At 38.7% G+C, this 108,796-nt stretch overlaps 1 protein-coding gene across 1 annotated transcript; it reads right to left on the bottom strand.

Moving 5' to 3' along the window:
• Window positions 1-9,743: 9,743 nt before the first annotated feature.
• Window positions 9,744-85,724, bottom strand: LOC131563680 (golgin subfamily A member 4-like). Its single transcript, XM_058813801.1, is given in 28 exon segments — window positions 9,744-10,444; window positions 12,480-12,543; window positions 14,995-15,081; window positions 16,704-16,807; window positions 18,590-18,665; window positions 19,279-19,347; window positions 19,513-19,533; window positions 24,057-24,170; window positions 26,341-26,471; window positions 27,604-27,725; window positions 28,418-32,496; window positions 34,247-34,402; window positions 36,825-36,956; window positions 37,978-38,156; window positions 47,970-48,117; window positions 48,829-48,912; window positions 49,882-50,069; window positions 52,723-52,861; window positions 53,384-53,482; window positions 57,049-57,105; window positions 57,494-57,541; window positions 59,473-59,787; window positions 60,888-60,953; window positions 66,748-66,846; window positions 79,479-79,574; window positions 85,296-85,516; window positions 85,519-85,636; window positions 85,638-85,724. Coding segments are annotated over 27 exon segments (7,065 nt in total). The 3' UTR covers window positions 9,744-10,444; window positions 12,480-12,513.
• Window positions 85,725-108,796: the final 23,072 nt, after the last annotated feature.

The raw sequence follows: 108,796 nt of genomic DNA, 5'->3' as shown, positions 1-108,796 counted from the left end.
TGACAGTGGTTCAGTCTGGATCTAACCCACAGAAAGTCAGGGAATAGCTCCCAGAAGCTTTAATGAAGCCGGACTATTTAAAATTTTTAAACCAAATACAAGTGGATTTTGTCTCATTTTTCTCATGTGACTACATCAGAACTAAAACCAAAAGTGGGAAACATGTCCTAGACATGAGAAAGTCATGGAATACTTGCCCCATGATGTATTCTGTGATCCATAATTTTTCTATATGATATTAAATCTCACTGATATAGCCATTGAATGGGTATCTCTTCTTTCTGACTTAGCCTCAATTTTTAAATGTATTAGGCTGAGATCCTAGTGGTCACACAAACTTTGGCCACTTGTTGAAAGTTCCACTTTACACAGCTTTCAAATATCTTGTTTGGCATTCTTGGCACATCTGCTATCCATTATTCAGCTATTCAATGTTTATTGTTCCACATGTTAACTATCATACACTCCTTGTATGAAAAGTTCATACAAGCAATAATCTATTTTAATCTTTGAGAGATCCAAACCTATTCTCTACACGGAGAAGACAATTTTTGAAGTTATGTGTGTGAACCTAAAGCTTGAGCTTTAACCAAATAACCCTTCTGCAATCCAATTGTTTGTAAATTCTCTGCTATGCTATGGCTTAATTTGGTGTATATTGCACCTACAGAGAGTTCAGAAAAATAAACTGTGGGAAACTGTAGAACTCCATAGGACTTGTTATTGGCCTGAGCTATGCCAGAAGCAGCATAGTTATCCAGTTTAATAATGTGGAAAACACTGAATCTGGGCATCTAGTTAGCAAGAAGGATATTGTGTGATGCCAGTGATTTTAGAAAAAATAAACAGTAAAAAAGGGAAAAAAAAAAAAAAAAAGCCAAACAAAATGAACCCTTCAAACCCCCCTGCTGTCCACCAGGACAGAATTTTTGGCAAGTACAATTAAATTTAAATCAGTGGATTTAAGACAAGGAATTTGCATTCCCCAGAGTGATATTCACTATAAATAATGTAAAGAGAGAAGCACAGCAGATGTGATAACATAGCAAGCTCTCTTGTTTATGAGCAACATTATTCATATACCTCAGTGACTGGCCCAGCTATAAGAGAGATTCTGGGACAAATTCAACAGTAACAACCCTGCCATCACACAGATTAGCAAGAAAATATGACAAATTTGGAGGTCAATGTGACAGTTCCATGGTACACTCTCTGATTTCTAGCAAGTTGCTATACCATCACTATTAAAACAAAGTCACACACTCTTAGACCAACCAGGTGGTACTAGTAAGATGGAAAACATCTTGGGATGTTTTGAAAAGATGGAAAACATCTTGGGATGTTTTCCAAAATGAAGACAGCAACTGTTGTGCCCCAACTGTGAGACTTTTTTGGTATAGTCTCCTCCATCAAAAATAAAAAGTCTAAGCTCAGTCATAACTCAACTTTCAGAGAAAAGCAGAACCTCTGGAAAAAAATTAAGAGTACATTATGGTTCCCTGGCCTCCTTCTGAGTGCCTAGAGACCTGCATGTCCCAGGTGAAAGCAAGCCATGCTTCTGTCCTCAGCAATATCACAAACAAAACTGTGACCAGCCTGGTTGGGCTGGTCGCAAAGCACATAAAATCAGTTGAGATATTAATTGCCCTGCCTTCCCTGACATATGATAAATCAGCCCACACATCTCAGTGAAATACATTACACAAACTACTCTGACAACTATTTCATAGCAGCAGTTACATATAAGATATACTGCATTTATTTGATTCCCTAACTACAGTATGCCACTACCACTGCCACAAAAGGCTTTCTGAAAACCATCAGGATCCTGATGATGTCTACAAATATACTTGACTTCTAGTTTTAGTCAGTATTAGAGTTTATCTAAAAAAACATTAATTACAGCTTCCCTGAAGTCACACTCTTATTCTCAACTTAAAAATAAGCTGTTGATTTCATGCATTTGCCTCTTATGTTCAATCTCCCCATTTTATATAAAACAAACAGGATATCTGTGCTGTCTAGCAGCTCATTGAAAGTCATTCTTCATCTTCTCCCTTAAAAACTTATTTCCAAGGAAATACTGATGCACAAGCTCTGGAAAGGGTCAATGAAGACAACTGAAATAAAATGTTTAACAAATAATTGAACATAAAAGAGGAACTGAGGAGATTACCTGTACAATGAAAGGCTGGCTGTGTCTGTGACTGTTGCCCAGCAGCTCTCCAACCTGCAGTGTTCTTGCCTAGAGGAAACTGCTCTGCCCAAACTTCTGGCTTGCCCTGTTACTTTACTGAGGTGTCCACATGCACCCAGCCAGGTGTGACATCAAAGCATAGCTCTCCAAGCAAAAAGGCTCTCAAGGCTCTCTCTAATTTCTCGAATTACAAAACCTTTTTTTTTTTTTTTAAAGAAGTATTCATACCACTACAAAGAACTAAGAAAGTGCAGCCTATACTGCACATGCTTAAAAGCCTAAACCTAGCAGGTCCGACGTGTGGCCATGAGCAACACACTACAAAGCCACCGCATCTCCTTGTAAGTCCTAATTCATGCTGGCCATTGTCACGGGTACATTCTTCCCTCTATTATCATACTGAGCAAGTCACATTTAAAAATGACAACATTAAAACCCCAGCAGATGTAGGATAGGTACAACTATATATAAAGGCACACCCAGATTCCTGGGGACTAGCATGGCAGTTTCGTATTTACTCACTGGTTGAACAAGGAGTGTACTCTAAGATCAGCTCAAATTCCCTACTATTTTTAAGTAGCATGTGAATACTTGCATCTTGAGGAAGAGAATACACAACCAGGATCTCTCCTGCTCATCCGGTATCTATCTAGCAACATTTCTACCAGTTCATTCTAGAAATGAGGTCCCACCCTAGCAGAACCTGAGTAAAATACACAGAAACTGTTCTTCACCTCAAACAGTTTACTATCCTGAGAATCATTATGTTCTGAATGTGCTGAAGCTGAGAAGGGAAAAAGAATTCACATTTAATTTAGCTAATGTTGTGGTTTAATGAAAGTCTGGTTTTCAGCTGGGGGGAGGCGGGGGCAAAGGTGGTTCCCTGTGGGGACCTGCTGGAGCTAGTGAACTGGCTGGTTTTGAAGGGCCAGTCAGCTGGCTTAATTTGGGCATTGAGGCCTGGTTGGACCACTTGAAGGAGTTAAGCACACTCCTGTAGAAAAGCACATTTTAAAAAGTAGGAAGCCTGGGAAAACTCCTGGCTTCTGGCTTTTGAACAGGCTGGACTGGGCCGGGTGTGCATGGCGGTGCTAGGCTGCCCTGGCCCTGCCCAGCCAGGTTGGCACGCAGCTCGGTTGGGATTTCTGCCACTGCCAGGCCATGCCACCGGCACTATCCCAGCACCACAGGCAACTGTGTGGCCAGGATCGCGCCAGGAGTGGCCCCACGGCGAGGATCCATGTGGCCAAGGCAGTGCCACACGGCTGCGGCTATTTCTGCATGTCTCCCAAATTAATTTTGTTTATTCTGGGACCCGCACCGGGAGTGGCGCCACGGTCAGCACTGAGGGCAGCCCCGAGGCAAAGCGTGGTTGGGGCTGGGAGTGGCCACCGCCATCCTGGTCTGGGTGTGGCCATGTGGCTGAAATCAGTGCAACTGCGGCGGCACCGTGCGGCAGCGGCCGTCTCAGCATGACTCACAACGGGCTTGGCATGCCTAGCCACTTTTAGCCCGCTGTGCTGCAGACAGAAGGACAAAAGGACAGGCAGCGGTTTTTTTCCTTTCGTTCCGGTGCCTTGCACGAAAGGCACAGGGGTGGTGCCGGCAGCCAGCGTGGTCTGTGCAGTGCCAGCAGAGACCACATGAACAGCAGCAAGAGACACAGTGATTCCTCAATTGCGGAGCCTGGACAAAATCAGCCTTTAAACATTTTCAAAACTCTATACTGTTTTAATTGATAAAGCTTGAGAACAAATGAACCCACGAACACTAACTTTCTCCTTAGTCAGGAAAAGGAAAGGGTGAAGACATGTAGAGAAAACAGGAACCCTGAGGTCACTAAAGAAGGAGTCAGATTCTAGATGGGAGGGGCAGAACTGAGGAGATGCCTCAGTCTTGGGCTGAAATTCTCTTGTAAACCATGGTGGTGGACTATGATACATCAAACTCTTGTTTCCTTGTAACTTATGAAAATGCATTCAGGGGATGTAGTGTTTTAACCACAGCCATGAACAGAGGCACCAGTGCTAAAGTGAGCAGATGTGGAAGTGATTTTGATTCAATGAGAAATGTGAGCATAGAGAGATGGGAAACCTTGCCCCAGTGATAGTAATAGAAAACCCTCTGTTCCCAGAGACGGATGAAGAGAACTTTTACTTTATGCTAGAACAGCTCATCCTTAAAATAGCACCCCAGTAAGCTGACATGGCTCATGGCAAGGTATGGCAAGGACTTTTCATGCTGTGAGCACATTTTCCTTTCCTGGGCAGCTGATTAGCTGTAACATGGAAGCCACGAGAGACCTGTTTCTTGTGGAAAAGTCTTTATAGCACAACAAGAGGAACTCTTCTCCCTAAGGAGACTGAAGAAAGACTATTCTAGAAGTGACAAACTGACTTAAAGTCCCGATTTTTGTCTTCTTACATTGTCAGTGGGAAAGAAAAGAAGGTGGGGGAAGAGGAAAAGTTTTCTGAAGGTTTTATTCTGATTTTTCTTATTTTTTTCTTTCAATTCTGTTAATAAAGTTTTTTCCTTATACTCTTTAAAGTTTGTGCCTCTTTTGCCCTCCTTCTCCAAATGCTTATCTCACAGCAAGAAAATGAGTAAATATACTCAAGTAAATGCACCGGCGCTTAGCTAGCACTAGACCCACTGCAGCTAGACACTTCCTGTACTGAATATTTGGTTGGATCAGATTTAATTAAGTAACAACACTGGAATCCAGGGGCTGAAGTGTGGTGTGCTTTAAATAACATGCAGATAACACTCACTGCAGGGCTTCAAGGTCAGGACAGTTTCCTTTAATGTGAAAACACATTTCAGGGAAGTAGCAGGTAGAAGCTCAGCCTAATTACAACTTTCCTTACCATAAAGGAAGACCCTAACTTTTCCCCTCACCCTCTCTCCGTTTTCTTTTCTTATCTTTCCCCTCTTATTTATCTACTGTTCTAAAAGGGCCATGTAACTGACTATACACTCTGCTGTTCATTCCTTTTCCTTTAAGCAAAGTTAAACACTTACAGAAATGCTGGACATGCAAGCTGTCCTGACGCAATCAGGCAAAGGTGTCTCAGCCACAGGCATGCAGACCTGGTTTGGCAGCAACATCCAGGATGTCTCCACACACATGTGGGGGACATGGTCAGCCCCCACAGCCACACAGGCCTTCATCTCCATTTTGAAAAGTCACCTGCTAAATCAAAGTGACTTTCAACTAATTAGAAAACAGCTAATATTTGCCTAATGGCCACCAGGTAACCTGGTCTGCTCTGAAAGTTGCAACCAAGAGATGCAAGCCATGTGTCACAGCAGATTCCTGCACTACACTTAGCTCCATTACCATCCATTGCTGTTCCATGATGTGCTAGCACAGCCATAAAATAATATGTAATTACCATAAGCTTAAATATTTCTTCTCTGATATGTCATGTGGCAACTGCAGGAAATAATGGCTGCCACTGTTCTACAACAAAAGAAATCTCCAGGGATGTACTTCCTTTAAGTCAATCAATGTGCCTTTGAAATTACTCTAGTGCATACAGAGTAATGTTAACAAATAAGTGTTAACAGAGGAAGACTAGAATCAGTGTAAATGAAAGCCTGAGAAAGAAAATAAAAGGTAGCAACTGCTAGAGCATGGATAGACACAATGTAGAAGAACATGCAACTTACTGCTTACTTCTGTTCTATCACTTCTAATTTTCCATATAATGAACATACACAACCATTACTTCTGTTCTATCATTTCTAATTTTCCATGTAATGAATATACACAACCAAAGAGAGTTTGAAAATCCCACACTGGTAGTGCTGTTGAGAACCAGCATCTATGAACAGTTACACCATTGCTTGGTCTGGATATTCCTCACATAGTTGACAGGCTGCTAGGCTTCTGCTCATATTGATGGCCATAACAAAGCTGTAATGACTTCACAAAAGAGCTGTTTTTTCTTGAAACAGCAAATGAAAAATAAGTTTCTTAATTTAACAAACCCTACAGAGGGAAAAAGAAGTATCTTCCATAGCACACATAGAAGGACAATAGGATTTATGCAAGAGTTTCAATTACAAAAATCAAACCAAACCAAACTTCTCAGTATTCATTCCAGTTTACAGAGGCTGAAATACTCATTTCAGGGGAAAGAGCCACATACCACATGGCAGAATAAATAAATTTTAGTACAGATCACAGAAAGAGGTACTATGAATAGCAGAACAAGAAGCTGGATGGATTTATAGATAATGTTTATAAAAAAGTTTGAAATACTATGTTGCCAATAAATATCAGCCTAGGCAGTGAAATAATACATGAAAAAAATCCCTGGTATTTTTAATCTAAATTAACAATGTTTAATCCTTAGAACACTAGAGGATGCTTGATAACCATTTTAACTCTTATCTCTATAAACAGATCTACACATTTTCTGGCATATGTATATAAGTTCATAAAATTACAAATATCATATATATTGCACATAAGACTAAGGCATGGTTCAATATGAGATGATCCAAACACATTCTCTTGCAGATGCATCTTCTAACAGTCATGTCTGAATGAGTTTAACATCCTCTAACCTTTGCTAGAAAGGCAGCCCAATCTTTGATTGGCACTATTAGCACCATTTGACACTCAAACAAGAAGAAAAAACCATTACTTAAAACAAAGCACCCACTTTCATGCATTGACCTTAACTTTATCCAAAACAATGTCTTATTTACATATTATCATTTAAGAAAATCTAGAAGCAGTTAAAACTTCAGCCTAAAGAAATATATATAAATATATGTGTGTGTGTGTGTGTGTGAAAAAACACCCCAAACATTTAACTTTTTCAAAATGTGAATTTGGGTAGTGGTTACCAGATTTTAGTTTTTAAAAAAACAATGACTCTATAATCCCCTTTGAATTCTTTATTAAGGTTACTTAAGGGAAAAATATTATTTAGTCCATGCAATGTTGTATAGCTGTGTCAGTTTGTTCCACTGCACTTAGGTCACACTTGACAAAGTACAGTTCATAACTAGTTTCTTTCGTGGAAAGGGAAAATAACAAAACCAAAAAATGTGAAAAATAACTTATCTGTGAGGACAAGAGAACTGTAGGAGAGCACAGTAATACTTGCTGTCAAAGTAATAGATGACTGCAGTGAAGTTCCCAAAGCCTAAGACAACAGACAGCTTACACAGAAAATTGAAACTCAAATCTATGTTTTACACTGCTGTAATGATAGCAATTGCAAAATCCCACAAATCCTCAGCCAACTATGAGAGGAACAGGCTTTTTCAGAGCCAAACATACTCATGTCAAGTCCAGTTGAGGTTGCTGCTCTCACAGCCTGAAGGATGCCTTTCTGCTACACAACAGGAGAGAGAAGGACTTACATTGGAAACACTTACAAAGAATATTGATCTTTAAAACAAATTTGATGCATTTGATGTTTGATAAAAGGACAAAGTTTAACTCCTTTCCTCTAAACCTCCCAGAAGCTAGTAATGATAAATAAGCATAAAACTTCAAGTTTTGTCAGACACGAGGCAGTGGGAAATAAAGATGCAACTCTTGGTACTTAACTATAAAATCAAACTGTGTCCCTTTAAACCTTAAATAACAACTAAAAAATTAAAAATCCTATCCCCTGTGTTCAGACGTGAGGAACTTAGACTGCTGTGGAATAATGAAACAAAGAGAACTTGTAATAAGAGAACAAAGAATGCAATTCAGTCAAGGCAGGAGAGATGTAACAAAGTTCCTAAAATGTAAGTAGCAGAAGTACAGTGGTTTGCAGAAGAAATTGTTACACAAGTACTTGTTTTAGGGGAAAAAGGCTGATGTTACTGTTAGGAACTTGATCATGTTTACCATTGGTTAGCAGACATATGAACAGATACACTATTGGCTATCCAGGTTCACACTATTCTAACCTGATAGTGAAAATATTTTAAAAGCTATATACACTTTTATTAAATGTTTCTGGTTATACCACAACTGGGGACCATGCTTCATTCATATGTTGCAGCTGCTGCCCTTCAAATACTTGTTAAAAATTATATTCATGGAGGACTGATCACCCTGAACTATCCTGGCAAACTAACATACATGATAGGTGTTAGTTATTGATAAGGTGTCATAGTAGCTAAAGGTTAAATTTATGCATACTTGTGTATCACTTCAGAGGATCACATCTTACATGCCAAAAACATCAGACAGGAATCATTTAAAAGAACAAAAAACCATAATTTTCCATCATGGTGGACTTCTCTGATGGAATGACTGCAAAGACCAACCAATGTCATCTATCTAGACATCTGTAAAGCCTTTGACATGGTCTCTCGTGACATCCTTATCTCCAGATTGGAAAGACACAGGTTTAAAGGGTGGACTGTTCAGTGGACAAGGAAATGGCTGGACGGACACAGCGCAACAGTTGATAAAGCTGAGTGGTGCAGTTGGCACAAGGAAGGGATGCCATGCAGGGGCACCTGGACAAACCTGAAAAGTGGGCCCATAAAAACCTCATGAGATTTAACAAGTCCAAGTGCAAAGTCCTACAATGTTAGTCAGGAGCAACTTCAATGAGTCCAGGAGAACACTGGGAGAAGAAATCATTGAGAACAGTCCTCTGGAGAACGATTTGGAGGTGCTGGTGAATGAAAAGCTGGTCATGACCTGGCAATGTGCACTCACAGCCCAGAAGGCCAATGGTATCCTAGGCTGTAGTAAAAGAGGATTTGCAACAGGTCAAGATAGGTCATTGTCCCCTTCTACTCTCTCATGAGACCCCACCTGCAGTGCAGTGCCCAGGTCTGGAGTCCTCAGCACAAGAAAAAACATGAATCTCTTGGAGTGGGTCCAGAGGAGGCCACAAAGATGCTCAGTGGGCTGGAGCAGCTCTGCTATGAAGGCAGGCTGAGAGTTGGGGTTGTTCATCTGGAGAAATAAAGGTTGCCAGACGACCTCATTGCAGCCTTTGAGAACACGGTTTTACACAGGCAGATAGTGCCAGGACAAAGGGGATTGGTTCTAAACTGAAAGAGGAGAAATTTAGATTAGCTGTTAGGAAGAAACTCTTTATTGTGGGCATGGTGAGACACTGGAACAGGTTGCCCAGAAAAGTTGTAAATGCCCCATTCCTAAACCAGGCTGGAGAGGGCTCTGAGCAACCTGGTGCAGTGGAACCTATCGCTGCCCATGGCAACTAGATGATCTTTAAGGTCCCTTCAAACCCAAACCAGACTGTAATTCTGTGATCATTGAGAACTTTTACAAATCAAGCTTCTCTATTTGCTACATTCTCGTGCTAGCTTTTCAGCCCACCATATATCTGTTTTGCAGGTTGTGACCCCTTGGAAACTTCAATGTCTCCACTGACTAACAGTTTAATGTACTTGAATAGTTGTTCTTATGAGAGTGATTTCAGCCTGGAAATATCTCAGTTAACAATGTCTCCAACAGGAGTATGAACAAAACTGGCGTGTCCTTTAAAAGAAAAATCATACCAAAGTTGTTCCAAAATTATACAATAAATAAACTTTATTTCATCTCAGCTCTATTCATATTCGTGCTGTCAACAGTCACAGATCAGTGTATGATACAGTTATAGTTATGTAGTAACTATTTACAATTTACAGGAACACACCTTTTCTTTAGAAAATATAAGTACAAAAGCTAGGAGTAAACAAACGAGGTACTGCAATTTGGATTTATTGTAGGCAAAAGCATATAGAAGTGACTTTCTAGCAAACAATCAAGATCAAATCAGGAGAAAATAGTCAACAAGAGTGTCTAGTTCGTCAGAAAAATCACCTCAATTGCTATCCATCCAAAATGTATTGCACAATTCAATCAAAAATTAAAAAAAATAAATAGAAGAAACAAATCATTTATTTCAACTTTAGTAAACACTCAGTAAAACTTGTATAGAGATACAGTAGCAGGCAATTCTTTCCTATGATAAAGTCTTTTCTCTCCTTTAAAAAAATAACCTTTAACACAAAATAGAAGACAGTATTCAATAGAAGAGAAATAACCAAATAACCCCTGATTAGCATTTCTGCCAAGGCAGTAGATTATATTCACAGTCCAAAGGTGGTGGTGAGTTTTGGTTCTTGCTGTTCTGTTTGTGACCTTGAATAATAGCTTTTCTTCTTGTCCCTTCTCAAGAGGCAGCAGAGATATAAACTTATTTTTAAGCAGCAATGTCATGAGACATTCTCATCACAAAATCTTCAAGATGGTCGTAGCCACAACTAGAAGAAATGAAATCAAATGTTACATTATTGAGAACAACTTAGAAGCTCTTAATATTAAAATAATTGCATTGTTTATTAATATAATCAGAAGAAGGAAGAGTTTCAATAAGTCAAACCGCCAAACTATTTGAGCAAGCAATTCCATTCCGATACTTGCAAAACAGTTGAGAAACTGATGAAAACAAAACAAGGTGTAGCAAAATGGTCAGCAGTCTCACTGGAAATAGTCTACCACATCACTGCACAGTAATCCAAACAAAAAAAAAATTTGGACTCTTTTGCATAAGGCTTATCATCAAAACTGAAATGATGATGCAGAATTTTGGACCCAGCACACAGCCTCCTCTACAACTGCCTTCACAATGAAGTCAGCATCCCCCCTAATTTCTAAGTTATATACATGCAAGAGTATGTGGCAAAAATACTTGAGATTAAGTTGGCAACTACAATCTAATAATGAAGTATGAACAGTTTACATATACATTAGCTGATATTATGAAAGTGTAACCAATAATTTCTGACAGTAAATTCAGTATCAACAAGTCTTTCTGTGATATGTTTCAAAGGCAGCTCAGAACGCCTGCATTTTTTTACACAGACAGCAGGACGAGAATGTAAGTTTCAAACATATCTTCTGAAACCTATTCTGCTATAGTGTTGTAAATAGCTTTGTTCCATCAGTATCTACAATTCAATTCTTTTCAACAAAGGGATAGAGATAACAGTTGCTGATTTTGTCAGAACTGATGAAGGATGTTGGCAAACAGTCCAAGCTCTACTACATTTTAAGTGCAATAAAGTACATTCACTATTTTATTCAAAGATGGAAAAAACACAAAGTAGAAACCGTGACTATTAGAGAAACTATTTTTTTTCCTTTTAAAGAGGTATTATTTTGTGTTGAAGGCTGTGTTCACATGACAGCAGGAGAGGAAGATAACCTGTCAACTGTAATGTGGTAAATGGTAAATGGCAATGGCAGTAGCCTAAGTTAATTAATTTTGCTCTGACAGTGATGGAGGCCAACAAATGCATTTCATCCAAGAGACAGCAACTGCTTCACATATACTGAATCAACTCCTGGCAACTGTGCAAAGCTTTCCAGTTGCAAAGGAGGGAAAAAAAATTGAACTGACCATATTCTATAGAATTCATCTGCAGATTTTAAGTATCATACACCACTAGGGATTCAAATAATAATCTTTATCAGCCACTGCAGGAAGTTTTTTCCTGTGTTGTTCCATAGTTCAGTCCTCTCTCAACCAGCTTTTGCATGTGTGTTGCTTGTTTAGCTAGGCTAGTCTGATGCAACTTGCATATTCAGGCCTATGTCAGCTCTTCCATTCTTGTAATGCTACAACTAACACTGGAGATTCATAATTGAAGTAGCGTAACAAAACTCGAAGAAAGAAACAAACTAAGAGCATAAAGCTCCCCTAATTGTTCTCCGCCATCTCTCTGCTTTAGCGTCTCTTGATATCAAACCAAAGCTGTGATTCAGAAAGGTACTAATGTTTAAACCCAATTATATCCTAATCCCTCTGCAGAGAATATTCATCTTTTTAAAGATAATGCATTTTCATATTTACAAGATGTAATAATTCATTTCAAGCAGTACAGTATGTCTCCCACAAATCTGATTTGTTTGCCTATTCAAAAAAGGAACTAAAAAAATGAATAAATATAAAACAAAGGCAAGTGCAATAAAATTCAATATTACATATTAATTTATTTAAAATCTGATTTTATTTCTACTACTAAGATTTTTGTGGCTCAATCAACATTTGAAATTGTACTTAGGATTAGGATCACTCAAAAATATCGGTTTTGAATCAGTATTTACCATTTTCAAACTCAGCTTTGTAAAACAAGACATGATTAGGAGGAAAACAAAAATTATCATACGCATATACAACCAAAATTTGTTCTTTAATGAAGGAAAGCAGGCAAGAAAAAAAAAGCAGAAGAACCTTTAATTGCATAATACAGATTTCATTTTACATAAAACAAGAATGTATTATACTTCACTCACCCACACGCTAGCTAAGCACAGACTGGTGGCATATTCAAAAGATACCACTGCGAGGTGAGGCAAACTACAAAGCCAGGAAGAAAAAAGCTTATTGGACTATTTGACTGATAGTGTTATGTAGTGTTAACAAGTAAGAACTCTGTGGACATCTATGGATGAGATTGCTGCAGTTAGATCACAACACCAACACAGTAAAAGCCAGATTACTGAAGATTACATTGATCTAGCATATATTTATTAACCAGGAACTGCTACAAGTTTTCAGAAACTTGTTAAATATATGCTCACTAAGAGGGTATAAAATTACTCACAGATACTTTAGTACCACACACTTACTCTAGTAGCACAGTAAGTTAATAATTTACACATCAAAATTACTTACAGGTGCTTTAGCAATAAACTAAAAGCTCTAAGTTAAAATGCACATTTATGCTGTAGTTCAGAACTTAATTGCTCCTGAGAGCTAAACACTGGATATTTTCATATACCAGTATCAGTCCAATATTAAGTATGGAGAAACACTAGTGGCATGTCAGTCAATAAATAAAAACTAAAAGAAACCAAGCATATTTCTTGATAGTATAATTTATAAAGACATCTCTAACTTTTTAGTTCTAAACAGAATTATGGAAGACTCATCCCCAGAATAATTTGTGCTTCAGCAAACAAACATATAACGTTGAAGGTAAAGGAAAAAATACTTCTTCCTTCATAATATGCCCTAATATTCGAGTTTCCATTAGATGTATAACTCAGTCTCTTTGTGGATTTGGAAAAGAGAGAATTCATAGGCCACATATGAGCCAAGAAGGGACTGCTATGTGAAACCCAAGAGCTCTTTAAACAAAAATATAATTAACAAATCAAAGCACTTGTACCGTACAAAAAAATCTCACTGTGTGTTTTAGACAAAATTTAATACCAAGGATGAAAATTTGTTGGATGAATTCAAGTTAAATTTTTATTTTGTATCAGAAGTTGTAAATGTCTGTTGTAGAAAGAACAGGTTTAAATATCAAAAAGCTGAAGTGGCTGCAAAACAAGGCCCATCTCTCTTTTCTCAAAATCTTTCCTAAATATTACTCTGGCTTAACAAAACAAAACAAAACAAAACAAAACAAAACAAAACAAAACAAAACAAAACAAAAAAAAATTAAACAGTCTCAGCTTTCTATTTTAATGTCAGAGAGAGAAAATAATGCTTTGAATACATGATACTTACTGGAGCTGCAGTATAATCAATATTTTTTATCCTCTAAAAGTATTTAAAATATTTAAGATTGCAAGGCCCTCAAACATATAAGTGTACAGGAAAATGTTAAAGTATTTAATATTTTCCTCAAATGTGATACTTCAAGATGAAAGTACAGACTTTTAAAAAACTTTTAGTGAATCAACAGGACTTTAATGTATCTAGAAATGAAATGAAATTATTAATATTCTTATTTTATTCTGTATTTGCAAGTACGAAATAAATATATATGCAAGGTCAGTGAGAGAAACAGAATGCAATTCTTCCTCTCATTTTAATTCCTAAATATTTCACTAACCCACAAAGAGAGGGTTCACAGTGTTGATTCCAAATACAATGTAGAGGAGACTATTACTGCTGTTTTTATTTTAATTAAAAGTAGCTCCTATACATAAAACAGTAAAAGTAATACCAAAGAAATGCTTATGCTTAAATAATTTTACCTCCTTGTCTGTTTCTCAAAGCCAATTTCACCTTTCTAGTAAATAGGTTAACTACTAAATACTAAGCAAATGTCAAAAAAAACGGGAAAAAAACCAACACCAAACTGTTTATGACTCTTATTTTTGACCTGTCCTGACCCAGAGAAAACTAACATATTTTCGTGTTTTTTCAATACAAAAATAAAGCAGGATCACACAAAAATCCCCAAAACCTAATCAAAACCCCAAGCTTGTTAGGATACCCACTTAAGATAAAATTGTACACTTCGTACTTCAAACACATATCTCAGGTGATTGAGATAATCGACTTTCTATTCTACAAGAAAAATGCCTGTCGTTTTTGCCAGAAATTTCATCTCAGGGCTGATAATGTTTCTTGATATATTTTTCATAAAAACTGGTATGACTCCACAAAAACTTCTCAATTTAGGAAGCATTAATTTTAATATATTACACTTACTTATATAGATATATATATATATTTGATATGTCAGATTACTTTTTTAATTTAGAAAATTCATCCACAGATTAGTAGTGATGCTTAAACTTGCTTTGGTCCTATTGTATCCATCGCTATTAGAAATATGTCTTAACTGAGGAAAAATACTAGTAAAGAAAACATGCTTGCTTTTTTTCTCAATCTTGCTATAAATTCAAACCTAGAGTTGGAATTTGATATTCCACTGAAGAAAAGTAAAGGAAGGAGAAAAGGAGTCCACTTGAATGTGGACACAAAGAAAAGAAGACATAAAAATTTTCTAATTCCTTATTCTTGAAACCTACTCCTCTTGCATAAAATTGAATTACTTCCGTAACTTACCACTGGTCGAGCATCTTCTCGTTCTAGTATCTTCTGAGTCTGATCTGCTGGGAACTTCAGCACTGTTGTTATAACCTTGGCCATTGTCTAAAGAGATATAGGTTATCCATACATAATTCCACATCCACAAAGATGTATCCGTAATATTTTAAAATTAATTTAATTTAGTAATACTGGATACTATTTTATTAATGTCAATGGAAAACAGTGAAATCAGTAAGATATAACTATTTGTTTCACATTGTATATGCATGATGTGAATTATATGAAAACAATTTTTGCACATTGTCACAAACTTCAGCTACTGTAGTGTGATTTAAGTTCTATGGCATCCGTGCTCAAACAATAGAGTCCATTGATAAAACAGCATACTAGATAAAGTGCCTGCCTAGAAAAAGCAATCTGTCAATCTTGTTGCAGATATCCTGCCAAGCAAGAGGCAAATAATAAAGTTGAATTGGAGGGCAAGACAGTAAAACCTCTCAGCAAATACACATACACACCTTGGTAAAGCAGTTTACAAAGAATGTGGTTAATTACCCACAATAACAGTCACTAATTCCTGACTCTTAGATCCACATTAACCTCCACATTTCTCTTATGTCTCCAATACTGTAGACAAACCAGTGCATTCATTAATGTCTTGATTGCATTCCAGTATCATTTACTAAGATGCATAACTGGCAATACATCCTAGATAATTTGCACAGATTCATTTGAACTCTGTTCAAAAAAGAGGAAGCATGTCCAGAGATATAACAATTCCACTACTAAATGACCTTTGAGACAAGGGATAGATATTTGCACTAGTAAAGGAGATCATGCACAGAGAAGGGCCACCAAAATGACCTTACAAGGCAGAGTTAGATTAAAAAAATGTCTCTTCTTGTCCAGGAACAAAAAAGTTGAGAGAAAGGAACATCTGTACTGAGAAGATAAATTTACAGATCTTTTAACTTAAGAACTGTGTTGGGGGCAGTGGTGGAAAGCACAGTAATGCTTTACAAGCATACTTTAAAAAGTTCATGGTTTTCCAGTTCATGTAGCAGGATGAAACCAGTTCTTAAGACTTATCCATAATGATTATGTGAGATAATCCTGAAGAGAGCAAACACTAAGCTCAGTGTCCTCCAGAAACACATCTAATGAATGAAAGGAAACCAGCATATGAAATCAAGAAGTCTAATGTCCAGCTTTTCACTACTTTTAAGAGTGAATTAATAACATCTAAGGTATACAGATTCGGGAATACTATGAAACATCTTTAAGCAACTACTGAAGAGGTATTTCACCATCTTCAGCTGGTAACACAGCTACTAACAAATTGTTATTTAATCCAACTGTAAGTTACCATGTCTGTGTCAAGACTACATCAAAAGATCATTTTTGCTTATATTCTGCATACCAGCTTTCATTTTACATAAAGTTTGACTGACAAACAGACTTTTACTGATAAACTGTATCTACCCATAATGGTTTTTGTCTTGATAGGTACAGTGGTGAGAGATGTGAAAACTCCCTCCACCTACCACTCATCTTGGCAGGCTGATGAAGTCTTGAAGTTATGACTCATGTCTCTTTGGGAAAAAAATGTGAAAGCCTATTGAATACTTTATTGTCAGAAATTAACAGCATATAACAAATCAAAAATACATGATAGTTCACATCATACACCAAGATCACCTGTCAGGATATACAAATTTCCATACCTTTGTCTCACGACCCATCATATATTCAAAGAGCACTTTCCTCAAGTATTCAAACTCAGTGGGTTCCTCAAATAGGGAAACGTCAGTATGGTGAAGGTTTCCATCTGTGTAAACGAAAAGAGAGTATTTATTCTGAGAGTCATTCATCCGAATCCAAGTTTCACTAATGGCACAAAACCAAACAAGAACAAATGCTGTATTCTGCACCTTAGATGGAGTAACTGCAGCCCTTCAGAAAAGCATTTGGGGGTGCTGGATGGCAGGAGGTGCAACAGGAGTCACCAGTGTGTGTGCCCTTGGCAGCCAAGAGGGCAAACCTCATCCTGGAGTGCATCAAACACAGCATCATCAGTTGGTCAAAAGAAGTGATTATCCCATCCTATTTAGCATTGGTGCAGCCTCACCTTGAGTACTGTGTGCTGTTCAGGGCCCCACCATTTAAAAAGAATGGGAAGGTACATGAACACACCCAGAGGGTACCTCTGGATAAGGTGCTGACAGGCATGTCCTCTGAGAAGCAGCTGAGGAGACTGGGTTTGTCTAATTTGGAGAGATGGAGGCTAAGGGGTGACCTCAGTGCTCTCTACAGCTTCCTGAGGAGACGTTGGTAGGCAGGTACTGCCTTCTCCTCTCCCTGGTACCCAGTGCCAGGACACATGGAAAATGGTTCATCTATCATGGGGAGCTCAGACTTGATGAGAGGAAACATTTCTTTACCAAAAGAGTGTCAAACTCTGCAACAGACCTCTTGGAGAGGTGGTTGATGCTTGTTTATCAGTGTCAAAGAAGCATTTGGACAGTGCCCTTAAAGACATATTTTACCTTTTCATCAGCCCTGAAGTTGTCACATAGCTGGATTATGAAACTGACGTTGGTCCCTTCTAGATGAAGTGTGTTTCCTGCTCCTCTCCCTATCAGTACATGCTGAGGAAATCCTTGATCACATTTCTTCCCAGCCCTGCACTAGCAGAAGGCACTAAATACCCACAACCATGTCCCATCATTGGCTCAGTCACCTTGAGGGAAGGAGGCATGGACCTTCTGAGGGGATGAAAGATGCAGATCATCCTGAGATAATTTGACCATTTGCACAAATTTGCAAAAAGCAAATGTGACGTGATTTTTGAAAGTCCTCTGAGTTCATCCAGCTAAGATGGGCCTGCACAGAATGGCAAAACCCCACATCTCTAACATTAGCAAGGCTCAATGCTTGAGCCCTCTGTCTCATGCAGTACATACTCCTCAACTAAACAGCTGCAAATCTTTTGGAGGTAAGCAATACCTGTTCATTTACCTGTGCATTTTTCTTAATTAATTTTACATTAAAAGAGTCTGAGAGGAACAGTATACCACCAGAGAGAAGGTCCATAAGCCCATACTCTATCTCCAAAGTGTCCAACCACCACTGTCTAAAGGACAGCACAGGAACAGCACAAGTCTACTTCTGCCTGGGTTCTGGGGCTGCTCACAGGCCTTGGGTGTCTGGGACCAGCCTCCTGGACCCCCACCATCTCCTGCCAAGGGCCCAAGGGATGTGTCCCAGCTCAGCCTGGGACCTTCTGTCCCCACCTGTGCCCTGCTGTATGTGTGCCCATCTCTGCCCCTGTCTACTGGACGCTCTTGGGTCATGTACTGAAGAGAGCTTAAGAACTCTGATACAGAGCTCTTTTAATTGGATGACATAAAAAAGAAAACATCAAACAAAAAGTTTGACCAAAAAAATTTGGTCATCTGAAATCACACGCCAACTCTACTATAATAGACAAGAGAAAACAAGGATGTCATAAGTGCATTATGCAAGTGTTTTAAAAAAAAAAAAGTTTTATTTCCTAGACCAAACTGTATCTTTCTAACAAACAAACAACTTATTTGTGATGAAAACTTACCTCTATATGGTGTTCGAGCTGATGTGACATACATATTTTTCTCATAATGTTTCAGCCGGTCTTCCAGTACATGAATCTGAACAGAAAACAGTTGACATGATAAACAGTTTTAAACCTAAACAGCAGCTAAAATAAGCATAACTGAAACAGTTTCCAGCTACATATCATCTCTTATAAAAGCAAAATACATTTGCTTTTTAAGGAAGGAAAACATTAAAAACTGTGTTATTAAAGACTGTCCCAATGTTGTACATCTGCATATACACATAAAAATATATATAGCAGATGCTATGCATATATTATATATTTATGTATTCATTTTATATATAAGCATATATATCTTTTTTATAGATAAAAAGGCTTACAACAAAAATTATACTTAAACACCAAAAAAGGTTTAGTTTTGAAAAAAAAAATTCAAGAATTTCATAAAGTGCACTGTTCCCTTTTTCACTGTGCAATTCTTAGCATGTGGTGTTTTTATTCTCAGGGGATAGAGGAATACTTTGAAAAGTACACAGATCTTCGGAGAGCAAGTATGAGTGAAAACTATTTTTTTGTGTATTATATTCATAGTACCTTGTATGGAGATGTACCACATCATCACTTGAAAAGAACAAACCTTTTAATAATGCAAACCCCAAAGTATCAAACAAGAATACTTCTTACTCATTCAACGTGACCCTTACCTGCTCTTTCAACTCCTGCTCCTTCAGTTTTGAATCATTGACTAGTGTTGTCTTCTGTGCAAGTTGTGCCTGAAAAGACAGTCATGTCTGGAAATTGCTGCAAATACATCATAGGTTTTGCAATAAACCTATTTTTCCTTTTAACACACACAAACTTATAAGCAGTATTTCAGCTTTAAAACTGCTCTGCAACCAAAGTATTAGAGAGAAAAATCAATAACATGTAAAACATACCTTTAGTTCTGTTATTGTGACCTATAACAAAAATAAAAATTTAGATTAAAATGTATGAAAAATACTAACTATATCAAGCACTGGAGAAAGAAATATCAATAATTGAGTTCTTATACAGTGTATTAATTGAGGATGACAAAAATTGAAATTACCCAATAATAACAACTAGTCTTATAAATAGTTTAACTTATTTCTATTGACAATACATAAAGCTGATATTTAAATTATCTCATTTGATTCTGTAAGACAATCATCATAAATGTAACTTAAAGAACCTAATGTTTCCAAATCTTTATGAAATATATATTGGATATGAGTAATAATTGAATGAGTATGAAATACATCACAGGATGCCCTAACTACAATTAATACTATTCAGAATATTTTATGTCTTTCCTTAAGTCACATGTGGAAATGTGAACATAAGCAATTGCGTGGAAAAGGAGATTTATTCCCTGTCTCAGGCTGATAAAAATCTGTGGGGTCTCCTACAGACAGAAAATAGGGGAAAATCATTCCTCTAAGGATCTCAAACCTCTAAGTTAAATTCTTGCTTCTGAAAACCTCAATCAGACATTTATTTTCTGATATGGATACAGATTTTCTGACATTTTTACCTCCAAACATTAATACTTAAGGTTGTTAGTATTTGTCAATTTTTTATAACAATCAGACAAGTCCTGTTCCATTATCTAGGGTAGACTTCATGTCAAAGTGGATATGTTATATGTAATGTTTGGTCTAGGCTGACAACAAGCAGCACAGAAAATTTTATGAAAAACTTCTGTAATTTGGGAGTCTCTGATTTTAGACAAAATATGTTGCCCACAAAAAGTTGTATCCAGCCAATGGAAGACTTCACACTGTTTGACTACTAGTGCTGAAGGGCAAAAGAAAAAACAAACCCAAAATGTTGCAAAGCAACAAAATAAAAAAGAAATCAAGTGAGACAAAAAATACAATGGTAAATATAATTAATTTGAATGCACTGTAAAATCCAGATGTGGATTTATACAGTTTTGTTCGGGTATGTTGACAAGTTCCACAGGCCCTGTCTAATTTTCTCATATAGCTCTGTAATGCTGCCTATATATGCTATTGTAGCTGTTGCAAATATGTACTATTGAACCAGGTTAAAGCAAAATTAGTTTCCTACAAACATACCAAGCACAGGCAAAACACAAACTGAGACAGGAATAAAAATTAAAAACAACTCAATTTCTAAGTAGGACAAAATAAAACTACTTGTCAACCCCAGAACAGATTGTGTCAGAATAAGAATTAAATCCTGAAATACTGATAAAACAGGAACTGAAAGCCCACTTACATTACTCTAAATATTTGAGCTTTGACTGGATCAGAAGATATACCAGGAATTATGTGCAAATTCCACAGCACAATCTATTAGACTAGTTCCATTGTTTTGAGATGAAATCACCATTGTTAATCGTATCAAGTAAGTAATTTACATTTAGTTTTGAAAAAAAACTATAGTTGAATATAGTTGAATCAGCTATGCAAAAGAAATCTGGTGAGCAATTTGCTAAATTTGAATTTAGTTGGAATTCTCAAAATTACTCAAAAAAGTCTGATGCCTGTATTCTAGAGAATAGAATTCTCGGGGAAAAAAACAAACAACAAACCTGCATTCTTATTCTGCAATTACTTTGAACCTGGATGCTTTAACTGTATCTAAGCCCCGGCGCTACTACACAACCTGCTCATCTTCCTCCACAAATGAAACCATCTTTATCCTTTAAAACTAAGCTGGTTATCAGTGATGGAGTTCTCTGAACTGATTTGTACCCACTTATACCCTGGAGAACTCCTTTGAGTCTGCCATGGAAATTCCAAGTAGAGAGCTGTGGATGACATTCCAGACACAGGCAAAATTAAATGTTCATATTCACTTTTAGAAATTTAGTATTGGCAATATTCAAATACTTTACAAGTCATTGCCCATCTGTCTGATACATTTCTGGGAACAACTGAAGAATCATAGAATGCTAACAGGTTAGAATGGACCTTGAAGATAATCTAGTCTCAACATTCCTTGCCATGGGCAGGGACACCTCCCAGTACACCAGGTTGCTCAAGGCCTTATAAAACCTGACATTGAACACTGTCAGGGTTGGGACATCCACAACATCCCTGCGTAACCTGTTCAGTCTCACCACCCTCAAAAATTCCTTCCTAACATCTACTCTAAATATCCCCTCTTTCAAGTTACACCCTTTATTCCTTGTTCTTTCACTACAGTTCCTGATAAAAAGTCCCTCTTCAGCTTCCCTGTAGGCTCCCTTCAGATACTAGAAGTTTGCCATGAGGTCTCCATGCAACCTTCTCTTCTCCAGGCTAAACAGTCTCAGCTTTCTCAGTCTGTGTTCACAGGGAAGGTGCTCCAGTCCTCTTACAAACTACATGGTCCTCCTCTGGACTTGCTCCAACGGTTCCATGTCCTTCTTATGCTGGCGACACTAGAATTGTTCACAGTACTCCAAGGGCCATGCTCCTTGTGATGCAGTCCAGGACTTGATTGGCTTTCTGAGCTGTGAGCACACACAGCAGGCTCATGTTGAGTTTTTCATCACCTGTCAGCCCCAGGCCTTTCTTACCAGGGTTGCTCTCAATCATTTCTCTGCCCAAGCCATTGGTGTGTCTGGGATTGCAGTGACCCAGGTGCAGGACCTTGTACCTTGCCATGTGGAACTTCATGAGGTTTGCTTGAGCCCACATCTCAAGCCTATTGAGATCGCTCAGAATGGTATTACCCTTTCCCTCCATTGCACCACCACAGAGCTTGGTGTTTTCAACAAATTTGCTGAGGGTGCACTCAGCACTGACAGGTTTCACTGTCCATCACTGACAAAGATACTGAATAGTATCACCCCCAGCTAATACTGACCCCATGACTGCATCCAACACAGCATCATCAGTCAAAAGAGGTGATTATCCTACTCTGTTTACCACTGATGCAACCTCTCCATGTAACTGGTCTCCATGTGGACAATGAGCCATTAACCCAAACTCTGTGTATGTGGCCATCCAGCCAGTTCTGTATCCACATGATGGTCCATCCATCAAATCCCTGTCTCTCCAATCTGCAGACAAGGATGTCACGCAGAAGAGTGAAATGCTTTGCATTTAGTCTTGCCATGGAAGACAGAGGCATAGAAGCTGTTGAGAACCCCTGCCTACTCTTTGTCCAGGGTAGCCAGGTTTCCCATTTTCTTACAAAGAGGGCCCACATTATCCCTAGTCTTTCTTTTGTCTAAAACGTACATATAGAAGCCCTTCCTGTTTGCCTTACTTTCCCTGGCTACAACAATTCTAACTGGGCTTCGGCTTCCCTAACTTTGTCCCTAGCTTCATGTGCAATTTCCCTGTATTACTGTCAGGCCACCTGTCTTCATTTCCGCTTTTCTTTTTTTATTCTGAGTTTGCCCAGCAGGTCCAGTAGCTCCCATTCATCCATGGAGGAGGCCTCCTGATGATTTACTCCTTGTTGGGTGCATTGCTTCTGAGCTGAATACATGAAATACCATTGCCAGTATATAAATTTGATATAATGTCATATCATTAATCCATAAGATGAATGTATAATACAATATTTAATGACTGCCTATATTCATAGCAGACTGCTACAACAAACTAGGAGTGAAACAGTTAACAAAGAAGTCCTAAAGAATAAGTACTCTTCAGACTTTTCATAATCATGTTTTAGAAGTCAGGAGTCTCTAAGAATCTTCCTCTAGATAATAAGATTATGTAAGACTATCAGTAGGTGAACAAGGGTTAATTAAGAATACAAGGCAGTCTAAGATTTCTGCTTTTCCTATTATGAAAACAACTCATACCATGGAAAAGTAATATAAAGGGTTTTGTACGCAAGTACAAGGCAGAAGTAACAAACACTAGGTCAGTGAGATAATTTGTACTTTCGGTTTCTAATGTCAAATATACAAATTCACTCTCCCCAGGGCTACCTGTTGTAAAAATAAAAATATTAAAAGTAAGGTCAATATGAATTCTCATCAATCACTCAACAACTTGTACACTTTTTCTCTCCTCAGTATAATAACAGCTAGTAGTATTTTCACCAAAGGATTCCTCAAATTAAAATGTAATCTCGGAAAGACAAAAGAATGAAGGCAGTCTTCTTTCAATGAAGGCCTCTATATCCGTAATTGATATATTCAAGGCACTACTTCAGACACCTCTGAAATGCGGATTTTTAAAAAATCACTCTAAGAATGACTTAATGGGATTTTCTTTCCTTCGAAAGGGCTTCCAGTAAAACCAACATAAACACATGTAGAGGACAAAAAAACTCAACCTTAATAATAACAACAGAACTGCACTTTTCAACATACCAATCAAAAAGGTTGTACCAAATATTGCAGTTTCTAAAGAGATTCATTTTGTATGGGAAAGTGAAGGCCAGATACATAAATAAAGTCTAATTAGGAATAAACTACAGAATTTCCAATGGACCAAGAATTTCACACTAAGAGATATAAAAAAAAATGTCAGTGCCAGCTCACTTTTTCACTGTTGCAATGTTCCTCTTCTGCAATCCTTTGTTTGTATTCCTTCTGCAAGTCTTCCAGCTGTGCCTGCAACTCATGAACTTTTGCTGTCATCTCTTCTTCACGAGACTTCAAAATACAAGCAAAAAATTACTTATACAATGAATCATTTAACTATTCAAAACTTTAACTATGGTGAACAAAAAACAATCAACAAACGTTATACTATACACAGAAAGGATATGCTTGATATTTGTGTAAAAGCTAGTTACACCAGACTCCTACAGAAAAGACCAAGAAATAGAATTGGTGCTTAAGAAGATTTTGTAGGCCTCCAACAATAAAGATTACATAGTTAGGATTACAGTTACATTCTTTAAATTCCAAAAAATATCTATTTCTCTTGGGCATTAAAACAGTATTTGAGTATAATCCAGAAAGTGCATGAAGGTCATTACCTTCAAGGAAGGAGTAGATGACAACACAAAATTAATTTCTATATTATGAAAGTGACAAGGACCTAAATCTTTTCCTCAGCCACTCAAAAAATGCTATGAAAGCAGTTTCAAGTGCATTTTCCAGCACAGTGACCAACAATTTCCCATTCTCAAGGGTTTGAAAGGCAGTATTCACTGTAGAGGAAAGAAGCAGTAACAAGAATGGTAGGGAGGAAATTAACTCTTCCTGTATAGGAGAAAAATACAATGACCTAAATCCTAGGAAGTTAATCCATCTATATGGCATTTTGCAAAAACAAGTATTTTAAAAACTTGTGTCCTCTTTGGCCTTTTTGTGAGAGAATATGTTAGGGATTTTATAAAACAGCACTCCAAGTCCTAGTGAATATCTCCATTGCTGAACAAAACTAAAAGTGGTTTCACTCATGCTAACCGTACACGGCAGTCAGTCAGTTGATGGCTCTACTAACACAGTAGTACTTCAAGTCAAATTAGTACAATTAATTAACTGATAACAAGTCCAGAACTGCTGATGGAAATTTTGTTCTATTTAAAAATGTCAGGAGTATAAATTATAATGATAAAGAATATTCTCTGGAAAAGTAAGTGTAGGACTAGAAAGCTGATCTAGGCTTAAAAGATGGTACGCCATTACTAATACAATAAATACTTCCATCTAAGATCAATTTTTAAGGCGTTCCTTGCACATGAGTTAAGAATAAAACACCTTTCCCATGCAGCCCCTCAGTCCAGAATGCATCACCAAAAAGAAATTAAGCAAATCTACCACAAATAATAGGTACAATGCAGTATCTGAGCAATTTTTACATCCTCAAAGTGTAAAAAAATCCATGCTCAAGGAAAACCTTGCTCAAACACCATGACCTCCAAACAATGTTAACTTCTATTCACTCCCATGATTTTTCTATGCCCTCAGAAGTGCATCAACAATTAATAATTTCTAAGAAACTTTTTCCTTTTTTATAGAAGGTTATACTCCCCAGTTTAAAACTCTTCAATACCTGGCATATTAAGGGATAGTGATGGTTGTTGTTTTGGCTTTTGCAGATTTTTTTTTTACTTTTTTGTCTCTTTTATTACACTATTTGCGCAAAGAGGACTAAGATTAACAAAGTTTAAGCATGCATTCTAATATGATGTACAGTCTAGCACTGAAAACCATTTAATGTTTTTGACACGTACAGGCAGGACTGGGAAAATTTACTTGGCTAAAACAAGAGGCATCCTTGGTGAAGTATACTTAAACTGAAATTGGCTGGTAACTTCTGGTTGAAATGCTATTAGAGAATAAGTATGTCTATCTGCAAATATCATGCAGAAAAACTGTTAATTACAAGCAAAAAAAAAGAATCTTTACTAGCAAAAAACTATGCAAACACACTGCACCCTGCATGGAACAGAACGTTACTTTAAGGGCTATGGCATCAATCTCAGCAGGGCATCAGAGGAAGGCAATAGAGAGTGAGACTGCTCCATAAACACTGTATTTATAAAAAACAATCCACCACCACCACAATTCTACTAAAAGCTTAAATGTCACTCAGTTTTCTCAGTCTGGTACACAAACTGCTTAAAGAGATAAGGACTTAGCCATCTAATTTTTATTGAATGATCAAAGTTAGAGCTAATTTCTGATGTGCTTTCATGCCCATAAATTACAGAAATAAATATTTTAATTGCAAGCTCGGTCACCAGACATATCAAGTGTAATTCCAGCAGTAAGACCTTTACTAGAAAGAACTACAATTTTTCTCTCTAGATATGCAACCGAAAAAGAGTAATTTTGAAATTTACGTAGTCATCACTTTTCATAAAGGTACCTCAAGGATTTCTTCATATTTTTTCACAGTTCTTCTTAGATCATCATCTTTTTCAACAATTTTTTTATGCAACTGTGTTGTCTCTATGTGATGATTTTCTATCAATTCATTTTCTACCTCCTGGGCTTTACCTACAAAAAAAAGTTAGGCAGTATTAAAAAAAGCATGGTTTTGGTTTTTTGGTTTTTTTTTAATTATTTCATAACTGATAACAAGTCCAGAACTGCTGATGGAAATTTAGTTCTATTCAAAAATCTCAGGAATACAAATTATAATGATACACTTATTCTGGAAAAGTAAGTGTAGGACTTACATTTAAAAAATGCTTTAAAGCAACTATAAGGAAAATTTGCCAGGAAAATTCATTTTTCCACACTATCAGTTACTATTATGTCCCTTGATCCTAACATGTACGAAATTTGTTGTTTGCAGTTTGGAACCTGGAGCAATTTTTTCTATCTGGTGCTGGAACTAGTTTCCAGAAGATGACAACCAATATTTATTAACTAATTTTATCTCCTATTCTATCTAGAGATGTAACTGGAGCTTTTGCAATCTTCAGAAACTCCTCACTTGTAGGTGTACTTCTAGTAAGTGGAATCAAACCACACCTTTTTCTCATTTTTCTAGCCTCCAAGTTACACTATGGTGGCAAAAGACTGAGAAGACAAAATCTGTTGAACTCTAGCTATAATCCCATTGTGTTACAATCAGACATCGCACCCAGCTGGTACCTGTTAGCAGTTAGTGAATGAAGTCTGCAAGATCCAGCTAAGAAAACACAATTCTGATTCTCAGATGGATCTAAGTTTCTCTAAAGGTTGAGTAAGCTTCTCTCCAAGTGTCCTATGTTCATCACTGGAATGTTGAAGTTTTTACTACTGGAGATAAAGTAGCACTGCAATGGAAACTTACCAGTGCACTTTCATCTTCAAAATTTTACTCTCATTTTCTTTTCTTTTATACATATGACAGAAAGATAGGTACCTATGGCTATCATGGCATGGCAGATGTAAAGAGGGCTAGACCAAAGATCCATCCTGCAGAACAGCTACATATGCATTTTCCTAACAGCACTACAATTAATATTTATGCTATTTCCTGAGCAAGACAAGTTACTTCCCTAAGTTCTCTAGACATTCATAAAACACATGTTGTGTTTATCACAGTCACAGGTAAAATCCCTCCCCCAAAACAGCAATAACTGAAGATGCAGTTCTCTGACTACTTTACTGATTACAGTTATATTAATATTGCACTTACTGATTGTCTCTTTTACTGCTGTTTCCAATTCTTTCTCTTTTTGAGCCAGCTGAGTATTGAATTCTCTTATTAACTGCTTTAAGGTGGAGTTGTGCTTTAACTCAATGTCTTCTTGTTCACATCTGTAAAAAAAGGTCAAAACATACAGCAAGGAAATATAACATTTAAAGAGGGTGTGAAAACACAAGGCAAGGCAAGAGATCTGAGAATTTCTTGAGAACTATTTTAGAAGAGAATGGTTTTGAATTATATGAATTCTGTGAGATTCACGGAGGCTTTATCTTCCTCTCCTATCTGATTCACCTGGTAGGTGTAAGTGTTTCATTTAAAAACAACCCAGAACTGAACCCCTCCAAAGATATGTAGTTTTTGCTGAGGAAGCTGAAGAACTGGAAGAAAAGATTATGCCATAAAAATAATTTTTAGGGAATTTTTAGAATTGCTTGAGAAACTATTGCAAGTGCACGGCATTTTGTGCAGTATGTATGAACAACTATTGATATCAACTGAACATGAAGCTGTCAGTACTAAGTTTTAATAAACTTTATTTCCTGTTTGAGAAAAACAGAATTATATTATATGCTTCAGCAATGTTGAAAATCACCAGCACTGAAGCAGATCAGAAATGGTATTACTCTGCCAAATGTCAAACCTATTTTCTTTCTGTTTCTCTAAGTCTGTTTAGAACAATTAAAGAAAAACATCAGTCATTATTTCCTTCTTGTAAACTGAGCTTTAGAAAAGTATTCTTGAGGTTTTAGTGGCTAGAGATAAAATAGAGAAGTGGTAACACAGACAGGAACAAAGAATTTACCTGATTTTTTCCTCCATTTCCTCTAATGACTCCTTCTTTACTATGTCAAGCTCTTGCTGATGTTCCTTTCGCAGAGTACGTATGTCTTTTTGAAGATTATTCACCTCTTTGCGTAGCTTCTGTTTCTCCCCTTCAGTCTCTTCCAGTTTAGTCTGTAAGTCCTTCTGCTGGTTCTGCATATCCACTAGTAACTTCTGCAGCTCCAAAACAGATCTGGACTTTTCTTCAGCATTTTCCTCAAAAGCTTTCAGACTGTCAATTTTTTCACTCAACTGCTGCTGAAGACATTTTACCTTTTCTTCATATCTTAAAGTAATATCTTCCATCTCAATCTTAAGCACTTCATTTTTCTTCACTATATTATTTTCTAACTCTTTTATCTTCTGTTCTAAAGACTGACTGACTGCCTCCTTTTCCTGCATTTTTTTCTGTAAGTCTCCAATTGTATTCTCCATATCAAGATATTTTTGTTCCTTAACTTTCAATTCTTCCCTACTGCTTGCTAAAACACTGCCACAACAAGCATGCTCGTCCACTAACAATGAATACTTTTTGGTTTGCTCCTCAAGTTCTTTGCTCAGACTTTTGGTCCTAACCTGCTCTTCCTGATGGCTCTTCTCAACACATTCTAGTTTTTTAATGAGTTCTTTCTGTTTATTTTGCAGTTCTAGATGACAGTCATTAGTCTCTTGTTGTTCTTTCTCATACTTCTGTAATAATGCATCTTTTTCAGTTAAGTCCTTCTGTAACACTTCCATTTTCTCTTTGTATGTCTGTTGGACACTCTCAAGTAAATTTTTTTTTTCTTGTTCTACAGCAGCTTTTACACTCTCTACTTTTTCCAACATCTCCTTCTCTAATTCTGTGGAATCTCTTGTTGACTTAAGTTTTTCTTCCAAGGACTCAATTTTGGCTTCTCTCTCCTGTACCTTCTGCTCCAACTGTCTTAACTGATCTTCCCTATCTTGCTTAAATTGCTGTTCCTTTTCTTCCATCTGAGACAGTAATTGCTTTCTAATAGAACCTATTTTTTGCTCTGCCTTCTTTTTCAGATCAGCCAGCTTAGTGCTGTTCTCTGCATTCAGTCTCTCTTCTAATTCTTTCAGTTCTTTCTCTTTCCTTTTAAGTATCGCTGACTTCATTTGATCAAATTCCTTCTCCTTTGCTTCAAAATCAGCTTTCAGTGAATCTATTTGCTTCTCCAGATTAAGCACTTTTTCTTCAGCCTTCTTAAATCTATTCTCCTTTTCAAAAGCTACCTTCTCTGCCTGATGGAGTTGGCAAGCTATTTCTTTTTTCTCTGCGTTTTTTTGTTCATTACACTTTTTAAGTTCCTCCACCAAGGAATCATTTTCTAAGGTTCTCTGAGCAATGTCTTTTTCTAGTTCAGCAATTTTTGCTGCTTGTATTTTTAACTTTGAGGTTAACTCACTTTCTTCCTTTTCCCTCCTGTTTTGCTTTTGTTCCAATTCACTTTTTAAACTATCAAGATTCCTGCTTTGTTTAGCCAGCTGTTCCTTCAGTTTATTTAGCTCTTCATCTTTCTTACTGGCTTCAGTATTGCTTAATTCAAGTTTGCTCTGCAAATCTTTGATAGTATCATGATTTTGTATAAACTTGGTTTGTGCTTTCATCTTCCACTCTGACAACTGGGCTGTGCAATGATCTATCTGATCAAGAGCTGATGCTTTTTCTTGACTCAGCATCTCAACTCTGGATGATAACTCTTCCACTTGATTTAACAACTGCAACCGATCCTCTTGATGTTGCTTGCTTAACAGAGATATGGCTGCTTCCTTCTCTGTTAAACTTACTGTGCTTTCAAGTCTAACATTAAGGTCCGTAACTGTTTTGTTGAGAGCAGACACTTCAGATTGTTTTTCCTGGAGTTCTTCCCTCATTGATGTGACAGCATTGATATTTTCAGATAACTCTTTCCTCAGCTGTGTTAGGCAAGTTTCTTTCTCTGATGCTGCTTGCTGCTGATGTCCTCCCTCTTTTTGCAATTGTTTATTTTCTGCTTCAAGTCCTGCAATGTCAGCTCTCATAGACATAATTAAATTGTCTTTCTTCTGCAGTTCTTGAATTGACTCTTGCAAAGAAGTAGTAGCAGCAGAATGACGCTCTGTTATTTCCCTAAGCTGAGCTTCTAGTTCAGTTATCTTACTTGTTTTGATTAATATTGCTTCTTTAATCTTTGCAGTTTGGCGCTCACAGTCTGCAATTTTACATGTTATTATGCCAATTTTTTCACTACATCTTTCAATTAATTCATTGCCTTTAGTTTGCAATGAAGCTTCAGCATTCTTCCAAGCATCTAACTGGGCTGTAAGTTCTCCTGACAGCCTTTTAAACTCAGTTTCTTTTAGCTGAATTGACTCTATTTTTTTGTCATAATTTTCATGATCTTTATCCTGAGAAGATTGCACAGTTTGGAGTTTTTCTTCAAGTGTTCTCACTGTATCAGCCAGCTCAGTAATTCTGGCTTTGTCCTTCTCTTCAACGGCTTTCTGTTTGCTGAGTTGTTCCTGAAGTCCTGTCTGCTGTTTCAGGGACTGTTTAAGATCACTCTCCATTTTTTCCAACTGTGTCTTCATGTCACTTTCCTTATCTGACAAAGCACCCACCTTAGCCATTGACTGCCTTAGCTGTTCTTGCAACTCCTTCAGGCATTCCTCCCTTTTCACTCGTTCTTCCTTCAGTTGGATTATTTCTGTTCTGGAGTCCTCCTTTTCAGCACTGAAGGTGAAAAGCTTCTGTTTCAGGTCTCCAACTTCCTGCTCTTTCACTTGCAGTTCTATAGCATGTTGTTCCTTGAGCTCTTCAATCTGCTGATTAAATTTCTTTTCCCAACTTTGGGTTACTTCTTCCAATTTCCTTAAGTGGTCTTCAGCAAGACTGTCTAGTTGCTCTTTCTGATTAGATTTCAGTTTTGACACAGCATCATTGATTCCAGATGAGCTGGCATGTGCCATTTCCAAGATTTTAGTATTGAATTCACTCTCCTTCTGACTGAATTCCAACTGCTTGTTTTCAAGCTCCTTTTTTAGTTTAGCTTCTTGCTCAGCAAGTTTATTTTTGAAAGTTTCCTGCATATCTTTTGATTTCTGTTTAATTTTCTCCACTTTCTTCTCCTGACATTTAAGTTTACTTTCATACTCTCCTTGTAAAGCACTAATTCTCTCCTCTGCAGCTAACAGTTTCTGTTCAAGCTCTTCCACTTGCTTGTTCTGTAACTTCTTCATGTGCTCCATTTCATTCTCCTTCTCAGTCAGACTTCTCTTCATCTCATCAGCCTTTCTTTCTAGGTCCTTCAGTTGACATTCATACTGCTGTGTTAGAGTGGTTACTTTCTGTATATTTTCACTTCTTTGCTCCTCTAGCTTTGCAGACACTTGGACAAGCTCAGCTTCAGATCTTTCTGCAGATTCCTTCATTTTCTGTTCATGTGCTTTTAACTCCTCCAAATGTCTGTCCTTCTCCTCCAGGGATTGTTTGAGCTTGTTGAGTTCCTCTTTGAGTACCTTCTCAACACCTTGAATAGACATTTCATGCTCTTTTACCATTGTTTCAATCACTTCATTGTGCCATTTCCTCTCTTCCTCCAACCTTCCTTTCAATTCTTGCTTAGCTTCACACACTTTACTATTTAATTCGGAGAGCTCTTGCTCTAAATCATGACGTATTTTTAGTGCTTCTGAGAGCTCAGAAGACAGTGCCTCTAATTCTGTTTGTTTCACATCTAGTTTTTCTAATGTTTTTTCATTCATCTCTTCTATGTGCGCACAGAAAATTGTTTCTTTCTCTTTCAAAATGGTTTGTATCTCTTCTTGTTGTTTCTCTCTTATTTTTTCTATTTCGGTTATTTGTTGTTGCTTTAAAATTTCAAGTTTTTCTGTCCAAAGCTTTTCTTGCTGCTGTTTCACATTCTCCAGTTCTTTATTGTGTTTTTCAACCATATCGTTGATTTCCTTACTGTGCTGGGTTTTTTCAGACTCTATGACAGTATTTAATTCCTCTGATTGCTTTCTGTCATCTTGCATGTACTTTGCAAGAGAACTTTCCAGTTCAAGAATCCTCTGTTAGAATACAGTTTTAAAAGAATATGAATATTCAAAAAGTAAAAATTTGATTAATTTTTAAAAAATCTTACCAGGTTTACATAACTACAGGCTACTTATTCCATTATTTTTAGTGAATGTCAACTTCTTTAATAAGCCTTTAGTTCATCTGGTTTGTTCTCACTTTTGCTTCCGTTATGGAGAGTTAGCTAATTAATAAAAAACTTGCTATCTCACTGCAGTGAAAATACACACAAAAACCTGAAAATAATGTAACTAATTCAAATAAAGTAAGTAGTGACATTTATGAGAAGTATGTTCACATTTTCTTCTTAAACTAAAATACCAACATATAGGATGAAAAATATAGGGAATTTACAATAGCTTCATGATATTTTGTATGTGCCTACTGATTTACCATAATTCTACCTCCCATGGAAATGCTGCTGTAAAGCTTTACTGTTTCTTTAGGCAAAACTTTGAAACAAATATCTGGGAGTGGTGGAATAATGTACAAACTTGCATTAGCAGAAAATAAAGTCTTACTCATTACATAAAGCAAAGGACACTGTAAAAATTAAGCAAATCTTTTTGCTTACTGTGGTGGTGCACTCCCCCCTCCTCTCAGGCTGCACTGACATCTGAGAAATGCTCATTAGGCCTTGGCCTTGAAAAAACAGTATCTGGACTCAGCTTTTCCCATGCTTATCAAAAACCCTGTCTATTCCCAGGAATTGCTGCTGTCTAACAAGCTTGAGTTTTCCTTACAAACTGCACTAGAAACTAGTTTTCTTGCCTGAATGGCATAACATCCCTGTTCTCGCACTTTCAAAGAAAGTTCCAACACAACTGTGACCACGATCAAACATTGTTATGACTGTGATATGTAATGGAGTTAATTCATGCTGTATAAATAGATATGTGTGGGTATAAAATATTGTAGAAATTATGTTTTAAACCCCCCCAGCCAGGAACAGAGTTCTATTCAGATTGTAACTAATTCTTGGCAGCTCAAGATAGCATCAGGCCTGTTTAACTTCTGAATGGGACCTTCCTGGACCATCAACAATCATTTCGTTGTCTCCTGCACCTGGGAGATAACACTGGGGCCTTCCTGGCCCATGATTAATTGCAGCATCCCAAGAATTTCACTGGATTCAGACACGGGACCCGTCTTTGTATATTTCAACATATGGATAGAGATGGATGTGCATTCGAAGAAGTGAATGGAAAGATGTGGTCATCTTTGCCTCAGGCAGAATAAACTGTATATAAGCTGAACGCTGGAAACACTCAGTGTGAACCTTTGAGGGGAAGCCGTCACTCTGTCGGACGAACCTCTGGTCTCACCCAGCGCCCCTACCCATGACTGACGCTGTCTTGATTGTGGTGGTTGCTCGAAATTCTATTTTTTGTAATTGACCCAATAAATCGTTGTTAAATTTTTCATAAATATGGCTATCGATTTGATCATTTATAACATGACTAAAGCCCACACGCTAGTGATCCTGTAAACAGCGGTCCAAAATGGGGCCCTTTGAGCTCTCCTTGACCACAGGCTGCAACCAGCAATCTCCCTCTAAGTGGGACACCTGTCAGAATTAGTGCACTCTCAAGATTTTTGTACTTGGAGGATCGACTAAAAAAATTACGAATACTGGGCGAACATCCTCACTCCTCAACCCAATCACAACAAATCACCATTTGTAAACTTGTCACAGTTAAATACATACTTGTAAATACTTAGTCTTTTGGAATATTTACTCACAGTTCTACAAGTCTCTAACTCTTGATGCATTTTCTCAACTTTCTTGTCACACTCAGACTGTATGGCTTTCTTCTGCAGCTCTAATTCTTCTAAGGCTAGGGATTCTTGCTGTTCTTGCTCTTGAAGGACTTTTAAGCACTCACTCTGATTTTTTTCCTGCATGAAGAAGAAGAACTAAACAATAAACTATAAATATAGTCATCCCACCTTCAAGAACATTATGATAGGATATTTTCAAGTTAATAGGAGTCATACACTAATCACTTTCTGCACAAAAACAAATGGAGTTTGTATTCAGTTTGTGAAAACATAATTGCAATAAATCGCTTCTTTTTTTTCTTGGAAACCCCTTGTGATAAATGAGTAATGTGATTATTGACTCTCACAATTAACAGACAAATCATGTATGTAGGTTAAGAAAAGTTTTATAGATTTATAGTTATGTTTTACCCTTTGCATTGTTATCAAGGAACACCTGGGGCTGGGACATTTGGGAGGGTTGGACTGTCACTATGGCAACACCTGACCTCCAATCAGGATTTGAGGAAGAGATCTCCACCACTGGACAGCGAAGAAGGAGTCAATGGACAGAACTTTGGGAGGGGCTAAAGGGTTAAAAGGTGAAAGCTCCATTGTGTGGGTGAGCACAGGGTGGGGAAAATCCTTTGCTCCCGGCACCATAACACTTTCTCTATTCAGTCTTCTGTTGTATTTTTGATAAAGTTTAATAAACCTTTCTAAATTTATGAAAAGTGAGTAGCCATTTGTCACACCCTTTGTCTTTGCATGAAAAACATAAATTTAATCAAGCCTTCCATTTTGGTTTGTTTACCACTATTAATTGCAAATAATATTTGAGAGGAGTTGTTGGGGGTTGGGTTTTGGTTTGGGTTTTTTTTTCCGTTCCCTCCTTGTTATTTGTGGAATTCTGTTCGCATTGAGTAGCTAATAAGAACTGATGGTAGAGAGGGGGAAACTCCTCTGGTTTTTTTGGGAGGTTTTTTTTTCTTTCTGGCTGGGATAAGGGACTGGGTGCAGCTCCTAGCTCTCCCTCTCACTGTTTCAGTTTTAGAGGAGGACAGTAAGAGCCACTGCTTCTGGGGAAAGGAATTCCACTGCTGCTACCGGAGACTGGCCCAGAGCTGCTTCTTCTACCGTGGGGTGAGTCTGCTCATGAGAACAGCCACTAAACTTATTATCACCCACCTCACTAAAAAAGACACCTATCATTGTCTGCTCAGGTGCCTGGGATCCTGAGCTCAGCTCTCCCTGCCCTGCTGGGAGCCCCTCACCCCCTGCCGGCCCAGCTTGCAGCATTCTGAGAGTCCTGCTAGGGACACAGGAACTGGCTGCCCCAAGGGTTTGTGAAGCAAGGCCTCTCTTCCACTCCTTCCCATCTTCGGACAGAAGCCGCCATTGCCATCTGCTCCCCGAGCCAGCGCCACAGCACCCCCTGCAGCCGCGGGGGAATCATTGCACCTGCCCTGCCCACCGGGAGCCAACAGCGCCCCTACCGGGCTGTGGCTGTAACTGCACCAAAGGGGGAAGTGCCACAGCCAAAAGGCTGTCGCTGGGTCCCTGGTTCTGTTTGTTGTTAATGCCGAAGTTGTTCATGTTTGTTTGCTTTATTATACATAGCAGTAAAGAACTGTTATTCCTCTAGCCATATCTTTGCCTGACAGCCCCTTAATTTCACAATTTAAAAATTTGGAGGGAGGGGGTTGACATTCTTCATTCCAAGGGAGGCATTTTCTGCCTTCCCTAGCAGACATCTTGTAAACCAAGACAGGAATAAAGTCTGTTCTCACTTGATTCCACTGCTAAGATATTTTTAAGCTTGTTTCTTACAATTAAGGAAGTAACCTCTGAAACAGGTAGAAAAATATACACAGGACAGGGCTGTCAAAGTCTCTCAGTCCTAGTCACTATCCATCATGGAGGAGCACAAAAACCAATCCACTATTTGTAACAGATATATACAGATGATATATATACATATATGTTACATATATATCAACTATTTAGGCAAAATTACATTATTTTCTACAGTGGAGTACAGTTCATGAAAAAGTGCAAAGAATTTCAACAATTTTTCCCAATCTGATCTCTAAGAAAATACTTTTTCTAATGCCAAACAATATGAATAGTTAACCCTGTTCACATAACACAATACAAGCAGACATAACTATACAAACACTTTTCAAACAGCCTCATTTTTTGTATTTCTTTTACTCTAGTTCCAGGACCTGATTGCCAATGATCCACAGAAAGATATTAAAAATCAAGTCTAAAAAAATTCAAAAAAATAGTTTCAACAAGACACAGTTGTTACTGAGCACTGACAGTGATAAGTTATCATTACTAAGTTATTACTATAACTACTATAAGTTACTCAGTCTGCATCATTGCAGCTGCCTTCTTTTCACGTTCCTGAAGTCTCTGAGCTATTCGATTTTTGGAAAGTACTCCTATCTTTAAACACAGAAGGACTCTCACTGTGGAATAGTGTCAACTCAAGACTTCAAATCCCAACTCACACTTAGAGAAATGGTTTTTTATGCGTGTTAGGTTTACTTACAAGAGCTGCCTTCATCTTCTCCTGGAATACCTTTTCTTGAGCCTGTAATCTCTCATTTAACTCCTGATCTTTGGCAGCCAGTTCTTTTTTATGGATTTTTTCTAGTTCAGCAACTCGTTCCTCTGAAGATTTCTGTGAATCAAAGTCACAAAAAACTAATTTCAAAATATTAACTAACAAAACACTTTCTATTTTTTCTTAATAAGAAAATAGTGCAGACAGACAGAAGAAACCGGAACCATCTCTTTGCTCCCTTTGAATAAGTTATGATCACTTAGAGTGCTTAATATTAAGCCCTGACAGTTCTTATTTTCAAGCTTTAAGTTACCCATCTTCCTTGTCAAGTCTTTCATAGTTGTACTAAAGACACATTGTTGTTTCTAAAGACTCTTCTCCAAGGCAAACTTGTGTTTTCAGTTCAAACGTGATAACACATTGAAAAAGGAACTTTTTTGTAGCTTTCTCAGTATTCTTGTTTTATAAGCCAGAAAGTCAAGTGGTGATACCCTGTGTAGACAGTTATCTAGAACCTACATATGTGCTTTATTTAAGAATAATGTGAAGCACGTCAGTGGTCCCCTTAAAGCATCTGTGTATTCTCTTAGAAAAATTAATACCATTGTGGATATCATTACAAGAACTGTAACTTAAGGGTGTTCAAATTTACAGCTTTGTAAGGCATGTGAAGTATTCCAGCAATTCCTAACTAAATACACCAGAAAAAGCAAATTATAGAAACTTTTAACCCACAAACAACATGGCAACAAGTTCTTAAACACTTACACATACTCAGCTAGGATAATGATTAAAAGCTAAAAGTGATTAAAACCCAAAATCCTTGTGAAGATGTGTGAGTTTCCTGCCATTAATGTCTTCTTGCCTCTGTTTAAAGTCTCAAGTATACTTTTAATAAACAATTTTATTAAATACTGTGAAGAAAAGGATATTACTATTTCTGTTTACATACCATTAATGAATTGATTTAAATTGCTGAAGCAAAAACATCTATGAAGAGTTTTTGGTTTTTCATTAAGTAAATCTTTAATCACAGAAAATAATTTTTATGGATTTTATTAACTAGCAAAAGCTTTATAACAGAGTTCTGTCATACTGATGTATTTTACAACAATAGTTTAACTGTAATAGTTTTTACCTTCATAATCTCAACCACCTCTTGTTTCACTCTGGTTAGTTCCCGCTGAAGATTTACTCTCTCTTCTTCACTTGCCTTTTCTACTGCTTTAATTTTTTCTTCCATTTCTATTTGCAGTTTTTTACGGGCTTCCTCTGTCTTTTGGGCAATACTTACAGCCTTCTCAAGCTCTTCAAAAGCTGTGAAGAAAAAAAAAGTATATGATAATTGAGAAATATCTATACATTTTGATAGAAGAATTTCACAAAAAGAGAAGAATGAATTTAAGAATTAACCTAGAATTCACATGTTTATTTTCTAGAAAGGAAAGAGAACTGACACATAGATGTGAATTTCTTCCAATACATCGTGTAGCTTCTATTTCTTTGCCTAAAATCACTATAAAATGCATAAACCATATTAATGAATAAACTATAACACTCCTCTTCTGCCTATACCTGCTGAATAAACTTTGAAGAAGCAGAAAATAGCTGCACCAAGAAAGGTAATTCACACTAAAACAAGCAGACAGAAACAAACCAAGAATGACTACTATGTAAGTCAGTTATTAGCAGGTCATGAAGAGTTTCTCCTGAATAGAACACTAATGTATAATATCAGGCACTTTATATATCTAAGAGTAATTCCAAACTGTAAAACCTAGAGAATCATTTCTCTAAACTATGTTTCACAGAGTCCACAGAGATGGCTTTGCTAATTTCATTATCTCACTATTTACACTTAATGTACACCTTCTATCAGTGTGGTAGCTGACTGTCTGGCACTTCTAACTTCACAAATAAAATGTAAAAATAAAAAAATTAAAAGTTAAGATTTGCTCCCAGAAAACTTGAATAGCTCTAAGTTGTTTCAAAATAACACTCAAGCTGCAGTGCTGAGATTTATTTACTCTTGCTCAGGATGCACAAATCCACTGAAACACAATTTACAAAATAAAAGCAATAATTCCACAGCTTCATCTCATGCTAAGGAGACGTAGTCTAACATGCTTTATTCACTTCACAGATGATAATTTAGACATAAAAAGAAAGCAAATAAATTCCAGCATTGTGAGCTTGTTTATTTATTCAATACCCCTAAAACTCATTACAACTGATGTCAGAGTCTACACAGAATTACACAAGACTAGAGTTCAATCATTATTAGGGAAATCTCTTTTCCTGAATGGATCTTGAATGTGGAAAACTGTTGAGGATGGTAAACCGGCTGGGGAAAAGCTTACCATGCTCCCCTGGAGGGACAACCCTTAATCAACAACCTCCCTGGCGAGGAAAAAATGGCAAGGTCATGGCGAGGAAAAAAGCTTCCCCAAGAGTGCCCTGTTGCTGTATGTTGATTCTATGTATCCCATTGACCCTTCCCCTTTGTTCTGCCCCTGCGCCCTCATCTCAATCGTTCTGATGTTCTGCCCCAGCCCTCGCTATCCCTATATAAACCCCTGCTCTCTCTGCCTAAAAGAGTTCTTTGTCCCTGGACCCCTTCAAGGTAGGAGCTCAATCAATAAAGACCCTCCCATACGAAGACTGCGTCCCTTCCTTCTGCATCGCTCGTGGCTGAAATCACCCGAGAGCTGAAATCATTCAGCAGGAGTGAGATGTGCCTGTGCACCCAGGACGTCCTCTTAAAGACGCTCCTCTGGGAAGGCTGCGGCACTCCACCACCTCCGCCTGCTGCGACAGAAAACCCCTACAGCCTTATTAGAAAAATTTAGTACTTAGCATAACAGAATTTTGGAAAAACATCTCTGTAAAATTCAAAATCACAATGCTAATCTCAAGACTGTAATTTATCAGAGCACAAACCTCTAAAAGTATATTATTCTATTATACCTTGGACTACTGGGACTCTATTTTGCAAGGAAACAGCAAAAAACCAAACTTCTGAAGTCTTATTTATATGCTAAGCTTTCTTGCAATAAATTCTGTTCCCAAAAGAAAATCATAATAGAATCTCTAGTTTTATTGATTCATCATTAGTTCTTAGGCATTCACAGCAGTTATTGCAATCTTTGCTTTTTTTGAAGTTATCTTTAATAACATTCAAGCATGTATTTGAGAAGTGAGCAATAACTTCCATTCCACATCTTTTGACAACATTAAACACTGAAGATTTTAACTTCCATTCCACATCTTTTGACAACATTAAACACTGAAGATTTTAACCACAGCCTGTACTTTTGAGACAGTGCTGCAAATATGTCTTCAAGTAACTTAATTCCATACAACTGGATTCACCCCAATTCTGACCTTCTACGGAATTTTCTTGTTTTTTGAGGAAGCCTTTTTCTGACTACTCACAGCAACAATCATGTTTTAAGGCAAAATGGGGCTGTTCTTGATTCTGGCAGTACCAAAGCAGATCACTGTATCCACTCTTCCACTTCTGGTTCTGCTTAAATGCTAAAACTATTATATTACAGCGACCTGAGTGGGCCGCTGCTGGTGAGAGAGAGACGGTGAATCTTGTATCTTGATCAGAAGGCTTGATTTATTAATATATGATATAATACATTATAGTTATACTAAAAAGAATATAAAGAGAGGTTTGCAGAGCTGCTAGCTAAGCTAAGAATAGATAGAAAAGAATCCACAACAAAGTTGTGTCCAGGGACTCAGTCCCCTGGCTTGCACTGATGATTGGCCCTTAATTATAAACATGGAAAATGAGCCAATCAAGGTGAATCCTATTGCATTCCACAGCAGCTGATAATAATTGTTTACCTTCTCTTCGGGGCCTCTGGCTCCCGAAGACACAGAAATATGAAAGAAAAGGATTTCTGTGGAGAAATGTCTGTGACATCTCACCTTTCTAAATTGTATAAAAATAAAAGAAAAATGCTGATGTGGAATGAACAGGAAATTCCTTCACCTATAAAATATAGAATACTAATAATTCACTAAAACAATCCTACAGTATAAGAAAATTGCAAGAAACAATGCAAAGAGAATTCAAGTCCATGCAGCTGAGTTTCAGGAACAGTCCATCAGCTGAAGTTGTTTCTTTTGGACATCTGAGAGTCCTTTTTGGTCCTGAAACAGCATAACACAATTTTAAACAATTTGAAACAATTTGAACAATTTTTAGAATGTCCTTTTCTGGCCCTTCAGTGCTTCAGCACTTCAGAGCTGCTGCCCGCCTATTTTCAATCTTTTTTATTTAATTTTTAATTTTTTTTTTTTTTTTTTTTTTTTTTTTTTTTTTTTTTTTTTTTTTGATCGAAAAGCAAAAGAGCAGCAGCCAAGCAAAGCAATGCCAGAGAAAGAAAAGGCCCTGGGGGCCCTGGCCCATACTGGACCAGGAACCCCAAAACTGGCTCACACAGGGGGACCCGGACCGGTAGGACAAACCAGAACCCCTAGAAACATCAAGAGGCCTCGCAGCGGGCCCGGCCCAGGAATTTCCTGAGCCCAGCATCCCAGGCCAAACCCATGAGGAAGGCTCTGCATTCCTACGGGCCTGAGCCTTGCTGCCAGCACAATGGCAGCACGGGTAGTGAGACGCTTCCTTTCCCCTAAACCACTGAGGCATGCCAGCAGCAGGGAAATAGAAGCTGCCCCGAGAATCTTCATCTCGGGTCTGGGAATGTTTGTTTCCCACAGCAAACCAGCTATGGTCTCCTCCAACTGTGCCCTCTCCCTCTGCAATACATCGGGTTTGTCTCTCATCCGCCCCCTGGCTTCATCCCCATCCCCTCCGGGCTGGGGATCAGAGGCAGAACTCTCTGGATGCACCTGCCCCCCCATGCCACTAGGACACAAGAGAGGCGGCGGCCTCCATGGGACAATCCCCGAAAAACCACCCCCCAAACCGCCGAGAATGCTGATCTTAAAAACAGGCAGCTGGACTGCCGCAACAGTGAGCTGGCGGGCAGCCCCCGCTCCACGGAAGGAGAGACCCCCTGCCGGAGCGACTGCTGGGACGTCCGGTGGAAGCATCGGGGAGGGAGCCGGAACCGGGGGGGGAACCGTGCTGAGCGTGGGATCCCCCGCGGGCTGCTCCGAGGGTCCCGCAGGTTCAACGGCGTTTTCAGCCCCATCCTGAACAGGAACTGTCTCGGCTGGAGGCGGCGGCAGACACGGCACGGGCACCAGCGGATCCTGGAGAAGCGGCGGAGCGTCGCCGTTGCTTAGCAACAGGTCAATCGACGGAAGTGCTGTCTCTTCTGCCTTCTCCGACACAGGCTCTTGCGGGGGCAGGGAGGCCGGCGCAACCGCGGGCGGGACCTCCTGGAGAGGCGGAGACGGGATCTCCTGGAGTGACGGCTCTAGCAGGGCCGTGGAGGAAACCTCGGAGACCGGTGCCGCCCCCGTTTCTGAAGGCGGAGTCTGAGAGGCCGGCGCTGGCTTGAGCGGCCGCTCCCATCCCCCCGGAGAGAGAGAAGGGGGGGAAGGAGGAGGCTCCATCTGAGCATGCTCCGGAGCAAGAGTAAAAAAAACTTCTTCGCGCCGCGAAGTTTCGCCCCCCCCCGCCGTGAAGCAGGGGGGGCTGGGAAGAAAAATGTCCTCCCCCACCGCGTCTTCTGCCAAAGGTGGTGGAAACGGAGCTTGGCCATAACAATTAGAGATCCACCGAAAACAAGCTGCTCTGCGTTTCAGGACAGGGAAAAGCTTTATAAATGCTGGGTAGATAGAAGGCAACACGCGTCCCTTACTGAAGACGCGCTGGATAATCGAGTCCATGCACTCCCAGACAAAAACATCCAAAGCATACAGAATATCAGTAAAGAACCCAAAAAGCTTTGCCCATCGAAAGAACCCATAGATATCTGTTTTTGACAAAAAGCAACCATCTTCTCTGCACCAATGTTTCCAGAGGGCTATGATTTTTTCCTCTGCAGAGGAAAATTGAATCTCTTCTGGCAAGGCATGGGTCTGCCATACAAACAGCCACAAGCTACGAAGGGCTGGTTCATCAGGGATAGAAAAGTGAACAGTACCTTTTGAAAGAGTCCAGCTTGCTCTGGCCAGCTCCACAGGTCTGCTGCTCTTTTCCATCATCTTTCCTGATGGTTTTCCAGAAGAAAGATTCTCTTTGTGGTCAGCCTTGGCTGTGAACTCTGTCCAAATCAGGATCTTCGGTTCTTCAGCTCCTGGCTTGAATCCACTTTCTGAGGTCACTTCAAAGCAACCCTCAAATGCTACACATACAGGATTTTTACCCAGTGCAGCAATTTTGCTCCTCTGGTCTTATCAGATTAATTTTTGCTCTGACACGAGGGGTCACCAGATATTACAGCGACCTGAGTGGGCCGCTGCTGGTGAGAGAGAGACGGTGAATCTTGTATCTTGATCAGAAGGCTTGATTTATTAATATATGATATAATACATTATAGTTATACTAAAAAGAATATAAAGAGAGGTTTGCAGAGCTGCTAGCTAAGCTAAGAATAGATAGAAAAGAACCCACAACAAAGTTGTGTCCAGGGACTCAGTCCCCTGGCTTGCACTGATGATTGGCCCTTAATTATAAACATGGAAAATGAGCCAATCAAGGTGAATCCTATTGCATTCCACAGCAGCTGATAATAATTGTTTACCTTCTCTTCGGGGCCTCTGGCTCCCGAAGACACAGAAATATGAAAGAAAAGGATTTCTGTGGAGAAATGTCTGCGACACTATTACAAAAATTTAAGATCACTAGAGATTATTTCAAGCAGAAACAGTCCAAAATGTAATACAAGCATGCACAAGGCTTATAGTTCCTTATTTTGCACAGTTCTTCACAGTCCTATGAAGGCATTTTGCCACGTGCCATCTACAGGACTCAAGTTTTCCCCACTTGCGACACCAGGCACAAGTTGATTATGAATACAGCAGATTAATGCAAAACTGTGTTTGGAGAATGGTAATGACTTCCCTGATGCTCCTCTCAGTCCTAACAAAAGCAGGCCAAGCAAAACTGGTGAAGTCATTCAGTATTACAGCATCATCTTTTTTCAAAACTAAACAAAAATCGAACCAAACAAGCAAACAAAAATATAAAACAAAACAAAAATCCACCCCATCCTGTGGACCTTTGCAAAGTATAGCTTGAAAATAAAGCCTGCAAGTAGAACATTAAGTTATTTCACTTTTTCATACACATTTTCTGATTCTTGTTCTGAGCATCATGTACATTATTTTCATTTGAGAAAATGTTATTTTTGTTTTCATTTATTTTCATTTGTATTCTCTTTCCTTCTGCAAAGGGAAAGAAAATACATTTGCCATAGCCCACAGATCAGCCAAAGAGACGATCCAGATTCACAATAGGATTGACTACTGATAGGAATTGCTGAGAAACATGCAGTACAAAAGCTGCATCATCATAATCACAAGAAGGATGCTAATACAAAACTAGACAAAAGCTGATGTTTAAAAAGAGGGTGTGAAAGCACAAAGAAGCAATACTTCACAGAAACACAGGTGGATCGCTAAAAGTTAAATTATACACCTCTCAGGCACATTTAGCCCTTAAGCAAAACAGAGTATTTTCATTCAAAGTAGTTAATTCTAGTATAGCTGGACACAACCAAGTTTCAAACCAGCAGAGGGCTAAACTATCATCAAGCAGACAGAATGTGGTCTCTATTGTCACTGTTACTCTTAATCTGTGAGAGATTTTAATTCTCTGTATCAAAACATGAAATAAAGTCCATGTTTTTATTTAAATATACCTACTCTGAATGTAGAGAGTAAAGGCACTGCCTCTGCATTCTTCTCCAGCCTGCAGAACTCTGTTCAGGGAAGATCAACCAAGTATAGGTTGAATGAAGTCTCACAAAGGCACATCAACAAATCAGAAATAGAAACAAGCACACCAACAGAGTCTCAGGTTCGTCTTGCAACACCCCATTCATGTGACAAAGCCAGACAAATTGAAAATTTTCCGGTGCAGTATGTAAATCACAAAAAACGAGTCTGAGCAGAGTTTAGGAGTGCAAGGTTTGCAAATCTGTTTTTTACACAACATGGGGTGGACAGTTGACTACTTTACCTACACCACTCCAAAGTACCAGTCTCGGTTCCTTTCATCTCACTCCTCGTACCCAGAGTAATACTTTGCACTGCAAAGCCTTCTGGTTTCCTCTGCTGGTGCTGCACACCTTTTCTCTTTGTCTAGAGTGCCTCCCAGTGCTAAACACTGTGAAGGAAGCAAACCAGCTTTGTATATCAGCTGGCAAAGGAGAGATTCACGTTCAATTTCTGAGGGCTGAGAGCAGGCATCATGTCCCACTTTTGAAAAAATAAGGTTGAAATCATTTCTACAGCTAACTTGCGCATCTAGGCAGGATTTTAAATGAGCAGTCCAATCCTTTTTTCTTCACTGAAGAAAAGTGCAAAGCATATGTTAATTAAGCTTGCAAAAAAAAAAATGCTGCCTATAAGTAGGATTTGCTTTCTAAAGACCTTGTTTGCTCACAGACTATTAGTAAGTCAGTAATCTGCATCCTGAGAAGTCATAAAGTACTTAGGCTAGGTAATCCCAAGAGAAAAAAACTTAAGTTTAGCTAGAAATTTATAAATACTAAAAAGATCTTTGTTGAAGTAAAAAAAGAAATGTGTTGCGGTTACCTCAAGTAGAAGTGCCTGAGAAGCACAGAATTTACTTTTAGAACCCATTTCGAGCACCCAATGTGTGATGTAAAAAAACCAGCACCCTTACCCCAGTCCTGTTCATACAAGCCTTGGGAAAGGCACCATGATTTACTTATTGGCATATGTGGATGCACAAAAACAAGATGCTCTGAGAGATTTCAACATAATGTAGCTCTAACTACAAACAGAAAAAGAACTGAACTGAGGAGACCAAATTACAGTTTATACTGTTTTGTACGCAACAAAAAATAAGCATACATATATTTTCATTATTTCATTACACAAAAATGCATTCACATTAAATCAAACACTGGAGCAATTCTAAAGTCCTGATTTACAAAGAAAAATGCCAGAGATGTAACAGTAGGCAAGATGACACAGAAATCTATACCAATTTTTAGTCTCCAAGCAGCACCACAAAAGTAAATTTCAAGTGTATTATGCTTATCCTTATACATAAATGAAATTAACATTTCTACTTCATTCCATAATTTCAGTTCTTCACTAAACCATGACATAGAAAAAGATGTCTAGAATTTAACAGTCTGCCATGTGGTTTATGATGACACTAGCAGAGCAGGGAGGTTGGACCAGATGATACACTGTAGTCCATTCCAACCTTACCAATCTGTGGTTCTGTGAAAGTCACCTCACGTTAACTATCCAAAACCCAGAACTTCTAAATGTGACCTCAAATACATGAAATTGCCCAATTCATAAATCCATTACAACTCAAAGGCTGAGGCCTAAAAAGCAATTTCAGGCTCTCTTGGTATGCAAGGCGGTTTTCTCAAATAATTCAGTTTAACTGTATTGAGCCACACTAACATTGTAGATTACAATATTTTTGGAACGTATTAAGCCAAGGATGTAATAGAAAAATATAATAAAGGTCACCTTACAATTCTGTCTTAAAAGCAGTGTTAACTAATTTTCCAACACACATACATGCACGCTTAAAAGACTATAATAAATAAACACACTCGAAGGTAAAGTTGACACTTAGGCATTGTAAAATCAACCAAAGTACTTAAAATTTTTGTTCAAAAAAGAGCACATTTGACACACAAATCTCCCGCTAGAAGAGTCTAGTGTACTCAACACAACAGTCATTCAAATTAAATTACTTCTCAATACAACAGAAAGTTTTCCAGTTGTCTACAGAATCATCTCTAACCTGATTTCCGCTTCTGGCCAGGCAAACTTGAAGAAATTACTGCATTAATTAGTGTGTGTAGATAGTACATTAATAATTCATAATTGTTTCTCCTGCCTCAAGAAACACTATTGCATACCACTATGATAATAACTTCACACCTACAGAAGTATTAAAAGATTCTTCACCTTCTTTTTTTAACCATGAAGAGCTTTCTAGTCTCCCAGTACCAAACAAAATACATTGCAGGACTGACTGACTTTTGAAGTATGAATTTCCAGAACTAAAAAGATGCATGTAACCGTGAAAGGGTAGGAGAGGAAGGGAACTAATGAAAATGTTTATTACATTCACAAGATGGATGCTCCAGCTGGTTTTCTGCATTACAGCAGAATGATCTATCCAAATCAATCTTTAAAATTGCAAGTTCTAATCTAAATCTATATAGATTTAAAAATAAACCACTATGAACTGCATTGTTTGAACTCTTCATTGCTTTTTAGAGAAAGAAAATATGTATAGTATTTTATTCAAAGTAACACCTGAGCTTCTCCCAAAAGAGTGAGCTTCTTTGCATGCCCATGAGAACAAATTAAATCATTCTAAAAGAATTCTGATGTAGAACAAAACAATTTCACTGTTTAAAAAACAATGGTTAAAGTTCATTTCATGCAAAAGTAGAACTCCAAGCACACATAATGTTACCTAATTTCCATAAAAAGCAAACTACATCATCTAACAGTTACATAAATGTTCCTCTGTTACAAGCCTGAGGCAAAAGGAATCATCACTGCTGTTTCACTTAAATGAGAAATGCTTCCATTAAAATAATTGAAAGAAAATGCTTACTATGGTTATAACATTTTTACTTCTCCACAAACTCTTATACACTCACTGCTATGTTTTCTATGTGAATTCCTGGTGGCATTATAATGACAATTTACAGGTACTTCCAAGTTTCTCTTCTTAAGTTAGACCAGAAGAAGACTCCATCAATTTTTTCCTGTACAAACAAGGAAGTACAGTTGCATTTCAGAAGTTTCTTTCCTAAATCCAGCTTTATTGGTAACAGATCAGTCAAAAGCATCCCTATACTCTGCTGTCCAGAAGTGAAGTTAGTAATGATGCCACAGGTGACGTGTAGAACAACAGAAAAAAGAGCATCTCTTAATATTCATTCCAAACAACTGTAGAAAAAGACCACACTGAAGCTTTCTGATGTACAAATGTGAAAGCAAATAATCTAGGTATATTCTTACCAGCTCTTTCAGATTTTTCTTTCTGCTCTTTTAATTCCTCGCCTTTTGTAGTTATTTGTTTGATTCGAGCACGCAGTTGGGCTACCTCCTCCTCCTTCATTTCCAATGTTTCATGCATTTGCCGCTTTGTCTCTGCAATTACCATGCCCTATGGAAAAGGTCTTCGTGATAAAAAGCTAGCAAATAAGTAAGACATATATCTGAAACAATCTCAAGCCAGGGCACAACCCTTGCCAGGAATAAACTGTAGTCTCTTATTATGAGACCAGAGATCATAGGATTTTTCTATGTCAGAAAACAGAAAATGCTAACAAAAAGAAAGAATAGGGCTTATTTTTAAAAGTATCCAAAATTTATCAAGTCGTGAAAAGAACTCCAGCAAACACGGACCATCCAAAAATTTCCTCTTTCTAGTACAGACACTTTCCTTTGAATCACGTATTCAAAGGAATCACGTAAACAAACCCAAACTAAAAGCATTGTAGAGTCCGTACTTCTCCTTTGAGTTTATACCATACAATGTTAGTCATGTCACTTATGACACCACCAGAAGTTATTTTAAAATTAATTTAATTGTATCTCATTTTTATTTGTGTTTGGGGTTTCTTTGTTTGTTTCAAAATTGGCATCAAGGAATGTATTCAGTGTATCTGCTTCATCCTATTTAATGTTGTGTTGCAGTATTAAGTACAATTTAACAGACATATGATATATATACAATAAAATTCTTAAGTAGCTTAAATTACTTGTTTATTAAAACATAGATGAAACCATCAGTCCACTAAAACCAGCTTCTAATACCAAGAACTAGATATTTTATGTTTTAAACAATCTTCATCAAAACCTACAGCTTTTTTACCTTGTCTTGTTCTAGCTGTTCAATCAAATTCTTTGCATCACGTAGCTGTGTAATCAGTTTAGTCTTCTCAGCCATGTGAAGGTCCTAAAAAAAGATCCCAACCACAAGTTGGTTGACAAACAGCTTAGCTTAGGCTCTGACCCTGCACTATGCCTTGGAGGAAGAACACAGAACACAATCAAGGGAAACTGAAGTGGGCAGTTTTAAATTACTTTTACATCTCCCAGAGGTAGGCTGTCTTATGGCTTCTGTAATAACTCAGAGATCTGAAGGCTTTGTTAGAACCTCCACACATGGAGGTCTGAGTTGGTAAAGTAAAATAAGAAATATGTCTAAGATTTCTGCTCTATTACCTGCATTTTGGTTTACAAGAGGATCTCAGCAATGCAACATAAATGATTGTTACTAGCCGTGTTCTAGAAAATGTCATTAAAACACTCAGGTCTTTCAGAGCTTTTTCAAACCAGGCTAGTGCTCAGAGATGAAGACAGAGATGGGAATCTAATCTCTGTAACTAAAGTTAAGTACAGCTATACTTAGCACATTTTCAGATTTCATTACTATTGGCCACCTTACACTCCACACTCATCATTAATGGCCTTAAAAGGAAAATTGAGCAAGTATTTATTTATTAGCTTTGGTATTGCACTTCGGTTCACTATATTGTGATCTCCACTGCCCTGCCTTCATTTTCTTTCTCTTAATTTATATAATTAATGCCTCATTCATGGTATCTTAAAGGTTTAGTTCTGCTCTACTTTTCTCACTTTACCTTCTGTCCTAAGACAGCCTTTTTCTCACTCCAATTTTCCACAACTACTTATTTCTAATACCATTCTGATGGTTATTTATACAGTAAGTCTTCATACCCTACTTCACCACTCCAGAGTAATTGCTAAGTGTATTCATTCCAGGTGTGTTTTGAACCTTTTTCTCCAAAAAAAGTACAGGGAAAATGTATTTCATGGTCTGCCCTATCAATAAATTTTGGAAATACTGGAGTTCTTACTGTATTTTCATGGTTACCCATAAAGCTAAGAGTATTTTCCATACCTTAATTTTTTCCAGTTCCTGAAGCCTCTCTTCCAGCTGTTCTTGAAGTGCCTCTTTCTCGTTGGTCAGTTGGGCACAGGACTCCTTATGTGACCGAATAGTCTCCTTACAACGTTGCAGCAAGTTCTCTTGGCGCTTCACCCTCTGATTAAGAGTTTCCAGTGTTTTAACAGAATCTTCATTATCCTCTATAAGACAACATACCAACATTACCACATGCATGACATTTCCAAAATGCAGATCTGCAATCATTCACAATGCAGTGGACTCAAAAGTCTCTAAAGAAAGTTGTGTGAAGTCTGCAAAACTTCCTACTTCCTTCTGTAAGTGCCAGAAATATTCCACACATACACAGAGTAGTAAAGAACATTTAACACCAAGTTAGCTTACATACTTTATGAGTTTTAAAATGAAGCTATTAATAAACAAGGTTTTTTACATAATTAAAAAGTCATCATGACTTATAAACCTGCCTGCTGCTACTAACAGAATATGCACGAGTACAAAAAAATGTGATGCAAAGTAAATCACAACTCTCAAGTGCCATGAACACAGATTCTTGCTTTCCCAAGGCTGGGTATGAGATCAGTTCTAAAATACCCAGATTGGCAATATTATGTTCAGCAGGATAAAGGTTATACTTAGTGTCTTTCTGAGTAGTACTCATAGAATCATAGACAGGTTTGGGTTGGAAGGGATCTTAAAGATCGTCTAGTTCCAACCTCTGCCATAGGCCAGAACACCTCACAGAACAAGTTGCTCAGAGCTCCATCCAGCCTGGCCTTTAACTATTCAAAGGACAGGGCAACCACAACTTCTCTGGGCTACCTGTTCCAGTGCCTCACCACCCTCACAGTAAAGAACTTTTTTAATATCTATAATTTAAACCTACGCCCTTTCAGTAGGTTTGAATCACTGTATAACTAGCACATTTGGTAGTATTTTACTGTGTGCTTCTGCTCTGATGCTCTAGAGGTTGCAAGAGTATTTGACATTGTACTGGATTTGCATGGCCAAGCTTCAGTAGTTGAAAGGGAACTACAGGGGTGGCTTCTGCAAGGAGCTGCCAGAAAGCTGCCAGAAGCTTTCTTCATTTCCAGCAGAGCCAATCCCCAGCAAAACTCCAAAGATAGATGTGCTGCTGGTCAAGGCTGGGCCAATTAAGAATGGTGGTAACACCTCTGTGATATAAAAATTTAGAAGAAAGAAGAAAAAAGTTATTGCACAGTTGTAATTGCAGCCAAAGAAAAGCGGAGTGAGAACATGTGAAGGGAACAACTCTGCAGACATGAAAATCCACGGAGAAGGAAGAGGAGGAGGTGCTCCAGGCACTGGAGCTAGGATTCCCCTGCTGCCTGTGGTGCAGACCATGGTGAAGCAGCTGTGCCCCTGCAGCCCATGGAGGACCAAGGGGATGCAGAGATCCACATGCAGCCCATGGAGGAGCCCATGCCAGAGCAGGTGGATGCCCGAGAGGAGACTGTGACCCTGTGGGAGGCCCATGAGAGAGAGAAGCCCATTCTGGAATAGCCTGTCCTTCAAGAACTGCACCCTTGGAAGACTGACCCATGCTGCAGCAGTTTGAGGACTATGGGATGGGCTCACATTACAGCAGTTCACAGGGAGCTGCAGCCCATGAGATGCACTCATGCTGGAGAAGTTCCTGGAGAACTGTCTCCTATGGGAGGGACCCCACAATGAAGCAGGAGAAGCACTCCTCTCCCTGAGCAGTGGATGAAATCACAGGTGATGAACTAACCATAAATCCCCATTCCCTGACCCTCTGGGGAAAGAGGTAGAGGTGGGGGGGGGGGGGGGGGGGGCAGGGAGGGGGAAGGTGTTTTTAAGGTTTTATTTTACTTCTCATTATCCTGCTCTGATTTTATTAGTAATAAATTCACTTCGTATCTATAATTTGAGGCTGTTTTGGCAATGATGGTATTTAGTAAGGGGTCTTATCCCAACTCATGAACCCTTCTTTAAATTTTGTTTCCTCTGTCCAGCTGTGTAGGAGAGTGAGAGAGCTGCTTTGGTGGATGCCTCGCACACTACAGTCCAAAGGCAGACTCATGCACAGAAAACATCTGGAATCACAATTTTTCATTATTGACTAAGCAGTACAAAAACCATGGCACTAGATAAGAACATCTCCCCCCTAACACTTCCTATCATCCCTGCATATAAAAAACATAGCAGATGCTGAACAAATAATTTCTAGATATATGTTTACCTCGGTCTTAACCCCGCCTTTTATGAAGGGTACCAATGAAAGACACTTTTATTATGTATCAGCATTACAATGTCCCTTGCTCAGTAATCAAATACATACAACACTGAGAATCCCACTAATTTAAAGAACCTCCAGACGTGAGGAATATTCAGGTTATTCAATAGCAGGAATATCAAAATTGATCTTTGTTTTTACTTTTCTTCTGATAAAACAAGAGAAAAACCCCCAAACTCACAAACAAAAAGACAGAGACTGGCAACTAATCTGCTCTCTAAACTCCAGGGATAGGTCCTCACTTATGGGGGACAGAATCTCTTAATTGTATTAAGTTGGGATAGTAAGAACACCTACCAACAAAGCAATAATTACAATGTTATTATCAATATTGACAAAGGAAAGACATACAAGATCTGAATTCTTATGAAAATTTAGTTTCTTAAAAGGATTATCCTGTCCTCTAACTGTCAGATGGTTTTCAAAACAATTGCCTTCTTCTAGAAAATATATCCTTACTACGACACAGTCAGCCCTAAATATTGTTACTCCATCATAAATAACAACAGGTTTATTCCCCAAAATGCAACATCTCTTGAAAAAGCCACAATGCCTACCATTGCTTCCTGGTTCCACAATATTTTCTGCACTGACTTCTTTCGTTGGACTTCGAACTTGTGGTTCTGATTGGACATTTTGATCGGGCAATTCAGCGCCTATCTGACCATTCTGTAATCTCTGTTTCAGCAACGACACCTAAGCAAAATGTTCTTTTTGTTAAAAAAAATCTAAGGATTCAAAGCAGATAATTTTTTAATCTTCAAAACTAGAAAGAGTTAAATCAATTTTGATATTAGCAAGTAGAAAAAGGAAAAATCTGTCTGAAATTTTTTACCATTTTTTAGAACTCAGAATTATGCTTCCAATTAACAAAAGACTATGGGTACAGAAACAAAGACCAATTAAGCAAAATACATGAATTTTGCAAAAGCAATTTTAGGTCAGACATCTGCTAATGTTAATGTCTTGATAACAAAAATATCACAAAGGCATTTAAGTGCAAATCAGCCAATCCTATTTAACATGAGTGAGATTTTTACAAAGGTATCCTCTACCACAAAGACACACTTGCTTCCAGGAAATTCTAAATTCACAAGATGCTTTTCGACTTCAGAGCAATTATAATAAAACATGGATATGCATCATAGGAAATATATAGCTAAAAAGAGAAGTTAAGAAGAGCAGTTTAAACATCATCTGTTTGGTAAATTATCTTACCTGAGTTTGCAGGACATTAATAAGTTGATCCTTTTCTTCTAAGGAAGCATCAAATTCCTCTTGGAGATGTTTCTTAGCTTGTTGATCCATCTGGAGCTCCTGATAATGCAAACACATCTCAAATGAATGTGAACTCAATTAATGTAAACTCAAATGACTTATGAAAATATTCTGAAATATTATGAAAATATTATGAACTCAAAAGACTTAGGAAGATATTATGAAATAGCATCTAAAATATTTCTTTCATAGTTGTGATCCCAAAATACAACAATAAAGTGTATCTTTTTTTTTACTATACAACATTCTGCACAATACAGTAAGAACATCCAATTATAATACTGGGATTAAAACAGCAAGAGTCTAGATCTGATGGGAAATTATCAAGGATTCTTTTTCCTAAAAGTAAGTTTGTATAGGGTTCATTTCAAGCCTGCTCCTGAAAAACTCTCTTCCGTGCACACATTTCTCCTGGAAGCTCAAGACTGCACTTTGGAAGATTCTTCACTTTGCTACCAGAATAAATCAACATAAGGAGAAGAAATGTAAAATTCATTACATTCATTCAGTGTGACACCATTCTAAAATAACAAGTGCCATGTATAAGAGAAGAAAATTGGTCTTTTTATTCCACAAACATGTCTCAAATGAGAAAGGCAGAGAATACCTAACAATTTAAGTATGTGGCTTTACTTGATACTTATATGCATTTGTTTGGCTGAACACTCTTAGAAGCTTGTAGATATTGCCTAAATTCTTTAGTAATATCTACAGAATCTTATAACATATTTCCTGAAGGAGTTTTTTTTAATTACTTCCAACACTTTAAAGTTTAAACATTTAAATTTCTTTAAATAATTATCATTCTAATAGAAAATACGTGTACCTAAATTAATTCACATCTAACTGCTTATTCCAAGAACCAGAATCACACATACATCATGCATGCACTGCAAGTACTTTCAGAAAATTTTCAATATTTTTTATTTATATGTTTATTTTATCCATAGATATCTTCCAGGAAAAGAATGCTTTATGACTGTTATTCTGCAAAGATCACTCGTACAAAACAATCACCACCCATGAACAAGAGTTCCATTAGCCAGGCAAAGACAGAGGACGATCAATAGCGAAAAAAAGGATGAAAAAGCAAATGAGACAAAGCAACACTGGATGTTTCCTGAGCTGCTTTCCTCCAACTCCAAATCTTGTTTTTATGCTGTCTTGCTGTCTATCCCTTACCTCCAACAGTGAATGCCCTGCCACAGATGAGGCTGATACCAGCATTGAAAACCATAGCTGTATGAGTTGAGCCTACCAGGCCATGCAGAGGCATGATGGTGAGGGAAAGCATCACTGCAAAAACCATTACTCTCTTCCCACCTATATCCACTTCTTAACACTGCATTGCCTCATATTCTCAGCAATTACTGATCACACTTTTGCCCTGTGCTTCTGAGCTTTAGAAGCAATTCCTTACAAACAAAGCAAAGCAGGCCAGTGTCAGAACAAGTATCAAAGAGATTTATTGAAATCAACACAGAAATGGTCCTCTTTGGTTCTCAGAGTCCCTTCTGATCCTGTATTGTGAAGGAGAACACTGAAGACTGCTCTAAGAATGGTTTTGAGGAATTACTCCTAACAGGAGTACACTTAGGTAAATAAAACCACATTTATTTCTAGGGACTGTGTCATACTGTTATTTTAGCCTCAAAGGAAGATTGGTTTCCTCATACATGGCTCTCTTAGAAGAAACTAGCCTGATTCAACATATTTATGGGAAAAATGGACTGCATGATGAAGGAAAAGATTATTATAATTAATTTCTGATAGCAAATTACTACATCAATGAATTAACTACTTTGGACCATGTTAGCTTCCACAATGGAAACTTACCATTTTATTTGTAATTTTCCCTTCGTTGTCTGTTTTACCTAATGCTGCAACACCTGGGCTTCCAAAAGATCAGAAAAACACTTTTTGAAGTGTATCAATTAATGAAAAAGAATTTCAGTGTTAAATTTGAAGGAATCTTTAAATTTACAAGATCAGTAAGAATGAAATTAAATTTTACACAAAATATACATATATAAATGTATATATATTAAAGAGAAATATATGTGTAACTTATGTACATATATGAATCACAAAGTCTATGACAGAAGTAAAAAAAAAAAAATACACATGGTCCAATTCTATCATATGCCAAAGATTTAACTCTGTTCCACATTTGCCTTCCTGACTTCAACAAATAGCAATAAACTGGAAAACCAATCCTACAGTAGCATGTAGATATGGACCTACCACAGAAAAAAACTTTTTCATTTGACCTTGTAGTGATCTGGAAAAGATACAACCTTGGCAAGCCAATTCTGACAGTAAAGCAATGTTTTTTTCCCTCATATGCACTGATAGTTTAGCTTAGGACATCGTGACAGTCTGGACACAGGCTATAGCTCAGATGAACACAGTACTCCCAGCACTGACTCACTGTTGTCAGCTGCTGGGGCAGAAACAGCACAGATGTGAACCAAAGTTCTATCCCACCAGCACACACAATTTACAGCACGCTCACCTGAATTACTCTCAGAATCACTGAAGAGTGCCCAGCAATTGGCCAGTGACCTCCCTTGAAATGACTGGCTGCCTGACTAGTCACAGGGACAGGTCCTTGTGGGTGAGCTAGAGCCTTGAGTACACACATGGCCAGAAGCTCACAGTCACCATCCCTCATTATGAAGGGGAGAGGCCTCAGACCCTGTCTGTGGGTAAAGCACCCAAGTGCCTGGAGTAAGTCTGCCTTCAGGCAAAGGTGGGACCTCACCACAGTCTAATGGCTCCTGCAACCTCCATGCCAGTGCTGCTGCTCAGCATTGTACATGCCAGAAGCAGATGTGCAGTCATAAGACAAAGCCTGTGACTTTGGGCTAAATGGTGCCCAGCTCTCCAGCAATCTACGAGCACAGAGAGAGGCCCTTGCACACCCATCTCCAAATCTGGTGTTGCACTAACTCCTGAGGCAATAAAACAGCTTCAGCTTCACATTGTGCTTCATCAGGGTTGGACAATATGATGTTTCTGATTTTGCCCTTTTAATCTGTTTTGCCCCATCATCTATACATGTTTTTTTAAGTCCAATGTGTTTACTATCAATACCAAATACACTAGAGCTTCTCCTTTGAATTTCACTATAACTTAAGGAGGCAAATAATAACACAACCTACTTGATTTTATGATTGAAACCAAACTATACTAAAATCCATAAAACAGTCATTGAAATCCTTACAAAAATGTGCCTATTACTTGTGTTTGCCTGAATTAGTATTTGTCATTAATAGAAGAGCAACAAATTGCACAGGGACATCTATGGCTGGGCCCAGCAATACTGCAAGAACCACACACACTTCTGCCTATTTCACAATGAACAAGAGAAGTAGTTTGGTTGGTGATGCACTGCTCTGTCTTTAGAGGATAGCAATAAGCTGCTGAATGGGAAGCAAGCCGGAGGAGTAATCCCATATAAACAACAACAACAACAAAAAGCTGTAAAATATCCTGCTTTGTAATAGAAACTATTTTGTGAACAAAAAGGTCAAAAGCTAGGCAGAAAAAGATCCTATGTAGGTGTGATATAACGCAAACATGCAATCAATAAAGGAAATTACCTCTCTCAGTTCTCCAATTCTGCGAAGTGCTTTATCCTGGCTTTGACTCAGAATGCTCTTAAGAAAAAAGGAAGAATAAAGATCAGGTGTACTAAATTTAATTTTAAAATGGATAAATAAATCCAAAAAACTCATAAATGTAATTATTTGTTTCTCTTTCAAGTCACGCTTGATATGCAAGTATTGTCATAAGCTGCCAACTGTGGGTTGGCAATCTATCAATCTATCACCTGAAGTCAGCTGATGCAACAAAAAAGGCTGGATTACAACACTTCACAGTTATTATGAAAAATTAATTTTACCTTGGTTTCCTCAGAAATCCCAGCTAAGAAATCATCATCTGTTACATACTCACAACACACTGAAAATTAAATCTGTATTGTAACTACACATTTTAAGATTGAAAAAAGCATGCAGGTACGAGACCATGAAAAGTAATGCTTACCTGCAGCTTCTTCTTTTCCCGCTGGGTAACTTGATAAGCAGACACTAGCTAAAATAAACAAATTGGATATAAAGATGATAATACAACTGCATATAGCCATCAAAATAATTTCCTTAGTTGTATCACTAGCTGCATTTTCAAACTCTTTGCTCCACTTGAGAACTTTCTTTGATATAAATGTACTTAAATTTTCTTAATGTTTTCTTTATCTGTCTATGAAATATCTCCAATGCGTTAAAAAATACAAGCCTGCATGACAAAACAATGATGTTACTCAGCATTCATACACAGTTTTACCTTCCCTGAGACAACATACCCCATACCACCCTTCAACACAGGGGGTCAAACCCAACAGTATCAGAAAGTTACATCTCAGACAGCTACCCCACAGGGGTGACCACTCGTAAGAGTACATGTCCCAGGGAGATTAGGCAAAAATGATTTTACAAAAAGTGTGCATTAAAAAATACATTTCTAAATTTAACAAAAAAAGGTGTAATGTTCTCATCCCATATGCCTTGCATATATCCAGCAAAGACAGACTGAAAGTAGACAGTATTTCATTTCTCACTGTAAATTGACAAAAGGAGGAAAGGTACACCTTAGTTTACTTAAATATTTGATTACAACTGCCAAGTAGCATTATGGTGAAGTAGCATAATGGCATTTGAAATTAGAACACTGTGTTTTCAAATTGATGAAGAATTTAAGAAAAACAAATCTAGAACACCAAAACCAGAAAGTCAAAATATATCTTCAAATTCTAATTTAAAACAAACTAAACATTTTCAGAATTAAAAATTACTTTTAATTTCAAAGTTATATTTATTTTGCCCTTATAAGAAAATCCAAACTGCTATGGGTGTTTTCCTTTACCGTATTTTTGAGATGCTAACTATGCATCCTACTTTAAGAGGGAAAAAATATTTCTGCCTTAATTACTCATTATATATTGCAACAAGTTTCTTCCAAGCTCCAGCAAAACAATTATTTTCAACTGAACTGAAGAAACTCACAAAACCAGGAAAAAACCCCAAGCCTTTTTGACAGAGAAAGTTAGGACTTGGTGGACAGATTACACTAATAAAAATAATCCCAAACAACCAAAAAAAGCATTGAAACAAATCCACAAACTGAAGAATTTTCATTTTAGCAACTACTATTTACACAAACTTTAAAAAATACTTATTACACTAGCTGGAAGTGAAGGAAAAATTGCTATGAGAACTGCTCTTTCAGGCATATGCTGAATACTGCAGTCACCGTATACATATTTTAGATTCTAGGGATTTTGACAAAAGTCTGCACAGGAATTTTTGTATTTAAGGGCAGCAAACATTAAAAGAAGTGTAAAAAACAGTACAAACATCCAGTTTTAAATACAACACACACTTAAAAAAAATTTTAAAACCCAAACAAAACCCCAAAACTAATTTAAAAAACCAATACCAAAACACCACCTTCCATTCAACAGCTTTACCTTGCCCAGTAATTTGGAAAATGAGTAGGGAAACTACTTACATAATTGGTTTTTACAAAAATATCCAAAAAATAGGATGTTTGAATTAATTCCTCTCAGGGAATACCTAGAAATTATGAAGAATATAACTTGTTTCTTGAAAACAAAATGCTACCTATTGCTCATCTCTGTAGTGAACCTCACCCTCTGCTAGATGCTTTCAGTTTGAAATCTTAATAGGCTTGCTCTGTGTGAGTAACCATTAATTAACCTCTATGCTGGTATCAGAAAATTATTTTCAAACAAGAGAAGAAAAAGATTTCCATGTTTTATTACCAGAAGAACATTTAAACTTTTTAGGTCAAAAATAACTAGATTTAGAATAAGTTAACTTCCATGTTAGTTGTAAGTTTAAACATTTGCTCCAAATAGGAAAAGAAAAAGATTGTTCACTGCTGCAGTATCTGTTAGCCTAACCTCTTTCCCCTTTCTGCATAGCTAAACCAGTCACATTGCCTACCTCTGAGTATTTTCCCCTATAGTTGCCTAAACTGCGCTCCATTCTACGCAGACGCTGCAGCAACTGCTCTTTGCTGAAGGTGTCCATATTTCCCAGAGGCTCTTCAGTTTCACTTTCAATGTCAGAAGGTGAATCTAAGGTGGGACTGAGAGCTTCCAAGTCCAGTCGATTCAGTGAGTCTCTCGAAGAACTTCGGACTAGGGACTCTTTAGAAGAAGAGCGAAATAGGGTCTCTTTTACCGGGCTTCGAAACAAAGACTCCATGGAGGGAACTCGAAGCTGAAGCCTCTGGGCAAAAGACTGACTGTCACTTTGCTGCAAAAAATTGAAAGAAAGTAATTATTTCTGCACTGCTTTTAGGCAGACAGACACACTAAAGTCCAGGAAAGAGACTTGACCTGTGCAAAGAAACTACTGTTGTCTAACACATGCATGACACCAAACAGCAGCTACTCCCTTAAAAGAATCATCTACTTGTGCAGAAAAATCAAGCATGCAGCTACCAGATGTGCACCATTTCAGATAGCAACTAAATCTAATAAACTACAGCTCTGATTTAAACTTTTAGGAAAATGTTTTTCTGTATAATCCCTCTAAAAATTGAGGAATGTGTAACTAATATAAATGTCTATTGTCTCAAACATGAAAAATACAACGGACTCACTTCTTAATGTATTACACAGAAGACTTGATTTATCTCAAAGACATAGATACTTTCCTATGACTAAGGGAAAAATTAATGGTAGAGATCCTTGTATGATAGTTAGTTAGTCCTAGTAAACCATCTTGAACAGTCCTTTTTTTATTTTTATTTTAAACAACTTTAGGATTATTACATAAAACAAAATTATTGATTTATGCAGCTATAGTACTTCCTTCACTCTATACCAAAAGATTCTGTGCTGTGGTAACCTTTACTGCTGGTGCTACAGAAGTGATGTGAAAGCATTACCACAAGATGTTGCCCCTACAATCAAACGTTGGGAGACACTTGCCAGAAGCCACTGATAATCCCACTTCAGTAAGCTAAATGTTTCCCTGAGACATATTTAAAAATTATCTGCATCCTTCCCACTAGTGACAACATTTTCAGCCTACCAGTTCTTTTCTTCAGCTTTCCAAGCATGCAATAGGCCCCCTAGTTTTAAAAGTGAGTTTGCTGCTGTGCAACAAGATGCATCTCAATGCTGGCAGTCTGCTAACCAGTCCTTACAAAAAGAAAAGCTCCACACATCAGTGACAATACTTAATACCAGCAAATAGTACTACACACAAACAAAATATCTGATCATCCTCACAGGCAACTACTTAGCCTTACTTCAGCATGAAGAGAAATACTGGGCACTTAAACCAATGTAACACAAAGACAGCACAGCAGTGAAGGAGGAAACAAACCCCCCATGCCCTCCACATACCTGTGGAGAGACAGGTTCACTTCCATTGTTTTCTGTGGACCCAGGAAGTGGTTGTTTATTCAAGTTCTACAGGAAGTAAAAACAACTGTTAGAAGAAACAGAGTACAAGGGCTTTAATTCTGTGGTTCCTAGAAACAGCATCTGTGCTTTTTTCTTTGCCTCTGTTTTTAGTACCTTCTTTAGAAAGCTTATTAAAATGTCTTCATGCAAACAGGCTAGCTTGTTAAATTCAAAACAGATTGCTGCAATATGCAGAACTACAAAGCAGCTATGAGTGCATGGATTAGTATGAGACATCTGCAAACACGGATATCTCCAATTAAGTAAGTCATCATGATTATTTATATAACATTTATGGACAAATCAAAGACACAACAAAAAGACAAAATTATAGCAGGAAAAGTCTAATTAATTACTAGTATTTACAGCCAATATGAGTAAGAGTTGCTGTAACACCATCTTTCTCTGTTTCAGTGCATTGGGGGGGCAGAAACTACCTGGAAAAGAAGTGCTGGCAACAAACTGTTTATAACTCCAACAAACATGGAAAGAAAATTAGACTTTCAGAAAATATATCTTTAACAAAACTTTTGCATTCCCAAAAAAACCAAACACACAGACATTAAAAAGCTTCATCCAAAACAACAAAACCAATACAACAAAAAACAGCAGTCTGGAGTTGGTTGGTTTGTTTGGTTTGGGTTTTTGGGGTTTTTTATTGGTTTGGGGTTTTTTTACAGAGTTTAGACATTATTGTTCCTAGCCTGTCTATCCTGCCTTTCCTGTGTTCAGGTGTTTGCTAACCCAGTCCTAATTTTCAGGAACGATGACCCTGGAAACTACAGGTCACTTAGACTCATTTCATTGACTGGTAAAATTATGCAGATTTTTCTGGGAGTTATTGAAAAACAACTTCAAGACAGAGCAATCCTTGGTCACAACCAGTAATGGGTTCATAAGGGGACACTCCTGCTTGCCAAATGTGATTTCCTTTTATTACAAGGTTACCCACTGAGATGAGCAAGGGAAGCCACTTGTTGTAATCTTTTTGGATTTCACTAAAGCCTTTGATACTGTCTCTCACAGGACCTTCCTGGACAAAATATTCAGCACACAGCTGGATAAACACATCATGTAGTGGGTGAGCAATTGGCTCATGGGTTGGGCTTAAAGCTTTAGAGTGAATGGGGTGACATCAGACTGGTGGGATGTCACTAGTGGGGTTCCACAGGGCTCCATCCTCAGCTTTGTGCTCTTCAACATCTTCATAAATTATTTCAATGTGGGACTTGAAGGTACACTAAGTTTGGCAATGATATTAAATTGGGAGGAGCTGTTGACTGCCTTGAAGGCAGAGAGGCCCTGGAAGAGGGGGCCTCAGCAAATTAGAGGGCTGAGTAATCAGCAACCATACGAAGTTCAATGAAGACAAATGCCAAATTCTGCACCTGGGATGGGACAACCTTGGATGTATGGACAAACTGGGGAAAACAAGACACTGGAGAGCAGCACCACGGAAAGGGACCTGAGGGTCCTGGTCAATGGAAAATTGGATATGAGCCAGCAGTGCCCTGGCAGCCATGACGGCCAAGTGTGTCCTGGGTACATCAGGCACTGCATTACCAGCTGGGCAAGGGAGGGGATCATCCCACTCTGCTCTGCCCTGTGTGCAGTTTTGGGTGCCACAACATAAAAAAGATACAAAGCTATTAGAGAGTATCCAAAGAAGGGCTACAAATATGATGAAGGGCCTTGAGGGAAAGCCATACAAGGAGCAGCTGAGGTCACTTGGCTTGCTCATCATGGAGGAGACCTCAAACCAGTTTACAATTTCTTCATGAGGGGATGTGGAGGGGCAGGAGCTGTGGTGACCAGCAACAGGACTCGAGGGAATGGCATGAAGCTCTGTCAGGGAAGATTACGTTGGATATTAGAATAAGGTTCTTTACCCAGAGGGTGGTTGGGCACTGGAACAGGCTTCCCAGGTAAGTGGTCATACCACCAAGCCTGTCTGAGTTCAAGAAGTGATTGGGCAACACTCTTAAGAACATGGTGCGATTCTTCAGGCTGTACTGTGCAGGGACAGGAGTAGGACTTTGGTCAATCTTGTGGATCCCTTGCAACTCAGGATATTCTATGTTTCTAACTTACACACATCCAGATGGTTTTTTGCTGTATAAATCCAGTCCAACTGAATTAGCAGAATATGCTAGAAACCATCTTGGACATGGATTTTTTCAACAGAAGTGAAACACTGAGGCATATCAAACAAAATATGGGTAAATTCACCTAACAGCAGTGTAACTCTTTAACTTTTAATCAAGCTATACCCTGACAGTTACATGCAAGCTGCAAAATCTAAGGTGTATGTAGAACTGAAATCTCAATCACAATCACCCTTGTATATATATCTCCTACATGATCACACTCACAGCTTCTACTCTGGATATGCCAATAAGCACACATAAACATTTATGTGGCAGAGGAATGATAAAAGAGCTTTAAAAAGGTCTGACATGGAGCAGATTTGAGGTAGTACAGAAATAACACAGAACAAAGAGAAATCCAGATAGTTAAGGAAACCAGAGAACTGAGCAGTTAACCCATATGCAGACAAAATAAAACAAGCCATACAAGAAGTCTGGATTTGGAAACTGTGCTTGAACAAAATCTGCATTCTGCTTCAGAACACTGTCCTGTGGCGGTGGATTTGTTCCTAGTGGTTTAACAGTTTTTATAGGTTTTAAACTGAAGCACTTCCACACTGTATTCTTGGCTCCATTACCTGTTCTTGTTTTTCTCCTAACAGCAAAAGTTAATTATAAGATAATTCAAATAAAAAATTATCTTCTGCTTCATAATTTACAAAGCATCTGCTATGCTACTATAGGACTGACAACAGAGGAAGACAAACACTTCACCAAGACATCACAAAAAGAGTGATTGGGCATTGGAATTGGCTGCCCAAGGAGGTGGTGGTGTTACCATCTTGGGATATACTTAAGAAAAGATTGGATGTGGCACTTAGTGGCATGTCTAGCTGGCAAGGTGGTGTTAAGTCATAGGTTGGACGCAATGATCTCAGAGGTCTTTTCCAACCTACTTTATTTTGTGATTCTGTGACTAACAAACTAAATACACTTCTTTCAAAAATCAGGTATTCTGATACATATGAAGAAGAGTTAAAGGGAAGTCTGAAGGGTTTGTGCATGTAATTTGTAAGTACAATTTAATATTTAACATCTATTTTAAAACACAAGATTAAGTAGATTTATTAAATTTAATAAGGTTTTTATGAATATAAAACCCATGGATGCTGTTTCTTTCTGTGAGACACTTTAAAAAGCTACCATTTAAGGACCTATAAAGATCCTTAACAATGTAATTTCAAAGCTAAACTAGTGCTGGCACTTTTAAAACTTTCCTACTCACTATGCAGGCATCTTTTATACAATCTGTGGGAACAAAAGATTTTGGGTTAAAAATTCTGTTGGCATAAATAATAAAAGGGATACACTGGTAATCTTTCATATAAAAAAATGGACCACCATAGGTATCTGGCTGCTGAAAGTCTCTAACACTGTGCTCTAGGGCAAAGGATTGTATTTGGGTATCTGCATACTGAATGGTAAACATGAATGGAAGTTGCTATATATAAATATAGATGCAAGAGGCTTTGAAAAGCTTAAAAGCCCGAGCCTTTCATAAGCCTGAAGAGAGCTTTCAGCATAATTAGACTCACAGAGCACAAGCAGCCATTTTGAGAGTCTTAAAACCAGCAGTTACATCAGAGTTTCTGGAGACCAATGGAAGTTTTTCCTCCACAAACTCATAGAACATAACATCCATATCTCTATCCAAAGATAGCTATACTTACAATATCTAACAAAACCACTGTTTTTCATTATGAAGATATATAAATCAGAACTCAGTTTCAACTGGAGCACATTAGGGTGTTCCACTAACGTTTTTCATCACCTTACTTCCCTATTTCTGCAATGCAAAATGATATTTTTTTCTCAAAGGCATAAATAGATTACCAAGCCTGAGAAGTGAAAGCTTAAATGTTTTTATTTAGAAACATTTTAACATTTTACTGCTTTTAATAGTAATACTTTCTCAAGCATTCAAAAACTGAGTAATTATGAAGGGAGAAAGGAAGGAGAGCTTAATGCTTTCTTCCCTCATTTTCCTTTTATTTTTCCTTTAAAAAAAAACCACCGAGTCGAAGAATATTTTAACTGTTTCTTCATGCACAAAACCTTTGCAGCTTAGCTAGTAAAGAGTTGATACTAACTTCATCCATGCCAAAAAAATCCACAGTTACAGTCACTTCTTTACGCTGTTCACTCTCAGATCACATATACAACTCAAATACTGTTCTGTTTTAGCAGAACTAATATGCATTTGTGTGTGTTGGTGAAACTTTCCTCTCCTGAATTTTTACTGTACCTAGGTTTTGTAAACATGTATAATGTGGGTGTTTCTTTAATATATTTTTTAATCAGTCATCCTATTATCTTTAAACTTTCCCATCATTTTCTCCCTCTCCCAGTTCTTACTGTGAGTACTGCCCTAGAATTTTCAAGAAGTTCAGAGAACAAAATGAGTTTTACAGGTAACATATTAGTACACATTGGTAACATTAACAATAAATGTTTCATTACTGCAGCCTTGCATATAAATATGTGAGCCACTACATATGCCACTAAAGTACATACTAAAAGGTCATTTAAGGCAACATTGGAGCACTCACACAAACAGTTATGTGAAATTAATTTTTTTTGCAATAATTCTGTTGTATAGTGAAAACTAACAAAGCTTACTTAAATTTGCAGTGAATCCTTAAGGACCTGGAATATGGCCAGAATACACTTTCCTAGGATCACCATTTTAATCACTGTTTCTGTCCAATCTTGTTTAGCTTGAGAGAGAGACAAGTCCAACAAGTGTGTTGTGCTGTGTCCTGGTTATTACATTTTGATCTGTTACAGCTTTCAGTGACTGGTCAATTTAAACCATGAGCAGGAAAAGAGTACTTACAAAGTAATTATGATGTAGAACAATGAACTGGGATGCTAAAAATTACTGTGCTTTAAATCACTTATGGACTTGGGAATGCCATGCCTCTAAAGCTTGTGAAAAACGCCATTCCTGTCCTGTGCCAATAAGAATGCAGCTTCTATGTGCCTATATCAGAAAGCAGAAGTCTGACTTCCTCCCTATGCCTGCTTCCTTTTCTTCGCTGCTTGCCACCTCTCACTGAGCTTCTCTACTTATATATAGTGAAGACAACATTTCCAGGCAAAGAAACATATATTTAAAATAAAATCTAACTATTAAAAAAAAGACTATTTATCCTCACAATAATAACTGTCAGGTTATCAACTAGATGTAGATTAATTTATGTGTCTATGTGAAATAATTATTTCCTGCTACCATTAGAAGCAAATGACATGCTGTATTTCACCGTAAGCAGCAAATATTACACATAACCAATCGCAATGTTAATTCTATCCATTTATCTTGAAATACATACAGACATACATAAATATGAAGAGGAAATTTCTATGCAACACACATACAAACTTGTGCAACAGTTATTTAAATTTGTGTATTGTTGCCTGTATAAGAAAAAATATGTTAATTTTTTAATGTTACAATAAATTCATATCATACAAGCATACCAGCCAGGAGCTATAACCTACTACCTCTGTGAAATTTAGTGCAGGGTTAGCAACAACATAGTTAAGACTGAGGTCTTTGTGAGAACAAGCCATAAGCAAGTAAGTTTGCCTTCTAGTACATTACTCTCCTCCACCTGCTAAAGGCATCACTAAGAGGGGTGGGGAGGACTCACCACACCATCACTCTGTGGCTTAGGTTGTTTGGTGGGATCCAAAGCAAAGATAGTATACTCAGAGAGAAAAGCAGGTTCTGCTATCATCCCGGCTAACAGCTGTTATTCAATGCAAAAAGGAGGAAAATGAAAATAAATCAAGCAATAAAGAACATCGCAAAATTTTACTCCATTTTTCCATGCTATTAAATACATAACAAAGCAATACAGCAGTTTATGAGACAACAGATATCAATAAAGGGAGGATGTAACTAGAAAATACACACTAGATCATTTCAGAACAGCCAAAATACAGTTTTGATCAAAACTCCTTTAGAACAAAAGAAGCATACTATTTAAAAGATCCTAGTTTAGTCCAAGATAAAAAATTATGTTTCAGGCATTGCTATTGTAATTTTTTTTAACTTCTGTGGATGAGTTGTCTTCATATATCGCTGAGCCCTATTTGCTCTCAATTATTCATTCATTAACAACTCACTATTCTAAAAATTCTATCAGTATTTCAGTAATATATAATCTAAAATGCTTGCTTTTGACTATTTATCATCTGATGCTTTTATACACTAGAATGCTATTTCTATTTTTAAAAATTCCTTACAATTTTTTTAAACTACTAGCAGACTATTTCATAAAAATACCATAAGTTGAATATAACCATTTTATTAAGTCAGTATCCAAGAAGAGATATAAATTCCTAGAGGTGAAAACACGAAGCCAAGAGACTGGAATTTGAATTCAAATTGGATATATACATTTAATGTAATGTAATGCATTTAGGATGCTGTAACTGAGAGACAAGACTATTCCTCTTATGATTATACTCACATACCTAGGTTCAAGGTTCAATTTCCTTACAGCTTGAGATTTCAGAATTGTACTGATTGCTGACTAAACCAAACTAAATAAAACAAAAATGTTCTGAAATAATGAGACAAATCCCTCTATCAAGTTACCAAACAGTACTTTTAGGAATCAAATACTAATATAAGTTAGGAGTTTAAATTACTTTTTTTTGGTGACAATTACATTTATTCCAGTGCTGTAGCAGATTAATTACATAAATTCAAATTGAGAGAGAGAAATATTTTCACAGGTAAGACCTGAAAGGCTACATGACTTTGAATTTGTGTTCACCAAACCCTTCATGACTTTGAATTTATGTTCACAAAACGTAAGAAATGGTAAATATTCTGTGAGAGCCATATACAATAAATAGCCTCAGATTTGCCAATAACTATTTGCCAACAAAGCTGGAGTTTCTCACTTTTAAGTTACTGCAAAGATGAGCTGCTAATAAAAAAATGGTCACATTCCTCAGGCTCTCAATCTTCATTCCCCTGGAGCCTGAACACACTTGCCCTATGCATTCACTGTGGTAGCAACAACACACTGAGTTAGCTGTCCTCCTCTTCCAGCCTGTCAGAAGTATAATTCTTAAGAGTAAGCTGTGCAAAAGCTCCTCATGCATTCATTTATATATATAAATGTGTGTGTATGTGTGTATGTACATATATTTGTATATGTGTATGTATGCATATAGGTATGTATATATATATGTATACAGGTGTGTAAAACCCACCTACATTTTTTTCCTCCTCTGAGCTTTCAGACAAGAGAAAAATAAGGAAATTTACAAAACTGACAAGTGATAATGGTTCCAGAAAATCTTCATCAACTGTTGATGGCTGCATAGATTCTTGCTCCTCTTGAAAGGGCATATGCCAATAAAAGAAAAGGCATATACTATGTATACAAAAGTGTACAAACATACAGCAGCAATACTACAAGCAAGTCTGATGGCCTCATGAATTAGAAGCATGCAAATTCACAAATAAAATTATTGAATTTTTAAAGATAAAAATTACTTTGCATGGTTGGAGAGGACCAGTTAAGAAAATGAAAGACAGTTTGCAAAGCACTGATAAATGGATTAGGCAAATATTATTAACCAAAAGATTATGAACATTATTAACATGTAACATATATTATCTTCAGCTTAATTAAATCAGTTTTAACAACATGACCATCAAGAACTTCAGGAATAATTTAAATTATCTCTTCACAATAATAGCCTGCTAGTGCTCAAAATATTAAGTTGCGACATTTCACCATAGCATTACTTTGCTTAATCCTAATTGCATTATTTCGTACACCGAAGTTTGCATTAAAAAGGATTCCTATTTGATCTCTAACAAGTTCATCCCCTCCAAAAAAGATGGTCTGTCAGCTTGTTCAGCATCTATGAATTGTTAGATTTTCAGTAATCCCTGGAAGTCGATGACCATCTTAGTATAGCCAGGTTCAGAAGGCTCAGGCATAAATTCACAAACTCATTCTTTCAAACAATATTAATTATAAAACCCAAAACATACAGGTAAGATGACAGAACTGTAAGCAATGGCAAAAGTTCATTTTAAAAATTCATTTAAACTACCTGGACGACTGATAGGGATATGCAACCCTGTTTTAACACAGTAAGATCCAAACTATTCAATGCCTAAAACATGTCAATCCATATAGCAGTTATGAACTCGAGAAAAAGGAAATTGATGCAGTACTGCTTGAATTTGCAGACATACAACTCCAGTGTCTCCATCATAACTAAAAGCTTACACAAACAGTAGAATGCAATTAAAAATTCTGCTCAGTATCACTGATGCTAATCATGATGCAAGTACATTTCTTAATCATCTCAACTTTGCCCTTTTTTTGCTGGAGTAAAGGTAAGCACAGAAGAGAAGGAGGCCTCTTTTCCTCAGTTTTTAAATAGACAGGTTGTCCTCAGATCAACTGGCCTCCTGAACTATCAGACAGACAGAGAATAAATAGCCCCTTTGCAATCCAGAAAGAAGCAGTTAGTGACCTGCTGAGCCACTTAAAATGCTCACAAGCCTGTGGGACCAGATGGGATCCATACTAGAGTAATGAGTGAGGTGGAAGAAGAGCATCACACAGCACCTACAAAGTGGCCAAGGGATCAGAACCAGGCAGCTTGGATTTAGGATGGGCAGGCCCTACCTAACCAACCTGACCTCCTTTTATGACCAGGTGACCCACCTTGTGGATGCAGGGAAGGCTGTCGATGTTGTCTACCTGGATTGAGCAAAGCCTTTGACACTGCCTCCCATGGGAAAATCCAGGAAAAGCTGGCAGCCCATGGTTTGAAGAGGTGCACTCTTTGCTGGGTTAAGAACTGGCTGGATAAGCAGGCCCAGAGAGTGATGGTGGTGTTGCATCCAATTAGTGGCCCATCATTGGTGACATCCCCCAGGGATTTGTGCTGGGCCCAGACCAGCTTAATATCTTTGCTGATGATCTGGAGGAAGGGATCGAGTCTACCATTAGCAGATTTGCAGATGACACCAAGTTGGGTGTGAATCTCAATCTGCTGGAGGGTAGGAGAGCTCTGCAGAGCAACCTGGACAGGCTGGATTGATGGGAAAAATCCAACTATATGAAGTTTAACAAGACAAGTGTCAGGTCCTGCACTTTGGCCACAACAACCCCCTGCAGCACTACAGGCTGAAAACAGAGAGACTGGACAGAGGCCAGGCAGAAAGGGACCACGGAGTACTGACAGATGGCAGACTGAATGCGATCCAGTGGTGTGCCCACATGGCCAAGAAGGCCAGTGGCATCCTGCCCTGTACCAGTAACAGTGTGGCCAGCAGGACCAGGGAAGCGATTCTTCCCCTGTACTCAGCACTGGTGAGGCCACACCTTGAATATTGTGCTCAGGTCTGGCCCCCTCAACTTAGAAAGGATGTTGAGATGCTGGAGCATGTCCAGAGAAGGGCAACAAGGCTGGAGAAGGGTCTGGAACACAGGTCCCATGAGGAACGGCTGAGGAATTGTTTAGCCTGGAGAAAAGGAGAGTCAGGGGAGATCTTTTCACTCTCTACAACTGCCTCAAAGGAAGTTGTAGCCAAGTGGGGGTCGGTCTCTCCTCCCAGGAAACAACTGAGAGTCTTAAGCTGCATCAGAAAATGTTTAGGTTTAGGATGCTTAGGAGGATATTAGGAAGAAGTTCTTCACAGAAAGAGTGACTGGGCATTGGAATTGGCTGCCCAAGGAGGTGGTGAAGTCACCATCCCTGGAGGTGCTTAAGAAGAGACTGGATGGGGCACTTAGAGCCATGTCTAGTTGATAAGTTGTTAGGTCATAGGTTGGACTTGATGATCTCAAAGGTCCTTTCTAACCTTAATTCTGTGATTCTGTGAGCCAAGCTTACAAGTAAAGAAGGCACAACAATAGTGAGACAGAACAGTGAGCCCTCTATCAAGATGAAATTTCAAAATATTTCCTCTTCAGTAGCCAAGTGTTTCACACTTCAAATAGCTACCAAAGACAGAATATACAGTCATGGTCCAAAAGTGGTATATCTTTAATACATATGGATCTGGCTGCATTTGCCTATTAGTGAGTTCATCCTCCACTCTCCAATGTTAGGTGACCAACTATGAAAATATTTAAGGACTTGCTTACAGTATTTTTGTTACTCTGTGTGTTGATTTGGCATTGTCAGAACCCAGGACATCTCTCTGGCTGTCCTGAGCAGCCAAGACCCCTGCCAGGGGGCACAGAGCCCCAAAATACCTGTGGTTTTGATTATGACCCATGGAGCAAGTTACCGACCTTAGATGAAGATCTGCAAGCCATGACAAATTAAGTAGAATGATTGTGAATTTATCACAAGGTGAAAAAGTAGATTTTGGGGGTTTTAGAATGGGATTCAGGGGGGCAAGATGGAGGGATCTGGGTGTGTCCTGCCTTTCTCCTTCTTCTTGGCCTCCATCTTCTGCTGTGATGTTGGCACATTTAGATTGGTTTAGAGTAGAAGCTCACTGTCTAACATAGGTGATAGGTACTGGAAAGTAATTGTATACATAGTATTAGTATGTATGTATAAACATTGTATACATAGTTTTTAGTATAAAGACATAACACAGCCTGGGGGGGGGGGGCAGGCAGAATGCCTCTGACTGCCTTGCTGAGCTGACCTCGGCAGGACAGGAGAGAGAATTTTATAGATAAGATACAATAAACAACCTTGAGACTGAGAAATGAAGAGCTCTGACTCCTTCTTCAAGCGCCAGGCTGGGAAAAGAGACTTTCTAACATTTCTCGGGGTCACTCTGACAAGCTAGAGGCCCTGACATGGCATGGCCTGGTTCTTTGGTAGTGAGGGAGGGCCACAGAAACGGCTTCTGTGAGAAATGGCCACAAGCTTTCAACATGTAGAACTTCCAAACTAGAACAGCCAATCCTCAAAGGACTGCACCCTGCAAATGAGCGACCCACACCACAGCAATTTCAGAAAGATTGTTTGCCCACGGGAGGGACTCCTGTTGCAGCAGTTTTGGCAGGACTGCTGCTTGTAAGACTGGAGCCAGGCTGGAAGAGTTCACAGAGAGCCACCTCCCATGGGAGGGACCCCACGGCATAGCACAGAAAAGACTTCCCTCCCTGAGCAAATAGAAAAAGATCTCGGGTGATGAGCTAACCAAAATCCCCACTCCCTGTCTCCCTGCACTGTCAGGGGGAAAGAGGGAGGGGCTGGGCTGGGAAGAAAGATATTTAGAAGGCTTATTTTAGTTCTCATTATCCTTCTCTGACTCTGTTAATAACAAATTTACCTTACACCTTTAAATTTGAACCTATTTTGCCCTTTGAGTGTTTTCCCCCAATTCTTATCTCAACTCATGAACCCTCCATTAATTTTCTTTCCCTCTCCTCTGCGCAACTGTAACAAGAGTGAGTGAGTGAACAGCTTTTCTAAGTGCCTGGCGTCTGGCCAATGTCACACCACAACACTCTCAGCTCATAACCTGGTACATATTTAGTTAAATTATGGGCAGAAGCCTCTAGTGAGTCCTGTAATTACACTACTTAATGCATTCCAATATATACATGTGTTTTTATCTGCAGTTTTCTTTTTTTTCAACCAACTATTCAGTACAACTTTAAGAACTAACAGTCTTGTTAACTCTGGGGTGGGGATGTCAGGGAAAGGGTTATTAAAAGTCACAAAAAAATTATTCACCTCTGCCTGCAAACAGGCAAGAAGCAACCTGCTAATCAGCCAACATTAAATAGTATTACCACACAGGATCCTTGTGCTCCAGGATTTGTCCTAAAACCCACTCTGAATTATCTTACTAGCTTCAGAAACATTAAATACATTTGGTGCTATATTGTCTAATGTATCACTAGCAGCATATCAGCAGTAGGCTGGTAGAGCAACCAATAAAACTAGATAAGCTAGAATCAACTGAGATGAAGCATACCATAAACAGAAGATGCAAAGATGTAGATCATTCTTTAACCTTTTCTAATCCTAAGAATACCATCATATCACACTAGCTTGCTATAGGAATCCTGCTAAGATCTTCCAACACTTTGTTTCAAATATACTCTGGGGGGAGGAGAGGACCTTGGAGTCTTGGAGCAGCTGCAAGTTTACCATGAGTCAGCAGTGCCCTTGCAGCTAGGAGAGCCGGTGGTACCCTGGGGTAAATCAGGAAGACTGTGCCCAATAAGTTGAGGAAGGTGATTCTCCCCTCTACTCAGCTCTAATGAGACAACATCTGGAGTGCTGTGTGGAGTTCTGGACTCTTTAGTACAAGAAAGATAAGGAGCTACTGGAGAGGGTCCAGCAGAGGGCCACAAAGGTAATTAGGGGTCTGGAACATCTTTCTCACATGGAAAGACTGCAGGAGCTGGGCCTGTTTAGTCTAACAAGAGAAGACAGAGAAGAGATCTAATCAATACATACAAGTATCTCGAAGGTTGTCAAGAGGATGGTGCCAGACTCTTTTCAGTGGTGCCCAGCAACAGGACAAGGAGTAATGGCCATAAACTAAACCACAGAAAGTTCCACCTCAACATGAAGAAGAACTTCTTTACACTTAGGGAAGCAGAACACTAAACAGGCTTCCCAAGGAGGTCATAGAATGCCCCTCTCTGAAGACATTCAAAACCTACCTGGACACATTCATTTCCTGTGTAACCTGCTCTAGGTGACCCTGCTTTGGAACAGGCTTTGGCTACATGACGTCCTGTAACGTTTGGAGGTGGGGGGAGGAGTGGGTCAGAGACAGGGATGACACACACTCTGAAGTTCTTGTGATGAACAGCCTTGAGTTAATTCCCGCAGCTCCTTTTATAGGCGCTCCAGTTACACATGTGATTTGCTGAGGTCTTAGCCCCATCCAGCTCTCTGGCCAACGATACATTTGCATTTAGAGCTGAACGACACTGGCTGAGGGTCCCTGTGCAGATTGAATCCAACCTATCCTTGCCCACCCAGAGACTCCAATGCTACAATCTCCACAGATTCCTTCCAATCCTACCAGTTCTGTGATACTCCAGGGTAAATAATCTCCCTAGCCCATACTGACCTTAATCTCAGGCACCAAATTTATAAACTGAAGGCTGTTGAGAACTACAAATAGTAGTTAGCTCAGTATACAATGGCACTGCAAACTACAGATTGTGCCCTGGGTGGGGAGAAATGGCTGAAACCCCCAGTGATGAGCCCTTTGCCCAACAAAAAGGCACAGCCTTGCCATGCCAGCTGGACTGTGTCCAGCTACCCAGTGACTCTGTAGAACCCAATGAACAGTGAGAAGACCCCAGATCAAATATCACCATTAAAACAGGCACACAGAATGAAAGCCAGGCATTCCTTTGTTCAGGGTCCCTGAAGGAGACACCCAACTCCATCTGCCATTATATTGCTGCACCATGATAAAAATTCTTAAAGGAAGCAGAGTCTAGGACTCTGCTATGGGAAACCCTGGATCAAGGCAGTGAGGGAAACTTGTCTGACGTGTGAGCGTCATGAAGCTTGTCTTAGCATGAGTGTGTGGGGAGTCAGGTGGGGCACCCATCAGCTCATTGGAGCTGCTTGTGGTGAAGGGGCTTCAGTCCCAGCAGCAAAAGCCTAGGGTGGTGTGAGTGTGACTGCCAGAGTGGCTCATGGGCAGTCAAAAAGGAATGCTTCCTTAGCAAACTGTGACACTACTGATCTTCTGTCACAATATTTAAGGCTTATTCTGTTTTTCTGCAAGTAAAATCCTATTGAGTAACAAATGTTTCTATCTTGGATAGAAGGCTGCAAATGAGGTAAAATTTGCAGCTGATGAAGCTGCAAATTGGTTGATGAAGCCAAACACCAGATACCTTCAGTATCCTATCAAAGGACACATACAGTTATTGTTTAAATAACCCTTGAATTTTCAACATTCTGAACAATTTTTGTACCCCTCAAGTTTGGCCTAACTGAAGCAGCCTTACTTGATCTTCAAGGACTTCCTGAACTCTAGAAATCACTGTGTTCTTATTAGGATTATTATTCCTCGTTCCTCTGAAGAATTACCATGCTCAAATCTTCTTTCACAAGGATTCTGGTGAGTGGGGTGCAAAGGCCATAGAACATGCAATTTCTAGATCAAACAGCTTCCTTAATATGCTGTGAAAGAAACCCCAAAATTCAACAGGGATCAGAGTTTGGCCCAAGTCTCATTGTTGTGGAGATGGCAGTAGGTGAATATTATACATGTTACATGCATGCAGTATGTTTGATTGCCAAAGGTAATGATTATTCCCCTTCAGAAAAAGAGAATCAGTAGTTCTAAATTTTGTATTAGCCTGTTATGAAGCAAATTTTGTTAGCAAATTGCATCACAGCATATGGGTATTTGTAGTATGTTAATACTTAAAAGCTTCTATTAACTGTACATGAGCAGTTTTATGTTATATACCAGCACAGCAAGACAGAAGAAAGAGGATGAGACTACAAAACTAGTCTAAGTGAAAAGCCACCATTTCCTCATCTACTTAAGAAGCTAGAAGATGTCAACTATCAGCTAAAGGTTTTCTTTCAACTCTTACTTAAAAAGAACTTATTCCCCAGAGTAAAATATAGAAATAAATTTGGTTATTTGTCCTAAGGGAATAGGAAAAAGTGAGGAGCTAAAATTTCAAGAGTTTCTCTCTGCGATAAAGTCCCAGGATCTAGGAGAGCTGAACTGCACTTTAAGAAAGCTGTAGTACAGAAATCAAACAGGTCTTTTCTGGTTCGCTTTTCATTTTGATGAGCCACCTAAGCATGTAAGCATCCTGTATGTATCAGGAGTTGTAAAATACAAGTAGTTTAGATTCAAACTAGCTTATGCAGCCTCCAAAAATTAGTCCTAAATATCAGACAGGAAAAAAAATACAGATATATCTGAACCACTACCATCTTTGCATGGCAACACCTATTTAGAAGTACTTCAAATAAAGTATATGAATACAGAAAAGACACAGGAATAACAAAGGTACTGAAGGTATATTATTTCAGCTTTACTTGTCATGCTTTACTAATAGCCAATGTCAAAGAAGCATTTCAACTAATTTAATAAAACAGCCATTATATACCATTAAAGTGAGACCAAAAAGTACCTGGGCTAAGTATCTTTAGGTCTAAGTGCTACATATATTGTGCTCTGCTGTCACTTCCATAACACTCATAAGGATATCAGTGACATTTGGATGCATGACTGGTAGGTCACCCACAGCAGTCCATCAGCTGCTTTCTCTCAGCTGATAGCAAACTAGCACTAGCTTTGTTATCTTCTGCAGTTGGGCCTTGTATACTTGTAAACAAGTATAATGTTGTAGAACAAAAAGAACATTTTTAACTTACAGGAGCTGAAATGAATACAATTTATGTATTTCACCTCAAACTCTGTTCAAAAGCCAATGTGGTAACAGTTTGAAAACTGAACACTATTTTTCCATAGAAAAGAAGGAACTCACTAAATAAGCATATTTTAATAGTCTAGGGCTGTTTCAAATAGCAGCATATCAAATCAAAAAGCACTGGGTATGCAAAATGTCAATGAAGTTCTGCGGAAGTAGTTTTACCTCACAATGTGATCATGTTTTACAAGCTACTTGCAGTAAGAGAATACAGAACTATTCAGACCTCTGCCTTTTCCTATACATTAAAAATTTTGAGGTTTTCCATAACACTGCTACTGGAGATTCATATATCAAATAAAATACAAGCTGAAGAGGAAAGTTGGCATGAAAAAGAAACTTACCTGGTATTACATAAATGGAGCATACAAGATGTAGGTTTATTTTAAACTGATAGCATCTTGGAATCTTGAAATATTAAAGTATTTTTAAAATCTTCTCATTGTAGAGTATAAAGCAAAAATGTTGGCACGTATGTTTTATTATAATTATTTGATCAGACTAATGATGTCATTTACAACTGTAACTAATTCTGAAATTACTTTTATTATAAAAATATTCTGAGAATAAACCAAAGATTTCATGTGTGATACTTGCAATTTTAATACTATGGAAGTAAAAATACAAAATCCTGATCTATTTAAAGACTTACTAAAACATACCTCACAGAGGACACAAAACATATAAAAAAATTATGAAACACTAATTTTGCTTAGCTTTCAGTAGTAAAGGGACAGTAATTATTCATGTACTGCAAAAACGTTTTAGCATACAATACTTCTCAACCAAATGTTTTCAGTGTATTAAATGTAGCCCAAGAGCTCACTGTAATGCCATTGCCATTGACACCTGCACATAAAACAACTGCCTGGGCAAATGAGAACACGGCAATAAAATACCCTCCAAAAGACTTAATGCATTCATCTAATCAGGGCATGTATTTTCACTGACAATATGCAATATCTGCATCTTATTTACGCATTGTATACTGCTGCTGAACTGAATTTTATGAAAATTTAATCCAACAGATTTCAAAGATTATTTACTTTTAATCATACTGCCAACATTTATGAGAAATTTTTGGATAAATTAGGTTTCTTCTTTTAATCATTTAAACTTAATTTTTGTAAAATATTCTGCTTGATGTAAAACCAAAAAAAAAAAAAAAAAAAAAGGTTCTCATCCCCCTAGGACTTCACTACTTCTTGAATTTCTAATTAAAGGATGTGTTTCACAAGTAAAACTGTTATGGCAGCTCCCCTAAGACCAAGGATAACTGCAAATCTGAGGGTGCTTTAGTACTTCTACTATTAGTTTTTCTACTCTTAATCTTATTTCTTCTTCTGCCTCTCTTGTCATTCCAGTCTAACCAGTCTATTTAGAGATTAATGTTCTTCCAATGTAACTTGGCATGGGCTATGGAGAATCCTTTGCTTCTCTTGTTTATCTGGAACAGCACTCTGAAAATGGAGTTTGCTGGGGACAACACTTATGTAATGAAGTAAGTGTAGTTCTCAATAGAAACCATGAAGAAAACCTTGGCCAAATCAGTTCTTTTGCAGGTTATACAATTAAAAAAAACAAAACAAAACAAAACAAAAACAAACAAACAAAAAAAACAACAACAAAAAAAAACTAACAGGGGAATCAACTCTCAGTACCAACTCACTCCTTCTAGGCCACAGTAGTAGTTCTCATGTGGCAATATGTTAATTCTATACCCTGTATTAAGAACAGAAAACTCTCCTTACTGAAAAACTTAGTAATTTATCCCAGGTGATGCTGCTTGCTAACATTCTGGAGCACCAGTTAACAGAAAATCTTTCTCCAAGGAGAGAGGGAATTGATTACAGATACATATACATGCACACACACACACACACATATATACATATCACAGTAGAAAAAAAAAAAAGCATTTATCAGAAAATACCAAAATACAAAACAAAATCATGAAGTACTTTCCCTTCCATTTCTACTATTGCAGGAAGCAAACTGCCAAGCTGGAATCACTGACAGCATTCATAATGAAATCCATTGCAAATTTCAGGTATAGCTGATTATCTCCTAAAGAAAAAATGGTGTTAAAAATTAAAGTGGATTGTTCCACTGCAATAAAATGCATTATTTTTTGTGGCAAAACAAAGCAACTGAATTCTCTGACAAGGACAAAACATTTCCTCTGAAAAAGTTCACAGATCACAAAAGCATCCTGTTTTATGCTACCAGACTATGTCCATGCTCACTAAGTCAGGGAAATGTTATGTTTATTTATATTGTTGCCTTTTTTTTTTTAATCAAGTTGCTTCAAAAGAGCCATAGTACTTAATATGAAACAAGGTAAGTGCAGATTATCTTCTTTGTTTGCTTTATTATGCAAGTCAAGGTTACCCATCATCTTGATAATGATTTTAATGATATTTTATGACTGATAATTTAGACTCAGTTTAGTTTGTTGTTCAGTTTTTTGGGGGGGCGGGGGGAGTGGGAGGAAGGTGAGGGGGGCTGGGCTGGTTTTAAGTTTGGGGGAGGGGAGAAAGGAAGTGGGGTGGGGGAAATAACTTTGAGTTTGATACTTATTACTGGCATGGTTAGAAACAATCACAAATGCTCTGTATAAATCCTTTGGATCATCCACCTCAAATGACCTGGATTCACCTAGCTTTTCAACCAAAAGTGGGACAAAATGAAGTGAGTCTCTCTGAATTTATCCTCTGTCCCACTTCCTCACTGAGTTCAGTTCAGGAGTAAGATTTTTAAGACCTGAAGACTTAAAGCGTTTCCTAATCTGGGGGTTAATCACTACAGCTTAAAGATCTGTTTTATTACTATTAAACACTTCAGTATTTAACCTAAAAATATACTATTTGTAGCTATAAATACACAGAAAATAGTGAGACTGAGAAATAAAAAAAAAAAGTAATGAAGGACATAAAGTTAGATTTTTTAAGGTGAAAAGCAGAGAAAAACAGTTCTCAACTGACCTCTTTGTCTGGTGTTAAAGTGCCTTCATGATTCTGATCTGTAAATGAAGATGTCCTGATTCTGTTGCCAGTTGATGGAGGGGATCTGGAAGGGACCTATAGAGAGATCATGTATATCAACAAGTAATACTATTAACTCCAGAACTAATTTTTCTGTATCATAATTTACTTCAAGAATCACTAACTATATCATCTCAGTGAAACCTAGTCTAGATCTTTTTAAAGAAAAAACTGTCTGTGACAAGTTCTACCTTTCGTAGAGGAAAATGTGTCCTGAATCAGCCACAAAAACAAACAACCAAATGGGTTATTTTCATTATTTCTGACTATGGTCCTCTTAGACCATATTTGAAAAACAAGCCTCCCAATATTTTAGAAACATATTACAGTTGCTTGAGGTTTAGGTTCAGTGATTTGACAGGGATTCAAGTATTTAGAAGTGGAACAGAATCTGATCGAGAACTTAGAAAATTAACAACAGAAAATGACACTAAGAAAATTTATGAACTTTAAATTTGTGGTATTTATAACACTGAATCTAAACAATGAAAAAGGGGCAAGAAATTGCTATATATTTTGTTGTCTATATGTACTTGTTGATCCTATCAAAACTAAACATCTATTCACAGGAATTTTACAATTTCATTCAAACTGAGGTTCTAAAATGTCACACCAGCTCAAAGAAACTACCTTGCCAGCCTCATCATTCAAACTTCAAATATAAAATTTCAGTATAAATGTAATGAGTAGTAAAGTATCAACAAGCAGATCTATACAAAAGAAGGTATTTAGCAAGATTTCTCATCGGGTATTGTGAAATGCTGGAAGGAAATATTTCAGGCATGTGGCAGGAGGAAGAGGAAGGTCAGGCCTTGCTTTTGATGAGGTGATGCCTTCCTGCACAGACCCCATCCCTCTGGACCTGTATCCCAGTCCTGCAGTGGCTGCCAATACCTGGCACACTTGACGAAATGTGCCATGCTCTGCCCCTGGAGCCCAAATCCAGGCCCAGAGCGGTCAGATGACCAGAAGTTCCACCTGCAGGAAGGGCCCAGGGGTACTTCACCAGGATATAAGGCAAGCACATGCATGTTTTGACCCTACCTCTTCTTGAAATTGCTATCAGCTGAACAAGTCTGGAACCAGGAGTGGTAGCTGTATTTGTTCTTTTTTATATCAAAATTATTTGTTCTTATTTATATCAAAATCAGTCACAGTTACAGGTCTGAAGAGGTAGGCCAATGTCTCAGCTTGAAAATACTATTCAAAAGTCAAACAGTTTACCTAGTACCAAATAGCTATTCATCATGAAAGCTTTATGTTCTGCTGAAAACAATCATACCAAAGTATTCATAGGATTTGTACAAAACCTAACCTATTAATGCTGACAGCCTACTCTTCTTTTATTCCTACCCTCAATCTAATGCCAGGGTTTTAAAGATTATTTGAAAATCAATTTCCTTCTGTTTGGTGAGGGCCAGAAACATTCAAGGACACTTTGTCACTGCTTAGAAGCAGTATGAACACATCTCTATGGTTCTACAGTTCTCACTGCTGCATTCAGACTTCTTGTCAATTTACAGTCATTTCAGTGGCACTAAGGTTTGCAGCACAAATATTCATTGATCTTATGCAAAACCAAAAAGAGCTGAAACAGGACAGTACAGTTAAATTGGAAGGGTTCAATTTCCTGACCAGCTCAGGGTTAACTAAAAGTTAAAGCTTGGCTTTAAGGGCACTGTCCATGCCCCTTCAGCACTGACAGGCAGGGGTGAGGAAGGCATCAACCACCTCTCCAGGAAGCCTATTCCATGCTTTGGCCACCCTCTGGGTAAAAAGTGTTTCCTTATGTAAGTCCAAATCTCCCATGATAGACACAGTTTGAGTTATTCCTGCATGTTCTGGCACTGTGTACCAGGGAGAAGATCTCAGTACTTCCCTCTCTACTTCTCCTCCTCAGGAAGCTGTAGGGAGCAGTGAGGTCACCCCTCAGCCTCCTCCTCCTCTCCAAACCAGACAAGCCCAGTGCCCTCAGTGCTCCCCAGAGCACATTCCTGCCAGCCCCTTCCCCTGCTTTGGTGCCCTTCTCAGCACATGCTCAAGGACCTTCACATCCTTTTTAAATAGTGGGGCCCAGCACTGCACCCAGTGCTCGAGGTGAGGCTGCACCAGCGCTGAATTCAGTGGGATAATCACCTCTCTTGGCTGGCTGCTGATGCTGTGTTTGATGCACCCCAGGATGAGGTTTGCTCCCTTGGCTGCCAGGGCACACACACTGCTGATCCCATTGATCTTCCTGCCAACCAGCACCCCCAAACCCCTTTCTGCAGGGCTGCTCTCCAGCTATTCCTCTCCCACTTCAGACTTGTGCCTGCAATTATTCCGTCCAGGTGCAGAATCCAGCATTTGCTTGGTCTTGCTCAGCTTCATGTCACTGGTGACTGCTCAATACTCCAATCAATCCAGGTCCCTCTGCAAGGCAAAGCCTCTTATCCCATGGGAGAGTCAGCAGCACTTCCCAGTTTGGCATCACCACCTAACTATCTGCACATTCCCTGCAGCCTCCAGATCACTGATGGAGAGACTGAACAGAGCTGCCTCTAGACCTGAGCCCTGAGGAACACCACTGGTAATTGGTCACCAGCCACATGTCCTGTTTGCTGCAATAATTTGAGCCCTGCTCTTCAACCAATGCTTCAGCCAGTGCACTGCATACCTGCTCATCCCACTGTTGGAAAACTTGTCTGGAAGAAATAGTGGGAAGAACAGTACCAAAAGCCTTTATAGAACCCAGAAAAACTACATCCACCACCTTCCCTTTGTCTACCAGGCAGGTGAACTTACTGCAGAAGGTTTTTTAAACAGGATTCTCCCTTTGTGAACCCACGTTGACGGTCTGATAATTGCACTGCTCTTTACATGTCTTTCAACAGCATACAGTATGATTTTCTTAATAATTTTTCCAGGTTCTGAGGTTATCTCTGTAGTTTCCTGCATATTCCCTCACGCCCTTCCTGGAATAACACTGGCTAGCTCAGTCAGCAGGGACCTCCCCAGATTGCCAGGATGGCTGAGAGGTGTCCTACCCCTAACATCTCCTAGCTCCTTTAGTACCCTGGGTTGAATCCCATAGGCCCCATGAACTTACAAACATTCGTTCAACTGACACAGCTCGTCTGTTAAAATTTCCATGTTCACAAATGAAAAGTTAATGTTCCTGTAGCCATGGTCCTCTGACTCAGGACCAGGCAGACCAAGGTCTGTCAGCACTATTAAAAACTGAGGCAAAGAAAGTACTGCCTGTCTCCATTTTTTCTTCATCCCTATTTGTCAGGTGACAGTCTTGGACATGTAGCAGTTTAAGACATCGGTAATTGCAACAGCACTTTTTTCCACCCTGTCAGCCATCAGAAAGAGATGTGTTCCTCAGACTGTGAGGAACAGCTATGCTCAATTTGACAGATGACATCAGTTAGTAACCATTCATATGAAAGAGGAAGGCCTACAAACACCTCCTCAGAAAAGGTTATATTTCTCAAGTTATACTTGAGAAATTTTACCTCCAGGTTTACACCAGTCTTAAATTAGTAAATTTAGTCTTGGACACTACAAATCAAAGTACAAATGTGAAGTTCTAGGTCTCAAAGTAAAGGATATAAGTAGAGCATAGAGGGTATTAAGCATAGTGAGTGAAGCCTCTCTACAACAGGGTGTAGGAAAAAAAGAGCAAAAATTAATGCAAACATGAGTTTCATAAACTAAGAAATAGTAAGAGTTAGAAAAATTTGGTCTGAAAATGTTTTGCCAGGAAGGAATGCATTTTGAGGATTGGAATTACTGATCTGAATAAAAGCAAATGAAAAAAGCATATCCCACACTTTTTGCAAGACCACAGTATATTTTATAAGCCTCAAAACCTCACTTCTTCCTTCAGACTGTTTTCAAATGTGATACAAGAAGTGAGAAGAAAAACTTAGTTTACTCCTAAGATCAAATTTAACTATTTCCCCCTATTGTTGCTTGAGAGCAACTGAGGAGTAAGAAACATTGCAAGACAACTATTTCACATGAAATAAAATTGTTGTAATGTCTTGTTGTAATTTCTTGCTTTTGCCTTTCCATTTATATCAACCCTTGAGTTACATAATCAGCTCTGTCCACAGTACAGCAGACTAGGTCTATAAACTAGGTATAATTTGCTATAAACTCTCATATCAGGTTTCAGAGTATTTGTCAAAACTAATTTTTCAAGAGCCAGATAAAGACTAAAGTACATTAGGGTGTTGGGTGCATATATGCATGTAAGCCCATATTTATTCAGTAGAATGATTCTCAGAGAGTATCAACTCTTGAACACAAGCATGGAGCATCCCGAACAAAGCAGATTACAATATCCTGAACTAAGTGGATTACAATGCTGTGTGAAAGGTGTCATAATTTAGCTGCTGCACACTGAAAACAGTAAACTCTGCAGATCGATCTCTTTTACACTGCACTGAAAGCTCACCACATACGGCAATAAAGACAGCACTCTAAACTTAACTAACACAATCATACTTCACTAACTAGAGAAGGCACAGAATGAATACTATGGAAGGCCTTAAAGTAGGATTCAACAAGCTACACAAGACTTCACAATAGATCCATTTCCAAAAATCTTACCTCTATTTCACAAATGAGTGATTCAAATAATAGAACATAACTGTCAGCAGTTTTGAAACCATGGTCTAATACTGTGACTATGCAGTGCCAAATCTCCCAGTGGTTCAAATTACATTCAGATCTAGCCCAAGCAACTAGTCACCTATTTGTCAAAGTAATTAAATTACCTGTCTCTAGCTTAAGATTCACAGAATTCAGAGTTTATATTAGTATTTATACTTTTAGATTCCAAGATACACGGACACTTAACCTAGAATGAGACACAGACAGCCATTATCAGCAGACTTTGCCATTAGGATGTTAACTTGCTGAAGTCTTTCTACCCAAAATTATTCTGCTTTGACACGTGCATGAAATCATCACAACTTTTTTTTCATCACCACTTTCACTTACATACTCTGGACACGTCCTATCTGGTGGGTATTATTATCACTTAAAAATATCCTTTACTAGAATACATTTATAATAACTTAGTGAAAGAAAGTACACGCAAGAGGAAAACGGCCAATGAAATTATTACTAGACCAAATAAGTAAGTGCCTTGTTCTCAGACTTATACTATATTCTCAATTAATCTACAGTTTAAAAAATGCAAAAAATGCAAGAATAAGGTCGAGGTAAGCAAACCAGCCCTCTACAAGATGTTAACAGAAGGGACGTACAGAACTGAAAGAACAAGCATTAAGATGAGAGAAAAGGATAACTAGGGAACTCAATGCTGGATTGTTATTCAATACACTTAAAAGTATCATTACTTTAAATGCTAAGGAAGAAACCCATTTCTGTTTCGTTCTGTTGTACGTTCAGGCAAGAGATGGTTTTTACATTCTCCCACAGGACAGCTATCGTAGAGCGGACAAAACGAAGCACAGTTTCTAGCAGGAGGAGGATGGGCAAGCACTTAGATGACGAAGTTCTAGCGAAGCCGCCCGGCGCTGACAGCGATTCCCGCCAGCCGGCCGAGCCCGGAGCCCTGGATCGGACCGGCCCCGCCGCAGCCGCAGCCGCGGGAGGGTCGCGCCGCGCAGGCCCGGCCGCCCGACCCGCAGGACACCAAGGCCTGGCCGGGCGAAGCGCGGCCCTGCCCCGACAGGTGAAAGGCCGTCACTAGCGCCCACAACGGACACGTCTGCCAGCGGCCCCTCCTCGCCGTACCTGCGGTGGGAGGGAGCTCGCACGTCCACCCGCTCCGCGCGGCTGCATCTGCTCCTCGCCAATCTTCTGCTTCAGTTTCTTGAACATGGTGGCGGGAGGGAGAAGGGGATGAGGGCACGGCTCCCGGGCCGGCTGGTCCGGCGGCAAGGGACGCCCAGGGGGCGGCGGAACCGATCTCCCCCCGCCCCGGCCCGCGGAGCCGCCGCCGCTCCGCCCTCGGACCCCTCCGCGGGGCACGGGCAGCCGCGACCACTGCGCCTGCGCAGCCAACGTGGAGCCCAGCGCGTCGGCCGGCACGGTGTACGGCGAGGCACAAACTTCCAAAGGCTACGCGCGGCGCTATTCCTCCCACAGCCCGGGCGGAGGTGCAGCCTGGGCGCCAGGACTGCGGCGGGACAAAGCGGCGTTGCCTGGCCTCACTTGCTCCATCTCTCCCGGAGGCCGAGGGAGGCGGTGCCGTCCCGGGAATGTTGCAGGCGGAGGAGTGATTAGTTCTGCCCGGAAGGACGAAAAACAGAGCAGTAAAAGCTGCCGCCTCGCTGCGCCTTTCCGCCGCCGTAGCCGTTTGATTCCGTACCTTCAACCGCGCCACGGAGACGCTTGACTTGCCAGAATGCTGCCTCTGAGGGGCTGTGAGTCCTCGCCTAAAAGTCCTCCTGAGTCGGTCAGCGACAGTGTCGAGGACAAGCTTTCACAAGCCGAAGAGCCGGTAACAAAAGAGCAAGGTAACAAAAAGGTGCTCGGTTCTAAGACTTGTGAAAGCTTCCGACTAAAAAATGCCCAACAGTTGCTTTTTGAAGCTGCCTGGAAACCTATCTGCTAATAAGAAAGTCGCCGCGTTTTTCTTTTGAGTAGCCTGTTCGTAAACCTGAGATACACTGTTACAACTAAAGTACCATTGAAGGTGGAAAGACGGTGTTTGCTACTACCGCTACTATTTGCTACTACTGTCTCCACGAAACTGTGGCAGAAATGTTCTTGGCGGCTCAAGGTTAAAACCTCTGGCTTTAGATCCCTTGTTGGATGAGGTTTGTGAATGTGTGTTCAGGGCTGCGAATGTCGACGCAGAGGGCTGTCAGCAGTAGCCAGCATTCATTCTCCAACAACGGGACTATTTTGAAACTTACTGTGTTGACAGTGACAGTGTATGAAGGCTAAAAAATGCATGGTGCTGTTTGCAAGAAACAATGAACCACGTGTTCTTCTATAAAGCTTCCTACTAGAGAGGCTGTGTGCAATAATCACAAATGCCCAGAGGTGTTTTCACTGAAATACACTCCTGAAATCTCTAAGTAATTTGAGGAGGGGGGAAATGGATAGGAAATTATTTTCCCATTTGTTTGACGCTGACTAAAAAAAAAATCAAGCTAAATATACAGCAAAAATAAATTGCTGGTTTTCTTGGTTTTTTTTTTTTTTTTTTTTGCTATATTAAACAAACATAAAAATATGGTTTTATGTTTTAAATAGCAGAAAAAAAACCCTTTTTTTAAAACAATTTTTTTTTTACAATCTGTTTAGTTGTAGATAAACCCATTTGTTTGTGTGTTCCTGTTAGGACTATATGCATACTGTGTGTTCCTATTAAGACTGTATGCATAGTTCAGATGACAACAGTGACTTGCACACTCTACTGATTTTTCGTGAGAACAGCTGTTGACTTCAAACACCTTCAAAAAAGCTAATCTGAACCTACAAGCTGTAATAGCCAGGTAAGTATCTTGAAGATTTGTAGGGTATCTTTCCTGTAGGTTGAGACAGAATTATAGGAAAAAGTCCCCAGAATTAAAAGGACAAAACCATCTGAATAGCAGTCCATAAGGAAATAAGATAAAATGGGCAATTAAGTTTATTGCATCCATAAAAATTAAACATTTTCTGCTTCAGTAGGGTAGCTTCTGTGTCCTCTAAATATGACATGCAGCAGCATGATGGTAAAATGCAGAGATTATCAAGTGAGGGGAACATTGCCTGATGAATGCTTTGGGAAACATTTTAACAACCTTCAATAACCTAATAAATCCATTACCCTCTCATACCTATGTTCTCTATTACAAATGCTAGCTCATATTCTCTTTTTCTGTTCAGATTACTCTTCTGATTTAAACCTAAGTCACTAGATGTAGTATGTGAATTTGATGGACAGATGCATAATTGAAAGGACACTAGCTCCTGTAGGTATCAAATAGAAAAGCACAGCTTTTTTAATTCATTCCTAAAATGTATACAACACAAAAGAGAGCTCTGTATTATTTCCTTAGAAAATTTAAAGCTTGAAAGGGTATGTTGTGAGTGTTTCTCATGTACTGATGTTTTTGTAGGACTAAAGGCTGTGTGGAATAGAACAAATCTGAGACAAGAAACTATGACAAAATAAGTAAATTTTTCCTACACTAAATTCTTAATTACTACAGAAAATGGTAAGGGGATTTATTAGTTGAAACTCTGATAATGGGTTGCAAAAACAGTAATCTGATAATCACGTGATAATTGGATATTTTCTAGGGGACTTTTTTTACAACAACAAGGTCTTTTGATGTGTCAGTTTCAAGGTACTTAATCACCTCCTGTTCTTCACAGGAGATGCCTAACCTGGGTTGTAGAAAGAGATTAAATAATATTTGTATATGTCATTTAATCATATATAGATGGGTGTCATTTAAAAAACATTAATGTGAATTTTTGTGCTCCTGAATTGGGATCTTTTGTGATACATAGCTATGTGCCTAGCAGTGCTCCAATAATACAACGTGGAATCCCACATTAAGCAGCAGTATCCAAATTCTGAAGATATGTGTGATAACTCTGCAAAACTCTATCATAAGCCTTCTAAATGGGATTCAAATGTTTTAGCATCTGAGCAGGTTTGATTGAAACATATTGAAACAAACAAAGTGTTTACTCTAAACCCCACAGAAATCCTGGGGAAAATGTCTCTAATTACATTCTTACACACAGAATGCCAAAATTCCATACTTAACTGAATGATAACTTATTTCTAAAGGGTTGATCTGATCCTATTTGAAAAATTAAAAGAAGTAGTTAAAAGTGAATATATGCCCCTCCTTTTTTATAGTCCTTAAGTACACCAGTTAACAGATTAAAAAAGATAAATGTGGCATCATGGTACCATCTGCAAAAGATAACTGTATACTTGCAAAAGTCACTGGTTATGACAGATAATTAAGAATAAAGGTCTGTTTAAATTCAGTCTATAGCAGTCATTAAGGTATTTCTTTGGGAAAGGGTATTGAGTAAAAGACTGTTCTTTTGCCAGTCTAGATTTTTCTAATTGTCAGCAACACCAGCCCACACATGCCTGCCATCTCATTCCTTGCTTTTTTTTTAACTTCAGTGCTTGTGAGACCATCTCCTTAGTCATTTCTGCAAGTTCAGTCTGCAGAAAACTGACCTGGCAAAAGAGCAAGTAATTTCTGCTGACTTACTGTGCTGAGTTTCCCCTGAGAACTACAGCTGCTGCAAGGGAGATATAGAGAGTCAGGAGCTGGACGGTTTTATGTTGCAAGTTATTTCAGATTGCTCACAAATATTCAGATTGCTCTTTGCTGAGCAATTTTCTTAACTTTAAACTCAAGTAATCCCATTTCATTCTTCTTCAAGTTCAGATAACAAGCAATTCTATCGCTGGAAGTATTGTTCTATTACTGGAAGTATCTCAAATATCTTAGTCCCTACTGATGGCTGAAGTCTTTAGCCTTCAGCCTACTGATGCATAAAGTCTTTAGCTAATCTAATCTAATTTTTTAAATGCTGTCTAAGATTGTAGCTTTCTGGAAGTGACAAAAAAGCATGGGCATAAATTATGAATATGGCTCTCAATACATTTTCCTGCACATTCAAATTGAAATATTTTAGGACAGACATATGAATATGCTAGCAGCTAGTTCTTTCAATCCAGTTATCCAACACAAATATTAAAAGATATAGAAAAGTGTAACATAAAAACCAACTTTTAAATGTTGGTTCAATTTTTTTTGGGAAGGAAGTTTTTCATATTTGAATTTTTCTTTACTTCATCATCATGCTGTTAAAACACTGTTAAACATTCCTATTATTCCACCTGGATAATATTTGACATTGAGGGAATTCTTTTAAAAAATAAATTAACAAGAACTGGTAATAGAGTAAAAAAAGCTAAGAATAAAGGAGCACTGATCATGTAACAGGAGTTACTCTCCAGAGCTTATGTACAAACTACTGTTCTTTGCACACAGTTTACAGAATGTTGCATTTAGTAATATTTGCAGTTTCTACTCCTACTCATAAAAATCAAAATACTACTGTTGATGTTAAAGTAGTCAGGGAGTATATCATGCACAGTTACACAGGTAATAATTTTCAGTTCAGAAGTATTTTGATCTTTGCTTCAATACAAGTGTTACAAAACACAGCACATTTCCTAACAGTGAAAATTGTGGCAACCCATTATACTTGCAACCTACAAAATGAGAAGCAGTTGTGCAGTGAGTTCATTATAGTCCTGTGATTTGAACCCTAAAAGCTTTAATCTAAATAAAAGAGGTGATCAGAGCATTTTTCTAGCCTGATCTGATTGCTAATTTTACTTTTCTATTTAGAAGCTGTGACTTACAACCACCACCAGATGACACTGTTCTAGGAGATTATGCCTCTGCAGAGTCATTGTCAATACTACAAATGCAAAACCATATCAACAAGATAGGAATGAACACCATTCAGGTCAAGGAACAAACAAAACCCAGGGTTTCTTTGTCAGCTGTATAATCCTTCTCTGTACAAAGTACAGGTTGCTCTAAGTAAATTACTGGATATCAAATTCAAAATTTCTTTACTACATGCTTGAGTTCATAGCAAACAGTCCATGCTGTTGATTTATGCATTCATATATTCACCTGCCCAGATAGTGGCCTGAACTCAGTGCAAGTAAAACAGAGGAAAGAGGTTCATTAATTAATTGAATAAAGATGGTGAGTGGCATGAGAGAGAAGTCAGTGAGCATGTTCAAAATGCACAAGGCTATGAAAAGAGCAAGAGCACTGTCTGAAAATACTGAAAGGTACCATAAAGGCTGAAATTGTTTACGCTGCGAAGATGAGAGGAATGAAGTAACTTCAGAGAGAAGAAAAAATGATAGGCATCACTGCTTTGCACCTTGGGAGGGAGCAGAACCTCTCTGTTTTAACAGGAAAGTTGAGATCACATTGCCATATACCTGTCTTTCCAAAAGTACAAAGTGCAAGCTCAGCCAGTAAAGACAAACTACTAAGAACCACTGCAGTAAGCTGGCTCACTCAATACACCTTTTTTTATGTGAATGGGAATATAAGAGATCTAGAGATTTAAAATTGAGTGGCATAGTGTAATCTTGCAAGAGTCTGACTTTTCTAAAACAAAAATATTAATTTTATCACTACCTTAAGTGATATTTCCTTTGTGCTTTCTCTAGAGTTTCAGAACCTTTTTTTAAAAATTCTATTTTACTTTAATTAATTTAATTATATTTAAAACTCTGAACACCATGGAAAGAGAGCTAATGATGCAATAAACCAGCAACCATTTTTATCAATAGTAATACAAGTAATGAGTTTGACTTTAAATTACTTCACATAAGATGGTCACTTGACTGACCACTTCATCCTTATTTCTGTGAGCAAAAAACCCCCAAACATGCCTCCCTGTGGTATTTTCAGGGTCCCCAGGATGAAGGAGGAATTGATGAATCTGACTCCATGTTCTTAGAAGGCTAATTTTTTATTTTATGTTACTTATATTAAAGAATGCTATACTAAGGAATAGAGAAAGGATACATCAGAGGGCTTAACAAGATAGTGATTAAAAATTCATTACTGACTCCTCACAGTCCCGACACAGCTGGTCATTTAGTTAAAACAATTCACATGAAACCAATCAAACAATGACCAGTTGGTAAACAATCTCCAGACCACATTTCAAAGCAGCAAACACAGGAGAAGCAATCAGGTAATTATTGTTTTCATTTCTCTCTGAGGCTTCTCAGCTTCCCAGGAGAAGAAATTCTGGTGAGGAGATTTTTCAGAAAATATGACAGTGACTCCTCTCCCCTTCCATACCCCCGCCCAGACAAATCTATATAGGCAGGGACCTTGATCAAAAAAGAGAAAATAACTTGCTCCTGAAGACAGAGCTGCTTCACAGTAGAGGACTTGGCTGGTTATGAAGGAAACCTAGGCTCTATTCCTAGATCTTCCAGTGTTCTGGTCACCCACAGTGGGAAAGCTATTTTGCATCTTTGTGCTTCTGTTGGTATTTTTATGAGAAACAGTGATTCTATCCAATTTCCTGCAAACACATTGTTAGTTTTCCTCTTATCTTGCCCAGCTCATGATAGAAAGGTCTGTCTTGGTTTGAAAGACCAAGATATCTGCTAAGGAAGATAGGAGCCTCCCTTGGAATGGAAAATATGACCCCCTTCCCTCCAAATTATTACAATTTTGAAATCAAGGGGCTTTCAGGCAAAGACATGGGAAAAGGAATAACAGTTCTTTACTAGTATGTATGGATAACAAGGCAACAATGGGAGTGACAACCAGAAACCCAGCAACAGCCTTCACTTGGCTGCGGCCCTTTCCACTTTGGTGCAGTTATGGTCACAGCCGGCAGGGGCGCTGTGGGCTCCCGGCCAGGCAGGGCAGGTGCGATGATTCCCCCGCAGCTGCAGGGGGCGCTCTCCACACAACAATGGCGGACGCAGGCAGCAGAGAGGGATGGAGAGGGGGCTTCCCTTACAAACTCACTCAGCCCGACCTTCTTCCCCCTCTGGATAGCAAAAGGAGCTGTAGCAGAAACCTCGGAGTGGCAAGCTAGGAAGGCAGGGATGAGCAAAGTCCCGGGGTGGTAGATAAGATGTATCAAGCTCAACAGTTGTAGCTGGAGCTGCGGGGCCTCCCTGCAGGGCAGGGGTGTGAGTTACAGTGTAGTAAAGAAAGCTCCGAGCAGTGGCAAAAACCACTGGGGGCTGGGCAGTGGCTGCTGGGCTCCTGGACATACCCAGGAGAAAGAGGCTCCCTTGGAGGGGGAGGGGGCTCGGGGATCCTGGGTTTTCCCCTGAGGCACCTGAGTGGATGGTGTAATATATGTTGGGAAATAATGCATGCTGTAAAATAATGTATTTTATAAAGATTGTGAAATCCAAACGAGTCGCTGACCACAAGCAGCCTGAGAGGCAGACGTCTATTCAAATTCTGAAATTCCTGAAGGCAGCAGAAGAACAATCAGCATTTAGCTTATGGATAGACGCACCCAGTGCGATGATCACCACTATCCCGATCCATCAGACCTAAGAGCGATCATCGCCCTGTTGATAACATCGATCAAGATTGCCGAAGTCGTCAGAGAGATGCGTGTGAATACATGACTTCCCGGGATTCAATCAACACTGGTTATCAACTAGGAAACAGCGATTGTCCAGCTCTGCACAGTGAAAGAACCAACTATGAATGTGAAGAGTTACAAAAGAAACTGGGATTCCTCTGCCTCGGGCACAATAAACTGTATAAAACATCCCCGCTAGAAGCGACTCTTGTGAAAGGGGGAGGGTCCTATGTGATAGAGGGTGGATCCAGGTTCACCCAGCACTGAACCGGAACTCAACGCCGTCTCTTTGGTTGTGGTGGTTTTGAGGACCATTCAGTTGCGGAAAAGATAAATAAATCTTTTCACATTTTTGATAATTTGGCTTTCAATTGATCATTTATAACAATGATGAAAGTCCTTTTCAGTGAGGTAGGATGTTAATAAGGTCCCAATGCAACAGCTGGTCTAAGGAGCAGAGCTCCACTCATGGTAGAAGGTAGCAAAAGACAGAATCTTGCAATGGTGGTGGATTCTTCCCGCAATGACTGCAGCCTCATTCCCCTCCAAATGCTGAGAGAGCAAGAGGGAGCTAGAAGCTGCCCCAGCCACTTTTTTCTTAGCCCAGTTCTCATGTATCTCTGCCCCACCAAGAGAAACCCTCAAATAAGAGGAGTGAAGCCACTTGCCCTTCTACCCCGAGCTTAGCAACTTCTTTTGTCTCTCTTAAATACCTGCTCATTATTTTCTCCTAGCAGCACATATGGGAGAAAATTCCCTGAGAGAAATAAACAAAAGGAGGAATCCTAAATCCCAACAAGTTCAAAGGAATGACTGCTTATTTAGTTGCTTTTTAGTTGTTGCGAGATCTAGAGCCATAAAACACAACTAGGACTGCTGGGATTTTTCTTATTCTATGATAATATTTTTCCCTAAACACTAACATTAAGAAACAGCAAATTATTTTGCTTAATAATTTCTAGCCAGCAGGGCTAAGAATTCATTAAAAGATCTTGAGACACTGATTTGGGAAGAGCTAAAAAAAACCCCTAATATGTATGATTCTTTTAGCTAAAATACAGAACATCTAAAACCACATCACTGGAGATGCTGCACCAAGCAGAAAAGAGCTGAGAAAAGTCACTAAGTTATAGCGTAATAGATTTTTAAAGAAATGTACTGAATAACATTTGCCACCATCAAAATAAGCAGCTATTTTAAGGAGAATCAGAAAGTATTTTTCCCACTTACAGTACTGTATAATTTGATCAGTCATTAAGGAAAATGCTCACTTTCCTTCTATGGCATCAAATTTATGAAATTTGTGAGACATGACTAATCACTTCAAAAATTGAAAAAGTTTATTAAACCTTAGCAAAAATACAACACAAGGACTCAATAAGGAAAAAACAGGCCTGGAACCTGCCCTCATAGCTGTACACCACGTGGCTGGCTCATCTTCAAGATAGATGGTCAGTCTTTTATACTCCTGGGGGTTGCATCAGCCAGCCCTGTCTCCTCCCAAAGTCTGTCAGTCAGCTCTTTGCCATTTAGCAGTGGAAACTGCTTTCTTGTAACTTGATTGGAGATCAGGCGTTGCCACCTTTAGCACCAAGCTTTTCCATTCGCAGCTGCCCCAGGTAAGGGACACATGTGCACACCTTCTCTCTACCTGTGCTAGGCAACCCCAGCTGTCTGATGGCAACAATACAGAAGGAGGTGGAAAAAGGAACTATGGGGAGAACAGAGGACATCTAAACTACAGTAACATAACTATACCTCAATAAAGCTTCTCTTAATATTCACGTTTTATTCATCCCTTAATTGCAAGAGCAAATCATCTCATTATCCATCTATAACAAACCGATGTATGCAGAACACAGAAAGTTAAACTTTCTGTTGTAACAAGGAATAAATTAGAATACTTCTCTGAATCACAGTTTCTGGAATCTATGAAACAGAATTGTTACAGTCTAGATTTTTTAGGTTATTAGAAATGCTTCTGCCTGAATTAAGGTGCAAATGAGACTGTTTGCCAAAGTTAATAGTATGAATTTTATTTAATAGTAAATATGAGAGAGAGAGAGAGAAAGAAAAGGAAGAAAAAAAGTAGAAAAGAGGTGGGGGACAGAAAGAGAGACATATTAAAGAAAATATCACCACTATGACAGTGATGGAGAGAGATGGAGACTGGCTCAGTGATCAGAATCCGATTTTGTTGTGGAACACAAGTGCTTACATACTATTTCAGGAAGACTAATAATGTGTACTACAATGATTAGGTTAAAATCACATACACAAACTTATGCATTTGAAAACATCTTTTGCTTGCAGAGCTTAATGGGATTTTCTTTTTCCGGTAAACCTGTCTGATTGAATCTTCTTGCAATCTAGGTCTAATTTTCAAAGTTCTGTTTGCTTTTGCCAAGGCATCCTGTTATCAAATCTCTTATGTTAACCAGGCCCAAAGTCCATTGTCTGTTTTGTGTCCCAATATCCCAATACTCCATTGATCCCAACTATATTCTGTTGATTCTCTCCAGCTGGTCTTCTGGGGGGTGAGCATCCCCCCAAAAAAGGATAGAATCCAGTTAATTAGTATATGTTCGGCCCAGGTGGGAACTCCCAGGTACCTCCCCTGGGGGAATGCAGTTTGACAGAGTCTCTTGCAGCGGATTCTGGGTTGGTTGCATTCCTTTGCATCACAAGCAATGCTGTGGTGCATGACCTCAGAAATAAGTCTGGGAAGCACCTTGGGGGCTCTTTGATTGATTATGACACCTCCTCAGTTGCCTGTTGCATGAATGTCCTGTGGATGTGGCCTGCGGGGCTGGGGGTTTCACAGCTGGGCTGGTTCGTATACAGGAAGAGGGATGTTCAGCACCTCTGACCAGAGTTTACGCCCTACTGCGAAGCCTTTTCCTTTCTCCTCATTTGGGAGAGGTCTGTGTAAGCCGGGTCTCTGGGTACTGTGGTATCCTCACACCAAACCCAGCCAGGGATGATTTTCTGCTAAATTTGGCTTTCTTGTGGATGCATTCCTTTCCTTCAGCCTTATTTTTTTTTCTCCCTATACCTGAGATGATTGAACAATAGCATCCTGTGAAAAATGCATATTTTATAATTGCCTTTTCACAAATATTAAAATTAATATTATATGTGTTACGTTAGAAAGTTTTGCTGTATTAATTTTCTTTACTGAGATAAATATAGTTTTAGGTTATAACATAATGTTAAAATAGAAATTGTACTATATAAGATGCTTTTTTTAAGAGAGGACTCACATGGAGATAGCAGCCACAAGACACCTAAATCTCTCAGAGAAAAAGAATTTATGGCTCCCTAATCAGAAGAAACAAACTTCTTCCCGCTTCGCTCAGCCCTGAAGACGCCGTTAGGATTCAGAGGAAGAAATTGACACTGACTAGACAGAATCCTATGTTTGAATGGAATTTATGCATCCTGTATGAGGTGTATTGAATATGCAACAGGCTATTGCTTTTAAGGGACACACTCTGTTAACGTGTGTCCTCTTTCTGGGTTATTTTACCCAGAAAGATGTACCCGGACTGTCTGTAACTCTTTGTTTTTATTGTCTCATATAGTCCTAAATCCTAATTGTCCAAATTTTTATTATTCTAATTATATTACTATTACTGCGACCTGTGTGGGTCGCAGTTGGTGAGAGAGACGGTGAATCTTGTATCTTGATCAGAAGGCTGAATTTATTAATATATGATATAATACATTATAGTTATACTAAAAAGAATATAGAGAGAGGTTTGCAGAGCTGCTAGCTAAGCTAAGAAGAGATAGAAAAGAACCCACAACAAAGTTGTGGCCAAGGACTCAGTCCCCTGGCTTGAACTGATGATTGGCTCTTAATTATAAACATAGAAAATGAGCCAATCAAGGTGAATCCTATTGCATTCCACAGCAGCTGATAACAATTGTTTACCTTCTCTTCGGGGGCCTCTGGCTCCCGAAGACACAGAAATGTGAAATAAAGGATTTCTGTGGAGAAATGTCTGCGACATCTCACCTTTCTAAATTGTATAAAAATAAAAGAAAAATGCTGATGTGGAATGAACAGGAAATTCCTTCACCTATAAAATATAGAATACTAACAATTCACTAAAACAATCCTACAATATAAGAAAAATTGCAAGAAACAATGCAAAGAGAATTCAAGTCCATGCAGCTGAGTTTCAGGAACAGTCCATCAGCTGAAGTTGTTTCTTTTGGACATCTGAGAGTCCTTAGAGTCCTTTTTGTCCTGAAACAGCATAACACAATTTTAAAGAATTTGAAACAATTTGAACAATTTTTAGAATGTCCTTTTCTGGCCCTTCAGTGCTTCAGCACTTCAGAGCTGCTGCCCGCCTATTTTCAATCTTTTTTATTTAATTTTTTTTTTTTTTTTTTTTTTTTTTTGATCGAAAAGCAAAAGAGCAGCAGCCCAGCAGAGCAGTGCCAGAGAAGGAAAGGCCCTGGGGGCCCTGGCCCATACTGGACCAGGAACCCCAAAACTGGCTCACACAGGGGGACCCGGACCGGTAGGACAAACCAGAATCCCCAAAAACATCAAGAGGCCTCGCAGTGGGCCCGGCCCAGGAATTTCCTGAGCCCAGCATCCCAGGCCAAACCCATAAGGAAGGCTCTGCATTCCCGCGGGCCTGAGCCTTGCTGCCAGCACAATGGCAGCACGGGTAGTGAGACGCTTCCTTTCCCCTAAACCACTGAGGCATGCCAGCAGCAGGGAAATGGAAGCTGCCCCGAGAATCTTCATCTCGGGTCTGGGAATGTTTGTTTCCCACAGCATCACGGCACCACCCCCACTGGGCTGGGGACCAAAGGCAAAACTTTCGGGAGCCCCCTCCCCCTCGCCGCTAGGGCACAAGAGAGGCGGCGGCCTCCATGGGACAATCCCCGAAAAACCACCCCCCAAACCACCGAGCTTGAAAGCCGGCAGCTGGACTGCCACAACAGTGAGCTGGCGGGCAGCCCCTGCTCCACTGAAGGAGAGACCAGCCTCCAGGGCGGCTGCTGGGACGTCCGGTGGAAGCAGCGGGGACGGAGCCGGAACCGGGGAGGGAGCCGGAACCGGGGGGGGAACCGCGCTGAGCGTGGGATCAGCCGCGGGCTGCTTCGAGGGTCCCGCAGGTTCAACTCCGTTTTCTGCTGCTGACTCTGGGGTCCTCTGCGGAGGCGCAGTCGCAGTCGCCGTCGCAGTGCAAACAGACAGCAGCGGAGCTGGGAGAGACAGCGGAGCGTCGCCGTTGCTTAGCAACAGGTCAATCGACGGAAGTGCTGTCTCTTCGGCCTTCTCCGACGCAGGCTCTTGCGGGGGCAGGGAGGCCGGTGAAACCGCGGGCGGGACCTCCTGGAGAGGCGGAGACGGGATCTCCTGGAGTGACGGCTCTAGCAGGGCCGTGGAGGAAACCTCGGAGACCGGTGCCGCCCCCGTTTCTGAAGGCGGAGTCTGAGAGGCCGGCGCTGGCTTGAGCGGCCACTCCCATCCCCCCGGAGAGAGAGAAGGGGGGGAAGGAGAACACTCCATCTGAGCATGCTCCGGAGAAAGAGTAAAAAAAACTTCTTCACGCCGTGAAGTTTCGGCCCCCCCCCCCGCCGCGAAGCAGGGGGGGGGAAAAAGCCCAAAGTTGTCACCCACGGGGTCTTCTGCCAAGGGTGGTGGAAACGGAGCTTGGCCATAACAGTTAGATATCCATTGAAAACAAGCTGCTCTGCGTTTCAGGACAGGGAAAAGCTTTATAAATGCTGGGTAGATAGAAGGCAACACGCGTCCCTCCAGGTAGACGCACTGGATAATCGAGTCCATGCACTCCCAGACAAAAACATCCAAAGCATATAAGACATCAGCAAAGAACCCAAAAAGCTTTGCCCATCGAAAGAATTCATAGATATCTGTTTTTGACAAAAAGAAACCGTCTTCCCTGCACCAATGTTTCCAGAGGGCTATTATTTTCTCCTCTGAAGGGGAGAATTGAAGCTCTTCTGGCAAGGCATGGGTCTGCCATACAAACAGCCACAAGCTACGAAGGGCTGGTTCATCAGGGATAGAAAAGTGAACAGTACCTTTTGAAAGAGTCCAGCTTGCTCTGGCCAGCTCCACAGGTCTGCTGCTCTTTTCCATCATCTTTCCTGATGATTTTCCAGAAGAAAGATTCTCTTGTGGTCAGCCTTGGCTGTGAACTCTGTCCAAATCAGGATCTTCGGTTCTTCAGCTCCTGGCTTGAATCCACTTTCTGAGGTCACTTCAAAGCAACCCTCAAATGCCACACATACAGGATTTTTACCCAGTGCAGCAATTTTGCTCCTCTGGTCTTATCAGATTAATTTTTGCTCTTACACGAGGGGTCACCAGATATTACTGCGACCTGTGTGGGTCGCAGTTGGTGAGAGAGAGACGGTGAATCTTGTATCTTGATCAGAAGGCTGAATTTATTAATATATTATATAATACATTATAGTTATACTAAAAAGAATATAGAGAGAGGTTTGCAGAGCTGCTAGCTAAGCTAAGAAGAGATAGAAAAGAACCCACAACAAAGTTGTGGCCAAGGACTCAGTCCCCTGGCTTGAACTGATGATTGGCTCTTAATTATAAACATAGAAAATGAGCCAATCAAGGTGAATCCTATTGCATTCCACAGCAGCTGATAACAATTGTTTACCTTCTCTTCGGGGGCCTCTGGCTCCCGAAGACACAGAAATGTGAAATAAAGGATTTCTGTGGAGAAATGTCTGCGACAATATTACTATTTTTATAACTATTTTATTTCTATTAGACTTCTAAAATTCTAAAAACAAGTGTTTTGCTGCTTTGGAATGCGGTTGGAGATTGTTTATCCAACATGTGAATTGTTTTCACTTAATGGCCAATCACGGTCAGGCTGTGTCAGGACCCTGGAAGAGAGTCACAAAATTCATTAGTATCTTGCTAAGCCTTCTGTATCCTTTCTCTATTCTTTAGTATAGTTTTAGTATAGCATTCTTTAATATAATATAGTAACATATAATAATAAATTAGCCTTCTAAGAACATGGAGTCAGATTCTCAATTCCTCCTTCATCCTGGGGACCCTGAAAATACCAGACTTCATCACCTCTCCTGAACTAAAACAGAACCACAGTTATTATTCAGTATTGATTTGCTCATATAATATCTGGCTTTCTTAAAGTGCTTTATAAACAAATGTGGGCTAGCTCTGATGGCATGCCCATAAAATAAACACAAGTAATTTTACAGGTGAGTAAAGTAATTTCTGGAAACCACAAGATACTGCATAGCAACTTAGTGATGGCAATGGAATTGAAGTGTGGACTATTTGATACTGTTCTCAAAATTTATAATTTAAAATATTTTTAATCCTTTAGCTAGAAGACAGTTATGTAACTCTGTAAGTCCACTATGAAAATAGATGCTTCTTTTGTTGCATTTTCTTGCTATTTTATAATTTCTAGGAACTCACCTGTATATAAGGATGGCATGCTGACATGCTTCCTTTTTATTCTCCCCCTTGTCTACAAAGAAATACTGCAAATGGAGAATCTTGAGGTGTGAAAATCTTTGACTTGGAAAATATATATAAAAGAAAGCAATTGACAAACTGCTCAGAATGCTGTAGGTATGTGAGTCTGTGTTTTGGTATCAAGACAAATTTCATGAGAAAACTCCCTGGAATGAGCATCTTCTCTAAAGGGAAAGGACTTTAATAAGTGCCTTTTATTCTGCCATAGAGAGAAATGGATACCAGCATGTGGGGAAAAAAAACCCAAACAAAACAACAAAAAAACAACCAACTGTTTCTTACCAAAAAAAAAAAAAAGGGGGGGGGGGGGGTGTGCCTGCAAGAAAAGGATTTCAATTTCAAAACCTTAACCCCCACACCCCACCAGACTGCATGGCCATGAGGCAAAGATGGTGGCTGCCCCTCTTTGTCTCAGGGAAGGAGAGGAAAGAGCTCACAAAGCAGTTGGGAACCTGATGGATTTCTGACATGAATCTCTTCCTTGCAGCAGGTGAAGTTCGTAGAGTTTAATGTCCTTTTTCGTGTTGGTTCAGCTTCTCCGAGATCTCAGGTTTGGGCCACCTTCCCCCTGGCCAAATGCCTGAATGGACTGAAGAAAATAAAAGAGCCAACCTGAAACAGGTCAAGAAAAACCAACCAAACAAACAAAGAAAAACAACAAAACAAACAAAAGGCTGCTGAGAGGATTTGCTGGTAAAAAGCCTCCAGGCCACGGCAAGGAAAAATACCAGAAGCTCCTTGCTTAAATTGACAAAAACTAATCCAGTGAAGGCAACGAAGTAACAATCTGTGCCACACCTGACCACACTGGGGTGAGGAGAGTTTGATCACTGGGATCCTCTTGGGCTCCGGCCGCTGGTTCATCTTAAGGCTACAGCAGCCATTTTCTGGGCATAAAGCAGATGAGTAGGGAATAGAGTATCATCATAAAATCATCCCAAGACATTACGCATCTTCATCTTTTACCATGCACTATTTCAAATTAAATTAAAATTCTAATAATCAAACTGTTCTCTCTCAGACTTTGCTCACTTTGTCACTTTGATTCCATACTCCTTTCTCACACATTAAGTCTTTCTCTGCTTATACAGAAAAGGCCAGAGATATTGGGTTAAAAACCAGGTACAGCTCATAGAATAGTTATGCTTAACTGTTAATATAAAATATAACATCTTGATTTACTAATATAAAATGTTACTTATTGATGAGTTCATCTATTAAAACGGAACACATAATTTCTAAGTAGCAAGATAACTGTTTTCGAACTATTCAAAATAAACTCTGATGGCTGCAATTGAAGTATTGCAATGTTATATTTACTCAAGAAAAAGAAACACTTTTAAAAAACCCTTATCACCACAAAACAGTGAGGAGTCTTCAGGCAAGTATTTCCTCTGGTAATTTCCTTCAAACCACTTGAACTTTTCCATGAGACTACTGAAGGGGAAGGGAGTTTAACTTAAGGGTTGCAATTACACAGTTACATTTTTAATAAATCAAATATGAACTCAGATTATTCTATTATGAAAAACTAGGCTGACCTCAGCTTGTCCTGCATCACCAATTCATTTGGAATAGCAACTTTGGGAAATAAAACAGATGCTTTGTTGATCATGATTGTCTCAGTAATAAACTGTATTCAGTATATTTGGGTCAGACAGAGGCCACAATCAGAAAGTTCAGTTCTAGAAAGATACTAGAAATTTTACAGGTTTTTTTAGTACTACAAGATAGAGTGAGCTAGCCAGGCATAAAAAGAACAAGACAACTGTATTTTATTACTCTGTCTGGCTAAATTAAATAATTGCAGGCAATTTCTTTTTATACTTTCATTACTGTTAAGTCCTTATGAAACCAGGAATCATATTGGGAGTTTCTCAACTGTGATTTAGCAGCAATTTGCATGCAGCCAAAGAAACTCAGAAGTATGATGGAAGTCACTGCTCACTGAAGAATTTACAGTATGATTTCTACTCTTGTGATTCTTATCTATTAAACATGTGATACTACTTCCTCACAGAAGTGCTACACTGAATTATTTACCTGAGATGAAGAGCAGACATTCTCAAGCAGGGAGGCCTGCTGTGGCTTCTTGAATCAAAATACACAGAATTCATGGATACACCAAGATGTAGTTCTGTCTCCTACCAGTAATGACTAGAATAGCCTTTGAATAGTCTCTGATATAAAACTGTAAACTGTTATTTATTGTTCTTCTATTATCCTATCTTATTCAGTTCATCCCTGTAACTATTCAAAATAGTTACTAACGTTATTACTGTGACATGTAAGTCCTTAGACCCCTGTTCACCTCATTCTTCAATATAAAATGTCACGATCCAAAGCACAAAGATAATATTGGTGTTGGTTAACCAAGAGAAAAAGATGATGATGATGATGATGATGATGATGATGATGATGATGATGATGATGATGATTATTATTATTATTATTATTATTAGAAAAAATGTTGCTAACAGTTAAAATTTCATGATTATACTATAAACATGCACTGGAATTCTTAAAAGGAAGGTGTAACTTCCTTTTGGCTCTGTTCAGATACTGGAAGAAAGGTAAGTGTTCACATGCTCTCATAATGCATTAACCAGCATCATGTATTGTAATGAGGGGGAAAGTGGGTTGGAAACAGAGATGACACATGCCCCCAGGTCTTCATATGACAGTAGTGTGTTTTATTGTTCCTACCTTCCTTAAATAGGAGAATTTGAATCTCTCATTCCAGACAGCTCATTGGTCTGGCTTAAACACCACCCAGATCTTGTGCCAGTGAGATGTCTGCAGCTTAGAGTGAAATGTGATAGGGTGAAGTTCTTGTATTTATTTAAATCCATTCTATCATAGCTCAAGCCGGGGTGGGTTCATGGAACCAGGCTGGGTTTCCTATTTGTAACCAAATTAATTGCCTAGTACAAGATAGCTTGTACTGTAGCAAGGTATTATATAATTCTTGTTCAAACTGTATCTGAATGGACGCACTGAAAATGTTTCATGCAGTATTTTCTTTTCTTCCTCCATATATTAAAAACCGGTTTATTTAATTTTATCTATATAGGCACAATACGAAGTATCACACATTCACTAATTTTATTATTCAAAGTATTTTTCTGGATATTTTGTTCTTTACAGTCTAGCGGTCCAGACTTCTGCTAGTCCATTAGGAATAAATAAGCAAATAACATACTGCTTTCCTTCTTGCCAACCTCTGTTAAAACCTTTTAATTTCTTATAGATATGAACAATGTCGGAAAGACTCATTGGGTAATATAATACCTGCAAACTGTATGGGCTTGGGGTCTTCTGGTATAATCCATTTACCATGTGCTCAAGCAGGAGCTACACAGGAGGGTTACCAATGGACAGTGCTCCCATAAGGAATGAAGAACAGCCCCACAATTTGCCAGCGGTATGTTGCACAGGCACTTTAAATACTGAGAGAACAACTTCCAGGGGCATATTGTTATCATTTATATGGATGACATCCTAATAACAACACCAACCAAAGGAGGCCTTTTACAAATATGGCCAGAATTGATGCAGGCACTGCAAAAATTTGGCTTACAAATTGCACCAGAGAAGGTACAAAAAATCCACCATGAAAATACCTGGGAGTCAAAATATTAGATAAAATCATATAACTGCAAAAACTTTCATTTTCAATGAAAAATCAGACTTCAAATGATGCACAGAAACTTTTGGGTATCATTCATTGGGTAAGACCTTATTTAGGATTAACCACACCACAATTGGTACCTTTATCTAACATCCTTAAAGGTGACCTTGAGTTAATCTCATCAAGAAAATTAACACCAGAGGCAAAAACTGTGCTTGAATTAGTAGAATGGGCATAACAAACAGACAAGTGTATTGAATATGTCCAAAGGTTTGTGTTACAGTATTAGTTGTTATTGCTGATTTACATCCTACGAGTATCATTGGGCAACGGGACTCTCAGTGGTCAGACCCACTACTTATTCTGGAATGGGTTTTTCTACCATATCAACCTAAAAAGAAAGCACTTTCCGTATTTGAATTAATTGCTCAATTAATTGTTAAGTGTCATCAAAGATATACAATTAAATGCCAAAGATCCTGCAAAAATTACTATACTTGTTCCACTGGAATATTTTCAATGGTGCTTTGCAAACAACACAGCACTGCAAAGTGCTTTACAAAATTATTCAGGACAAATCACCTACCACCTACCTAGTCATAAACCGCTGCAATTAAGTTGGTCCACTGCATTGTCACTGAGACCAGGACACCACTGAAAGGTCTCACTGTCTTTACTGATGGATCTGAGAAAATGCAGAAAGCCATTGTGGCCTGGAAGGAGGACAATGGGTGGCAAACACTCAAAGGGCATGATACTGAACTACCTGAATTACTGGAGTTACATGCTATCACTATGGCTTTCCAACAATTTCCTCCCACTTCCTTAAATATTGTAACTGATTCTGCCTATGTCGCAGATACAACACAAAGATTAGACCAAGCTTTACTGAAAGAAATTAATAATGCTGCATTATTTGAACTGTTTAAAAGTTTGTGGCATACAATCAAAGTCAGAATATGTCCTTATTATATTTTATAGATTTGGAGTCATACTAATTTGCCTGGTTTTATAGCAGAGGGTTTGGTTAGCTAGCCCTTCCTGGACAGCACCACAATCTGACATGCTGACACAGGCAAGAGCATCCTATGCCTTTTTTCATCAGGGTGTCAGAGCATTACAAAGGCAATTCTTACTGACACAGGCATGCAACATTGTTAACTTCTTGTGCCAACTGTCAAGGTCACATGGCTGACTACTGGCCTGGAGGCCTTACAGTTTTAATTAATCCCAATTATAATTTTATAACTGAAATGTAAGTAATTATATAATTACCTTAATTATATCACTTGACCAGTCTGGGTCACTGGGGATCAGGTCTAGGCTGATGGGGACACAGGCAGCCATTGGCCAGTTAGCCCGGTGGCAACTAACTTAGCCAATCAGAAATAACTGTGCAGACTTTCAAAGCTGTATAAGGTGAACAGCTCTCAGTAAATTGGCTATGGTCACATGAAAATGGAATTTTGTGTCATTCCTTCTGTCTCAACTGCAATGGGAGGCCTTTTTTCTTTTTTTTTTAAGAAAGGTGTGTTTGTCTTTTCACTAACAACATGTAGGTAGGAAGCCACTTTTTTCCTGTTCTAGGGTATACTGCAGATATTACTTCTACACTTATCAATGACAAATTGTGAGAAACACAACAAGTATTATGTAGTTCCAATCAATTAAATTCTAGTTCCATTAACTCATACTTCTATGTTTAGAAAGCAGTTTTCATCCTACTGGTTATTCTTGGTACCATTTTTTCAAGCAACCCAGTCAAATGTTCTCCCCATAACATAAAAAGTAGACAAATGTAGATGCAGAACTGGTTTTTCTAAAAATAAGCATGGCTGTCTTGCTTATCAGGAATTGAGAATTGTAATATTGCTTTCAGGAAACAGGCCAAGCTTGAAAAGTCAGTACACATCTTACTTATACTGGTCTGGTGTCTTTGAATCTTTTCTCAAAAGTTTTGACACAAAGCAGCTATGGAGAGTTAGGAGAATACTGTAACGTCTTTGATGAAGTAACAACCTAACAACAATAAATGGTTATGTAAGTAATTGCTTGTCATTAGATACTGGGACATGTTTTAGATTCTGCTCAGTTTTAGATTCTACCAGTTTTAATACTTAATTTATTAGCATATGATGTTCTAGTTTGTAGATTTTGCATGTATCTGTATTTTATATATGAAATCAAAAGTTACAATTTCAGTGGGTAGTGTGAAGGACTCTTGAATTGGTGGATTAACTCATTCTGTTATTTACCAATCCTAAAAGTTTTTGTTTTCAGTCTTAAGTGATTAAACTGATGTCTGTAACAAAGTAACAAGGCCAAGTTGTTGCATAAAATCTTAAGATATGGTTCAACTTATAGCTTTGTTCAGAAAAACTCCTATAAAAACAGCATGAAAAAGGATCCTTATTCGTTTTGCCTTGATTCTGACATCACATATGCTTTCCATAGTCATGTAGAGAGATGGGATTTGGGTTTTTTTGGGTGTTTGGGTTTTTTTGGGTGAGTATCTTGAGCAGGTATTTTTTTGGTTTTTTACAAAGAAAACTGCCAGACATACAAAACCAGCCTCCTTTAATCACCCAGCATTATTTCTTGCTCTCATCTCACTTCCTGTAATAAATGTCCTCCCTTACAAAATAGTATCCTCATTACAGCTGTGTAATCCCATTATTTAAAAGTATGACTTTGGTGACATCTGTTAAAGTTTTGATCAGTGACAACCGTCACTCAAGTGGATGCTTACAAACCAGTCTGCACAAGCACCTATAATCTGGTTTGTGTGTGCTCTCCCTCACTATTTAAACTGAACTAGTCAGAACAGTAAGTGTCCAAAATACTCAGGCACGAATCATAAGAAAAGTTACCCTGTCTCTCCTTTCAAATTCTACAGAAGTGTTAAACAAGACTGTCATATCACTTTTCAGAATTAAATCATGTCTGGAAGTAGAATTGTCCAGTATATACTTAGAGTGACATCTTGTTTTTATAGTGCTTTTACATTTGTTCAGACTAGAAACAGTTGAAGACAGATTCTTCCACTTTTGTAATCTATAGCCTTCGAAGCATCTCTCTCTATCTGGCTGCCCGTTATTCCACTTGGTTATTTATAAAATACATTACACAGCATTAGCTTTGTTGCTGAGCCCTTCTCCTAACCCTATGAGCCACATCATTCACCACAGTATACACAATCTGCATGACCGTACTAGTACAAACTGGCTTCGTTCGAATTCTGCCCTTAACCCCATTAAATGAAAACAACCCCACAGTAAACTCTCCAATTACTCGCCTTGCACTAGGAAGCATCCTAGCAGGATTCCTCATCACTTTATTTATCATCCCCACAAAAACCCCTCCAACAACCATACTACTCTCCATTAAAATAATTGCCCTGGTTGTAACAGCCCTAGGCATTGTTTTAGCCCTAACAATCTCAATTGGTAGAGGTGGTGAGACTGAAGAGTATAATTAAGCTGAAATGAGAATATAATTTAGGTACCTCAGCTGTGTTCAAGTTTTTTACCAGGAACTGTAGACTTTTAAACAGACTTAGGACGCAATAGTTATCTCTGGGAATACTTTAGTATGTATAGTGTATTCATCTTTACATAGCTCTGTTTTATAGTTATGACTTATGTTTTAAATTTTATTTGAAAAGAAATATTTGTGATTCAGATAATTTCCATTTCTGAAGCATTTCAGTTGTTGACAGTTTTTGCTGTCTCCTGAGGGCAGGAAAACAGTCTTTGTACCAATACTGAAACAAGATAGATGGAAAAAATTGTTCTCCTCATTATTTTCTATTTTAACAGGCACAACAGCAAAACCACTGCTATGAGTCTGAGTTGCCCTACCACTCATGGATGGCACACTTGTAGTGGCTAGTATTTTATTTGCACACATTTCTGATGCTGGTTTTAACTGTTGTGCCGAAAGATCTGTCAAGTATTTTCACGGGAGGACACTCCTGAATTGCTTCACTTGTCTCTGAACCAGAGAACTAAGCTGGCATTTCTGCGATCTTGCTGTGCTAGCCCCCAAACCCATTTCCTTCAAATGCATTTTACTTTCAACCAAAGCACTCCATTATTTCATGATGTAATCTGTTGTTCTTAAAGTTCAAGGGACTGTTTTAGAACGATAAGAACATATTCCAGTAAGCAGTATAACACCTGTCTTAAGTAGTATACTTCACTTGCCTTTGGTTCATGGATCATAACATCTGCAAGGAATGTCATTTACAATCAATATATGGGCTGAGGTAACGGGCCACAGGTTTAGGAATCTTTCTCAAATTAATTTTGCTTTAAAATGTAGCTCTTATAATTTCAAGTGTGTCTTTATGAAAGCAATCAACTATTTATTACCTGTACCACAAAGAAGAACAATCAACAGTGGCTGAGCATCCCACAACAATTCCAAGAAAAAGAATGGCCTGAGCCTCCAGTGTAGCACACGGAGTCTGTCATCAAGCCAGAGTCCTGCAGGCATCTTGTCAGCCTGGAGAAGAGCAGACTCTGGGAAAACATTAGAGCAGCCCTCCAGTATCTGAAGGCAGCCTACCACAAAGAAAGCAGATGAGCCGCACAAGGACACATAGTGATAGGAAAAGTGTTGATGGCTTTAAAAACTGAAGAGTATATGTTTCCTTTGGATATTGGGAAGAAATTCCTTGCCAGGAGGGTTGTGAGACACTGGAACATGTTGTGGGTGACTCATTCCTGGAAGAGTTCAAGGCCTGGTGGAATGGGTGTTTGAGCTTAATGCAGTCTAGTGAAAGGTGTCCTTGCCAATGACATGGGGGGTGAATTTAGGGTGAACTTTAAGGTCCTTTCCCAGCCAGACCATTCTATTATTCTATCATAATATTCATTCTGTGCAGAAGCAGTATGTAGCTCAAGATAGAAATAACAGACTATTGATTCTGAGAAACTGCCATCCAATGAGTTTAACTGTTTTGGTATCACATATATGTTCCATTTT

This window comes from Ammospiza caudacuta, chromosome 1 (genome assembly GCF_027887145.1).
Source record: "Ammospiza caudacuta isolate bAmmCau1 chromosome 1, bAmmCau1.pri, whole genome shotgun sequence".
NCBI lineage: Eukaryota > Metazoa > Chordata > Aves > Passeriformes > Passerellidae > Ammospiza > Ammospiza caudacuta.
The sequence above is the reverse complement of the archived record's forward strand: the minus strand, read 5'-3'. Positions and strand labels throughout refer to the sequence as shown.